The sequence below is a fragment of the Protopterus annectens genome, chromosome 1.part0 (genome assembly GCF_019279795.1).
Source record: "Protopterus annectens isolate FY-2018-M chromosome 1.part0, PAN1.0, whole genome shotgun sequence".
Taxonomy (NCBI): domain Eukaryota; kingdom Metazoa; phylum Chordata; order Ceratodontiformes; family Protopteridae; genus Protopterus; species Protopterus annectens.
The window spans coordinates 269,637,886-269,782,064 of NC_056725.1; positions in this window are offsets into that span (position 1 = coordinate 269,637,886).

A 144,179-nucleotide genomic window follows, 5' to 3' on the forward strand; every position below is an offset into this window, starting at 1 on the left:
TTTTTTTTTTTTTTTTTTTTTTGAGTGGTGTGTGATATGCTTTTCCTCCACATTGGGGGATGAGTCACCCTGCAAAAAAAAAGATTTTTTTCTTGTTTTATGTCTTTCAGCTCATTGGTTTTGAAAATAAAGTTTCAGTAAACACAGACGTGAAAAAAACGATTGTTGATGTCTCATTGTCTTATTGGTAAACAGTTCCTTAACTTGCTGTGCTGATATCAATTTACTGAACTTCTTAAATCATTACTTACAAAAAAGTGCTTACATTTACTATGGTACTTGTTATGGTGATGTCATCTTTAGTAGTACTCTTTGCTATGTTATCATTAATACATCTGTAAGCTATGCCACTTTAAAAAAGGAATGTGATGGCAAGAGTAACCAAACATCTCTCCCAGACATGCATTAAAACAGCTTCCACCATTTATTTTAGTTATTTATTTATTTATTTATTTATTTATTTATTTATATTTGTTGACCGGGAGTGTCCGACTGGACGTAGGTCCATTTTCAGCGGAGACCCGGGGAGAAAAGCTCCACAGTTAAAATAAACAGACAGTAGTTACATTGGATTACATAGCAATTAACAATTTACATAGCAATTTACAACATATTTACAGATGAAGAGCATAGTACATCAGTAGACAACTAGAATCTTTATCTGTGAAGTACATAACAGACATTAACAAATGTTAAAATAAGAAGTTCCTGCTGTATAAGTACTAGGCTTATGAGCATCTGAGCTTGCTATAATCATGGTAGTGGAGTGGAAAGAAAGGTAGTGGTTGGATGGGGTGGGTGATATTAGAGTGGGAGTTGCAAGGGCATAGCCAGCATGTTTTTAGGTGCACTTTTAGTAAAGTTTTGAAGTGGGTGCATGATGGTACGGAGGTAATTGTGGGTGGGAGGGAGTTCCATAATTTGGCTATGGTGCAAGAGAATAGTGCTTCACCAGCAGAGTTATTGGCTTTAGTGATCTGCAAGTGATTTTTGTTGCTGGATCTTAGTGGTCTGGTGATGCGATAGGGTTGGAGTAGATTCTGGAGGGATGGGACATTTAGTGGATGGTTTACTAGTTTGTGGGCGAGTGAGAGTTGATACCATTGAAGGAGGTGAGGGAGTTCAAGCCAGCCCAGTTCAGCAAGTGAGAGACAGTGGTGACTATGGTAGGATGCCCCTGTGGCGAATTTGGCAATTTTGTTATAGCAGGTCTCTAGCTTGTTTAGATCGCATTGCCTTAGGTTGGTATATATTGGAAAGGCATAAAGTAGGGTGGAGATAAGGTGGGAATTTGCTACTGAAATCTTTGCTGCTTTGGTGAGAAGATGCTTATTTCTGTATAACGCTCCTAGTTTTTTGTGGACTTTTTTTATGGTCATGGATATGTGAATGTCAAATTTTAGTTTATTGTCTATTTCCACTCCTAGCAATTTAGTGTGTTCAGTTGGGTATATAGTGGTGTTGTCTTTTGCTGTGATGTTAAAGTGAGAGTTGTTTTGAGTATGTTTGGTGGGTTGGAAGATGAGTAGTTTAGTTTTGTTTGGGTTGAGTATTAATTGGGCATCGGATAACCAAGTTTCAACAGAGGAAAAAGCTTCCTGTGTGACTTTTTGCAGTTTGGGTAGGGACTGGGCTGAGCAGATGATGGTCGAGTCATCTGCGTATTGTATGAGCGTGCCATGTGTGGTGGCAGAAGCTAGATTATTTGTGAAAACAGAGAAGAGTAGTGGTCCAAAGATAGATCCTTGGGGAACCCCTATGGAGACAGGTAGTTGGGGAGATATGTCATTCTGCCATACAATGGATTGTTGGCGGTCAGACAGGTAACTCTGAAACCAGTTGGTGACTGATTGTGAGAAGGATAGGTTATTGAGGACAGAGATAAGTTATTTGTGTGGGACCATGTCAAATGCTTTAGATTGGTCTAGGAAAATAGCAGAGGAGAGATAGCCATTGTTTTTATGCTGAAGGATAGTGTTAGTAAAGGAGAGTAAGGCAGTGGTGGTGTTATGGTTTGGTCGGAAACCATGCTGAGTATTGGAAAGGAGGTTGTTAGTAAGGAGGTAGTCTGAGACCTGAGAGTGTATACATCTCTCTAGTATTTTGGAGAGTGGAGAGAGAATAGCTATGGGGCGGTAACTGGTTAGTTCTGTGGAGGGTCCGACTTTGTGGAGAGGAATTATATGTGATAATTTCCACAGTGTGGGAACATAACTTTCTGACAAAGATCGGTTAATCAAGATGGATATTGGGTAGGCCAGAGCATCAGCTGCAATTTGTAGGTATTCACTTGGGAGGTTGTCTGCTGCTAATTTGGTGGGTTTAAGTTTAGTTAAGAGTTTTTTTATGTTGGAAGTAAGTACAGGAGAAAAAGAGAAGGCAGTGGGGAGGTTAGTAGTTGAAGGTGTGGGTTGGAGGGGAGGGGGGTTGTGTTGTTTAGCTAGTGATAGTATGGTTTGTGTGAAGTGTGTGTTGAATGAGGTAGCAATATTTTCTGAGGAGTGAGGGATATTAGGAGGAGGGGTACTGACTTTACCTGGATGGAGGATGGAGTTTATGGAGGACCAGAATTGTTTGGGGCTGTGTTCGGAGGAGTCTAGGGCAGACTGTTAGTATTGGAATCTGTCCTGTTTTATTAGCTTTTTGACTCTATTGCATAGTTCTATGAATTTCTGTCTAGTTGAGGGGGTCTTGGTTTTGCGCCAGTGCTCCCAGGCTTTATCCCTGTTTTTCATTTCTGACTTAGTGGTTTTCTGTAGCCATGGGGAGGGTTGTGCTTTGATTCTGGAAAGTCTTATGGGGGCATGGTAATTAAGGATGTTCAGGAAGGTAGTATTAAAAAATTCAACTGCGTCATCAAGACTGAGGTACTTTAGAGGATGCCAGTTACATTCTTTGAGGGATGAGATGAATGTGAGTGGGTTAAAGTTTATTTTTTTACGTATCTGACGGTAGATGACAGGTTTAGCTTGGTATAGGTATTTTTTCAGTAGGAATGTTGGGGAGTGATCACTGAGTCTATTTGATAAGCAGCCTGTTATATATAACTGGGGGCTCTTACTGACTAGTATCCAATCCAGGGTAGTGTGCTTGCTGGAGTTTTTATTTATCCTGGTTGGTGACTGGACTAGTTGGGTGAAGCCATGAAGGTTTACATGATGGGTTGGATGGTTGCCAGAACATGATTGCCAGTCAATATTGAAATCACCTAAAATGATAGTTTCTTGGGGGAGATGGTGGGTAGACCAGCTGAGGAGGTTTTCTAGTGCAAGGATGTTTTGGCCAGGTGGGAAGTAGCATCCAATTATGTTGATGGTTTTGTTTTGGTTTATTTTGAGGTTGGTATATATTATTTCTTCATTGCCTGTTTGTGGAGCTGATGATTTTAAGATTTGGATGTTTAGATGCTGTTTAAATATTATAGCTACACCGCCTCCTTTCTTGTTTAGCCGGTCTATTCTTAGTATGCCATAACCTGTAGGGTGTATCTGCTCACTGGTAATTTGAGGTTTTAACCAGGTTTCTGTCAGGATGACTATATCTGGGGAGTACAAGTCTGTGGTGGCATGGAGTTCATGGACTTTGTTGGATATACTTCTAATATTTAGGCTTAGTAGAAGGAAGTCATTTGGCTTTGTATTGTCTGTAATATGGGAGAAGTTGTGGTTTCTAGTCTGATTATGAGGATTGAGGTTGGAGACGGTAGGGCCAGGGTTGGGGTGGATATCTCCACTTAGGGCTAGTTTTGATATGCATGAGGTTATTAGTTTTCTCAGTTTTTGAATGTGTTTGTTTATAAGGGAAACTTTATGATTGTGCTCTTTGGGTAATAGGTATGGTAGGAGGGTTACTATGTTAAGTTGTAGGGATGCTTTATGTTTGAGTAATATAGTTGGTAGAATATGTGGGGGGTGCATAGGGATGGTTCTTGAGTTGGTGGGAGGGGAGCTGAGTGAGGGTGAGACATGAGTGGTGGTGTGAGTAGTGGTACAGTGGTAGTGGTTGAGTGCGGGAATGATAGAGCTTTGGTAGGATGTAAGATATGCAAGGAGAGTGCATGCAGTGAGCATAGGTATGGTATGCTTGTACATGTTAGTTGAGGAGGTGTGATAGTGGGAAGTTGGAGGAGGTAGTGTTGGGTTAGTGCTGTGGTTGGCTACTGGAAAGATGGGAGGGGTTTGTGAGTGTAATAAAGGAGGGACCACTGGGGGCGGGAGGGAATAGGGGGCAGGGTGGGAAGCGAAGTGGGTAGAGACCCTGTTAGTTGCTCTTATGAGGGGGCTGGAAACAATCAGGTAACAGAGTTAATTGAGGAATGAACATATGATAGTGACAAGGGTGGTTGTAGTTTTAAAAAAATGGTGCCTGCCACAGGTAATATTTATTAACTTTGGGATTGTCTTAAGGTAATAAACAGGGAAGGGGGAGGGGAGAACAAGGGTGTGAGCAGACAGTTCTTTGTTCTGATGCTAGTGAGCCAAAGCAAAGACAAGTTAGTGTTTGAGAAACAATCACAATTGACCAAGGACTGCTCTGAAACTGTAAGTCATTTCTTAACCATTTTCAGGTGGAAAAACAGGATAACCTTGTATCAGTAGGCCACTGTGGTCTCAGTTTAAATTAACAAACACACAGTATTGATCAGATTATGGATACTATCTGCTAACAGAAGGGAATAAGAGAGAAAGTGGAAGATGAGTGTGTGTGTGTGTGTGTGGGGGGGGGGGGCTGCTTACAAGGCAAAGCAGAGTGCTCTCCAGGGGAAAATGAATATTGGCTCAAAACAGGTAGACACATACTCAAAGTTAACTTTAGTTGTTTGCAGACAGTTCAGACCCGGACTGCGCTTTTCTTATAAGAATGATAAAGGTGGTACCGCAGTTGAATACTTAAGAGTGGTGTTAGGTCTAGAAAAGAAGAGTACAGAGAGGAGTAAGTACTTTGAGATGGTAAAGATATATTATAAAGATTACAAAAAACAAACTGAGCAAATAGCTACTGTATGCAGGAAAAATGTCTTGAACCAACTATTAATATATGCAGATACTGAGCCAATTGGAAAAAGTCTGTTAGAAGAAACCTCAAGACAGTTATGCAGTCGCAGATAAAAATAAAGCCAGCAGCACTCTGTCGAGGTTGTCTAATGTGATTCTATCCAAAAGTAACAGCACAATTATATAGAAATAATTAGACACCAGTATGAGCTGTCTACACACAGCACAATTATATGGATAACATTAGTGAACAAGGTGCAGCTATGCAAATAGACTATACTATTATACAAAAAACAACTTGGTGCAGACAAAATGCTAGCATGGCATAGTAACTTCCAATAATAAAGCATAAATCATATTAGATGTCTAACACAATTCAACATAAACATATAGAGTTGTAAAATGTCTAACACAATTCACACCATCCAGAAATTTGCTATCTGCTGGACAGGAGTTACCTTTTCCCACAACCATAGTGCACCACATGATGTGCACAATTTATTTATATTGTTGTCTTTTTATACACAATGCAATTCCAGGTAATATTCTCCACTTGTCCCATACTCCCACTGTTCTCAATTTTACCCTGTTGTGTTCCTATTCCAACCTGTGCCAACCCCCTTTCTACAAATTCCTCACCCTGTTACCTTCCAGTCCCAGTCATCCAACAAAACTATACATCCCTATACTGCATTTTAAAGACAATTCTCTCATAACTGTAAGCAAACTGCTGGACTCCTTAATCCTGGTAACATTACATCAAATGGGTCATTTCCCTGGTTTCTTAAAATGTACCTAGCACTGGATCCAATGGCTTATTTCCATGCATCTTCAAAATCTGCAAAGACAATATAGAGAGCCAGGTGAAACAGTTATTCAACCTTTTATAAAGAAATAATCTTTCCATACTGCATGAAAAACAGCCATAATTATAGTGATGTCCCCAGCCTCTGTCCTTCAGCTCTTAGCTAACTTCTGTAGGCTGTCTGTGGCTACTGTCTCTCTCTCTCTACAAATGTAAGCTCCTGTCAATAGAGAAGAATAGGTTCACTAAAGTTAGACATGTACTAGCAGCACACTTAACCCTAACAGGTGCATTATGCATGTAATCTGATGAAGGCCAGCTTTGTTTATCTCACCAAAGCATTTGACACAGTTATCCACATCCTCTATCTTCATTCATTTCCATGCTTCAACTTTGGAACATCAGTAGTTTACGGACTTACTAGCTACATCTCCAACACACACCTAGCTTTCAAAGTTGGCCAATAACTTTCCACACCTCACTCCATTCTGAGGTCCTGCAAGTATCTGTTATGTTTATTGACAGTCTCCTAACATAGCTTCACACCAATGACATGGTCTTTTATGTAGATGATGCAGTCATTTACAGAAATGCAGCATGCTATGATGTCATCCATAAATAATTTCAAACAGATAAGTTGCAGTCTGTTTTATAGATTAAACTGCAAAACATTTTTTTTCAACTATAAAAGACTAAACTTGCATGCTTTAACACTGTGACAAGGCTATAAACAATGATGAATCAAACCCCTCCAATAGGATCCTAGGATCATAGGCAGTTACTAGGCTATTGTCCCTGAGGCCCTTATAAGCCTAGCCAAGAGTTTAGCCCATGCATAGACAAATCAGCACCCCGATGCCCCTGTACAGAAGGGACACGGGTGGAATCCCAGGTCTATGTTAAATCACTGAATGCTTAAAAAAGTGAATGATGATTTATCAAACCCATGTAATCGAATCTTGAACGCTTAGAACAGTGAATTTTTTCCAAGGTAAAAAAATCGCTGTTCCATAAAACAAACAAAAAAAAACAATAATTTAAAACATTACATAAAGTAGAGGGCTTCACCCCTAATGTGGGGGTGGTGCCCCCCACTCCCCTACTTAAATATACCAACTTCGAGATCGCACTACAGTCACAAAAAACGGTAAAGTAATGGAAGCGGCCAAGCGATTTCTTTCCCAGGGAAAGAATTTGCTTATATGCCATTTCGTTAATTTGCCTTTTCGTGCTTTCAAGTTTGATCAAGACACATTTGAAAGAATGCCTCTTCGATCATTTAATAGGAATTCAGAATACCTGGGATGTATTTTCTATTTCCCATCCAGTTATCCAGATTCTGCTTAAAACGGGGTAAAGAGGTACTCTGCTTGACATGGAGAAGGAGTCTATTCCATAGATGGGGAAGTCTCTGGGACACAAATCTGTCTTGCCAGCAAGTCCTATTGATGTCACAGACCAGGTTGAGGCCGCATGTGCAGGTTACCTGAGGGGAGCTTGACTTGCGGATATGCAGCAGTCCCATCAAGGTGGGGTCCGAGATCACCCTGTATGCCAGACAGAGGTCACATCTGAGGAGTCTGTATACAACAGAGTAGAGGGAAATTTAACAGTTATGACCTCCAATTGAGGAAGCCAAACTGTGTGGGATCGAGTGTTTGGAGGTTGCCAATGTCCTTGTTAATGAGGTCCATGATAATCCATTCCATGGCCTTGCAGATCAGGCTAGTTAGGCTGATGGGTCTATAATTTCCTGAATCAGTGGATGCTCCACATTTGTGTAAAAGGATGACAGTGGCTGTCCTCCACTCAGCTGGGACAAAACCAGTACTCGGGCTTTGGTTGAATTGGGCACCTAATGGTGCTGCAAGTTCCTGCCTGAGTTCATGTAGGATGCAGCCTGGGATGTTATCAGGTCCCATGGAGGCTGTATGTTTTGCCATTGAGAGTCCAGTGATGACCTGATACCTAGATATAAGAGGAAGGGGGCAGGTACTGTGAATGTCCTGATTTACTGATGTGGGGGACAGAGGGGTGAAATTTTTGCTAAATCTGTCAGCCAGCAAGTTTGCTATATCTACGGCGATTTGTATATGTGGTGTCCTTCACCACCAGTTTTGAACAGATCTGGGTGTTACCTTTGAGATTACGGACATATGTGAAGAAGGCCTTATGATTGTCTCTAGTAGATGTTGCCAATTTTGACTCAAAGTTTGCTTTGGAGGATTTCACTAGTGCTCTTATTTGCTTGTTTAGGCTAAGGAGAGATTGCTTCCACTAGGGCATCTGCTCCATCTTGGTCCTAGACAGCATTTTTCTTCTTTTGTTATAGAGTTTATTTATTGTAGATGTCCACCAGACAGGTGCATTCTTCCTTGCAGAGGATGATTTAGTCCTGTCAGGTATTCCTGATTCTATGCATCTATATAAATGTTTGTATAATAATTTATTATAGTTTTGGATACTGGTGCCAGTTCCTAGAGAGGGGGAGGGGCTGTGAAGCTGTTTATATCATCCCTCAGGAGGCTGTAATCAGCTGTGGAGAAGTTTTTTTGGTTGATCCTAGCTAGAGGGGGGTCCAGGGAGATGCTGACTTCGAACATGACTGCTTTATGGTCAGATTGCACAAGGGAGGATGATACTGCAGGGATTCTGCAGCAGTTACTCATGTTGGTTAATACCAAGTCCAAGATATTATCACCTCTTGTGGGGGTATCAACTAGCTGTTCCAAATAATTTGCATGACAAAATCGAGGAATCTCTGGGCATTTGTGTTCTGAAAAGAGTAGTTCTTCCATTCTATGTTTGGGTTATTAAAGTCACCCAGGATCAGGGTAAAGGGTTGAACCTTGATAGATTCTAAGAGGTCTAGATTGGCAGGTTGGGCATCATGGGTCAGAGTTGGGGGCCAGTAGCTAGCTATGATTTGTTTAGAGGTCTTGTCAATAGTTAACTGCACCTGGAGTGTCTCCTGTGCGTCGTACTATTTGACCAGCCTGGAGGTGTGTATTTCTTTAATATATATTGAAACTCCAACTCCTTTGGCTTTACTACCCACAGTTTGGGGTTTGAATGTATGACAGGATGAGTAACCAGGTAAGGCTGGAGTGCTCTCCACAGCTTTGAACCAGGTTTCTGTGCATGCACAGGTATCAGCATTTTCCAGACTTAGAAATGCTTGCAATGAGTGCAGTTTCATGTTTAGACTCCTAGCATTTAGCAGCATGACCTTTAATTTGGGTTTTGTTTAAATTTTTATGTTGGTAGTTTTAAACTCATCACTTTTCCTAAAAAATGTCACTATAGAGGAGGCAAGAACCTTTGCCAGAATCCTGAAGTCCAGGTGAGACAGATGCAGGCCATCTCTGGCAAAGCATCATGGTCTGTCAATCATATCTTCCCAGGCTGTCAGGTACTGGATCCCCCCGGAATGACACCAGAAACTAAGCCAATTGTTAGTCAATCATTTTCTGTTTGTATTCAGGCATTATTCTGGGTGATGGTAGAATGCTGCTTAAGGCTAGGGACATACCTGCCTGCAAGACATATTCAGTGAGTTCAATCATGTCTCTCTTCATATAGTCCATGGAGGTATGCCTCAAGTCATTCACACCAACATGGACTATGACAGAGTCATAACAGTACCTGCTGTTGATAGACCTAAATGCATGTGTGATATGGCGGATTTTGGCCCCTGACAGACAACTAACCATGACTTTCTCCTTAGCCATCCTGGTGAGAGGCACATCTGTGTGTCTTACAATGGAGTCACCTATGACTAATATGTTGGGTTTATGATTAAACTTTAGCAATTGTGAGACACAGGTGTGTGAACTATGCATAGTATGTGGTGTGGAGGGCTGTGGAGATTGTGTGTGTTTTTGCCTCAGAGATCTCCTTTGTTTGGGTATGTTTTTGTTGAGGACCTCCACATATGTGGGTGTGTGTTGTGCAGGTTTAGGTGGTGTTTGAGATGTAGTGGTTGTGTTGTCATCCTTCTCAGTGCCAGATATACCGGCTTGAGAGGGACAGAGCTTGGACTCTAGTTTCCTAATTTAATTGCATATCTCGCAAACTGTGTTCCTAGGTGGTAGTAGTAGATGGTTGTCTGTGTACATAAGGCAGTTACTACACTGTCTCAGGATGCCCACATCAACCAGACTGGCAGGAGAAACTGTATGAAATTGTCCATCCATATTTTTCAGAATCTGAGAGAGAAGGCCAGGGAGAGCTAAGGGGTTAGCCTAAAGCCCAAGTGCTAAAACCAAAATTAAGAGGCTTAGAATAACACTTACAATTTAAACAGGCTATAAATAAGCAGTAACAAATGCAACAGAAAATATGTAATTGAACACTTTAGTGAACAAACCACAGCAAGTAGCAGAAAAAGCAAGATGAAGTAATGGAGCAGGAGGAGGAAACACAAATACAGTAAAAGAAGCTGAATAACGTGTGTGTGTGTTTTTTTTTGTTTGTTTTTTTTTTTTGTTTGTTTTGTTTTGTTGGTAAAGTGGAAATGGAGAGAGGAGGAACAGAAACAAATTCAAGGTTGAGGAAGTAAGGGGTTTGACCTTCTCAAAAGATCTCTGCATTAGGTAGAATGAGCTAACGAGATGGGACTGGGAGGAGTGTCCCTTATCAAATTTACAGTAGAGGCGGGCAACAGCAAAAGCCACAAACTATAAGAGCACAACAACAATTGGACAAAAATTCAACCACAGATCAGCAATTATATAAATGGAGACACAGAAAAGTAAATAATTCATTCAAACAAATAAATAAAAGCAGTGCAGTAAACTAGTGCATAACTGTTACACAAATAAATAAAAACAAAGCAATCACTTTAGGGAAATCCAGCACTGAACCCAGAAATTGATTAATATATCTGGGCATTACCCTTGATCCTTTTCTAATATTTGCCAATCACACTACTCAAATTCATAAAAAAGACTATCAGCACAAGCAGAGACATCTGAGTACACTCAAAACGTCTAAACCCTGAAGGTATGACAATCTGCAACACTGTGTTGAGTCATATATGTAGTTTCATCACTTCATCCTTCACTGTCCTTACTATCAACATTAATGCCCCTCACCAAGATGTGCTAATCGGTTACTCTTCTGTGAATACAGAGATCTTCTGTATGGAACGTTCAGATACAGACTACTGTATAATAATTGCAAAACTCATTTCTCATTTAAACTGTCTTCACCTTAAGTGATACTGAACATTCTCACTTGAATGAAACATCAGTCTATCAACTTCCAGAAAATCAATGTCTACATCAGATCATGTCTTTTTCATTATTGCTCCAAATTATTGGACAACATGCTCATCAAAGATAAAAAGTTAGAGAGAATTTCTCATTGTCTGTATTCTGAACAAAGCTGCTCCTATACCTCCAAAAGACCACACAGTGCATTGGATTTTAATATACAGTTATCACTAATAATCCATATTCAGCCCTGCATATGTCCCCAAATGACCAGTTAAAATTTTAAGTGCAATATGGTAACTAAACAGCTGCTATTCACTGGTCTGGTATTTATTCTATATCTTAACAGTGTAAGGGGTTTGGTGGTGGGTGTTTATTTATTATTTTTCACTGGATAATGGGTATTGAGTGTGTTTATGTAATGTGAACGACCTCTTGCATGTCATACGTGTTGTTATTTTTTTCTTATGTTATTCTATGATGCCATTTTATCTACGTTATTTGCACTGCGTTTCTCTCATGAGCTGGCATTTGTACTTTCATTTAGGGTGCATTTGTGTGGCCCCAAATGACAATAAAGTTTCTTGAATCTTTGAAAACGTCACTGTTTGGAGCACATATCCCTTTAGGGAGCACATGAACGAGCACTCGCTCATCTAGAACAGGCATACTGATCCCTTCCCTGCCGCTCAGTCAGTCACAAGGCTGCTAATTGAACCCAAAACCGTTGGATCACAGTCAGGGATTTGTTCTTCTACACCACCGTTGCAACTGATAGTATATGCAATCTTAATAATACTAATAATTGTCAATATTGTCGGTATGCCCCATACTTTGCTGCTATAGCAATGTGTCTTGTTAGAAGTCAAAGATTCTACTATGTGAGTCCTAAATCTCCAAAAGATTAAGCATGATTCTACAGATGAAATAGTGAAGTGCAAAACTCGTTAAATATTAAAAGTATTTTTTTGCAGGAAGCAAGCCCCCTGTAACCCTGATACGGGGGGGGGGGGGGCAGCACCAAAAATCCCATCCCTTACATATGTTAACTATGAAATCACTATACCTCTGAGAGCAGAGAATTCTATAAGATACACTACTTTTGGACTTAGTATATGTTTTGCCCTAATAAAATTAATTTGTTAACATTTCAGGACTCACTCTTTCAGTTCTTGAACATATATTGGGAACCCCTATAGTCCCATACATTTTAAACTGCACCAGTTCAATGCACAAGTAGTATTGTTTCTTTTCAAAGTTGTTTAGCTTTTTAAGTTTTGATGTAACAAGTAATTTATTGTGCAATATTTCATTTCAGTGAAGTACAGCAGACTTGAAACAGCAAATTAAAGTTACTGAAGTGAAGCATTTCTACTAATACTAAAGCAAAATGTAGTGGGATGTTTGCAGATAAATGTATAATACCATCCATTGAGAGGAAGGAAGGACCACTTTTAAATATCACATTGACAATTGACCCTAAAAGTTGAATCTTTAGTCAGGGATCTGGGAATTTTTCATTGCACATATATCTAAAAGTATGGTCCAGGGATGCAATTATTCCACTGCACTCAGCTCTCATTAGGCCAGTCATTAAATATAATGGCCATTTTGGTATGTATCTGTCCAAACGCTTTGCAGAACTGGAACAACCACAACACTTTCTCAAAAAAAAAAAATCTTTGGCCTAAATCTTGAAAATTATGTAGATCATCTCAAACTTTTGTATTTCTTCCTGGTATCATATAGCCTACTAAGAGGTGACTTCTGCCTTGCATATTGAGCCACAAAAGACCCTTTCCTGTTAACCTTATTACACATTCACAAGACAAATGGCAGGGAAATCACCTGATAGGTATCAGACCTGGAAACTTTGGCATAATCTGCCATTGGTACAGAATCTGCTTTGCAGTTTAAGAGCTGCCTTCTTATTTTAATTCTGACACCTGTAATTGCAATTCCTCAAATTATGAAAACTAAAAAAAACTGTGAATTGTTTACAACTTTGTAGGTATTTTTTTTCAGACTCCTGAACTCTATCACACATTACTTATATATTCTAACTCCAACCCTGCCATACTTTGGAGATAGGGCAATACACTGTCATGCAACAATTTCAGTCCTTGTGTTCATATGTTCACATTTTCACAGATTCAGTCTCACTATTCTGAGACTTCCACCTGTTAAGACTGTGCCCAGGATTCATTAACAATCATGTACTCTTCACAATACGATATACAATTTGTGCATTTTAGCAAGAATATCTACAGTGCTCCCTGAAAATGCAAGCTGCTAAACAAGCTTATACATTTTGCAGCACCTATCTGTGACCAAAGCAAGTATTATAGGCTTGAGCACATAATATAAAAAAAGGCATTGCCTGCAAGCAAACCTATTGACTGAGCACATGTGAACAGCATAATAAAAAAACAAGGCCAACTTTAATGAAAGAATTAAAGATGCAGGGGAAGGTAAACATGAAACTGCACACATATATAGGGATTCCTGCACAAATAAGAAGCAGGGGAAGTTAATCTGGGAATCTGTTGTCATATAATATAAATAAATTTATTTAGTGCACAAAGAGCATTGTTGATATAAACTGTTTCCAGGCTGTTCCTATGTACTTTATCAACCTCTTAGTAAGTCCTTCAAAAATAATGAAAATGAACATTGAATAAATCCAAGCCTGTTTCACTCCAGTAAGCTCCATCCAGCCTGCACCAAGAAGCATCCTTACCATCAAAGTCCCTGTTCCCAATCACATACAAACCCAGCCTCCTGAAAGCCCTTGACACTCTAAGTGCTTTCTCCATACCCATAAAACTGTCTGCATACCTCCGCACTAACAGAAGCATAACTTCAGCTCTAACTATAACCATCTGTGGAAACCTCTGCTTTAAATCTAATAAATCGGTAACATTTTATTTATTATTTTATTTAATTGCATTTCTTTAACATGATAGTCCATTGGGCCTAGGAGTGCCCATTTTCAGTGGAGGCCCGGGATGAAAAGCTCCACATATTATATATACATTGTCGGGATAAAGTTACATAACAACGGTTAACAGATTCAAGTTACTAGTAAGCAACATTATACAAAATACAAAAATAACAATGATTTACACCCAGGTACAACATATACATGTTGATATACAATTAGAATTAGGCTTTTTTTCTTTATATTTCATCTTGTAGCTGAGGATGCATAAAACTGAGAGAGGGAAGAGTTAAATTAAGTGTAGATAGATAGATACTTCAAAGTGTTAAAGTTGTTAGGAGAGGTTTCTAGTGTCATGTAATGCTGGAAGAATTATTTGAGCAAGTACAGAGCCATAGTTTGGAGAGGTATTCTTGCAGCGACTTCTTGAAAACAGTGTGGTTAGAAGTGGTTCTGATTCTGGTGGGTAAGGAATTCCACAACTTGGCTATAGCAACGGAGTAAAGAGCTTGGCCAGCTGTATGGTTGGTAATTCTACCTTTAGAAGACATTTATTTTCTGATCTGAGGTATTTAGCGGGGTTGTAGGGGGACATTAGTGAGGCTAAGGATGGGCAATCTTCTGGTATAGTTATGATTTTATGTGCAGTGGTGAGTTGTAGGTAAGTTAGGAAGTGAGGTAGTTCGAGCCAATTGAGTTTTTGAAGGGATATACAGTGATGAGAGGTATGTGTAGCATTGTTGGCAAACGTTGCTACTTTATTGCAACAAGATTCAAGTTTGTTTTTTTTTTAGAGAGAGTTGAATGCCTGTGAACAGGGGGTACCATATAGTAGAGATGGTAAAATAAAGAAGGATGCTAAGATTTTTTTGGCTGAGTGCTTGAGGTAAGTTGTGTGTCTGTAAAGCAGACCTAACTTTGGTGGGTCTTTCTGATGTTGTTTAGGATATGAGGGTCAAAGGAGAGATGTTCATCGATAGTAACTCCAAGGAGTTTAGTGTGGGGCACTACATTTTTCCCCAACAAAACCCTTTTAGTTTAACTGACCCAAATCATTACCTCCCATATGAATAACCAACACATGTGATACACCTAATTCTGATTGTATTTCATCAAGTTTTCCCAACAACCTCTACCACCCTGCAAAAACCATGCCATGACACTTTCCATCCGTACTGTTCCAAACCCAACATATATCCACTAGGTTGAATCAGAACTGTCTTCTCCACCTAAAACAAAAGCGTGAACAAACAAAACAGTGGTTTCTCTTGCAGAACAAGAAAAAAAAATTACACAGATAACCTAATAACCCTATAGAAGGTGAGATATAAAATGCTATAGATGACCACTCCCTACCCTACAAATCAATTCTACTGACTCTCTTTCCTCTGACAAATCAGTCACTCTAAAAGAATGTGCCAAAAATCTTGCATCACCTATGACTTGACTCTCCAAAGAAATCCTAATCAAACACACAAACTGTGCTACAACTATAGCCTTCCCATTACCAACAAAAACACAAATTCTACAAAACACTTCACAGCCTCCAAAACTGCCTACCCATGCTACCTGACACAATTGTTCAACATTACCATGAAACACCAATTGATGGCCTTATTTACCTGAGCCATCTTTGATAGGCTTTGCCATATCACTACCAAAAAGTCAGTAGTACAAGTATCCTTACATTGCAATGGCCACAACACTTTGCCAACCTAAAATATTTCCACATACACAGATACCACTATTGCTGCACATAGTACAGTCTACTTGACTGCTCACCAAAACATCAAAGTATACAAGCCTTTCAACAAAACTGACAATAGCAACCTATACAAGGGAAAATGCCAGTCTGTTCTTGGACCTGAGCTCTCACTCAATCCCTAAGCATAATACCCACCAGCCATGTTTTTGTAAATCTGCCAAAGCCATAAGCCTAGCAGCTGCACTGAGGGTCAATAAATTCACTCTACTCAATCTCTCTGCCTCACCCAAAACTCATTAAAGAATAACATGCTTCATCAACAAAACTACTGACCACTTCCTGGCAGTCGGGGGTAATTGTCCAACAAACAGTGAAAATGCAGCCACTGCTGTATTGTAAGCCTACAATGGAGAATCCAACCATGACTTCTGAATCAACCATCCTACTACACCTCTCCAACGTTCCATATCTCTTGTAGCAATACCATGGTTTTTTGCTTTGCGTCTGGAACTGAGGAATGAAACCTGTGAAGCTGAAGATGGGAAAGGCTATTGGCTATGTTATTAAAATGTCCAGGAACATGTTTGGCTGAAAAACTAAAATTAATAAACAAGCTCTGCAACATTAACTTCTGTAAGACCAACAAAACCAAAACTGACCTCATGGTCTTCCTCGACAAAATCTGTATAACTGTTTTGTTATCAGAAAGGTAAATCATGCTTGTATTCTGCAAACTTTCCTTTAAAATCACCGACATCCAAATGTTATAAACTCCAAAAATGCCACATCTCTCCTCAATTCATGAAGCTACTCTGCAGGCCAATAAACCGCAACCCACTGTCCATCAAAATGCCCCATGCCATTAGTTCCTGAGGTACCTGTATACAGGCTTAACTCCACTCCTGTCAACCAGTACTTTTGCCAAAATGACATACTATTAAAACTGGACAAAAACACCATCCATAGTGATAGGCTCACTTTTACCATAGAGAAAACCCTAACCCAATGATGCTTATCCGTAATCCCTCTCAGAAAATTAGCAACTGACCTACAAAAGGTCCTGCCTAGACATATTGCCCTGTGCAAAAATTCAGCAGACCAAGAAACTCTATCACATTCCTAACTCTTAACTAACCTCTCATTCCAAATGCTTCAATCTTTCCTTTCATTTTGGTTAACTACTTCTCTGGCAAACAAAATAAGTGCTTCTCTGTGTTGACTGTCAACCCCAAAACTTCAACACTTGGCTCGGCCCCTCAAACTTATCTTATGTTTTTGGCATGCCTAACTTCTTATACATCTCCTGAAATACAACCATCACTCCCTGCTTACCCTCACCAATCAAAAGAAAATTGTCAAAGTCATTGACTGCCTTCTGACTGGAAACCCTTTTCTGCCACAACCTCTGCAAGGCTGAACTAAATTTCACAAACATTGCATAAGTGACCACACATTCCATCACCATAGCCTTATTAAAAATAATACAATCCATCTGCACTCATTACAGGCAGTGGCCAATCCTCCTCCCTGACTGGTAAGAGCCAGAAAACTACCTCTGTGCTCAATTTTACCAACCAGGGATCACAAAATTCCTTGATTAAGCAGACAGCATCATCTATGGAAGCAAATAGCACCTGGACATCTGCTCTGACAATGAAATCATTTACCAAATTCTTTATGGGGTAAAATAAATGATGAATCAGCCTAAACTTACTTGGCTTCTTCTTAGGAACAAAAGACAATGGGGAAATGTTTTAAATCTTGAAGGTGGGACCTCAGAGGTGCCTAGCAGTATGCAAGATTAACGCCCTTAGCCAACAACTTCTGAACAACCCCTTCCTTCCATTTGACTGACTTCAGAATGCAATAAGGTACCTCTCCCTCTCTCACCATCAACTTAATGGAAAACACTTTTGCAAAACCTGCAACCAGCTCTTGAGCTACCTGAGTATCAGGAAAGCCACTTAACTGCATGACAAGCACTGTTGCATTAATAGGTGAATACAAAGGCTTGCCTCCTTAGTGGACAACAAAATGGGAAGCTCCTTTCTGCCACAAAAATTACCTCTCACCCTGAAATTATGCTGCCGCACCAAAATCTCCCTAGCCCAGTCCTGTAATGCCAATGACATCTGCCCAACTCCCACCTTCTCTGCATCAACCTTGACTGCTGCATGATTAAGTCCACATCCAAAACCCACATCATTAAAACTACAGGCTGGCCACAAATATCTACCTATGCTAAAACCCCAGCCCTGCTCTGCATACAGACTCTCTAATTTGACTCCCTTGTCTCCCCACACTGTCCAACATTGCTGCTAACCAAATGTCAGCATGATGCTTCTCCCAGCACAAGCATCTGTCTACCACTTCCAGCTTATAGAAATGCTGGTTATAGCCAAGCATTACCCACTGTCAGCCTCTGGGCATCCTTAATTGTTAAAAAAAATATGCCAACAAAGGCAGAGCCTGTGAGGCATATTTCAACAATACCTCCATTTATTACACAAAAGGCAGGATTTAATTGTCTCAGGTAGCGACGCTATACCTGCCTAGCCTCCTCCTACTCAAGGCAGTCAATGCAGCTACCAAATCCTCATTTACTGAATCTTCCAAATCAGCTGTTCTCTGGACCCCCTCCACATCAAACAGATCAAATACATCAGTGAGTATTTTTCCTTCATAGCTACAGTAATATGCAGTATAACACCCCAGACCCTCCTATAAGGAAGGTACAAGTAGCCAGACAAACATCAGGCTGTGCACCCATTTCCAAACTGCCCACATCTGCACCCTGACTTAAATCCTGCCCCATGTGCTCTGCAAGTGTCTCAAAGCTATCTGTTACTTTGACCATTTCCAGCTTCCCCAATCCCCTACTGAGACCTAACCTCTTGGATCTGCTCTCCAAAAGTGAGCAATTCCTGGAGCCTTGACCACTCCATTCCTTTCAATACTCACACACTGAATCAGCCACTCTATCAATCTCTGACCTGCCTCCCCCAAACCAAGATTTTGACCATCACCATCACTACCTGTAGATGGCTGGGGCCCCACCATCACAGTTTTGCTGTCCCATCTTTTTGCTGCTCCCCCAGACTCCTCAATCTCTTTCCAGACGTAGTTGTCCTCTGCTCTTCTGGTACTATGCACTTGCATCCTCCTTTCATCTGCCACTCTTTGGATGCCTCCCAGGAAGGCTGCCCTCTCAACTGTACTTGTGTCTCGGCCTACTTAAACAACTCTCCTGTTTGTGACTCTAAGCATGCTCAACATTTCTTCAAAGCTTGTACCTGGACTGCAAAGAAAAAAAAAAATGATTAGCATCACATGGGCCACACACTCATCACCTAGTATAACCAACTTTGTCCCTGGCTCCTCCCAGCTACTCACCCCTGGACAAGACTTCCCAGTGAAAATTACAACCACCATAGCATACTCCCCATTTATCTCAAGAGTCTGAATTCTCCCAACCTGCTTGGACTGGCTACATCCACTAAAGCCAGCCTTCCCTGACTGAAAGCCCTAAAGCCAAATACTTGCAAGCCTCAAGACACATACCCCTAAACTTCTCAGACAGAAAATCCAAACAAAGCTAAAAGCAATGAGGAAACTGACGCTCAAAACAAGCCAAGTGCCAAACATTGCTCCTATAAACCTATGAAGCCACTAAAATAAAACACAGTCCCCAGGATTTACTAATCTTCCGTGTAAGACTAGATTAGTCTTACATGGAAATGCCAGTCTAAGAGTATGATGGCAGCGCGCCATGCATATTAATGAGGGCGCGCTGTCTCAACTCTAAAGCTTACACGGAGCATGGACGAGTGTAGGGGGCGTTTCGGACTGCTGAGCAGTCAAAAATCCACGCCCCTGCACTGACAAAATCCAAGAAATGTCGAGTTACATGAGCAAGTCCGCTCACATGTGTACATTGTAACACTACACTCCCCCATATGTTAAACCTCGTACAAATTTAAAACTTAAAAGAAATGTATTTATTTTTTTGTTTTATTTCCGAAATAGCTGCCCGTATTTGTGCGTGTTTGCGCGGGATTGCCCATTGCTTAGCTACAGTTAGCAGCTTAGACACCGAAGAGGATAATAAGAAAAAAATATGCAAATTAAGTAAAACAGTGATAGCGTAGTGGTTAGAGCCTTCGCACAAAGAGGAGGCATTCCCGGTTCGAGTCCCACTACTGCACGTTCCATTTTCTGTTGGAAATCTGTATACAAAAATATTTCCTGACATTTATCATGTATAAGTTTTGTAAAAAGCATTCAAATGTTATATGTAGTAGTGAATGAATTATATATACATGAAGGTGAAATGGTTATGCATTCTGAGGCATGAGTAACTTATTTTAAGCAATATAAAGCACTGCTAAGCACATTTTAGCAGTATTTGGCATATTTAAAACCAATTGCTCATAGCTGAGCAGCGCATTAACAAGTGCAATGTATTTGCACATAGCTGTGCACCGCGCTAACCAGCACAACGTCGAGCAACAGTGAGTAACATCGAGCAACGTTGGGCAACGTTGGGCAAAGTCAGGCAAAGTTGAGCAAAGTCGGCTAAACATGGCCACATCTCCTTTACTGTACCTTAACCATTCAGGTCTGGCCAGTAGGAAAATAAAAAGCCGTGACAGGGCTCGAACTCAAGATACTGCGCACTATAGTCACAGTACATATCCACTAAGCCATGACAGCATTTCATAACCATGCATTTTCAACAGACACATATCTATCAAAGGAATATTAAACATTGCTAACATCAGCTAAGCAGGTGTGCCTACAGCTGAGTTTTTTCAAAACTGGCCAGTCACAAATAAGTGTGGGAAATGAGGCATATTTAAGCTCCACAGACAGGAATACTTGCCATAACTGGCTGTAGCTCCCTTCTGCAGTCAGCATGGCTGGTGTTGGAGAAGGCACTCGATTTTGAGCGCAACGCTGGGGCATTGAGGAGACCAAAGTAATGGTATGGCTCCTTGTCCATAATCATGAGGAAAGACTACTGCGGGGCCAGTACCAGAGCACCCAATATAAAACGGAGGCCTGGAACAGTCTAGCTCATGATCTCACCAGTGCCACTAGCATTCCTTGGACTGGTGAGCAGGTCAGGCACCATTATTTTGACCTGAAGTTACGTAAGGACGATCGACTGGACCAGTGGATCCAGGAGTCCCGTGCAATGCCTAATGCCCCAGTACTGAGTAAGTAGCAATTGTATTAAGTAGGTAAGAATTGCTATGCTTGTCTATACTATGGATATGTATGTCTCAATATCACTGCATTTACTTCACAGCTGCAGGTGTCCGGGCTATGAATCAGCAAGCCCATGAAGATAGGTTGCAAAGGCTGCGACATCAGGCAGGTTAGTAATTATTCTGCATGTACTGTTATATAAAATAAATGAGAGAGCCTTCAAAAAGTGTTTTAACCCAATAAATAAAGGTGTAATAATTCTTTAATAAATGTATAATTCCTGGAGTGCGTCTGTGTCATTTTTTTTATATGTTGTTGTACTGTTGCATTTTACAAATATTACTGTTATAATAAGCAGTGTTAACCCACACTTGGGTAGGCCCATATAATGTGGATGAAATGAGTGCCAGTAGCTTTTATGCATATTTACAGCCCTCAACTGTTGGTTCAAGCCCAGCTTGTACAGGTTAATCTGGCACATGAGTAGCTTGGTATTTTGTTCCCCAGAAATGTCAGTGTGCTGCCAGAAATGTAAGGAGCTGTTAACATATAACTGATACTTTTACCTGAACATATCTAGATAATTATATGAAAGTAGAGCTGTCAGTGTACCATCTTAGCAGTAAGGTGGGTGAGCAACTCTCAAAATATGTAGCAGTAACATCTGCATCTTGGACAGTTTGTATGTAAGATACAGCTCATGTATATAATGATCTAGCAAAATCCATTTGCACAATATAAGGACATTGGGTAGTGTAATAATACATGCAAGGGACATATAACTGCAGTTAATAGGAATGTAGTTAAAACTAGAAGAATATATAAGTTGTTAATTGAGCTATCCTTTTCCACCCTACTGTATGTGCATAAAAAATGCAATTCCACACCTCAATCGGTATGTCTAATCTCAAAACATTTGTTGCGACATATGTCCTATTGGTTTATAAATATTTGCATTTATTTCTATGCATGTGCCCTGTTAAAATACCATAATATTGGTGGCCTGTTGCCATCAATTCACCCTGCATGCTGTTGTAATGTCCACTATTGTTCTATATATGCATGTGTTATGCTTGCTTTTCAACTGTTGAAAATCCGGTGTGTTCGGTTAATGGGAATACTTCTGCATGCTGTTATAACTAATTGGAAATGCTGTTGACTGTTACAAACCCATATCTTTATTAAACCCTCCAAAACATAGTTCGTATAAGAAAGACGGTCCCAGCGGTCCCTGTCCCACCTCAGCTGGCCATGGCACCTGGCACCAGCAGGTCCAGTGCCCAGTCTGGGACCACCTCCTCCATTGGCCCTGTGCCACCTTTGGGTGGAAACACTGCAGGGGATGGGGCTCGGCTCCTCCATGCAAGCGTGGGCGGAGAAGGGCCACCTATTACCCTTCGAATGGTCCGGGCTGTGGTGCATAGAGAGAGTGAACGTTCTGTTGCAGAACCTCTATGCCAGCTTGAGGCACAAGTGGCGCAACTCCTGGGTCAGCCTGCCCCTCCTACACAGCCCCCAGCACAGCCACCCTCTGGGTTGTGAAGGTGCAGTGGTGACTGCCCATGGGTGGGGACCTCAGTCCCACTGTTTCCATCTGTGGGCTCATGGGCTTGTGATTTCCAAACATCCCTCCCCGTCAAAGGTGTTCACCCACCACATGTGTCATATACCTCCCCTGTATACGTCTTGTTTGTCTTGTCTGTTTACCTCCCCAACCTACCTCCCCAAATATACCTACTTCCCCTACCCCACATTCCACTCTCACCTGAAAAAAAAAAAAGGGCAATCTGCTCCCAAAAAAGAAAAAAACGTCCCATACATAGCTACCCATTTTGCACACATGTCCACTGGACACATAAAATGTAATTTAATTGGCATTACAACATACTTTGTTGTCCTCACCCCTCTCTCAGGGGTTGAAGGTTTCATATCTACCTCCAAATTTATTCCATATGCACAGCTGTTGCTGTTAAAGAAATGGGCAGCTATGGACCATCCCTACACCTATCCTGCACATCCTGAGCTACTTTCCATACTGTCTTTCCCTCTTTGTGCCCCTTTTTCACCACTTTCCTATCTCCCCATTTTTCTTTTCTTTCAAAGAAATGAGCACGGGGGTTAGCGGGAGTAAGCACTATTAAGCAGTAGTTAGCGGATTTGCGCGAGTGTGCGCTTGCTTGCACTTATCTAAGCATTGCTTAAAAGTGCCTTAGTCACTCTGCATGTGAGGACCCTTGTTCTGCTCAGGAGCAAAATAAAGCACCTCTGTCAGTCTTGAACCCCAGACCTTGTACACGCTACACAACATGAAGTACTACTAAGCCACAATAGACATACAACAAGTTGGTGCTGAAATAAATATATCATGCATCAGAATTAGTGAATGTAAAGGAAAAATAGGAATGCCATACCACACAACTTGTTCTGTGGATCTTTACCAACAGTTGTTGTGGGATTACATTACATGACTGTGATAAGAGAAGCAGCCATTCTAGCAGGAAATAATGTTACACCATCACTTTACAACCCCACACAGTATCACAGCAGGACGAACACTGGCATATCTGTTTAGGGCAGAGGCCTTACCTCCCAACTGCCCCCAATTTTCAGGGATGTCCCTGATTTTGATACAAATTTTAGCTCTGTCACTCTGAATCCCTCCTAAAACTACTGACTTTGGCCAGAAAGGTGGTGTATTACACTTAATGAATAATGACAATAATTAAGAGTTAGACACTTATTTTACTTCAGAAAAGGTGTATTAATTCATATGCTCTGATTCTCTCAATGTTTCAACTTAATGGCATTAACATTTTAAAGGTGTCCCTGACTTTTTCCTTACTTTCCCTGTTCAAATATGTACCTGAGTGTTTGAGAGATCTGGCAGAGGCAGAAACACAGAGGCATATCAGCCTTTCTGCTCTTACACACTGTGCAAATAGCTTTGGAAGGAGTTTCAGAAGCATTCCCTTATGTAGGAATACAACACTGAAATACAAATGGATGTAGCCATGTACTGGTAGAAACCAACTGTAACAATGCCATTGCTCTATTGCTGAAAAGACCTGTGTGGTGCACAGACAAAAAATAACAGGCTATTCTCTGGCTACCATGTGGATAGGTCCACAGTAGGATTGCCACCTTTTCAAATGCCCAAAGTGGGACATTTTTGGTAGAAACGTCAAATTTTGCAGGCCAAAACATACCCATGGCCAGTACAAAGTACAGAACATCACTTTTTTACCTAAAAAAATACCTAAAATAAAAAAAAAAAAAAAAATTACCTAATTAAAGCTTATTCTTGTAGTATTTTAGTTGCTTATTCTGTTTCTTATAATATTTAGGCATTTCAGATACAGAATAACTGTTTTATGCAACTATTACATAAAATGTAAGAAATAATTTTGTCCTAAAATCTCAGAACATTTGCCATTTTTACAATTTTTTTGCAGGACACAGTTGCCCAAAGAGACTGTCCCTCACAAAATGGGACAGGTGGTAACCCTAGTCCACAGTTGGGAGTTACGCAGACAGACTACTTGCCTTGATAAACTAACATGTACACAGCAACCCTGTAAGTCCAGCAAGATAAAATACACACAATAATACTTACGCTCTCTGTACTTCTGCACCCCTACCCAAATGTAGAATATACCTGTGTGTGCAGGGTCTACCGAGGATGTAGGTAAGCATACTCACAGTACTGACATGTGTCCAGTTTTTCTGAGCAGCTTGTGCTAATGTCAACACTAAAAAAGCACAAACTGTTTAAAACTGAGTAAATGAATATTCACAGTATAGCAGTTCACAAACAATTCTTGTGCCAAAGGAATACATCTCAATAACTAGCTTTGTATGGCAGTTAATTGTAAAAGTTGAAAAGAAAGAACATATTTCCATGTATCTTGGGGTAGCATTTTGAGGGGTGAGTACATTTCTACACTGACAAGTGGGTACTTGAAGCAGCAACGTTAGGTCTGAGTACAAAATGTAAATCTCTGGCTACACCCCTGGCTTCTGATATAAGAACTATACCAACCTTCTGTTTTAAACGATGATGTCCACAGCAGACAAGGATGATCTCCCTCTTGGAAAGCTGAAGGGGCCACGCCTACCTGAGTTAGCAATTTATAGTACTGGGTTGCTATGACAGTGATTACTGCAATTACTACACAGCAGGCTGCATGCAATTAGCAAGTGGTGGCCACTAATTTGTGCAGAGGCCATCACATGCTCATGTGCAAATTCCTAAAAAAGCAGGCTGCAATCTCTGCCAACAAGCTCAATGAGAGAGAGAGAGAGAGAGAGAGAGAGAGAGAGAGATAGCGAGAGAGAGAGAGAGAGAGAGAGAGAGAGAGAGAGAGAGAGATCATACAAAGGAAAGGTATGTGACACATATGTATTTACTGGCATGTAGTAGATGTTATTGAAGAATAGTCTACATAATGTGAACCATTCATATGTGGCAGCAGTACTTATTTATGCATAGATGTTCTGCTTAACTACTGCTATGGACAATACAATGTGTACCTGTGGGCAGTGGGACATACCTGTGAAATGTGTAGTTCAGCATTAAATGTCAAAGATCAGATCCATGTTATATGTGTACATTAGTGTGGCCAATGGCTGTTGGGGGGATTAGCGCTGACATTATATAAACATGGGTGTGACAGAACAACACATGCATGATAGTCATATTAAAGTGTAGCTTAGCATTGGCAACTGCTGTAGCAGTCTAGTATGCTTATCTAGCATTTGTAGCCATATATACCCCACCCCTAATGTTAGTGTGTGTTCATATGTGACACCTGTTTGTGTTGCAGCAAGGCCCAACAGTTCAGCTGTGAGGTCCAGGGACTTACAGCACTGTGGACCTTGTGTGTGTATGCCACACACATACAGAGAAATATATATGTGTCATATATATTCACATCTGTATATGTGCATAGAGCAGGGGACATATTGCAACTGTTTGTAAAGGGTGGAGATATATGTGTTGGCGAAAGTTAGTATGCGCATATTTGTATGTAGGTTTTAGTGTGTGACAAACAAGACAGCATACGGTGCTGGTATATGACATGTGGTGGTTAAACACTGTGGGTCGTTTGTTCAGTTTGCAATGTTGAAGCCAGTGAGGCCTGCTAAAGCTACTGGGGCTGTGAATACCTTCAATGCATTTATCCCAAGACTGTGCAATTATATTACATTACTGTACACCTCACATCCTTTGTATAATTGATATTCTCACTATGAAAGGTGAAATCTATATGTGCCTACATATATATGTATATGTACACCAATGGATGTGTATATATATATATATATATATATATATATATATATATATATATATATATATATATATATATATATATATATATATACATATACAGTTATATATACTCATACACACCTACATCTACTTGTTGCAATAGATTCTCTGTACTGTTAACTGACTGTGATGGTCAATGTGTTTGTAAATACGTCAAAGATATGTATCTGTGGGACAGCTTAGTGGGAAACTGTTTATGCCATGGTATTTTGGGTCCTTGCCTTGATCCTAGCAAAAGCTGTGTATTCTGTTGCTAGGCAGAAAAAGTGCTATTGCATACAGTGCGATTAAGTCCCTTGGTTTTAACTAGGGTGTGTCACTGATGGCTAAAGCACTACATCTATGATTATTGATTGGTACTGATGTTGAATCCAAATCCTGTGTGTACTGTAGTACTACTTGAAGCTCTGGGCCTGTACAGCAAAGTATGGTGTATGTCCACATTGCTTGCATCCACTGTTTTGTGTGGTCCCTGTTTTCATCACAGATTACATTTACCAAGACTAAGCTTGTGTAAGTACTAACACACAGTACTGTATAGTACACACTGAAAGTTTATCTGGGTTGTCATACCTTTGTGTCCTGTAATTATGTCTGATGTGTGTGTGGGTATGTCTGTAACATGTCCTTTGACATATGTGTGGTAAAACATATAACTGGACATCTAGCAACATTCATAGTGTACTACAGCAGTATGCTACCTATATTCCCAATTGTGCACATATTTTGGACACAGGTTTGCCATTAGCAAGTTGTGTGGTATAGTAGTAATACATTTGCTGGATCTTACACCCGTTGTGATGGATGATATATTTCTTTACACATCAGCTGTATGTATATCTGCTGTGGCTAGGTGGTGCATCGTGTTGCATACAGTGTGCCAGGTACTCTTGTATAGTCTTATATAGTGATTTTATTTTGTTGCTGTGCAGAACATGGTTCATTAGATTGAGAGTGAGCCAGGCACTTCCAAGCAGTTGTGGGGTGAGCAGTGATAAGTGGCAGTTAAAGTGTTTCACTCTCGGTTAGCTAATAAGTTGCTATATATGGCAGTTCAGTGATATCTGTACTGTATAATGTTAAATGTGCCATATGACTTGCTCAGACATATCTTCATATTTATGTCTTCCAGGGATCATGGCACATCGCAGGAACCCCACTTACAGTAGTGCTGAAGATAACATAATTACTACCAGTATGATTCAGCACTACAGTCTTATGTTCTCACGAACCAGCCAGGACCAGCAGGAGCGTACTGCAATGTGGCAAGATGTTGTCTGCAGGGTAAATGAAGTAGGCCTGCATAACCGGACATATGAGCAGGTATGCCACCACTGAAGTGATCTTCTCAGACATGTCCGTAAGCATGCTGCTGATGTGCGGAGACAACAGCTTGCAACAGGAGGTGGTGTTAATATCCATCCCCCCCTCTAGAGTGGAGGAGCTGCTCCTGAGTCTGGTGGCACCTGCCCAACAACAACAGCAGCAGATATACACCATGATGGAGTTTGGAGCCACCCAGCAAGCACACATGGAGCATACAGGTAACATGGCATATCTGTAGACTACTGTTATCTGTATTAGTAGATCAAGCATATGTGAGATGTGGAGTGTGTCATTAAAAGATGTGGAGCCTATAGTTGTGCAATACTGATAATTTGGAACATAATCTGTAGCCCTGTGAATGTAAATTGTTGTTTTACTGTAAGATTGCAAACACACAGTAGCAATGCCACAGTTGTAGCCGCTGACAAACTGTCTCATCTCTATGTAGGTCTCTCTGGGGTGACATCAAGGCAGCGGACAGATGCTGGTGAGTGTGTTCTATATTTATTATTGTAAATAAAAAGTACATGTCATAGTTAAGGTGTAGGCCATGTAAACATGTAACACACCTACCCATAATGCATGCTGTGCATGTTTGGTGTAAGACCACACACATCTCACTAATGTGATTAGCTGCCTCAAACACATGCAATACCCAGACCATCTCAAACAAATGTGGCTAGACTGTAGTGACCATTGAATAGGCACAGTTGATACTCAACATGCACATAACATACACATCTATGTCATACACAGAGCATTTTAACATGCTACACATAAAGGATTCCCAAACCCTCTGTGAAGACACACTCCAGTATCCAAAATATCATCCACACATTACACATAATATACCTGAGGGATAGAGGCCTATCATAGGGCATTTAAACACTCTGCAACACACTACACATTCATGTCAGGGAATGCTCCTTATTGGCCTCCTTACAAACTCATGTAACAACTGGTTGGTAAATGGTGAATGTAGCCAAGGTAGCACAGTTCCGCTACAGCATGAGTAGTGCTGGTTTGGGAAACATTTGTAGCCTTGAGTGACCACATGATGCTTCATGATGATGGCCTATGGTACTATACCCCATCCAGTTATTGTAAGCACAGTACTACACATAGCTTTCATTGCTATACACCTTGCTATACACCTTAATGTTGCATGTGTGCACACATTTGCACCTCTAAACAATATGCATACCAATCACCATTTGCACAACCGACGCATATATGTCTTGTGATGCTATTGAGTGGCTAGGTCATATGACACACATTGGGTATGTGTAGTGTTTAAATATGCAGTTGTGTTTTAGCATGCCATGTCATGGATGACACTGGCATGTCCACAATATTATCTGCACTCACCATAAGTACCGTACATTGGGTATGTGGCCGAATGGTATTCCATCAATTATCCATGCACCACTGATGATGTTGTGTGAATACTCATCATGCAATCATGCATGTGCTAAAAATGTGTCTACAATTATTTGCTAAAGACACAGAGGCTGTAATCAGCATTGGATACCTATCTGACACACAGATACACATCCAGCCATGGTATGTACACCTGTCTGTTATGGTGCACAGTACATTACAGAGTTTTGAATACCTGCACAGCAATGTTGTGTCCATGTATGCATTGTGTTTCAGGGGGAGGCCCATCACCTAATAACAAAACACATGCATCAAAGCCATGTATACTGTTAGTAACAAGGACTGTCTACATTTGCACTGCATGCTGTTGAGCAACACATGTCCTGCATGCTGACATGTGATATGACTGTTTTGCTTGTGATACTGTATCCCACCATCACCTGCTATTGTGTATGTTCTGAGATTGCTGGTGTTGTGTGTGTCTGCTTTAGGGAGGAGTGTATATTTGTGTGTGTGCATGTGTGCATGTGCGCACGTGCACATTTGCGCATGTGCGCATGTGTGCATGTGTGCATGTGCGCATATGTGCATGTGTGCATGTGTGCCTGTGTGAATGTGGTCTGACATCATGTCCAGATCTTAAAGTGTGATTCCTGTTTTCCTCTCACAGGTGCAGAGGTGGGACTGAATCAGTACAGCAGGGAACCTGATGTCACTGAGACAGACAGTGATCATGAGGATAGGTGTGTTGAGGTACATGCAGGTTTGTCAGGGTCTGTTGTTGGGCCACCAATTGACAGTACACAAGTCTCCACCCCATCCATGCACACAGTCATACTGCCTGTACATCCATCATCACCATTGCCCTTAGCTGAGGGACAGTGTACGGTTGGCACTGGCCAGGACAGTGTGGTATCTATGGCACATGTATCAGGAAACAGTAGCCATAGCCAGATGTCTGGAATGGTACCACATAGGCAGATGCCCAGGGGTTCTCGTTAGAGCACTGCTGGTCATCATGCCCCTGGCAGACGTACCACACCTCTTTCTACCACACGCATGTTCCAGGCTGTCATAGAGGCACAGACATGAATGGAGCGGTACACCAGACAGAGACTAAGGGCACAGGGGGCTCATAACACCTCTATAAATGACAGTATCTGTGACCTAGCAGGTGCCATACGTAATTACATTGAGGTCATTGATAGATGTTGGGGTGAGACATTGGATGTCCTCCACAATGTCATGTCCATGTGTCAGGACAGTGCAGGATGGTTGAGACATCGATGTGGATGTATGCCAACAACATCAGCAGCTGGAGGTCGCCATGGACGTCCAGCAAATCACAGCCGCTCCCGTAGTGCCAGCACCAGCCCCAGCAATGTTGGGGGGGGGCTGTCCATAGACCGTCCTGGAAGACCACGTGTACATGGCTCCCCCAGCAGGGACCTGGATCCAGTGGACATATGTCAACCTCTTCGGATAGTACCCAGTCCAGATTAGTACCTGATACTGTCTGTAGCACCCCTGCCAGGCACAGGTTCCGTATCCATGGCCAGAGACGGTGATCTGTAAATCCTTCCAGGTACAGTCTGTAGCTGTCTCACAAATCCCCATATATGGCAGTCACATGGTGGAACTGTGTGCATGCAGACACACACATAAGCCAGAAAACTAGGGCAAACACATACCCGCACACATTACAACAACATTGGCCCATAACAGTACTCACGGCCCTCACACACACACTCACACACACATGTCAATTTTATGGCTCAGTGTAGGCCTCTGGCAAACCAACAACACACCCTCTGCATATGATGAAACTTGTGCCACCTCCTGTCATCAGTAACACTGATGCAGGAACAGGCTAACATGGTGCTGATGCACAGGGTGACTTTAATAAAGTATAGCAATGGTTGAATGTGTAGCATGTTGTAAGCAGTAAAGTGTAATGATATCCTTGAAGGTGTAGCTAAGCAGGCATGATTCATTAAAGCTGTAATTAGTAATGTTGTATTGTTTCCACCAGTGTTTATTCCAATTGTGTTTTTTTTACCCATGTGCCACTTGGCTGATGTGTGTAGTTTTGTCAGCATGTGTTATACAGTGGACAGTAAGTGTGGGGTGTGTGCAGCACAGGTCTGCAGGTGCACATTTGTGAACATGGTTGAGGTGCACTGTCTGCATGTAGGTGCATATTGGACACATGGGCAGGGTGACATGCCCTGTATTGGCCAGTGTTAACACTCCATACTTTCTATTGGTGGCCAGTATGCATTGTACTACACACATTTTGGAACTTGAGTACACATGTGTGTGTATGACACGGGTTGACACTGTGCTGTGGGTTATGCTGTTGTTGCTATCTGTCATTGGTTTGCATTACTAAGGTTAACACTGTCCCAGCTGCATAATCCTTTATTAATGCACACTGTTCACCTACAGGGTTGCATGGACCGTGCTATCACAAACACAAGAAATTCTCACTTATACAGTAAGTGCATTAGTCTCATAGACCCCTGCCATAGACTAAATATATAATAGAAGGTGTGAAGTTGTACCAAAAAAGAGTTACATACCAAGAAGGGATAATCTCTCTGGTCAGTATCATTGGGAAAATACAATCCCTCAATAAACATACAAGGCAAGCTTCAAAATACAAAATGGCAATGATTCCAAAGACAAGACTAAAGCTTTCTTCAGTGTTGTTCATAATCTACAGGGGAAATCTCATATTGGGTCACAGTTAATGTAAATGGTCACAAAGTGAACTTATCTGACTGACATTACCAATTCCTTGTCAGACAGTTTGAATGCGGATTTCACCACCCTGTCATTACACAAGGGTCACATTTCCAGACCTGAAGAATGTAAAACCTGATGATTCACAAACACTCTAGTTAAAACATATCTTTAACAAAGTACACATCACAGTGACAATGGTACTAGGCAGTGTCCCTGGCTGTGTCATACACAAGCTGACATATCAAGTCACCACTCACCTAAACGCTCCGTCCAGATACAGCCTCTATACATGTTACATACTTGTGGAATGACACACAGTAATGGTGTTCACAGTCCACAAGGGTTGAGCTACAACCTCTTCTTCTTCTTCTCCTTTCGGATTCTCCCATTAGGGGTCGCCACAGTACATAATTTCTTCCTGGACTCTGCATCTTGCGCTGTCACACCAATCACCTGCATGTCCGCTCTCACCACAGCCATAAACCTCATCTTAGGCATTCCTATTTTCCTGTTATCTGGCGGCTTCATCCATAGCATCTATTTCACAATATACTCTGCATCTCTCTTCAGCACATGTACAAACCAACTTAATCCTGCCTATCTGGCATGGTCTACTAACTTTCAAACCTGGCCTGACCCTCTAATATACTTATTCTTAAACCTGTCCACCCTCGTCACACCCAGTGCAAATGTTAACATAAATTGATTAAGGGTAGAACTACAACAGGTCCTGGAAACTCTCACCCTATAAGCCAGACCAATGTTATCTGGAAGGCTGTGGAGCACAGCATTATGGAACTCATTAACAGAGACATTATGAACCTGCAAACACTGCACCATACCCACTTAGGTTCTCTAAAGGCCAGATCATGGCTCCTACACCTAGTAGACTTCAAGCCAGTCAACAAGGCTATAGGTGAGGGAGGGGAGGTCAACACAGCCAAGCTATAGCTCACCAGCAATTCATACCCATCCCACATACTGATATTATACATAACCTCAACAGACTGACCATAAATGATTGTTAGATGATGGCTTGACAACTGACGCACAGATGTAGGACACACAGTAACATTTTCAGCCTCCATGTACTATTCTATGCCAGTACTTCACCTGCACTCAGTCCTGGGACCACTCCTGTTTGGCATATAGCTTTCTTAGGTACAAGCAAACACAGTAGGGAAATGTCTGCCCACGTTTGATGACAATGCATACTGTGGGCTATACTTTATTCTCTAGATGACACACACATCCTCCAAAAGGGTATCATACAGACAGATACCTGGTGTCAAACTCATGCTGTAAAGCTATAAGCCAAAGAAAGCATAGTTATCCACTTTTAGAAAACAAAGTATCCCCAGAGTACCACATAGGTAGTAGCCCCCAAAATGTGGAACAGGTACTAATGTATACATAGAGCCATGTGTTAAGTCATCTCTCCTTTGATAATCACATTACCAAAGGGTTTTGGAAATCCCTCTGTGGAGCACATAAGCAATAAAGGGTTTGCATGCAGATCCACAGAGGTTGTTGCACACCTATAATGATTAGTCATATTTGCCAGACTTTGCTTGCTTTGGAACAGGTTTCACATATACCTCAAGCATAAACCCTCACTCACACTCTTCAATAGAAACCGTGATGAGTGGATGTGAAACAGAAGATGTAGCTCAGGGATCACTGCAGTGTCTAAGCTTGTCCCAAGCATGCAGAAGTGACCTAAGGTCTGGAAAGTGCTAGCACGCTGGCAAAGATAACTTTCATAGAGAAAGCAGAGTATCCACCTATGAAATACTTGAGGTCACATGTATGTATATGGATTTGCCTCACAGCTACCTTACATGTGTAATGCACATACAGTTGTCATTGTGATATGTCATACATTAGAAAAATCGAAACCCACTCCACGTTGGTCAACGGTATCACACACCAGAAGCACAGATACACACACAGTCAGCAAGTGCGAGATTCAAACTCTTTTCTAACTACAGCAGTATGCCTTTACACAACGTGCTATACACATTAGTGGGATTTTTTCTTTCCACGGGTATATTTGTAGGATGGTGACATCATCAGACTTGACAAAGATGAGTATACCACTTTTAAGGTGTGTGAGTAGTCTCCAAAAAGGGTGCTTTTTTCCACGGAGAGACAGACACACAGTTGGCAAGTGCAAGATTCAAACCTTTACCTAACTACACTATGGTACTAAATCAGCATGCAATTACACAATGCGCTATACACATTTGTGGGATTTTATCTTTCCACAGGTATAGTTGTAGGATGGTGACATCATCAGTCTTGACAAAGATGAGTATACCACTTTTAAGGTGTGTGAGTAGTCTCCAAAAAGGTTGTTTCTCCCCAGGGAGACACACACGCTCACACTTGGCAAATGCAAGATTCAAGCCCATTACCTAACTACATTATTATAATGCAGCAGTCCACATTTACACGACATGCTAGGCACATTATTGGGATTTTATTTTTCCACAGGTATATTTGTCGGATGGTGACATTATGAGACTTGACAAATATGAGTATACCACTTTTAAGGGGTGTGAGTATTCTCAAAAAGGTTGCTCTCTCCCCAGGGAGAGACAGACACACACACACACACACACACACACACACACACACACACACACACACACACACACACACACACACACACGCACACAGTTGGCAAGTGCGGTGTTCTTAATCCAAACTAAGTACATCTTTACACGTCAGCAAGCAATATGGAGTTACAGGGTGCAATACAGACATTACTTGCTGACAGTCTGCACAAAGGTTTTTTTCACATTTGCTAACCTCAGCAGGCTTATCATACTAGGTGTATTGTGAGTGTATTGTATGCATAGGCCATGACCATATCATATATGGGTTGATGCACTACATGCTGGCACACACAGGGTCAAACCTTGAGTAGCATCTTACCTTCACCTACATGATACTGCAATATAACAGAAAGATGATAAACTTCAACAATTGGCTGAGCTTCTGATGTCATTCAAAGGGGATCCAGTCTCTGTCCACCTGTGATGACATGATAGACAACCCTTGTTGCTTCGCTACAGATGGTTTGCACCTGTTGCCCCTATGCTTCTGAATACTGGCCAAGGCTCTTGCTGTCCCCATATTACCTTTTTTAGGCAAGGCTCAAAGGTTCATAAGTTCATAGGTAGGTACTAGGCTATCAGACCTGGGGCCTATACAAGCCCAGCCAAAAAGGTACCCTGGCTTTTGCCACCCAAGAAATTTATTTTTCTGTGCCACTGTAGAGCAGCGACACAAAAGTGATCCCCAGGGTGAATTTCCTATTTCCCATCCAATCATCAAGACTTTTCTTGAAGAGTGCTAATGAGGAGCTTTGTTTGATATAGATAGGTAGTTTATTCTGGAGTATGTGAAGTCTCTTGGACTGGAATCTATCCCTCCGGCATGTTCTGTTTATTGTGGTGACAAGGTTTAGGTCCCTAGAGCATGTAGGTTCATAGGTTCATAGGTAGGTACTAAGCTATCTGCCCAAGGGCATTTATAAGCCTAGCCAGAATGTGTTGGCTTTCACCTCCCTTTTAAATTAGTTTCCTGGGCCTCTGTCTAGCAGGGCCACTGACGTGATCCCAGGGGTAAATTTACAATTTCCCATCCACTCGTCAAGATTCCTCTTGAAGAGAGTCTGTGAGGGGCTCTGCCTAACATCAATTGGGATTCTATTCCAGAGCAAGGGAAGTCTCTGGGATAGGAATCTATCTTTCCAGCACATCCTGTTTATTGTTTTGCTGAGGTTTAATTGACTGGAGTGTGTGGCTCTAAGAGATTTGTTTTTCTTGAGGTGGAGCATGTCCATTAATTCTGGGTTGGACATGGCCTTATACATCAGGCATAAATCACCTCTGAGCAGGCAGTAAGCAACCAACTAGAGGTGGAGTTTCTTTAGTCGAGCTGCATAGGGTGTCCCTTCAAGGCCCATGATCCTTTTGATGAGGTACATCTGTGGTCTTACCAGCTGTTGCATGTGCCAATTAAGGTACATACCAAATGGGTCATTGTACTCTATTATGGGCCTAATGAGTGATGAGTAGAGGGGCACAATGACCTCTCTTGATCCAGAGATGAACCCTTTCATGATTAGGTGGGCTACATAGAAGGAATATCTAACCACTTTGGCAATGTGATTATCAAAGAAGAGGTTACTATCTACCTGGGTCCCCAGGTCTCTAATTACATTTTCTGTATCTAGTGGATTACCACCTATGTGGTAATTCGTGGGCACTTTGTTTTTTCCAAAGGGGATGACTATGCATTTTTTGGCATTCAGCTTGAGGCCATGGTTTTGACACCAGGTATCTGTCTCTGTAAGACCCTTCTGGAGGATGTCTGTGTCAGCCAGAGAGTCGATAATGGCCCCCAGTTTGCAGTCATCTGTGAACTTGGTCAGCCATAGTTCTCCTGTGCTCGCCTGTACCTCAAAGAAGTATATACTGAACAGAAGGGGTCCCAGGGCGGTGACCTGTGTGATGCCACTTGTCACTGGTTTAGAGTTGGACATGGCACCCGCAACTCTGACCATGTGCGTTCTATCTGTGAGCCAGTTGGCCACCCATCTCATGACATAGGGGTTAATGTTCAAGCTGGTAAACTTGTCTATGATGCCAGAGTGGGGAATGGTGTTGAAGGCCTTAGTGAGGTCCAAGTAGGCTGTGTGGACTACCTTCCCTTCATCTATGGCCTTGGTAACTGTTTCAAAGAAGTCAGCTAGGTTTAGGAGGCAGGATCTGCCTTTAACAAAGCCGAATTGGGTAGGGTCCAGTGTCTAGAGGTTCCTGATGTCTCTGTTTATGAGTTCCATGATAATTCACTCCATAGCTTTGCAGACCAGGCTGGTCAGGCTTATAGGGTGATAGTTCTCAGGTTCTGTTGTGGCACCACCTTTGTGGAGTGGGATGACTGTTGCTGTATGCTATTCTTTGGGTACATAGCCTGTGGTAAGGCTGGGTCTGAACAGTGAATTTAGGTGAGGGTTTAGTTCCTTTTGGAGCTTATGTAAGACACAGCCTGGGACACCATCCGGTCCCATTGATGCTGTGTTCTTAGCTTTGGAGAGGGCTGTTTTTACCGGCATGTCCATGATGTCTGGGGCTCTGCATTCTTCTGTGATGGACATAGGCCATTTTGGGGGTGGGGGGGGGTGAAGTTTGCACTAAAGTTGTCCGCCAGGATGTTGGCAATGTCAGTTGGTTCAGTGTATTTTTTGTCATTTTGCAGTAGCTCAAAGCATATCTGAGAGTTGCCACCTAAATGTTTGATATAGCTAAAGAAGGCTTTGTGGATATCTTTAGATTCCTTGGCAATTTTTCTTTAGAAACTGGCCTTGAATGATTTTATGAGTGATCGTAGTTTCTTACTATTAATGATCAGTGATGCCTTTCCTTTTTGGAATTTTGCTCTATCATGTAGTAGTTTCCTCCTTCTGTTGCATAGCTTATTTATGGCCAAGGCCCACCAGACTGGTTTCCTCTTTTTGGAGGAGTGAGTCTTGGTTTTACTCGGGATGGCTTGATCCATGCATCCCTGTAGATGCTCATATAATGCACTTGTAAAGGATTCTGCAGATTGGATAACATTATCCTGTAGCAAGAGGGCTTTGAAACTTTCCACTTTGGTCTTGAGAAGTGTGAAGTTTGCTTTTGAAAAGTTTTTCACAGTGATTTCCTTGACTGGGGGTGGGGTCTGGATGTGGATGTCCAGTGTGATTACTTTATGATCTGATCTTAACAGCGAGGGGTTTACCTCTGGTGTGGAACACTGATCCCCCATGTTGGTGATGATCAGGTCCAGTATGTTGTCACCTGTAGTGGGCGTGGTGACCAGCCGTTCCAGGGCGTTTGAGTTTATAAACTCTGGGAAGCATTGGGCAAAGGAGTTTGTGCTTGAGTAATTCTCCCAGCTAGTGTTTGGGTAGTTGAAATCTCCTAATATCATGGTGTTTGGTAGGACCTTTATATTTTCCAGTGTTCTCAGGAATGATGAGTGAGGGCCCTGTGACAAGGTAGGTGATCTGTAGCAGGCTACAATCTGATAAGCAGCTTTGCCCACTGTTAGTTGCACTTGGATGGTCTCCGAGGCCTCATGCTGTGCCACTAACCTGGAGGTGTGGGTATCCTTTATGAAAATGGATACACCCCTTCCTTTTGTATTTCGGTCCGGGTTTCGGGGCCGAAGCTCGGAGAGATTGGGAATTCTTTAAGTGGAGCATGTTCAACAGATCTGTGTTTGACATAGCTTTGTATGTTAGGCAGAGATCACCTCTGAGTAGGCAATATGTGAAAGAGTAAAGCTGGAGTGTTTTGAGACAGTCTGTGTAGGGCATGTATTTGAGGCCACTAATCCTCTTTGCGAGGTATTTCTGTGGGCTTTCCAGTTGCTGTAGATGTCTTGTGAGGCACATACCAAAAGGGGCATTGTACTCTATAATGGATCTAATGAGTGATGAGTAGAGGGGAACAATGGCCTCTTTTTTTCTGCATGAGAAACCTTTTGTGATGATGTGTGCCACGTAGAAGGATTTCCTGACCACTGTGGCGATGTGATTATCAAAGAATAGACTACTGTCCACCTGTGTCCCAAGGTCTCTTATCATACTTTCGGTGTTAAGTAGACTACCGTCTATGTGGTAGTTCATGAGCACAGAGTTTTTACCAAAAGGGATGACAATGCACTTTTTGGCATTGAGCTTGAGGGCATGGCTTTGACACCAGGCATCTGTCTCAGTGAGGCCCTTTTGTAGGATGTCCACATCGTTAGTAGTTTCGATTATGGCTCCTAGTTTGCAGTCATCTGGGAACTTCATTAGCCAAAGACCTTCTGTGGTAGCCTGTACTTCAGGGAAGTAGATACCAAACAGGACAGGACACAGGACTGAACCCTGTGGTACTCCACTTGTCACTGGTCTGAAGTCAGACTTGGAGTCTGCTACTTTCACAGTGTGGGTTCTGTCAGTGAGCCAGTTGGCAACCCATCTTGTGACATAGGGATTTATGCCTAGTTTAGTGAGTTTATCTATAATTCCAGAGTGGGGGATGGTGTCGAAAGCCTTGGCAAAATCTAGATAGACTGTGTGAACCACCTTACCCTTGTCTACGGCTTTGGTGACTGCTTTGAAAAAGTCTATCAGGTTTAGGAGACATGATCTGCCTTTTACAAATCCAAAATGGTTGTGGTCCAGAGTTTGGAGATTGCCAATGTCTTTGTTTATAAGTTCCATGATGATATGTTCCATTGCCTTGCAACAGAATACAGATTGAATTAAATTCAGTCTTGTTGCATGGGACAGCTGTCTGAGGCCAGTAATCCTCTTGTTGAAGTACTTCAGTGGTCTTTCCAGCTGCTGACTGTACCTAGTCAGATTCATCGCAAGTATGCCGTGATACTCTCTGATGGATCTGATGACTGATGAGTAGTTTGAACCTCCTTTGACCTACATGCAAAGACCTTGGCAATTTGTGGGAACACATAGCATGATTTTCTAACCACTTTGTAAATGTGTTTCTGGAAATAGAGATGATTATCCACATGTGTCCATAGATCCCTTATTATTACCTCCATATTTAGGGTGTTGACACCTATGTGGTATTTGTATGACTGTAGCTCAAGGCCATAATTTTGACACCACATCTGTCTGACTAAGACCCTTTTTAAGGATGTCTCTGTTGTCCCAAACATCGATTATGACTACCTTTTTGCAGTCCTCCACAAATTTTGCTAAACATAGCCCTCGTGTGTTTGACTGTATTTCTGAAAAGTATACACCAGACAGGAGGGGTCCCAAGACTGAGCCATGGGGGACAGCAGTTGTTACCAGCTTGAACAGGAGACCACAGTTCTTACCTTGTTGGATCTTTCTGTGCCCCAGTTGGCAATCCATCAGATGACATACGTGCTTATGCACAGGTTGTTGATTTTGTGGATACGACGTGTGTGGGATATTGGGAAAGGGCTTTTCAAGGTCTATGTAGGCCGTGTGGAGCTCATTTCATTGATGTATGTCCTGGGTGACTGTCTTGAAAACTGTCTAGCAGGTTTAGGAACCATGATCTGCCCCTGAACAAACCACAATGGGTAGGGTTGGGTGTTTGTAGGCTCCCAATAGTTCTGTTTATGAGTTCCATAATGATGGACTCCATGGCCTTGCAGATCAGGCTTATTATGCTTATAAGACTATAGTTCCCATGGTCTGTTGTGCACCGACACTTGTGGAGTGTGCCAAATGTTGCTGTAACCCATTCAACAGTTTCATATCCTGTACAGAGGGTGAGTCTCAACAGACTGTTCAGGTGCAGGGTCTGTTTGTTTTGGAGTTCACATATGACACAGCCAGGGAAACCATGTCATCCCATAGATGCTGTGTTTTTAGGTTTGGATAACCATTGTATATGTGATTTCTGGGTTTTCACAATCTCCAGGTATGGTAATGGGCCCTTTTGTCAGTGAGAGGGGGTAAATATGTATGAACCTGTCTGACAAGATGTTGGCAATGTCAGTCATGTACATGTATTCATTTACACTTTGCATTGACTCAGAACATATATGAGTTTACAGTGATATTTATGACATAGCGAAGGAAAGCTTCATAGTTCTCTATGGACTCTTTGGCAATATTTTTGCCAGAACATGGCTTGGATAATGTTAGGAGTGCTCATTGTTTCTTGATGATACTGATCAGAGATTTATTGATCTTCTTTGAATTTTCACTTTCTTTGGACAACTTAACTACTTGTACATAGTTTGATTATGACAGGGGTCCAATACATTATATGGGTCTGTTTTCATATCACTGTGTGCGCAAGGCAGGATTGGTGAATAGTGACAAGTGTCTGGAGTAAGAACTGCAATTGCCAGATATGTGTGGCCCACTGCTGTACTCAGACATGGCCTAAGTGTGTGAGCATGCCCAGTATGACCTTTCAGTATGTTGTTGACTGATATTTGCTTTGTTTGTTTGTGTGTGAGCATGCCCAGCATGACCTTTCAGTATGTTGTTGACTGACATTTGCTTTGTTTGTTTAAGTGTGTGAGCAGGCCCAGTATGATCGTTCAATATGTTGCTGACTGAAATTTGCTAAATTTGTTTAAGTGTGTGAGCATGCCCACTATGGGCATATATATTATATGTGTGTGAAAAATCAATTGTTTTTTACTTCAGGGCTCACCTTTGTGTTGTACATCGACAGGAAGCACGCTGTGCCTGCAGGGCTTCCATAAGTCAATTTGCATAGACTTATCAACATTTCTACATACAGGGGGACAGTTATTATTTGTACATTTCTACCTGGCGGGGCACACCTGATTGTTACTGTGGATGCACATAGGATGAGGGGTACACCTGACACTTATACACATTTGCTAGGCCTGCACTGCTATGTCAGGTACTCCATTTCAGTCTGTACTGTTGCCTATCATACTGGCTTGAGGCATACCACTGTACTATAGACCTTAGCTTCCAATTACACACATATTAGTTTGTGACTTCATAGCCTACCCAACCCACATCACACTGCCTGGCCTGCTATCTGTCTGCATAGGCCTGAGGGGAGGTTACTCATATGCCTCTTCAGAGGGGAGGATACAGCATTTGTTTGTGTTTGGGTTTGTCTACAATTGTCCTGCTGGCTGTGACAGTTAGGTATGTGACCCCCCCCACAACTGGTATGTGTGAGTGACTTAAGTTGTGTCTGTGCCAGTGAAATGCTGTCATGGCTTAGTGGTTCAGTACTGTGACTATAGTGCACAGTATCCTGAGTTCAAGTACTGTCACTTCTTTTTATTTTCCTGCTGGGCAGACCTGACTGGTTAAGGAACAGTAAAGCAGGTGTGAGCGTGTTTACCCAACTTTGCTCGACTTTGCCCGACTTTGCCCAACATTGCCCAACTTTGCCCGACGTTGCCCGACGTTGCGCTGGTTAGCACGGTGCGCAGCTAAGCGCAATTGTATTTAAATATGCTCAATACTGGTAAAATTTGCTTAGCAGTGCTTTATATTGCTTAAAATAGGGACTCATGCCTCAGGTGGTGCTGCAGGGCTGCCTATGTCGGATGCACATATTACACTCCCTATACATGTTTGAAAACAGGTAGTGTCAAGTTAGGCATCCCTTTTACTGTATGTGCGAGTCAGAGAGAGGTGTCATTTCCAGGGTTCCTACTGAGTCAGTGTATGTGCTATGCGTTGCCTCTTTGCCAAGGTCAGGGCATACTGGGCACACCTCCTTCTGCCTACTGGGGCAGGCTCAGGTTGTTCTTCCTCCAAATCACGCTGTGCCTGTGCAGGCCTTGGCAATGGTGGGGGGCTGTTTGGCCCTGCCCCATGTTGTTCCTGCTGCAGCTGTTTCCGCAGGATCATATGGTGTAGCATGGCACATACCATGACAATTTGGGTACATGTAGTTGGTGAGTACTGCAAGGCTCCACCAGATGTGTCCAGGCACCGGAACTGTGACTTGAGCATCCCAAACGCATGCTCAATTATGTTTCTGGTTTGTGCGTGTGCCTCATTATGGAGTTCTTGTTTGGGTGTGTGTGCATTTCTGATGTGTGTCATCAGCCACGGCTCCAGTGCATATCCAGCATCCCCCACTAAGTGACCATCAGAGATGTCCCCATTGGCAAATCTCTGGTACAGCTGCGTCAGATGCCAGATGTGGGAATTGTTTTAACTTCCAGGGCAGCCAGCACAAACATTCATTATTATGCACTGGGCATTGCACATGACCTGGCAGTTGATGGAGGGGAAGGCCTTGCGGATGATGTAGACCCTACCCCGCTCATCAGGTGGTGCTTTGATGTGTATGTGCGTGCAGTCTATTGCACCCACTACGTCAGGGTATTCTGCTATTTGGTGGAAAAGATGCATATTGCTGGCCAATGCCTCATGGGAATTGGGGAAATATACATGATCACCAACATGTGCTGACATGGCATCCAGGAACTGGTGCAGTACCCTGGATGCTGATGCCTGCGAAATCCCCATAATATCACCAGTTGGTCTCTGCAAGGTACCTGTAGTTAGTATTCTTAGGCCAACACATTTCTTGGTATCCACTGGGATGGGTTCCCCTCTGTTGGTTCTGTGTGTGAGGTGTGGCCGGCACAGCTCAACAATTTGCTGCAGGAGGTCTCTGTCCACCCTATAGTGCTCCACTATCTCCAGCTCATGTAGCCCCTGCTAGGTTACCCTGGGTCTGTACACTCTTCTCCGTCTCCTCACTGTGTGTTGCTCAGCAGCATTCACAACATCACCACCCTCAGCACCTTGCACATGTTGGTTTATGATAGCAAGAGCAGCCCCTAACATTTTATCTGACTTTAAAGTTTTTAAGCTTTCCCTCTTTGTATACTGCACTGTTGCAGATTTCTTTGGAAAAAACAGGGAAGAATGCTGTTTGCAGAGTTTAAAGTGCTGGGCTGGGTTGGGCTAGTCTGCTACCTGTGTAATTGGCTGATTCTGATATATTTCACCTGGCAACTCTGCTAGTTTTCCTTGGTTAACTTCCTACTACTTCTTTTCCTTTTTCCCTTTCTGTTTCTCCCCAGGGCAGTGCTGCGAAAACGAGCACACACGTGTGCACACGTTGTGTGCACGTTTGCAAGAATTTTCAGATATATTCATGGCGTACACCTTTGGTTTCTGTTTTTCAAAAAGGACAACTGTAGACATGCCTCTTGCAATCCTGAGCAAATCAGGGCAAACACAAGACACTGTGCTCCAATAAGTTTACAGCCTTTCTGACACACTCCCTCATGATGTTACCTATATTCTACTTTACTACTCAACTACTCCTACACTTACACTCTTGGGACATGGCTCACATGCAGGGGAAAATTGGGATTTACTATCCTTATCTTCATTTGCATAGGATTGCCTACTAATGCATGGTTACATCTCTCACACTGAGCTTCCCCCCTTAGCAACCACTACTCAGTGGCCATGTTGTCTTTAGCCTGCCATTCACCTGCATGGCAGGATAAGCTTTTTAGTGAAAATGGCTATTTATGGCTATTTTTAAATTATTTTCTTGTTTTTAAAGCGCCGCACATTTGCGCGGTGCAGCGCTATGCTTAAACATCGGAGATTGGGGAAAAAAGTTAGATTTTAATCATTTTAAACATTTATAAATGCCAATGGCTTTATATTTGGCCATTGGCATGCTTCCTCAACTGTATGCATCCTTTATTTGGAGCTGTCATAGCTCCGTTTAGCTATTTGCAGAACAGTACTCCGTTACCAACGGAGTACATTTATGCAGATAGCACTAATCTTCCACAGACAGGTTAGTGTTTCCTGGATTGCAAATGTACCTCATTTGCATAGCTTTCAGCAGCAAATGAGGTAATTTGCATACCATGATGCTGTCCATGCAAGAGTAGCTTTTGCAGCTCTCGTGCACGCCCCTGCTGGCTGTACCTGGATCGCACGGCAGACATATTGCCTCCATGAACTCCTACACTCTTCTTGCACTCTGTGTAAGCTTTCGTAAATCCGGCCCATTGTGTTACATTGTGCTTGTCTGAAGGATACGAGTCTGTGTGTTACACAAGCAATAATGCCTGACAGAGAATGTGTTAATATGTAATTAACACCCACTGTAATTACACATTAACGCAGACCCTGGAGGGCATTATTGTGCTTAGAGAGTGGGCTGTCTGTAAAATACTTGTGTTTTACTTACATATTATTTTATATATTTTTGAGTTAAAATAGTTCCTCCGCCTAATATTTCAAACTTATAAAAAATAAGAAAATCACTTTAATAAAACAACAAACTACAGTAATTGCTTTCATCTCTTTCAATCAAATGAGACTTCTTCAGACTGAAGTAATTACTGCAACATCCATATTTAAACAATATACAAGATCACATGACATCTAATTAATTAATGTTTTAACCCTTTACGTTTCAAATACATAATAAAATCTTCACGGTTATTTAAACTGGGAGGGTAGCAAGCATTTAGTCTCACTTGCCAACAATATTCTAACCAATCCAACTCTTCTTCAGGGTTTAATAAAAATTCCACATTACTTAATGCATCAACCACCAAAAACTTAAAGCCAATTTTACATTATACCATGACCCCCCCATTAATATTCCAAAACGTGCACGCTGATTGGCCAGCGTGCACGTTGTAAATCGACTTATACTAATGGAAAAAGGTCCGGTCACCCGGACTTTTTCCATTAGTATAAGTCTTTTTTAAAACACTGTCTCGCTATGTTAAAGGAGTTTAACATAGCGACACAGGTTTAAAAAAAGCAACGGACATCTCCATTGCTTATTTTAAAGCTGTCTCGCTATGTTAAACTGATTTAACATAGCGAAACAGTTTGTAAAAAGCAATGGAGATTTTGCTTTTTCCGTTGCTTTTTTCAAAACTGTCTCGCTATGTTAAATGGGTTTAACATAGCGAGACAGCTTTAAAATAAGCAACGGAGATTCTCCGTTGGTTTTTTTAAAGCTGTCTCGCTATGTTAAACCCATTTAACATAGCGAAACAGTAAAAAGCAATGGAGATCTTGCTTTCTCCGTTGCTTTTGCCCACAGCTCTGATGTACTGCGTAGGCATGCGCAGTACATCAGAACTTCCGTGGAATACCAGACAGCTGTGGAAGGGCAGCAAGGAGGCATTATACAATGCCATTATTTAAGAAAAGTAATTATTTTTTTTTTTTAAATAATGTCATTGTATAATAGCAATAGCCCACTTCTGGGTGTGGGTAAATCCAGCATTACCCACACCCAGGCGTGGGTTATTGCTATATTAACCATATTTATAATATCTGCCTAAAGCATTCTTTTTGTCTCCTATAGAGACAGCATATTTATGTTCATAGATTCTCTTATACAATTCACTTGTGGTCCTGCCAGTGTAAAAAGACTTTGATTGAAATGACAAAAGCTCTTACTGGAGTTGTTTGTTGTTCTATTAAAGTGATTTTCTTATTGATTTTTTTTGTTTTTTATTATTTTTTGGTTAAACTTGCATTTCTGCTCACCATTTTAACATATAATATTTCAAACTTGCTATAGTATATGTTAATGGTGATGGAGGAAGCATTTTACATCAAAAATATGTAACAACACAGGTTGAGATAAGAGGTCAAGAGGCATACCTTTCAAACTCTTAGAACAAGAAGTCTGGACAAAGTCATAAATAATGAGGGAATAAAGGCCCAAAAATGACAATTTTTAAATATTGCTTTTGCAAACATAGAAAGTTCATAGAATAACAGGATTTGCATTAGCATGCATTCCTGAAGGGAATGAAGTCTAAAATTCAAATGCTTGTCATTATCTTTTGACATCAATTCTCAATGTGTTGCCAGCGATTTACCAGAAAACTAAACTTTTATGAGGACCATACCAAAAATATGAGGCAAAAATCTGTACAGTCAAGAACTATGGTATGCAGACCTTTTAACTGCTGCTGCTGCTGCCAAGGGCTGCTCTCACTCTTCACTGTCTCTGTCTCTCACTCACATCTTCTGTTGTCAGACATGTATACACTCTTACTCAGAGACACACACACACACACAAACTTTATGTTAAGTTTCTTTTCTTTTTTACTTTACACTCGCTAAACAGCAAAAGCACTGCTTAGCGAGTGTAAAATAATGACTAGAAACAATCTCAGTTCTCTCTCTCTCTCTCTCTCTCACAAACACACACACACACACACACACACACACACACACACACACACACACACACACACACACACACACCCACACACACTCACACACACACACACACACACACACACACACAGTCTCTTCTTTTTTCATGTACACATTCACACTCGTGCAGATTTCAACATAAACACACATACATGCACACATATACACTTTTTTCTGTTTTTTTTTTACACTTGCTAAACAGAAAAAAGTGCTGCTTAGGGAGTGTAAAATAATGGCTCGATCGATCTCGCTTTCACACACATGCACACATACACTTACACACACACACACAGACATAAATACACACAGATGTACACACACATGCACATACACACACACACACACACACACACACACACACACACACACACACACACACACACACACACACACACACACACTTTTTTTAATTTTCTTTCTTTTTTTTATTTTTTTTGCTAAACCATAGAGGCGCTTCTTAGTGAGTGTAAAATAATGCCAGCCATTAGTTTTTTTTTTGTCTGAGCTCCACGGCAGCTTGATATGCTGCCATGAAGTGATAGACTAATTTTTCAGTGAGCATTACTTCTACATTAATAGCATACTGGAGAACATTTCTTCTCCCGTCAAGGTGCTGATGTAAAGTTTGCCCATCTTCTAACATGCATTAATCTGAAGGGTAGGAAGTCTAAAGAATGCAGTCCTCACTAACCCCAGCAAAACACAAATTCTGTGAGGAGCAAATCACAACATGAAGTAAAATCTAAATACTCTTCGGAATATATAGCAAGTGCAACTGGTGTTAATTCACAAATGATAGCCTGTATTCCACAGATGGACAGACCAAAACAGCCCACTGCCATGTATGTATACAGAAATGTTGCATTTGTCTATACAATTAAATGCATTTTTGATGCCTTTAAATGCAAGTGACCATCTTGTTAAAATCATTAAAGCAAAATATCAGAACTGAGTAAGTAGAACTTAAAAACAAGAATTAGTTTTACAGCACAGCGTATACCTCTCAACCTCTTAGAGCAAGAAATCTGGACAAAGGCATAGATAAAAGGGGGACAGAGGCCCAAAAATAGGGACAATTTTGACATATTGCACTTACAAACTTAGAATGTTGATAGGTTTTGCATAATCATGAATTTTCTGAAGGATATGAAGTTGGAAGCTTTAATGTCTGTCATTATTTTCTAACTTCAGTGTTTAATAATTTGCCACTAATTAACCAGAAAACCACTTTTTTATGAAAAATAGATAAAAAATATGAGGCAAAAGTCTGGACATTCTATGAAAATCTGTACAGTTGAGAGGTATGTCAGACCACATTCTCCTTAATAAAATTTTGCCTAAGAATTAAAGCATATAGATATAAATCCAATGAATGCTGTAAGCCCACTTGAAGTAGGAACATTTGTTTTTTTTTTATTGCATATGACACATATCAGTTTCTTTACATCACTAAAGCCTATAACATTTTTTTGCATACTTCCAGTTCACACCCATACCTCCTAATTGGGTACACACATTTTTTGAGTCTGAACTCTTTAAAGAAATAACTTAACAGCTAATAATAGGCAGCTAATAATAGGCAGCGTTAGAAAGAGTAAGGAGTTATTAAAAAATGACACTGAGAATGTTAATGTAGGATATCCTGCAGTGGAGAATTTAGTCTTTTTTTCCAACTTATTATTCATATTTTCATATTTGTGTTCATATTTTCATAACCAAGAAACCTGCATTTTATTGAGGTACATGGTGTTAGACACCAGTGTGGAAGACAGAATAATTCTCTATCAGTTATGGTAGATATTAGACTATATTTGAAATATTGCTAGTTGTTTGCTAACAATTATGAAAATAAGCAATATTTCCATATGTACTTAATACTTCAAAACCAAGTGACTTACAAACTGTTGCATGACATCAGGTGAAACCTTAGATGCTGTTGAAGAAAACTGCTTTTGATATTTGCACTGTAAGTTGCATACCATGAGAGATATCCAGTATTATACAATGACTGGCTATTAGTATTAAAAAACGTGCATGCTGATTGGCCAGTCCAACCAGCGTGCCCGTTGTAAATCCCACAATATACCAACGGAAAAAGGTCCAGTAACTTGGACTTTTTTCCGTTCGTATATTCCAAAACTTTTTTTTTTTTTTCAACAAAAATTAAAAAAAAAAAAACTATAGTCCATACTCCTGAGAGGCAGTATGGAGTTAATGCAAAGAAAATCAGGTGCGTTATTTAAAACTAAAGACTTACTTGATTTCCCTTGCATTTCCTCCATTCTGTCTGTCTCTCTCTCCCTTACCCCTAAAGTAGCCCAAACTTTTTATTAATAATAATAATAATAATAATAATAATAATAATAATAATAATAAAATAAAAGAAATGGAGCAATGGAGACTGTGTTTCTCGATTGCTTCCTTTTCAAAGTGTTGATGTACTGAGTATGCATGGGAACGCAAGCCTCATATGTCTGTGCAATACATCAAAACTACGCCGCAATATACCAACAGCCACAGAAGAACAGTAATGTGCCGTTATACAATGACATAATTTAAGAAAAATAAGTATTTTTTTCTTAAATAATGTCATTGTGTAATAGCAACAACCGACTCAGTGGTTGTGGTATATTGAAATTTACCCACGGTTGGCTTTATTTAATCACTTGGGCTTCGACCTCGTGATTAAACCACACAAACCGTGGGTAAATCTTCAATATACCACACCACGTCATTGGTTATTGCTTAATTATTCATACCGCTAATTATACAATTAAACATTTTCATACTTCTGTAAATGCCTTAATAAACATGCATGTATAGAGGAATTTTTTGCTGTCATACGAAAACCTATGCTTGGTTAATTCAAATGCTCTAACAATATATTTCTAGGTTGTGTTGTTTTCAAGATATGTAAAATTGTTTGTGAAAATTTAAAAATATATATATAATTTTGGGTTTGTCTGCATTATAGTATATTACAGTATTTATGGAAAAGAGTTCACTGACAATTATTACTGTAAAACATATTTCATATTGATAACATTGCTATTTGTGCAGTTTTAGTAGGTTTTACTGTTCACAAAATGTTTACATTTATCTAGCTTATGCTTTTTAAGTTTATTTTTTTTCACAAAATGTTCTGGAATGGAAGATGTGTTTAGGCTGCTAGAGTTGTGACATTTCACACCACAGATGCATTAATGACTTAAAGGTAGTCAGTATGGCACTTAACATTGTCCACAGACAACTCACAATCCAGGCAGATGAGAGGCATGCTCCACCATCTGCACTACAACAAACCAGAAGTCTAATCTCCCAACTTGCATCTCTCACACTTACCTAAACCCCATGAGCCCCACCCACTCCAGCTTTCCATCCTGTCAAAAGTGACTACTAGCACAACTGGTAACTCCCATACTCACCTTAGGCTTGTCATGCCACTTGCACAAAAGTTATAAAATCATTCCACGATCTACTAAAAACTAACATAACAATAACTATTTTAAGTTCTACCACAACCATATGCTGCTGCCACACCAAACCATCAGTTGCCATGGCCACAAGCATGTGGCCTATTTGCTGATATTATACATCAGTGTGTTGAAGCTTCACCCATCCATCTAACCACAACATTTGTATCTGGCATAACTACAAGCAGTAACATCAAAAACAGTGTCAAAATATTCCCTAAGCCTGCAGTTAAATGAAAGGGCTAACAATGCCCACCTGAGGGCCATCACTTAATTACTGCTCAACAATTGTTGCAATATTAAGCACCAAAATGCACTTATAACCAGAATCAATGCACAGGAAAAAGACCCAGTAAACACTAGAATAAGAATAAAATGGGACCCATAATGCACAATTCTCCAATTTTTTTTAAATTATTTAAAAATAAACAGATAGAGTGGTAAGTAAGATGTGTGGTATTTCACTATCTGCACCCCCAAGGGAACTCTCTGTCTTGCCAAGATATAGCTTACTACCTGGCCTTACAGCGATTCCTGGTAACTTGGACATGGATGTCTGCTATAGCTGCTGTAAACCATGCAAAAAGAGGTCTGGCTGAAACCGTCATAACCATATAAGCACTATTTCCTTATACCATCTACCTGACTTCCTACTCTAACCACCTACCATCTACCTCACTTCCAACCCTAACCAACCCTCAGTTCCTTCTAATATGTAATCCTCTAAAGCCCTAATTAAATCAACTATTGCAAATTCATTATACTCACAAACACTTACCACCCATCCCCAATTTCCAGTTCAATCCCCCAGGTGTCTTGGGTCTAATGAGTCTACTAGCAAACTATATTTAGCATAATGACCTATTTGTTCACTGGGTGAGCCCCTGGACTAATTCACATAGACATATCTCCTCTTCCTCATCTGTCATTGTTCTTACTAACCACCTCTATACTCACTTCTAATATTCTTCTGCCCTACTTACAAAGTTCTTCTTTAATTATGTTCTAAGTTCCACTCATGTAAAATGACTTTCTTTTTATACTTCTTATGATACTTACTTTTTCTCAGGACAGTGCTGTGCATCATATCATTTGATAAATCTTTAATCAAGAATTTATATTTATTAATATCCATATAATTTTTGTTCTTTGGAGCTTTTTTTCCCCGGGCCTCCACTGAAAAAGGGCACAGGCTCAGACAGTCTAACCCAGTCAACAAATGTCAAATAAACAAATAAATAAATAAATTCAAGCCTGATGCTGAAGCACTGCCTGGTTAAGTCGGTTCCTCCGGAACATTTAGCAGGCAAATGGAAATTGAAAGAATCAAACTCTGCATCCGGAGCACATGAAGCCGCTCATTAGAATCTCTGAGTATTAGTCCTCTGCACTAACTGCCCAATACCTTTCTTGACCTTTGGAGATATCTAAGGTTATATAATTATCCAAGCATGGTTTCAAAAATCAGCTTAGGTCCTATCATTGTATTTCAATTGTATCACCATTTTCCGTTCAGCTACTTATCTTCTCACCAGTTCTCAGCTATTAAATTATCTGAGTAATTATGGCCTGCTGAGTACTAACTAACATTGTTTTAAAAAAGACCACAGGATATTAACTGTCACCTAACCTTTTACAATTAAAATCCTTAAGATGGTTAATGACAATAGTGGGACTATGCTTATTGATTCAAATGTGTAATACTGTTGTATATCATAAGTGCCTACTACAATTTCAAAATTATAGATGATAACCTTCTATTAGCCATTGGGTTGAAACATGCCTAATTAAGCTTAAAATAAAAGACACTTCTCATCCTAAATAATTGGATAATGGTATACCAGAAAGAATCAGTAGTGGGTACACTCCTACTGAGCACCCTGTTAGTACTACTGAAGTTTCACTTCCTGTTATATATACTGTTTGTATACCTGAACAGAAGATAAATCACCAGACTCATTTAGTTCATCCTTAGAAAATCACTTTGGAATAAATATTGCTGTCTCTTTCTACATGTCTTACAGCAGATTTCAATAAAAGGAAAACCAAATAGTGCCTTCCAAACCAAATCCTGGAGCTAAATCCCCTTCCCCTAGTTGAGGAACCAACTCAAAAAAACTCTAAGACAAACCTCACCAATCTAAAAACTCATGGCTTGCAGAAAAAAAATAGCAATGTCCTGGTTAAGTACCATGTTCTTACAAATAATATAGTGGTAGGAAGATCTTTGCAGTATCACACAATAGAAAAATGGTTGAAAATGAAAGCAGGACTCTCAGAGCTGTTCTTTGACTGATGAGATCTCTTTATTTGTAAATACTACTCTCACTAAAACTAAGGTTATGCTGCTGACAACAACTAAGCACCTGTCTTAACTTTCATTCTTACTCAGTTACAGTGTCACCAGATGATGGCAATTGCACCCCAGACAATATTCAGGAATTAGCTACCTCTTAGTTTGGCTTCTCTTGGAACTATGTAATTTAGGAGTGCTAGGAAAAAAGTGCAAAAAATTAAAAGGCTCCCACTTTCTTTAACAAAGAAAGGACTCCCAGCATTGCATAGAATCAGATATGCCCACATCCACGTCTTCACCTGGTGCATGATTTTTTGACTACATATTATTTCAGCACGAGTACTAGACTTACGAATTCTGAAAGGCTATCAGAAATCCAAATAAAAAAAAAAAGAAAAACAATTTAATTTGCTTTAAGAGATAAAAGTAGTTCTGTGCGAGGAATTAACTGTATATTTCAAATGACTCAATTCATATTTATGATACACAGTGAAGGGAACCTAAACAACATTCCTGCTTTCGTAGTCAACATTCTAACAGTACTTTTCTTCACTTAGGAACATGAAAGGAGTTCCGCCATCCCCTCATCTTATAGTTTGCACATGCTGCTTAGCTGCAACTGCACTCAAAAAGGATACAGTCTCAGAGCCAACATATCCTGCTTCGTACTTTTATGTTTTTGTTTTCATTAAAGACTTTGTTTTGCTATATTACATTTATTGATCAGAGTTGTGTAAGTGGCAGTCAGTAACTGCTTTATTTGAGCAGTGGCATCTGTCTTCTTGCTATGCTTGGTATGGCTTCACTTCACTCCTCTGCCTTACCCCAGGTACACCCCCCATATAATGTAAATCAAATTGAAAGGTTGATTCCCACCCTCAAAGTCATTTGATAGCTGTATGAAAATCTTTTCCTAGTGGCTATAATCATACTTAGCAAGCTGCTACACATTGGGCTACACATGAACTACTAAAGCACTTCAATTCTGAAAGTAATTACAATGTCTGCATTAATTACTGAATACCGGAATTGCAATTAAGACTGATTGAAATATGCAGATTAAACTCCCTAACATTTTGCAAATGAAGCACTATCCTTCAGTATAGGAGAAAACAACAGCAAACCCTAAAACATTTTGAAATACATGTTACAAACTGTCTTTTCTCTTCTATTATTGCCAGGAGGAAAAGTATCTTAGCTGAAAGTGCTCATAATTTCATAGGTTTGGGTTACCCTTTTTCAGGCCCAAATGGCACTGAGAAATACTGACTTCTGATTATGCATACATTTTTTATTGCCTATTTAATGATTGATTCTTGATTAACTTAGGATCATACTTGCATATGTTTTAATTTTAACCAGAAGCCTATTTTGCAGCCTTGGTAGCATTTGTATTTTGAAGGTATCCCACTTTCTACCCACTTTCTACATTTATTTAGTGAAGCAGTTAATTTTGGTTTTCCCTGCTTAATCTTCTCATTATTACAAAATTTTATTCCAATTTTTATTATTAAATATCCATCTCTAAAGGTCTTTTAAATTGATCTTCTTCTTTTGGCTTTTTCTCAGTTAGGGGTCGCCACAGCAGATCACCTGTCCGTTCATGATTGGCAGTGGAGTTTTACAGTGTCGAGTTGCCAGCCCAGTGCCCAACCTTCCACAGAAGGCACACACACACACACACACACACACACACACACACACACACACACACACACACACACACACACACACATACACACACACACACACACACACCTAGGGCCAGTTTAGCATGTCCAATCCACCTACAGCATGTCTTTGGGATGTGGGAGGAAACTGGAGCACACGGAGGAAACCCACGCGACCACATGGAGGACATGCAGACTCCACACAGAAGGCACCCCAGCCAAGGATCGAACCAGAGAACCTCTTACTGTGAGGTGACAACGCTAAATGCTGCACCACCATGGCCACCCTAAAGGTCTTCTAAATTAACAAAAAAAAAGGTCTTTTAAATTGATAATTATTGCTAAATACACCTGGTGTCCGCAAGCCCTTTAAGTGATGACATTCCTTTTGCAAATTTTATGCATAGTTATTCAAGCATTTTAGTATATATACACAGAGGCTGATATTCGTATTCATACTCTGAGGCTTAGCAAATGATTTAAAGTTATCTGTGAATAGTGATGCTACACGGATATGCAAATAAGCTCAGTGAAAGGCATTTATGATGAATAAGAAAAAGGGAAGTCTTTTTGAAAACATGTCCACTTCTCACAAAAGAGTAAGTTGTGTAAAGTTTAGCATTAGAAAGGTACAACTTACTTCTCAAAAAACTGTGGGTTTGTGTTATTTTATTTATTTTTTTTTTTGGAATATTGTGGCTGAGCATGGCTAAGTGCAATCACACTTAAATTAAGCAAAGATATAAACTGAGCAGCAATTAAAATTGATTTTTTTTCAAAAGAAAAGAAGTTTATATGGTTTTATACAAGAGTTTCCATTTGTGGACACCCTGGTGGTTTCATCAAGGAAATGAAAGGGGGAGATAAGAAAGATTAAAAAAAGGGGAGACAAACAAAGAAGGGAACTCCCAAAGAAAACATTAAGATGATTTGTGCTGAAGGAGATGGCACTATGTTTTTGTCAGGGGATAGAGTTCCCCATTTTATCAAATATTTTATTTTATATGAAAGGTTAGTGGGGGTTGGAAATAGGTAAGAGGGTGTTGGAGAAAACATAAGGGAAGAAGGGCTGAGGAAGTGCCAGCAGGAGCCCCAGTCTGCAGAGCCTCAAATATGTCCACTGTCAGATGATGTTGCAGTGGAGGAACCTGATGTTGAGGGAGTAGGGGTCTGTTTTGGTCAGCCTCAGTTGGGATAGTGTATCCTCAATACACTGAAGAGAGGCTTCAACTGGCTGAATTCATCTGTCCACTACCACCACCAGTATGACATCTACTAAGCTCAGAACCCGTCTTCCAGGGAGGTTTGCCAGGCTGTCATGTGTCATGATGCTTGCAGGACTGGGAGAAATTATTTGGGAAGTGCTTCTGTACTTGGGAAGAATAATATGAGTAGTGCTTATGCATACCTCAGATAAATTCATATGGCAAGTGCTTGTGACCTCTTAAAGGAGAGTGTGCATCTCTCAAGTTCTGTAAATACAATGCATTCAATGCAGTACTGAAAATACCTTTTTGTAATTATTAGGCATAATCAGTTAAAAACAGAGTAGTGTCATCAGGAAGTTAAAATTGGAGAATGCACTGGCTAAGCATGTGCACAAACACCCCCAGCATAGTTTCAAGTTTAGGGTGATTGATCAAATTGAACAGGATCCGAGGGGGAGACCCCTCACCCTTAAGCTAGAACTGTGCGAATGATTATGGCAAATAAAATTGAATGCCTACAATGCTCCAGGACTAAATGATTTATGTTCCTTGTCTTGTGTTTTAAAACTGAAGAGTCCGCAGAGGTAATTGATAATTTATTCTGTACATTTGTTGTTTGTTTACATCACTGGACCTTACTAGAATTACTTTTTTATACTCTTTGTATTTTTTGTATTATATTAGTTAACTGACAGGCTGGGTAATAGTTGATTTTACTAGTGGGTATTTCTTTTGAATGAATTGCTTCTTTTAAATGAATTGCTCATTTTGCACTTTAAGTAATTATTAAGCACAGTTTTTAAACAAAGTTTTTTATAATATTTTTAAAATCAGGTCATCCTCAGTGTGCATGTTCATTCTTGGTCAGTTTTATTCATGCTTGCTTATTTATTCATGCTTATTCATTTAGCATTTGTATTTATATTGGAATGTTTTTAAATATCTGTAACTTTTGCTTTTAGAAGCTAATTGATGTTCAGCATGTGACACTTTAAATAGCTGCATTTTGCATTAGTTCTGTTTGTCTGATGAAGTCTTGCTCACAGAAGCAAGACAAAAACACTACTTGTTTTTATGAATAAAAACTTGTCTCTGTGGATTATATTTTGTTCCTTTTATTTGTCTTGCTACCTGTGGTCATTTTTCAGCATTTTTTGCAGTTATTTTTTTACAAGTTTGTTAAGGGTATCCAATTATACTGAGTGAAATTAATATTAGTACAAATGGTAGTGTTTTGACCAATGCAGTAAGGCCTTCAGGATTGACTACAAAGTCGCCAAATAGATATGAGTACTCTCAAAGGTTAAAATATTTTCTAAAGGACCACCCACAATGAAAAGTTTAAATGCATTTAATAATAAATAATAAAAGAACATGAAAATAGTAAATATCTATTTACAATAAACACTAGAGTTTCACTCACAGGAAATATTAAAATAACACAGATGAATAGATTCACACAGATACAGAAAACAGTGCTTAACTAATATCACTATATTTTCCTGTCTAATATAAAGAATTACTATTCCCTGGTCACTTACTAGAGCAAAGGAAGATGAAGTAGGTGAGGGGTCCTTCTTTGTCAGGTTCCAAAAACAGAGTGTTCTGAGAATTCAGTCACATCTAAAAACATAATTTCAATGATGGACTACAGAATAATTTCACATACATCTGGTCATCTGACCTCTGGTTCCAATGCTATCCCCCAGCACCTGAACCAGAATTTCACCCATATGTGTCAATAGCACATACACATAGAGCTTTGCTAAGATTTGCTGGAGCTTCTGGAAATTATAAAACAATAAAACACTTCCAGTCTTTCTACTCGGCTAATAAACTATTCTCTGGCATAGACATTTTGTCTCTGGCTACAATCAGAATTGTAAGATAAGTCTTTATGGCAAAAATTAAGAAATTTAATTTCTTACTATTTTTCAAAGTTAGCTGGACTGAGATTAACCTCTTCTCTTCCCATAGCCTCTGTTAAAACATATACATTTAATCAGTTACAATGCAGTCAGGACCCACTGTTGGTACATTTTAACACAAGGAGCTTTACAAATACATTTTTCAACACAAACATTTGTAAAAATCAGTTTGATATACAAATGACATATAATTCTTTAAAAATTACAGCTAGATGTGCTGGCATGCGTTACACATCCACTGCACTACGTCTACTGGCATAGCTGGCAATACCTCATTTCACCACAATTACTGTCACACTTTCTGACTGTGACACATTTTTGTACATGTAGTAATGATGGAATGTAAGGGTCCAAAGAAAAGAAAGTATAACTTCAACAATGTGGAAAATTGCATCCTCATGGCAATACCTAGGACATAATGGAAACTTGTTTTTGGTAAAAGATAAGCAAGATAAGCCAAGAGAAACAAGCAATAAAATCAAATATTTGTTGACATTAATGCAGTGGGTACAGAAATCAAGCATTGGCACAGTGCAAGAAAGGGGCAAATGATATGGTAGCACATTCTTCAAGCAAAGCTAGGCAGAATGCAATTCCCCATACCACTATGGGAGGGGGTTCTGAATCTTATTCAGTTAACACCAGATTAGGAATACCTTTTATCCATCCATGGGGATGACTATGACACAGAAGATGGTATAATAGGAATAATTAGAGGTGGTGTGGATACTACTGCATATTACCGATGTCTGACGCACCAGTAACACTCATCTGTTCATTAAGTTTGATTTAAAACCAGTAGCATATATTTATATAGAGAACCGAAAACTGATAAGGAATGATTTCATTAAGCACAGGATGATTAATTATTATGAGGTGAACCTTGAACAAAAGCACAGAATGGAAATGAAGGCAGTGTGCCTGGTAAGTGTTCCACTCACTCCCTTTTAAGAATACATTACTGTATGCTGTTCCATTATTATTAAAGTTTTCAAAGGATTTGTTACAGGGTCAGCATCGGAAACAAACAATTCAAATAAACCAATAGATTTGGATGATATTAGCAGCAGCATGGGTGTTGCTGTTGCTGCTGATGATGATAACATACTTATGAGGCAACCTGAGGAAAGCAGCAGGCAGTACATAAGTTTAATGGGAGGATATCACAACATGTTATCAACTCTGTAGAAAGTGACAGTACATCACAAAGTTAAGCACAAGCTGACATGCCACTCACACTTGCACAGGAGGAACCTCTACACCAGTATCTCCAAACCCAGAGGAACACTTTGAGGATGATAGCAACAGTGTCCATAGTGACACCTTTTCAGTGGGGAACCAGTTGCAGGTATTTCTTACATTTACCTCAGGAAACAAATAAAGCATTGGCTGCCCAACAGGAAATGTGCCTTGACATTGTTAGGGCTCAGACCAGTGCCACAGAGAGCCAGCAAGAAATGGTCAGAGTCCTCAGGGCATGCATGATGATTTCCAATACTACTTGGAAATTGCACAGAGTAAGGACACTGCCATGATCACACTGATACATAGTATGATGGCACATCAAGCATCAGTGACGACCACCATTCATGCACTACTTAGGACAAACCAGAGTCAAGCCAGAGTCAGTGTTGAAAGAGGAAGAGGATAGGTTACTGTCCAGATACATAGGGGTATCACATGATAATAATGTTGCTGCTCAGGAAACAAATTTAAATGGTCAAGGTGAACAATAGCAAATATATTTTATGCAGGCCATGTCAGCATTCATCTACACCTAGCAGAACCTCACAGTCGAGGTCATGATCATGGTCACACAGCACTGTCAGCTCAGTGTCAGTAGGATCACCTGCATCAAGTAGGTCATGATATCGGATCAACAAACCTTACAGTTTTCATGGTAGCGCCTCAAAATCACTTGTCACATCACCTATCTATACAAGATCTGTATGACTCATCTGATCTTGAACTACTGTAAATCAGCTTCAAAGACAGCTGTATGTTTCACCCCTGTAAAACTACTCTGTACAACATCAATAAAAATTGGAAAAAAGGGGTATATGTTAAATAAACAAACACTTAAAATGTCGAGTACAACATACTCGAACACTTTTATGCGAAAGTTTATTTAACTGGCTGCTCAGAATATTGAAATACACAATCCCGAAAAGTTATGTTTGGTCACCTACCCCTCCCAAGTGCTACAGTACACAAAAACAACTAATACCATGGTACATACACACAATAACAAAAAATAAATAAATAAATAAAGGGAAAACATACTATAACAATGCAAGAAGGGGGGCAAGCACCTCTGCACCCCCATGTGGAGGGCTGCACCCCCCACACCCCCCTACTTAAGTATACCAACTCCAAGACCCCACTTCAGTACAGAAAAGGGAAATTCGCCCATTCTGCACCATGCAGCACAGTTAGCACTAGCTTACATGACGTATTACATCACATACGTCTGTGCTGGCCAAACAAAACATTTCAGAACTCTGTTTTCCGAAGTTCTGAGTGGTCAATTAAATAAACATTCGCTTAAAAGTGTTCGAGTATGTTGTACTCGACATTCTAAGTGTTTATTTATTTAACATAGACCCGAAAAAAGTAGTGCTACATGGATTGCCATTCCTACAGGTAGCAGTTATCTACAACATAAAAGTAGTAATGCCCATCAATTTTCAGGAGAAATATGTAGTAAGGGAATGACAGAATAAATGAATATCCTGCCATTTAATCTTACACTGCTGAAACCTCACACTTCCCACTACACAAATGATGATAGTTTTTTTATGTTTCTGAACTCAGAAATTATTTTGTATGACAGCATAAAATTAATCTGATGTACAGTACCCTAGAATAATTAAAGCAGTGGTGGCATAATATGCAAAAGCAGCGCCATTCGTTTTTCTTAAATTTGCAATGCATTAACTCATGAAGTGTTTCACTGTTGTCAATATTCATTACTTTTGTATGCTTAAGTAAGCAGTACAACAGAACTTATTCATCAAAGCAGACAAAAATATGACTTACTTTTAATATTATGCCTTACGACATCTCTGAACAGGAGTCATTACGTACTCAGGCATGGCATTAAGTAACAATAATATGAGTACTTTTTCTAAAAGAAAATTAAATACATATATATATATATATATTAAGATGAGAGAGACTCTCAGGTGGACAGTGACAGCAAACCATGCACAGTACAGCATAGCCCACAGATATCACTGCATGCATTAGTTATTTTATATGATTTTACAATGAAGGAAACACTAAGCTGAATGTCATGGTCCATAGTTGTGGACTAGATGCCACCTCTCTATCTGTACAGCACAATGCTGGGCACGAGCCTTCTACCTAGGTACCCTTACTACTGCTGCCTGCTGGTGATCATTGTTTGAGACTCGACCTGGAAGCTGCAGTGACAGCATGTGTCACTTCACCATCAGTTTGATGCATAATCATGTTAAGCAGAATATAGCACAGTAACTGAGGCATAATGAACAGTACTCCAAGACTCATCCAGGCACCTGAAATGGCTCTTCAAGTGACAAAAGATCCTCTTAGTGACAATATGGGTCTAGGACAGGAATGTGTTATACATCACCTCTGCAGCACCACTTTGACTTCTCACTGGTGTTATGAACCATGGCTCCAGTGGATATCTAGCATCACCTTAATAAAAGAAAAAGAGAGCAAAGGAGTGAAGGAGACGAAGAGCTTAGTATTCAAATATACATTTTAACATGAATAACTACTTAAATACAATATAAAAAATATATTTTTCCATTTATCAATAAGATAACCACTGGGCATCCTACCATGCAGGAAGAGGTGGTAGAGTGATTAGTGTGCCAGATATAGGAATCATGTACACTGCCAAAATGCTGTGCAGAGATGATGGTGATGGACTCCCATGCATCACACACTAACTGACAATTGATGGAATGGTACCCTTCCTATTATGGTACCACTCCCCCTGTGGACCAGAAGGGGTCCTAATTGCAACATGGGTGTACTGTATGGCACTGAGTACCTCAGTGAAATGTGCATGAATAGTCCTGGCCTGGACCTTAGGTGACACTGGGAAATAGATATGGTGACTCTCATGTACCAAGAGTACATCCAGGAAATGCTGCAGTATCGTCGAGGTAGAAGCTTGTGAGACCCCAATCATGTCCTTAGTCTATCTCTGGAAGGTCCAAGCAGAAAGTACAGTGAGGGCTATATATACAAAAATGCAATTCACTCTAAACAACCAATTAGGAGAATGAGCCGATGGTATAAAGTTTATTAGCTCCACAAATGACAATATTAACGCTGCTAGTACATTTGGCATTTTCGTTGTAAACCTTCATCAGATACAAAATAAAATACCTGCCCAGTATTTAATTAAAAAGCATAATTAAAGTCAGAATGCCATTGGATATACAGATAATCAATCTACCCTGACCAATAAAATTCATGAACTGGAATTAAAACCACATGTTAAAATCTGGTAAAAACAATGCAATTGTATAACATTAAAACCACAAAATGCATATATATATATATATATATATATATATATATATATATATATATATATATATATATATATATATATATATACAAAAATGCATGTTATGAAAATATATAACATAAACATGAAAATAAAAAATCATGTAATGTATAATGGTATAAAATATATTCAAAGTTTGGCAGCTCTTAATTTTAAAACTGGTAAGATGGAAAGCATGTCATTTATTCCTGGCTACTAGGTAGCCTCCAAGATAATTTGCCAGTAAAGCTCTTGGTATTCAAGTTTGGCTTCCCGCATGCCCCCTCTAATTTCCTTTGGGACAACTTCCAGGACAAAAAATGAATAAAGTGCTTGAGGACATGCCATCTTATGCCTATAAAGTGCGTTGTTTACATTAGCCCTGCTAATTTCATATAGGTGTTCATAGATACGTCTCTTGAGTTGTCTCTCTGTTTTACCTATATAAAAGGAATTACATTCCTTACACAGGGCTAGATAAACAAGTCCACTAGTGTTACAATTAGAATAACCATTACTCTTTATGTGCCTATTCCTACTAGGGATATCTAAGTAAGAGGCATTGTAAATGTAGGTGCATTGGGAGCATGCACCACATTTAAAAGTGCCATTCCTTGTGTGGTGGTGTAAAGGTCCATGACCTCTTCCGTATTCAAAAATATTTTTAAAATTCTGGTCCCTACTGTAAGTGAACTGTAAATGACTAGTGCATATTTGTTCTAAATCTGAAATTTCCCTAAATTTCTCCCATTCTGTACTTACAACCTTTCTAAAAACGAGTCCCCATTAAAATCCAAAATGTATGCATCATAATGAATATTAACATGTTGAGGGAGAATTGATCCTGTTGATGGGCAAAATTCTTGGCCTAAAATAGGTGCAAACCTGCTTAATCTGCCTTCAAAAACTTTTGTGGTAACCTGTTGAATGACATCAATGGGGTAACCTCTATTGTGGAACATGTCACTCACAATATTGCATTCAGTGACAAAATCCTCATCATTGGATGTCATATGGCTAACCCTAACCAACTGCCCTTGAATTACACTTTTCTTTTGAAAGAAAGGGTACCCACTACTAAAATGAAGGTAGGAATTTGAAAAAGTTTTCTTTCTAAAAATTTTAGAGGAAAACTTACCATTTTCCTTAATGATACTTACATCAAGATAATTAGGTATCTCTTGATCTAAATGATACGTAAAATCCAGAAAGCTGGTCGTACTTTTTAAATAGGTCAAGAATTAAAAAAATGTTTCTTCACCAGCTATCCACAAAATACAAATATCATCTAAAAAGCGTTTATATAAGGATCAACAACTAGTATATTTACTAGTATTATTTACTTATAGGTAGGAATTATGATTTTTCTGTTAAACCGAACGCTACTACAACGGATAATACAATTCTTTCATACAAGGAGAATTTGAATAAATTACATTTTTTGACTGATAAATTTAAGATTACCTGTAGTGAAGTCATATATCCTAACTGGCATCCATGCGGAATGTACCACAGATGGTGTAGTGGTCAAACTGGTGACTAATGTGTGTCTGTTTCTGGTTCCAAGCCATCCAAGGGCCGCTAATTTTGTGATGGCCAGAATAATATCCTTCAGATATAGGGAGGTAAAGGCAGCGGGGATGCACGGCGGACATTCAACTGTATGGGAAATGTAAATAGGTATGTAGGTGTATATGTATGTGTATGTACAGACAGAGATTTTAGATATATATATATATATATATATATATATATATATATATATATATATATATATATATATATATAAATGAATGAACATGGTCACAATAAAGCATTCGTAATGAATGTGAAGGGAATCACATATATATAAATGAATGAACATGGTCACAATAAAGCATTCGTAATGAATGTGAAGGGAATGTGCACAGAGCTGGAATAATAGGCTGTGCAGATGAGGAACAGGTCAGATGACACTGTATCACATCTCAATTATCATTGGTACTCTGTACATGAACATATTGCAACATCTGTCCGCTGTATAACGTGCTAAATACTGATTACAAGTTAACCGGAGTGAAGTGTCAGTGTCATAATGACTAAGGCAATAATATGCTGTTGAAGCAGATATAAAACCCAATACGCATGTGTAAGTGCGTATGGCCAGGAAATGTATTGGTCAACGGATACACAGATTTATATATACATATATATATATATATATATATATATATATATATATATATATATATATATACATATATATATATATATTTACAATATATATATATATATATATATATATATATATATATATATATATATATATATATACATACAACATATATAGATATATACACATATATACACAAAATATATATATAATATATATATATATATATATATATATATATATATATAGATATAGATATAGATATAGATATATATGTTACTGTAAATATACACATGTACATAACTAGGTTACGTTACAGCAATTACGGGTAACATATGTTCAGACCTGGCATATGTTAGTGGGAGGTCCATTCAACTAACGTCTACCTTCCACACACCCCGAGCTAGGCCGGTGAGACATACAGACATGCAATAATGGTAAATACACAGCTGCTTTCCAGACTACCAGCAGGAAAGTACCAGTGGGAGAGATCTGAAAGGTCTACACTTTAAACCAATTATCATGGATGTCCGTGATTATGAATCAGAATCTAACACAGTCCTAACTAAACCCTTCCAGAACTAGTGATATTAGGTGGACAGGTGGTGGAATACACGTAATGACTAATGACAACATGTATGAGTCACAAACAGCATGTACCTCGACAAATGTGAATGAATACATATGCCCTGTGACTTTCAATGTGTCAGGTTAATAGAACCAATCATCTAAATTTGTCCATGGGGGTGTTATGCAGTGTATTTGAAACAGTGTTCATTCTCCCCCATTCGTATGTGAGGTCTGCTAGTGACAGAAAGCGCATATTCCACCGACTACCTTAGGTAGATGATAGCATAATAGGTTGGGGTTACCACCTCTTCGCCTTTGTGAGGGACACTCCCCTCTGGGCAGTTGTGTCCTGCAAAATGAATGTTATTATGGCACATGGCCTGTGATTTCAGGCAAAGAATCCATATATTGTCTGTAGTGGTTGCATAAAATGATTATGCTGTATCTAAAACACCTAGATGTTATAGGAAACATTATTAGCAACTATAATGCTACAAGAATAACCTTTCCTTATGCAAACCAGTGAAGTAGTCAATTTTCTACTGGCTGTGGGTATTTGTTGCCTTGCCAAATCTGACATCTCTCCATTTAGGTCCTATAGGGCTGCCACCTTTCCAAATGGCCAAAGTGGGACCTGCTCCGTAGAAATGTCAGATGTACCAGGTCAGAACATACCTACAGCCGTGCATAGTACAGAAATATACGTATTAGCACAAATCAAAGCTTAGTCTAGCAGCAGTCAAGTTGCTTATGCTACTTCACATAACATATAGAAGTGTCATATATACAATAACTGTTACATGCAACTATTAGAGAAATGTAGAATATAATATTGTCCTGTAATCAGAACATTTGCTATGCCTAGATTATTTCTGCATGACACATACGCCTAAGGAGGGACTGTCCCATGCAAAGTGGGACAGGTGTTGATCCTAAAGTCTCACTTCGGCCAATTTAAAAGGTGGAAAACCTACAATAGATATACAGCAGCATGGCCCGGCAGACGGATGTGGTTCTCAAAACACATTTACTTGTCTGCATTGCAGAGTATTGGTTCCCCTGTGTCAGCCAGATGGGAGCAGATTGTATGAGGAACATGCATATAATATGATTAACTCACTGGACAGGCCGCCGATTCCGTATAGTTGAACGCCATGCCATCGCCTAATAGTCAGCCATACCCAATACTGTAATCATGTAGTCCGATGTAATAGGCATCACAAGGGATTGTGCCCACCCAGCGTGAGTGACAAATGCAAGCACCAATGTCGGTGCATGTGCAAGTGAGGGAGCGAGCGGGTGTAAGTGTGTTTGGCTACCAGTATGCCAGTATTGCACTGTTAAAGAAATGTGGAGTCTAAACAAGTATAAGAAGCTGTAACCAGAGGTCAGCAGTGCTTAACACCAAGCAAACCCATGCACAACCGCTCCCAACTGCTGCAATGTGCCTTACTCACTCCGTATCCAATGGCCTTGTTCTGGCTGCAAACAAAGAATCATCCTTTGCAAGTGTTGGTAGCAACACCCTGTGCACATAGCTAATGTGAATTACCAATACACCATGACAAATATGCAGACAATAGACAGTACCACACACATACCATACAGCACAGTCACCCAACAGTATAGCAATGTACCGGCAGATATGTCCGGACCACTGGTGTTTGCAGACCTGGCCGTCTTGTGTTTAAGTGTGTGAGCATGCCCAGTATGACCGTTACGCATGTTGTCGACTGACATTACTGTCATACCTTCATGTGTTTGAGCATGCTCAGTATGGTCAACTGGATCACATGTGTTACATGTCCAGGTAGTCAGTACTGTGGTGCTGACCTCTGCGTTGTACACTGACTGGTGGCATGCTGTGTCTGCTGGGTATCCATCAGTCATGAGGCATTGACTGTTGCTACATTTCTCCACAGCGTGGGGGGACATCCAACTGTATCCACATTCCTACACAGCACCGGGGGTGGCGCACATGACTGTTACATGTGTACGTTGGAAGGGAGGCACAGCTGTCAGTTGTAAACTTTTGCTATTACTGTACTGGTATGTCAGGTACTCCATTTCAGTGTGTGGACCTACCTAATGTGCTGGCTAGAGGCATACCAGTGTACTCCAGATCTTAGGTTTAATTACCAACATATTAGTTTCAGACGTCCTAGCCTTCACATCCTACATCCAACTGCCTGGCCTGCTGTGGTCTGTGTGTGTCTGTGGGGGGGGGGGTCATCCATTGGGCATACTCAGAGGCCATTGTACAGCATTTGTCTGTGTTGTCCTACACCTGTACAGCTGATTGAGACTTGTGTGGGCTGTATGCACACTCATGATGTTCAGCCCATTACCCACAGTGGGTTAGGACACCCTGTATACTACTGGCTACTGTTGTGATCCCGGTATGTGCTACAGATGTCATGGTGCAACTATGGATGTGTACTGTCCGCTGCCCTAACATTTGGCCACAAGATTCCCTTGCATGCTCACATCCATACCATAGCTACAGGTAAAAACACATTCTAATACAACTGCCAATTGGTAGGTTGATTGACTTACCTTGAGGGTGTGCCAGACCTGAGGATGGTGCTGGAGGGCTGTCTATGTCAGATGCACACAGTGCACTTCCTGTACATGGCTGAGCACAGGTAGTGTCATGTTTAGCATCCCTTTTACTGTCTGTGTGAGTCAGAGAGGGTGACATTCCCTGGGTACCTACTGTGTCAGTGCATATGCTGTGCGTTGCCTCTTTGCCAAGGCGAGGTCATACTAGGCACGCCTCCTTTCACCTACTGGGTTCGGCACAGGTAGTTCCTCCTCTGAGTCAATCTGTGAATGTACAGGCCTTGACATTGGTGGGGGGGTTGTGTGGCCCTGCCCCATGCTGTTCCTGCTACAGCTGTTTCCGCAGGATCATATTGTGTAGCATAGCACATACCATAACAATTTGGATGCATGTAGCTGGTGAATACTGAAAGGCTCCACCGGATGTGTCCAGACACTAGAACCGTGACCTGAGCATCTCAAACACACGCTCAATTATATGTCTTGCCTGTGCATATGCCTCATTATGGTGTAGTTGTTCAGGTGTGTGTGCATTTCTGATGGGTGTCATCAGCCATGGCTCCAGTGGGTACCCAGCATCACCCACTAGGTGACCATAGGGGATGTCCATATTGGCAAAGGTGTGGTACAGCTGCATCAGATGCCACATAATGGGATCGTCATAGCTTCCAAGGCAGCCAGCACACACATTCAGTATAATGCCCTGGGCATCGCATATGACCTGGCAGTTGATGGGGGGGATGCCTCTGTGGTTAATGTAGGCCCTACCCCGCTCACCAGGTGGTGCTTTGATGCATACGTGTGTGCAGGCTATAGCACCCACTACCCCTGGGTAGTTTGCCATTTGGTGGAAGAGTCGCATATTGCTGGTCAACACCTCACGTGTGTTGAGGAAATGTACGTGCTCACTGGCATGTGGTGACATGGCATCCAGGAACTGGTGGAATACTCTGGATGCAGATGCCTGTGAGATCCCCATGATATCCCAAGTTGTGCATTGGGAGGTACCTGTGGCTAGTATAGCTAGGCCTACACATACCATGGTATCAACTGGGATGGGTTTCCCTCGGCCTGTTTGATGTGTCAGGTGTAGCCGGCACAGTTCAACAATCTGCTGTAGGAGGTCTCAGTCCACCCAATAGCGCTCTACTATCTCCAGCTCATGTAGCCCCTGGTAGGTTAGCATGCATCTGTACAGTCTTCTCTGTCTCCTCACTGAGGGTTGTTTGGCAGCATTCACATCCTCACCACCCTCAGCCTCCTGCACATGTTGGTCTATGTTGCCTGCTACAGCCCTTCTTATTTCGTTGGATTGTTTTGCAAAATTTCCCCGCATGCATACACCGGTGGTGTAGAGTGTGGAAAAAACCCATGTGTATGGTGTTTGCTCACTTTATCGTAGTGCTCTGGGCCAGGCTGGGCCTGAAATCTGCTGATTGTGCTAATTATCACCTATTTGCCCAGCTTGTTCACCTTGACTACTCTCCTACTGCTGTTGTCCCTTCCAATTGCACTAGGCAGGTATAGACACATCCCTAGCTTAGGCTTGCTAAGGCAGGAGCAATCCCGAGACACAGCGCTCCAATGTACGTACAGTATGCCTAACACCCCCCCATGCTTTCACCTATATGCGAGTCCTGCACCCGGCTATCTATACACATACACCCTTGGGATATGCATCACACCCTGGGAATGAATGGGATTCACTATTTTCCACCTCGTTTGCATAGTAATGTCTTCTAATGCATAGTTACTTGACCCATACTGAGCCTCCAAAATAATAACCACTGCTTACTGTCATGCAGATCCACACACAACTGGTTAAAATCACCGTACTATCACCGTTTTCGATGTCCCTTGTTCTCCCCAGCAACAAAATAACTGGTTTTGACACACCTCAAACCCGGGACACTGCAAACCACAGACGATGTGCTTTACCACTAAGCCATGGCAGATATACGTACATCTGAGGTGATCACGTACAGATCATCCAGCACAGGCATTCAACAGTGTAGAACATGTATTCCATTGTGTAGATTTATGTCTGCTAATGTCTATATATATATATATATATATATATATACATATATACACACATATACATATACACACACATACGTAGATATAGAATATATATCACAACAGCAGACCACGTGACACCAAAGCATTAGACAAGAATGAAAAGGAAACCACATGCACCTCCTGCATTATGTACTGGTGTTACTATCAAGGCAAGTGTGTTTCATTGCATCACATGGGTCAGACTGTATTAAGGGTAAGATTAGGGCTGCTGACATTTACTCACCAGACCTATTGGTGAATGTATGTGTATGTCTTGCCAACCCAGTTTCTTGGGTGATGGTGACATTTATGGACACTATATAGGAAAACAACAAAACACACTCAACACATCATGGAGCTAGCCACTCACAGATACCAACCCATAGGATATGATTTCCAAACACACACACCTGACATGCTTTGGAATAGAGCACCTACTTGTCTAGTCTATCACACTACAGCATTACGCAATTACAGAACATGCTACCGAGATTACTGGGACACAGTACTCCCAGAGGAATACTTCTAGGTGGGTGATATCATCAGCAATGGAAAAGACGCCGATAGGGATTGTATGGAGTGTGAGCAGTCTAAAAGCATTATTCTGTCTCCAGGCAGATGGAAACACACACACCCAGTTGACATGGCTGAGATTCAAACACAGACTTAACTACCATATCACACTACAGCATTACGCAGTTACTGAACAGGCTACCAAGATTACTGGGGCACAGCACTCCCAGATGCATACTTCTAGGTAGGTGACATCATCAGCAATGGAAAAGATGCCGATAGGAGTGTGAGCAGCCTAAAAGCATTATTCTCTCTCCAGGCAGATGGAAACACACACAGTTGGCATGGATGGGATTAAAACACAGACCTAACTACCTTACCACACTACAGCATTACACAGCTATAGAACACACTACCAAGATTACTGGGACACAGCAGTCCCAGTGGCATACTTCTAGGTGGGTGACATCATCAGCAATGGAAAAGACACCGATAGGGATTGTATGGAGTGTGAGCAGTCTAAAAGCATATTACTGACCCCAGGCAGATGGAGACAAACACACACCAGTGGTGTGATCAGCTCACAGGTGTGTCACAAGCCATCCTACCATAACATGTGCAAACACTAAGCTATCTTTCTGTTAATTGAAGGGGAAGACATACAACCTACACATCGGTCAGGGTGTCACTGACTGCAAATCACTTGACACCTGTAACACTTAAGACCTCCCGTGTGCATATATCAGCAGAACTGCCAAAGGTAGCGTCGGTACACATTGTAATGCGGGCAATACTGCTGCATGTCTGTCATACGTATCATAAGATAGCAGGTGTTTGACTCACAGTACTGCCATGTGTGTTTGCTTGTGTGTCCATATATGCCACGTATGGTGGAGAATACATCCCAATTGTTACTCACACCCCTGTACACTGTTGTAAAGATCTGTACATACTAAAGTGTAGAAAGCAAGACATAGGCAGGGGTGGGGTGTGTATCACACACATGTGAGCTATCTGTATGTGCATGACATAGGTGCATTCAATTGTGGACTCCACAGTGTGTGTGTGTGTGTGTGTGTGTGTGTGTGTGTGTGTGTGTGTGTGTGTATGTGTGTGTGTGTGTGTGTGTGTGTGTGTATGTATGTATGTATGGCTGTCTGGTCCATGGAGTGAGGATGTATGTTACCATAGTGAACAGATAGGATGCCTAACCCCTCCAAGTGATGCAATCTACTACCCTGTTGATGCCGTTGATCTTAGGCATTACTGACTACCTGTACATGTTCATTCTCTGTGTCACTTCATGTGGGTGCACAGTACTGTAATGGTGATTACCACATAGGCAGGGGTCCTCACCTCAACACTATCAAGCGTGCTTGTGTGTTACAGTGTCGTTGACCCCGTGAGTGTGGGTGTGTTACTGTGTCTGAATACATGCGTGTGAATACCTGTCTATGCATGTGTGTGTGTGTGTGTGTGTGTGTGTGTGTGTGTGTGTGTGTGTGTGCAGTTGTGTGTTCTCATCCTGTAATGTGAATGTGTATTACTGCTACACAGTGAGGCCTCAAGGTATCAACTGGCCTCTACCCTTGTCATCAACTAGACCGCTATGTAAACTCCCCGCCCCATGTAACTGTACCTATGATGTCACCCGGTATGGATGTCACATCTCTAGACACTGTAGTTTAGTACACAGCTCCCATGATCCTGGATCAGTAGATGTGCAGACATCTTTAGAATGTCAGCCTTTCTAACAGTGAGGTTGAAGCTACGTAAAGCATGCTGGTATTGCCATACATGCCTGTGAGTAGTCCACATTTACACATGGGAAACTGCAAACACTGGTACTTAATGGCACATGCAATTAGACCTGAAGGAGGGAAGCAGGACATAATTACCAACATGCTGTTACTGTTGTTACCAAGATACATACTGTGAACAGAAAACAATGCATTCTAAACCTGCACTACATGGTATGTCTGCTGCGTGTCAACAGTACACAACAATTGTAATCTACACTTATCTCCCTATTCTGCTCACCCTGTGCATCAGACCATATGAGCATGTCCCTGCACCGATGGTGTGGATGACATGGATGCTGCACAGTCATCATCATATGCACAGGGTGATAACGTTTGCCAGGGGTCTATGCTGCACCAGTGGATGACATCATGTGTGTGGGTTAGGGCCTGTGATCTAATTGGCCATGTGTGGTTGTTATGCATCTGAGATTTGCGGTGCCCTACAGAAGTTTCTGGTGTGTGCGTCTATGTGTGCACACAGTTCTGCCATGTGTCTAGCGTACACAGGGGTATTATTGACAGCTGCAGACTGTACAGACCAGGTTTTACAGCTCATGGTGTCCAGCCATGGCCACGTGACCTGTACCTGCCAGGGATTGCACGGGCACTACCAGGCAGAGGTGCAGATTGGGTACTGTCTGATGACACATGTCCAGTGGAACCGTGTCCCCGTTGGGACCATCCAGGGCCATGTCCACGTGGCATGCTGTGTCCTGGTGTGGACAGCGCAGCACCAGCTGCACTGCTGCTGCTATTACCACTATGGGAGCGGGCATGTGAGGTAGCTCATTCTCGTAGACCTGCACCAGGTGATGTAGTTGGCCTACATCCACGTGCCCTATGCCTCACTCCTACCAGATGTTCCAGCACAGACAGCTCATGCTCGCGAATTGTCATGCCACTGTCAAGGATTCCAACCATGTCACCCAATCGTCTGTCCAAAACATCAGCAATCTGCTGTTGAGCATTTGCCAATGCCTGGATGTTGTCATTTAAAGAACGGATAGCAGCCCTCTGAAGCCTCTGCCCTTCTCTGTTCTGCCATTCAGCACATGCCTGTGCCACCACTACAGTCTGAAACATGCATCTGGTGACACCAGCTGCTGCGCTCTGCCCTGCAGGGGCATGTCGGCCAGAGGTCCTCCTATGAGCGGCACTGGCCACATGCCTTTGTGGCACATCTCCAGTCATTTCACTGAAACCATGGTGTGAATACACATCTTCCATAGCCAGCACATGCTCCTGTTCCAAGCTACCACACGCTAACTGTCCTTTCTCTATTGCTACTGGTAATGGGGTATGTGTTAGCATGAGATCTGTGTGCGGGGATGAGGGGGATATAGTTGGAATGGCAACCAATGGCACAGATTCAGCCCTTGACAACCCTGCCTGTGCCTCAAGCATGTGTTCATCATCACTGCTAGAGTCTGTGGGGGCACTAACATCAGATGGACTGCAGGAGGGCAACACACCTACATCACCTGTGAAGGCAAACAAAGACTCTACATTACAATACAGACAGACACACACACACAGACACACACACACAGACATACACACACACAGACACACACACACACACACAGACACACACCATGCATGTGATTTGACAGAAGGCATGCAACATGCTTGTGATACAGCAGACAACATGCAGCTCAGACAATAATAGTGGTAGTTATCATACATCCCTGGGTTGCACACAACAGCAAGCATGTGTCATAGCAGAAGCCATGCATTTCACACAATTATGGTAGTAAGCATGCATCCCTGTGTTACACCATGTGGACCAGCACAGGTTAACAGTACACATGGCAGATGTGTGGCATATGACCTTGACATTACCATGTAGTATGAAATGTAATCTGCTGATGTGTGCATTGACATGCATACATGTTTGACACAATGGTGTCCTGTCACATGTACAGTGTTGTAATGGTGTCACATTGCAGTGTTGTCTGTATGACCTATAGATAAAATGCACTTTTAGCAGATGTGCATGACCATTGAAGGGCATTATGATGCGTCTATATTGCTATACAGTGTGAAGTACAGAAACAATGCCACTGCATGGAATCATGAAGCATCTCTATTGCTAATACTGTGTGGATTACACACACAGTGCATAGACAATACATATATACTGTGGATTGTGACCCACGTCGCTGAGGTGTATACACACTAAACCATGATGTGTAATGTGTGACACAGGTCACCGAAGGACATACGGATGACACCCCTGCACATCTGCAAACATATTTTAGCTGTCTGGTAACCATGTCCACACATGGCATACTTGTCAATACACCATGTCCCACATGACATTTGTGTACCACACACACATGAGGTGCATGGCTGACAGTGATGTCCAACAGCAGCAAGGGAAATATACTGTATCTGTGGCCTGATGTGGTTGTCTGTGTATGTATGTGGATGCTGTACAGGTGACTACTGTCATGCTGTGACACAGTCATGATGTTCAACACATCTTATGTGGTCGAATGAAGTTACACCTCCACAAGCTGTGCACAGGCTTGTAGGATGTCCAGTGTTCCACATCTGCAATATAACCATTCAGCAAAGGCTATAGTTGGACCATTTGTAGCCAATGTACAACAGGGTGTACACACAAACACATCACATCTACTGTGTGTTGCTACATGTCTCTGGCCATCCTCCATGGCCATGTGTGAACATGTGTTGGCCAAACGGTTGTTATGGCCATCTATCTCACATGTCTGTGTTGTCCCATATGACATACACCCATAGATGTCAGATACTCCACTGTCCACAGGGTTATGCAGACAAAGGGTTTGGTATGTGGGGTATGTTTTACGGGATAGTGAGAAAATGTTGCAGCCGGACCACTACATGTCATGGACATGTCAGATGGCACATCACAATGTGTGCACTCATTGCAGGGGCATATTCCACAATGCTGAATACTGTGGGATGCCCATATTCCAGCTCACTGTGTAGTACTGTTTGTGTACCCTACATGTGTAGTTCTGATGTATAGTACATATTCCTGCATTGAACAACACCTCCACCATTGTATGCACAGCTGTCCACACATCTAGCAATGACAGTTTCTGAGGTTTCATCTCGGTGTTTCACTTAGTTTGTAAGTATTGCACATGGGTAGCCAGTGTGATGGATTAAAGATGCAACCTGTATATTGTGACCGGACCATACATTATGTGTACATGTGTTAATTGGCCACATGGTGAATAGATCTGTGCATTAACATGCCTGATACTTATAACTGTCTCACCTGCAATGGCCTGCTGTCTCTGTCCAATGCCAGAGGTACCTATATAGGGGTGACACAGCAGTATGATCATTATCCATGACTGTATGACAGCTACAGGGTGCAATGTGCATGTTAACACATTTGCCAGTACAATAGGATATACTATGGAGTATGCACATGTGTGCATACACAGAGTAGCATACTATAGTATGCGGCATGTGTGTATACATGCTTTGCATATGATGTTACGTTTCATATTATACAGTGACACATGCAGCTATATGGGATATAATAGTTATATGTGCAATAGTGGTTTACCAGGCAACTCCAGGCTCGGTGATTGAAAGACACCCACCTCCACGATGGCAGCTTGGGTTTGGGGATGCTGTTCTGATGGTGTCCCCAGGTTGGCCAGTAGCTCCTTGGTATGTGTGAGTGGGGGCTGGGTTGGTGGCCCACCACTGGTTGCACCTTGTTCCCTGGTGATTGCATTTGCATGCTGTTTCGCATGTCTGATCAGGTCCGTGCAGTGTCTGAGCACCTGCTGGTATATGCGGTTATGGCCACCCACATCATTAACCCTCCTGCGAAGTTCCTGCCACAGGTCATCATGCTGCTGTGCATGCTGTGGCACATGGCTAAACAAGACATCATAGTTGTCTTGGAGGTAAGGTATAAGGGCCTCATCCTCCAAGCAGGTATAGGCTGGGAGCCTTGCTCATGGAATATTTGGAAGACATAATGATGGAGACAGGTCACAGTATCACATAGATGAACAGAGATACAACTGCACATACATGTGTATCACATTTATTACATATGAACAGTTGTCTTTGCAAATCTTCATGAATCTGACACCACTGACATGTTTGTGTCACACACATGTGCCACCCAATAGGGATTGGATATTATCACCATATATGTGTGTCACCTGATTACATTGCTCATACTCCATTTGGATGCTGTCTTGATGTGGGCATGTCTGTTTGCCTGTACTGGTGTTCTTACCTATCAGCACATCCCTGGATGTGTCCACATTAATACTGTTGACCTTAATGCTGTGTATATGTCACATATCAACACATACACTGCCTTAATGGGCATGAACTGTGACTAGCAGACATTCACACGGAAGCCTTCACATGCATGTGTTTTGCCATATACATCTACACGGCACTGTAGAGCAGTTCAACATCTGGCCACGTATCGCCTGTGTTGTACATGTGATACACATGGGACAATGGCTGGCCGGATGGTATTTGCAGGGATGGTTATCAACTATAACATGTACGGCCAAGGTCATGTAGTAGTCTGTATGCCCTGGGCCATGTATGAGTGTAGAATGTAAGGTTTTCTAGCTGTAGCTGACAGCCATGTTTCCGGCAACAGGTGAAGCAATGCCACATAACTGATCCAGACGGTTAATGATACATCTACCATGCGGTCATCACACCATGTCTGACAGAGATGAAATGTGCAGCTTTGTTGGACAGGGTTGCATTGTATGGCAGGAGTATGTAACGTGTATGGCACAAGGATCTGTCCAGCATGTGGTGATCCTTGTACTAGGAAGGTGGATGTCCATGACATATGTATTTCAGATCAGGATATGTACATGTAGCATGTCCAACATCACAGTGTTGGACATGTCTTTATGCAGGGTAGGCATCATGCTACATAGTGGTGATGAGGATTGTGAAGGCTGGTGTCACCCATCCAAACATGAGCAATACCCCTTAAAGGTGATATGTGATCTGATATTGGTCACTTGAGTGATGAGTATGGCTGTACAATGATCTCCATGTTCATGGATGGTACTTTGTCATGACTAGGGTTGCCTCTTATGACTACCTAATAGGCTTGGTGACGTCACTAGTTCAGGGAGGTAACGTGCACAGCACCATCCCTTACATACAGTGTCCATTATGTTGACCACTGCGTAGGTGGTAGTTCATGGGTACAGGGTTATTAACCTAACAGTGACAATGCAATATGCAGCTGTCAGATTGTGCACATATGTCACACACCTCACCCACAAAGCCCATTCTGTATGTTGTCCACAACACTGAGTCAGCTATTGCTCCTAGGTCATAGCCATTCACATACTTACATACACAGATGCCTCCCATTTGTCTGTGTGGTATGGGCTACAATGAGGGGGAGTACAACAAATTAACCCTGTTTTACTCTAGCTGCCACTGGTGTGATATGCACATATTACTCAGACACCTTTTGTAGTGTTGGTTCTGTCAACAGTCCACTGGCAGAACACTCCTGTGACATACAAAGGTACATCTAGTATACTGAGTGTAGATGGAACACAGTATGGGTGATGATGTCCTATGACCTGTCGCAGGTATGATATGCAGTGTGAAATCATCCACACTGTCATTTACATCATACTGCTAACAACATATACGTTGATTAAGGTTCATGGACTTTCAGACCAGACTCAGCAGGGTAATAGTGCAGTGCCTCCCATTATGAGTGGTGTCTCCACTTTGTGGGTTGTGATAACTGTTGGAGTGCACCATTCAGTGTTTTCACAGACTGACATGAAGCTATGTTTTACATGATGTATATGTGAAGAGCAAACTGTTTTGTCATATGTGTATGATACAACCAGGGATGTGGACAGGTCCCATGCAGCCTGAGTGCATCTTTTACCATCATAGTTATGGTTACAGGGGCTCTGTAGTGTTCATGGATATGTGATTGTGTACCTGTTGGGGGGGCAGTGTGTTTATGTTATCCAACACCCTATCTGTATTGCTTATTCATGCTCAGCACTTGTTCAGAACATGTAAGCACTTCATGAGCTACTAATTACTATAGCACTCAATCCTCCTCATTACCTACAGGTAAACACCGTCTGTACTTACATTTCCTGCTTGCTTAGAGTAAAACAGCTGTTCTACACACTTTCCTCACATATCTAGTGGGAAATAGTTAAATATTCAGGCATGTCCAAGTGTCAATTCCCAGTGTTATCACCTGTCTATATGATGAATATGGGCATCATGAGGCAATATAGAAATTGTCTCGTGTACACAGTCAATGTTCCCATCCTAACATACAACACTACAACCTGTGGGAGATGCACATATCTAGCCATGCTGGAGGTAAAGCTCTCTCCAACCCAGACTAAACCTGACAATCATGTGGGGATGTTAAACGTTTGCACCACACCACACTCATCACATAGTCTGACTAGACCTCCAACACCACAGGCCACACATAGTAAGACTGCAACATTTGGGGAGCCTCTCAATACTACTCTGTCTAGGTAACAGAGAACTCCAAAACCGAAATGCAGGCAGCCCCTATCACCCAACACAACACCAATTAATTATAGCCCACAGACTCGGTATGCCCATCAACCACAGCCAATAGGGCAATATAACTTACCCAACACACTAGTCAGAGGTGACTCTATAGGCAGTCACACTGATGTCCCACTCAGCAGGCTACACAAGGTGATAGTCACTTTCAGCTGGCTGCCGGGTAACAGGATCCACAACATAACATATGCACTCAGGTCACTCCTCAACAGGTACAATATGACTGTGTCATTCTCCATGTTAGTGTGAATGCCCTGAGATGTAACTTCCTGGACTACATGTACAGAGACCTGGAATAGCTCTCTGATCTTGCAGCCCAGGCAGGTATTGCCCTAGCCCTGAGAAGCATTCGGCATTCATCCAGACTGATAATGTAGTACAAGGACTGAATTATTTACTTCAACAATTGGCTATGCTTCTGGTGTCATTCCAAGGGTATCCAGTATCTGTCTGCTTTGAATGACATGGTCGACAGAACACGATGCTTTAGCACAGATGGCCTGCACCTGTCGGCCCTGGGATTACAGATAACATATAAGGCTCTTGCTGCTCCTATAGTGCCTGTTTTAGGCATGGTTCAAATAACATATTCACCATCATAACAGGAACAGGCAAGCAAAACCTGAGGGTAATGCTACTCAATGCTTGACATCTTCATCTCAAACGCACTCTCCAGAGGCAGTCCTTGTAATGGACCACTTAGATATCTCTGCGGTCACTGGGACCTGCTTCTAGGCTCCTGAGAGCACCCCTGCACTAACAGGCTATTACTCATACCACACCTTTCAGTCATGTAACCAGGACCAGAACACCCATGGCGGAGGTGTGTCCATATTTCCCAAGGATATACACACCTCCAGGCTGGTTGCTTAGCACAGTGCATCAGAGGTAATCCAAGTGCAACTAACTCTGGCCATAACTGCTATACAAATTGTAGCTTGCTACAGATTCCACACCATGCCCCACGGTTAACGGTCCTCACTTCTTGGTGTACTGGATAGTAGGGTTCAAACAAAAACTACTGATGTGCGACTAACACTACCCCACCATTAACTGGGATACCTACTCATGTACCAACACATTAGGCCAATGCTTTCTGGGATTCATAACCTCCAATCAGCTGGATCAACCTATCCACACCACCACCAGGGCCAACAATGTCTTAGACCTGGACATTAGCAACATGTGTGACTGGTGTTCCACACCTGGGGTTATCTCCTCATTGGTCAGATCTGAATGTACACTAATCACCCATGTCATCCACATCCTGGCACCACACCCTTTATGGAAAACACAGTACAATATTTCTACAAAGTCAACTTCAGGCTTCTTATGACAGCAGTAGTAAATGCCATGCCACCTGTGCAGATGGACAATACAGTTATAACCACTGAATCATACACAACTGCACTTAATTAGCACTTAAACGACTGCATGGATCATGCTATCCCAAACAGAGCTATGATGAAACCCACCAGAAAATGTACACCACTCTGGTGGTCCACTGCCATGGACATAATGTACAACAGAAGGAAAAGACTGTTGCAAAGTAGAGTACAATCCCATGAATGGGGGAGCTCCCTGGTCAGCCTCAGTAGGAATCTGAGATCCCTTATCACATCCTCCAAAGCTAGCTACGTAAACATTACTGCGATTAATTCTAAGGACTACCGTAAAGCATTCTAGAGGTATGTCACTACTCTTGATGGCGATACGCACATCTGCTCTGACATACAGCAGTTAGGCACGAACATTACAGAACCGACTGATATTGGCAACATCCTGGCAGATAGGTTCAGTGCTAACTTTACACCCCTCTCACACTCTAAAGGTCCCATATCTATACAGGAACAATGCAGAGTCCCTGCGATCACAACTACACAGTTCAAGGCTGCACTCTCTAAAGCCAGGAACACAGAATCGATGTGACCGTACAACATCCCAGGCTGCGATTTCCACGAACTTCAGAACAAAATGTTTCCCCACTTGGGCACCAAATTTACTAATAGCCTTGCATCAGGCATTGTGGCCCCTGAATGGCACACAGAAACAGTTATAACACTCCACAAAGGTGGCACCTCAATGGACCAGGGGAACTATTGCCCTATACGTTTGACTAGATTGTTCTGCAAGGCTATGGAGCACATCATCATGGATTTCATTCACAGAGACACTGGTGGCCTCCAAACCTTTGATCCCACCCAGTTTGGAATTGTTAGGGCCAGACCATGCCTCCTAAACCTGGTGGAGTGCATTGAGACAGTTACCAAGGTAGTAGATGAGGGTAAGGAAGTTCACACAGCCTACCTTGTCCTCTCAAAGGCATTCAACACCATTCCCATTCTGGTATTGTCAACATACACATCCACCTGCACATCAACCCCTACGTCACAAGATGTTATGCAAAGTGGCTCATGGACAGAACCCACACAGTGAGGGTAGCATACCCTATATCCTATTGTAAATCAGTTACAATTGGCATCCCCCAGTCCTCGGTCATAGGGCCCCTCATGTTCGGTATATGCTTCTCTGAGGTACAGGCTAGCACAGAAGGACTTACCCTGAATAGGTTTGCAGATGACTGCAAACTAGGGGCCATGATTGATTCACCAGCTGATACAGACACCCTCCATAAGGGTGTCACTTGGACTGATACCTGGTGTCAGTAACATGGCCTCAAGCTGCATGACACAAGGTGCATAGACATCCCCTTTGGATTACACCAATCACCCATGGATTATCACATAGGTGGTAGTCCCCTACATACATAAGACATAATAAGGGATCTGAGAACACAAGTAGAAAGCATCCACTCCTTTGATAACCATATTGCCAAGGTGGTGTGGATATCCTTCCACATGGCCACCCTAATCTCTAATGGGTTTGTAGCCAGAACAAAGGTAGTCATTGTGCCTCTCTACTCATGGCTTATGAAACACATTAAAAGGTACAACACCCCATTTGGGCTGTACCTTATGAGACAACAGCAATGGCTTTAAATACCACAACATTACCACACCAAGAGGATTACTGACCTCCGAAGGATGACGCATGCAGCCCAACTACAGAAACCCCAAATGTACTCATTTGCATATCACATACTCAGAGGTGATCTCTGCTAAACATACAAGGCCCATGTCCAAAACAATATTAATGGATATGCTCCATATAAGCAAAAGCCACTGAGAGCCACATGCTCTGGGATATGTACCTAAACGCAATGATAACTAAGATGTGCTAGAGGGATACATTCCTGACCTTGACACTCACCATGCTTTGGAACATGATTCCTATATACATCAGGCAGGGACCCTCACTAGCACTCTTCAAGAGATACCTCGATGGGTGGATGGGAGACAGACATGTACACCAGGGATCACTGCAGTGGCTCTGCTATACAGAGGTGCAGTAAACAAATGGCTCTGCTGTTCACAGGCACAGGACACTAACCTAGGGAGGTGTCGCAAGGGAAAGCACTGTAGTTAGGCTTACGAATGGACTTGGCCAGACAGCATAGTACCTAACTATGAACCTATGAAGCTATTACAAGTCCTTTGTGCATGGATAATTGGCTAGCTCTTCCATTTCAATTAGCTATCATGCTGATACACTGTCTGGTGACTACAAGTCATATGTATCCTGTTACAGTGTATTGTACATGCCAATAGACATACTTGATGTTTGCATAATATAAAAGTAATGCTATGTAAAATGTTAGACATATCTACCTACAATACTGTACATTTCACATTTTTGCAACAATATCCAACAATGCAAATCATAATTGCACAGCAGGACCACCTTAGACATGTTATTCTCAGTTAAACGCCCATACATATGCCTACTGTTACAGTATATCAACATATACTATCCCCTGTTATGGCACATACTTGTTGTACAAACCCTGCCACTGACAGCAGCTGGAGTGGAACTGTTGTGTTTAAAGTCCTTATGTAGCATCCCTTGTGGTGTATGAGGTGTTTACCTTGTGGCCTACAGCAGTACACACAATTTCTATGAGCATTACTATGCTCAACAATACATCATTACATAATACCTTTTCCCACTATATGCATTGCATACACTTTCATTAATACAGAACAGGCACTACATACACTAACATACTGAGTGTTCTACATACCTTATTAGTATTCCGAGTTGATGATAATATCAGTCCTATTCCTTTTCTGTTTTAACAGTTTTCTCGTATGTACATAAGGTCTGAATGTATGACAAGCCATCCTTTTATACATAGATACCAATAACATGTGGTATCCTGCCAACAACTGGTGTTCCAGAGTAGATGATTACATGCACATCAGCTGTGCAGGTACTCCATTAGCCAATTACATGGCAACAGTGGGGTATAATTGAATACTCCACTTGGCCATTGTCCCTTTGCCCTACCTTCGAGGAAGACGGCCTGGATTTGATGTTTGTGATGAATTGCAACAGCTATATGGAGAGACACAGAGATATTTTAATTTCATGGCCCCCGTGGATTGTGTGTAATGGCTAGCGGATGTAGTTCTACATGTGAGTGTAGCTGTTATGTCAGCCATCTGATACGGGATTATTGCAAACAAAATCTGTAACATCGGCATCTGTTCCATTGTACAACAGCAACGATTTCACATAGGGCCATTATAATGTGTCTCTCACAACGTATGTTAAGGCTTCTGCAGATGTCATAGAGTGAGTGGATGTTTGTGATGTTATTACATTCTGTATTGCAATTGTTTCGGGTGTGGAGGAGATGTAGGTGGGTGTACATAGCAGATGAAGGTGTGTAGGTACTGCATTTATACATATTCCATATATGTGTGAGGGCTCCTTCCCTAATTGAAGACGTATCATTTAGTAGACTAATACTATGGTTATTGCAGGCTTATTCATTAAGCCATTGTTAACTGGTTCCTATATAGCATGTAGGTGATGCTGGTCCTTCAATCCCTTAAGAAATACATTGGTATGTAATGAAATGTTGCTACATGAAAGCTGTCTCATGTATTTCTGTCACAGATATTTGCACTCAATGGAGTTGTGTTGGTGACTGAACTTCTTTGGCTTGGGTTACCACCTTTTCAAATGGCCATACTGGGACATTTGCAGGACACACATCGGATTTTAGAGGCTGACACATACCCACAGTCAGTACAAAGTATAGAACTTTACATATATACCTATATAAAAGCTTATATTCTTGTAGCGGTTTACTTGATTATCCAGTTTCTTGTTACATGTAGGTATTTTAGATACAGATGACTATATTATGCAACCATTACATTAAATATGGAACATGCAGAATGTCTCAAGATTGTAGGACATTAGTATTTGTACTCATTTTGGTCAGGACACTACCGTACATAGAGGGACTGCCCCTCGCAGGTGGGACAGGTGGTAACCCTATCTTTAGCTCATGTCCATAGCACATATTTGTAATAGTGTATTATAGCAATAACCCATGCCTGGGTGTGAGTAATGCTGAATTTACCCACGGTTGGTGTGGTTTGGTCACGAGGGCGAAGCCCGAGTGGCCAAACAAAGACAACCGTGGGTAAATCCAGCATTACCCACACCCAGAAGGGGGTTATTGTTATTATACAATGACATTATTTAAGAAGAAAAATTGTTATTTTTCTTAAATAATGGCATTGTATAATGCCTCCTTGCTGCCCTTCCACAGCTGTCTGGTATTCTGCAGCAGTTCTGATGTACTGTGCATGCATATGCTTACGCAGTACATCAGAGCTGTGGGCAAAAGCAATGGAGAAAGCAAGATCTCCGTTGCTTTTTACAAAGTGTCTAGCTATGTTAAACTCCTTTGAAGACTTCAACTGCTGTATATGGCATACCCATGGATTCAGGAACGCACATACTTCCAACAACCACATTACCGTTCACAGACTCCCAAACCCCACAATACCGAACACTCAAACTCGCAACAGTCAAACTCCCGGAACTAACACAAACACAGAACACACACACACGCACACACAGACCCACTGCTACCCATCACATCCAAACAAACCATCCTACACTATGTATGGCCAGGTGGCCATGCCCCAAACACACCCCATGTGGGTGGCTGCGCCCCCCATACCACACCTACTGTAATAATCTACCTCCAAGATAGCATGAACAGACACACAAAGCAAAAACACACTCACACACATTACAGTCCCACGGAAACACACACCACACTCAGACCACACACTTAAACACACTACAGCAATCAGAAACACACTTAAACACAGTACCTACATGAACCGCAGCACCAGAAGCACTAACTAAATGTCACTTAACATTGTGATAATAGTACTCGTGGTTCTAGTGTTCCGGTACTGTGGTCTTTCAGTCTTTAAGCCTTGTGATTATGAGTGTCGGCATGTTAAGCATTCGGTATTTGGTAGTATATTATTTATATGTACCTCCATGGTTGTGTACATGTTGTTAACCTATCTATATATCTGCATATATATATATATATATATATATATATATATATATATATATATATCCGTATATATCGACATATATCTCTCTATCACCCTTTCTATCTTGATATTTTATATATATATATATATATATATATATATATATATATATATATATATATATATTGAGAGAGAGAACACACCTTTCGTTGGGTACATGGTGGTGTATGCTATTTCCTGAACTCCGCCCTTTTGTGTTTTAACCTGTCACAATACACACCTGCCGTTGGTACATCTCAGGTAGCTTAGTGGTAGGTGATTGTGTACATGGTTGCATGTTCTACTCCTGGCAGTGGTCGTTTTACTTCTCAGAGCAGGCACTATTAGTACAAGGGTGAATAACGCAAAGTTCAGCAGTTCTGGCCAGCTTTGACTGTGATCTGCACGATATTCAGCAAAGCTTAGACCTGTTTTGCGCATATCCATGTAGTCATGTTTAAATGACGCTTACCGGCACTTGCCAGTGCAAAAAAATACTAACATCTGCTTAAATGTGCTCTAATGACCTGCATCCAACATCCATTATTTGGGACACTGGAATTACGTAACAGTCCTTGCAGGTCATGGAACCGGGAACATGCAAGAGACAGTCAGTGGCTTTACAACTGGGGCATCTGGGATATGTACAAGTGTTATGGTGTTTAGTATGTGGACTGTACTATGGCTGTTCCTCCATACTGCAAACAAATGTGTAACTCAGTTAGTTTACATATGGATGATACCTATTAATGGTATGTCCAAGTGATGCTTAATGGATGTGCTCCAGCTATGGGAATCCATGTCACAGTGAGCCACACACTGTAATGTGCTACACCTTGCCACAACCATAACTGGAGAATGCTAGGGTGACAGATACCTGTCATGTATACTCCCCATACTTTGGAACTACATCCCTGATTATATTATATGGAGCCCCTCATTAACACACCAGGGAATCCTTGCAGAGTGGGTGGGGAACAGTGGTTACACCCCAGGGATCCCGCAATTGGCTCTGCTCCACAGAGGGGCAGTTAGTTAATCAATGGGGTGGCGACAGCAGACACATTTTGGCTAGGCTGATGAGTGGTCTCTGACAATTAGGCATGTACCTACTGCTGCACCTAGGAACCTATACATACAATATCAACACATGCTGTTAGCTTAATTTATTGTTCAGGTGTTGACTTACCTTGTTCCAATAGCTGTTGTGTGTGCAATAGCTGAGTGCTGCCTATGTAGGATGCACACAGAAGACCACCTATACATGACAATTTACATGTGGCCGTGTGTGTGTGCCATCCATTTTACTGTGTGCGCAGGTGGAGAAGTGTGTCAGTCCGTAGGGGCCTACACTGTCAGTGTATGTGCTATATGTTCCCTCTTTGCCAAGGCATGGGCATATTGAGCATGCCTCCATCTGCCAACTGGGGCTGGCACAGGGTGTTTGTGGTCTGAATCCCTTTGTGCCTGTGATGCCCTTGGCAACTGCAGTGGGCTGTGAGGGCCTTCACCATTATGTCCCTGCTGCAGCTGTTTCAGCAGGATCATATTATGTAGCATGGCACATACTATGAAGATGGGGGCACACGTGACTGCAAGGCTCCACCATATATGTCCAAGCAATGCAACCGTGATTTCAGCATCCCAAACACATGCTCTATGATGATTCTGGTTTGTGCGTGTGCCTCTTTATGGCATTCTTGCATGGGTGTCTGTGCATTTCTGATGGGAGTCATCCATGGCTTCAGTGCATAGCCAGTGCATAGCCAGCATCCCCCACAAGGTGGCCAAATGGGATGTCCCCCCTGACAAATACCTGGTACAGCTGTGAGACATGCCAGATGTGGGAGTTGTGGTAGCTTCCAGGACTCCCAGCACACACATCCATGATAATGCCCTGGGCATTGCACACAACCTGGCAGTTGATGGAGTGGTATCCCTTGTGGTTTATGTAGTGCCTACCATGCTCACTGGGTGGTGACTTGATATGTATGTGCGTGCAGTCTATTGCACCCAGTACCTCCAGGTAGTCTGCCACATGGTGGAAGAGGTGCATATTGCTGGCTAACTCCTCCTGATTTCGGGGGAAGTATATATGCTCATTGGCATGTGGTAACATGACATCCAGGAAATGGTGGAGTACCCTGAATGCTGATGCCTGTGAGATCCCCATGATATCTCTAGTTGGCCTATGAAAGGTACCTGTGCCAATATTCTCAAGCTTACACATACCTTCGTGTCCACTGGGATGGGTTCCCCTCTGTTGTTTCTGGCTCTAAGGCGTGGCCGGCGCAGCTCAATGATTTGCTGTATGATGTCCCTGTCCACCCTGTAATGCTCAACTATCTCCAGATCATCTAGCCCCTGATAGGTTACCCTTGGTCTGAACACTCGTCTTCTCCTCCGGTGCCTGAGATGGTTGTCAGCATTATCCTCCACACCACCTTCAGTCTCCAACACATGGTGATGAATCACAGCTATGGCAGCTCTCAACAAGTACATTGTAAAAGTTCCCCGTCTGTTTACACTGATGGTGCAGTGTTTGGGAATACACGAGTGTGTGTGAGGTGCCTTCACACTTTATACTATTGTGCTTTGGAAGCTGATGATGTCATAGGGTGTGTATGTACAATCAGAGCTGCAGGGTATCTTACTTATGTGTTTTACTGCAGCTGGTGCCTTTGTTGTTGAATTACATTTAGCTGTCATGGATCACCTCTTGCCCTTGCCTTCACTTTTCATAACGATTCCCCTCCCATTGTCAGCATGCATCCAGCAGCCTGCTTTCTTCTTTTGTACTTTCCCAACCCAGGATTGTGTTGTGAAATGTGCTCTATAGCCGATCTACTGCAGGCTTGCTTTGCTCTGCAGTGACAGTTCTCTTTTTTTTTTTGCAATCCAGCACCTCACCTTTCCTGTTCTGCAGGTTGCTACTAGCAGCCTTGTTAGCTACCATCAATGGCCCATTGTGAGTTAATAGGTGCTAATTACTCAGTTGTACTCCAATTACCCTACTGCGGCATTTCCTTATTTTCTTCCCATAACCTTCCTGTTTCAGCTGTGGTGCGTGCCGCGCACAGCCGTTTACCAGGTTTCGAGCATGTTGTCATCCACGTACACATGCGCTTTTGGTCACCATGTGTGCTCTCAGCTAAGCAGAGCTATGGCTACATCCACACCCCTATCCTGCGGCTTTGCTTAGCAATGGGCAACCTGGATTAGCAATGCTCCAATGTGCTTACAGCTATGGTGGCACACCCCACTGCTGATGTCATGTATACCTCCAGGCCACTCCTTGGTGTTGTACCATTGCACCGTATGGTACATCCTTAGGCCAGCGAGACGTTTGCGATTCAGTATTACTTGCCTCATTTGCATGGCATTGACTACTAATTCATAGTTAACGCACCGAAGACTTTAGTGTGGCCATGACATTAAATGTTATTTTTTATGTGTTGTGTGTGTTTTTTTATGCCATTTGCATTATATTTAGCCATTGGCATATGTTAACTTTGTAATACGTAAGTTTGGTCCCCTTTCATGTTCCGATGTTCTGTTTGGAAAAATGTAAACCGTTTTTTTTTGGTTTACATTTCTGTATGCTTATGCTACACCTGCACCACTTCATGAATTGCTATGTACCTTCATTTGCATGCTGCACTACTGCGCATGAGGTGATTAGCATACATGAGCTGAGAGCTATGCAGATCTGGCGCATGCTTGTAGTGCACATGGAATTGGATCGTACCTGAATCGCTCGGCGGCCATATTTGGCATTATACCGCCTATGCTATGCCTGCGCCTGGCGCAAGCTTTATGAATCCCAGGGAATATCTTTCTCATGGTTAAACTTTACTTTTACTTCAATGCTTAAGTAAATGATCTACTCTTGCATGGACAAAAATCATTATCATTACCCAACATTTGTTTACACTAAATTTCAAACTAGTTTTCACATATATGAATTCTACCAAGCTAAATTATTAGTTGTTTTGAATAATTTTGTGATGTTAAAAATGTCTTTTAACAAATCAGTATTACATTGGTTGATCTGACTCTTATTCTTGAGTATGCTTTGCTTCTTACTTAAAAGTGGTACCCTGCAAGATTTGCCACTTTATCATTACAGTCTGAGTCAGGCTGCTGGCTGGAATATCACTGTTTTACCTCATAAAATGTGAACAAGTTTTCTGTTACACTATTGATTATTTAACCCTCATTCTCTTTAATATTTAACATTTGTCAGCACAAATACTGCCATACTTTAAAATCATTACTAAGAGTTGAACCTTATATCTAAACTCTGAAATTCTTGTCATAATATGCCACATTTTATTACAGTTTTCTCTTTCTTGACTCCATATTTGTGGAATTTAATTACAGTGTATGTCATTACTTCAGTATTTTCCAAACAGTTTAATAAAAGTAACCTAGAAATACATTCTCAAAAAGCAATATATCTGCAACTGTGCTATATAATATTGTTTTGCATTTCACTTTACATAATTGATTTGTTTGTTTGCAGTATTTGCCTAGGGTCTGCCAGAGTTAATTATGGTTGATTCAGAGTGGTTGAATTATTGATGTTATCAGTGCATTATATTTCTGAATACTTGTTATGTGTTTATGATTACTGTAACAAAAGTAGCTACTGACAGCCCAGCCATCTGGAATTTTATAACTAATTATATGTCATTTGTGAATATTAATATGATTTATAAAGAAGTGTGACAGAAGGAGATACTTCCAGCCCAGCTATCTGGAATTTTATAAGTGGTTGTGCGTCATCTGTGGATAGCAACATGATTCATATGCCTGTGTGGCAGGTGTATTGAAACTGTGAGTTATATTGTATAGACGTGTGCTCAAGAGATATTTTTGTACACTATTATGGCTGTTTAGATGTGTGTATTTTAACAGGGGAGACTGAAACTTCTGAAGAATGGTTGAGGTTGAGTTTTTTTATGGCTGGGCCATAAACAAATGAGATGTTACCTTTTAGTTTCAGTGCAGTAGAATACATAATGTCTAAAACTAGAAGTTTCTTTGTATTGTATTTAAGTGTGGAGGAATGTAAATTGTTTTACGACTTCCACCACTTGCCAAACGATCTAAGGTCTATGTGTTTTTGCAGGAAGATGCTAAATGCTGCAGCTGCTTCAATGGTTGTCACCTGGGATAGGCAGATAACAATAAATGATGTCATGCTGCAAGTATCCCAGCAGTAATATGTGACATATTAATTTAAGAACTTTCTGAGAGAGAGGTGGAGCATTCTGCATTTTGCCTTTTGACCTGACAGCAACATCTGTCTTGCCTTGTTCTGTAAGTAAGTTAACTAGGGTACAGTGATTTCTGTTAGATACAGTTAGGAATATAGTGAAGTATGGTTGAAGTATGTTAAAAATCAATTTGAAAGTAGTATTTCTAGGAAGAATATGTTCACAAATAGTTATTTACATAACAGTGGTAATCATCCAGCTTTTATGGAAAATAATTTATCTAGGGGACAATATATTAGTGGTAGTCATATGACTACAGATGATCATAAACTGGAGGAAGAATTTGATTTTATCACTAACTTGTTTAAGAGCTGGGGATATAAGGAAGTTTTTTGAAACAATTAGAAAATTAAATAAGAACTAAAAGATATTCTTTTTTTCCACCAATTTAGAGATTCCCCTTTGTTAGTAACAAAGAGAGATTAACTACTAATGGGGAAAACAGGGAAGATAGAAGGATGACCTTCGCTTTGGATATGACAGTAGACAGCAATAATATCTGTTTGAGTATTAATGACAATTGTAAAATTGTACAAGGAAATAGAGAACTAGTTAATATAGTGGGAGACAAGCCAAAGGGCTGGATTCATGAAGGCTTGCATGGAGTCTAAGAGTAGAGCAAGACTCCAGCAAGCCAACATGTCCACCTAGCGATCCAGGAACAGCCGGCAGGGGCGTGCAACTGAGCTCTCTAAACTAGTCCTACATGGACAGGGCTTGGATATGCAAATTACCTCATTTGCAGGTGAAAGCCATGCAAATGAGGTAAATTTGCAACCCAGGAAACCCGAACCTGTCCGAGTAGGAGTAGTGTTATTTGCAGAAATGTACTCAGTTGATAACTGAGTACGGTTCTGCAAATAGCAAAATGGAGCCATGTCAGATGGAAATAAAGCATGCATTCACAGGAAGAAGCATGTCAATGGCCAAAAATATGGCCATTGGCAATGGGAAGTGATGCAAATTCAAAATAAAATAACTTTTTTTTTATCCCGATCTCCGGGGTTTAACCGTAGCGCAGCGCCGTGCAAATGCCCTGCGCCCTAAAAAGTAGAAAATTAATAATTAAGATACACAAATGTGGATTTCATAGCTAAAATGAATTTACAATGCAAGGGAATGGCAGGCTGAAGACAACATGGCCACCGAGTAGAGGTTGCTAAGGGGGGAAGCTCAGTCTAAGAGATGTAACTAAGCATTAGTAGGCAATCCTATGCAAATTTATTTATTTATTATTTATTTATTTATTTAAATTTGTTGACCAGGAGTGTCCAACTGGACGTAAGTCCATTTTCAGCGGAGGCCCGGGGAGAAAAGCTCCACAGTAAAAATGAGAGTTATAAAAGTGAATCGCAAGTTTACATAGCAAATGAGCACAGTCAGTGGAGTGTAGGAGTAGGATAAGGGGAGTAACAGAGTAGAAGATAGGTGACATCACGAGGGGGGGTATGTATGAAAGGAGTGAAGCTCACTGGAGCAGAGTGACATGTGTCAGCTTACATTTACATAACAGTGAAAGAAGTGTGTCAACAGGTAGGCCAGGTAAAGTCAAGAAATCGAAGGTGTATGCTGTGGATAACACCAATGTTTCTTGCTGAGTGTACATGCTCATGTGTGCTCACCAGTAAACCCAAGTAAGACAGTGTGCACGCATGTAAGTGTGTGTGCGCACGTGTAGGCTTGAGTAAGCATATGTAAGGATGTGTAAACAGTTGTAAGCGCGTTTGCGTCGGTGTGCGTATGTTTTAACAGGAATAAGCCAGGTTTAGTCCGTTTAAGCATGTGTGTGCGCAAGTGTGGGCTGGTGTGCACGTGTTTGCGCTTCTTTGAGTGGCGCTGCCACCTGAGGAAACAGAAAGGGAAAAGGAAGCACAACAAATAGTAGGGAGTTAACTAGGGAGTACTAGCAGAGCTAGCAGGTGAAAATCAGAATCAGCCAATTACACAGGCATTACACTAGCCCAGCCCAGCCTAGAACTTAACACTCAGCAAAAAACATTCCAGTATGTTTTTCTCAGACACACTGCAACACTGCAGTAAGCTAACAGAAGTGAAAACTGAAAAATCTGAGACAAAGAAATGTTAAAGGCTGCCATTGCTATCATAAGGCAACATATGCAACATGCTGAGGGTGGTGACAATGCAAATGCTGCTGAGCAACCCACAGTGAGGAGACGGGGAAGAGTGTACAGACCCAGGGTAACCTACCAGGGGCTGCATAAGCTGGAGATAGTGGAGCACTATAGAGTGGACAGAGAGCTCCTGCAGCAAATTGTTGAGCTGTGCAGGCCACGCCTCACACACAGAACCAACAGAGGGGAACCCATCCCAGTGGAAACCAAGGTATTAGTGTTGGCCAAAGAATATTAGCATAAGGTACCTTCCAGAGACCAACTGGTGATATGATGGGGATTTCACAGGCATCAGCATCTAGGGTACTGCACCAGTTCCTGAATGCCATGGCAGCACATGTCGGTGATCATGTATATTTCTCCACATCCCATGAGGTATTGGCCAGCAATATGCATCTCTTCCAGCAAATAGCAGAATACCCTGAAGTAGTGGGTGCAATAGACTGCACGCACATTTGTATCAAAGCACCATCCAGTGAGCGTGGTAGGGTCTACTATAACCGCAAGGGTTACCCCTCCATCAACTGCCAGGTCATGTGTGATGCCCAGGGCATAATAATGAATGTGTGTGCAGGCTGCCCTGGAAGCTACCATGACTCCCATATTTGGCATCTGACACAGCTGTACCAGACATTTGCCAATGGGGACATCCCTCATGGTCACCTAGTGTGGGATGCTGGATATGCACTCGAGCCATGGCTGATGACACCCATCAGAAATGTACACACACCTGAATAGGAATGCCATAATGAGGCACACGCACAAACACAAAATGTAATCGAGTGTGTGTTTGGGCTGCTCAAGTCACGGTTCCGGTGCCTGGACAAATCTGGTGGAGCCTTGCAGTACTCACCAACTACATGTACCCAAATAGTCATGATATGTGCTATGCTACACAATATGATCCTGCGAAAACAGCTGCAGCAGGAGCAGCATAGGGCCGGGCACAACAGCCCCCACCATTGCCAAGGCCATCACAGGCAGAGCGTGACTCAGAGGAGGAACAACCTGAGCCTGCCCCAGTAGGCAGAAGGAGGCATGCCCAGTATGCTTTGGCCTTGGCAAGAGGCAACGTATAGCATATACACTGGCTCAGTAGGAACCCTAGAAATGATAGCTCTCTCTGACTCGCACATATAGTAAAAGCGATGCCTAACTTGACACTACCTGTTAACAAGCATGTATAGGGAGTGTAAAATGTGCATCCAACATAGGCAGCCCTGTAGCACCACCTGAGGCATGATTGCTATGTGTTAAGCAATATAAATCACTGCTAAACAGCTCTCACCACTATTTAGTATATGTGAACAAAATTGCACACACTAAGCAGCACAACAACAGGCAATGTCCAGCAATGTTGGCCAACATTGAGCAATGTTGTGCAAGTCTGGTCAAATGTGGGTTTAGTTCATCAATAGCAGGTTAACAAGTTCATATTTGCTTCACTATTCTTGAAGCTGTCTGTTCTGCCATGAAGCAGTGACAGTCCTCGAACCCAGGATACAGTGCACTATAGTCAGAGAACAAAACCACTAAACCATGACAGTATGGATGAAAAAAATGTTGATAAGTCAATGCTAAGTATCTAATGGAAACCTTGCATGCATAGCATAATCCCTGTCGAGTCAAGACACAAAGGTGAGGCCTGCAGTAATAATAGAACCTGATAGTCAACACACATATAGTATAAATGTTAATATTGGTAATGTTCACACACATCCACAAATGTAGTGAACCTCAGACAGCAACATACTGCAAGGTCACACTGGGCATGCTCACACACTTGAAACTATGAGAAATATCAGGCAACAAAACACTGAAAGTCTGAACTGGGCATGCTCACACACTTAGGTAAAGTTTGAGTACAGCAGTGGGCCACACATATCCCACAGTTGCAAGTGTCAACCCAGGAACCTCACAGTATTCACCAATCCACCATGTGCACACAGTGATATGACAACAGACACAATATAAAATAGTGAAATACTGTCACAATCAAATATATAATGCAGAAACCTAGGTTGTTCATAGGAAGTGGTAAAGAAAAGAAGAAACAAAACCTGCAATTGGTACCATCACTGAACAATGTGCATCCTGAACATTAGCATAGGTTCAGAGGTTGATACTAGGCTATCTGCCCTAGGGTATGTAGAAGCCTAGCCACAGTGTGTTTGTAGTCTGCAATCATGCTAGATCAGTAGACTGTGCCTGTCAATAGTAGGTCACACAAAATATCTCACATATGTTCATGTCATTCTGCCTCTGTCTAGCAAGGACCCATAACATATCCCAGGGCTAAACATACGATCACCTGTCCACTTGTGAATATGTCACCTGTAGGTGTTCAGCGTGGGTCTGTGCATATGTGGTACTGTGATCACATTCCCGAGTGAGTGGAGCCTCTGTGATGGTAATATGCACCTCCAGCATGTCCTATTAACATCATTGGTCAAGTACCTGTCCCTGGAGCATGTAGCTGTAAGGGACTTTGATATCCTCACGTGGAGCCTGTCCATCAATGCTGTGATGGACATGGCATCAAAGAAAAGGCACAGACTGCATCCAAGTAGGCAGTAAGCAACTTGAGGAGAGCTGGTGTCACCATAGTCAAACTGTGCATACCATCTGTGTGAGTCACTACATCCACTTGGTATGTAAATCAGTGTACATTCCAGTTGCTGCAGGTGTTGGGTAAGGTACATCCAAAATGGGCCATTGTATCCAAGCATGTGCCAGATAACTACAGGGTCACAATGACCCCACCTGATCTGGATGTAAAACTGTATGGGATAAGGTTGCCTAAATAGAAGGTGTGTCCAACAACATTGGCAGTGTGAATGTCAAAGGCAAGAGTACTAAGTATTCATGTCCACAAATCACAAACCACACACACTGCACGTGATGTATCATCACCTATGTGTTAATGTGTGTGCATGATGTTACTACCAAAGTAAGGTAGCTGTAGGCCAAGGCTCTGGCACCAGGCAGACATCTCTCTGAGACCCTTTCTGAGGAAGCCTGTGCCAGCTGTGGAGTCAAATATGGCACACAGTTTGCAGCCATCTGCAAACATGGCCATCCATAGTCCCCCTGTGTTAGCCAGTATGTATCAGAAATATATACAGAAGAAGAGAGGTCCCAGGACTGAGCCCTGTGGGATGCCACATGTAACTGGTGTATAGTCAGACATGGCACCTGCAATACTGACCATGTGTGTGCTATCCATGATCCAGTTAGCAATCCAGATTGTGACATATGTGTAGATTTTGAATCCGGTGATCTAATGTGTAAAGGCCAAGTGGGATATTGTGTCGAAGTGGTGTGCGAGCTCCAGGTAGGCTGTGTGGACAACCCTGTGTACGTCCATGGACCTGTTAACTGTTTAAAGACATCAAACATCTGTAAGAGGCAAGATATGCCCACAACAACACCAAACTGTGTAGGATCCAGTGTCTGTAGGTTCACAATGTGTATGTGTATGTGTTCCATGATGATACACTCCATAGCATAGCAGACCAGGATAGTTAGGCATATATTGTGATAATGTCCAGGGTCCCTTGTGGCACCAGCACTGTGTAGCGGGTACACTGTAGCTGTATGCCATTCCATGGGTACACATCCTGTAGTAACTGTGATATTGAACAGTGACATAATGTGAGTGTGAAGTTTGTCATGAATCTCATGTATACCACAGTCTGGGACACTATCTGGTCCCACTGATGCTGTGTTGTCTGCTATGGGGAGGGCAGCACACTCATGTTCATCTGTGATGTCAGGGAGGCTACACCCTGTTGTGATGGACATGTACACTGCAGGGGGGGATGGTGGGAAAACATTCCCACTGAACCTGTTGTCCAGAATATTCTCAATGTCAGTGGTTTCACTGTATCATTTGTAAATATGCAGTAACTCACAGCATATCTGTGAGTTCCCACACAGGTCCCTGACATAACTAAATAAGTCCTTGTGATTGTCCACAGTGTCTGTTGCAAGTGTCTGTTAGAAGTGGGCCTTAGATGACTCAACAACTGATCGTAGCTATACCATAGTACTGATCAGAGATGCCTTCCAGATTGTGATTGTGCTCCATAATGTAGTGGCCTCCTCCTGTCCATGTTCAGCTCAGTAATAGCTGTGGTCCAGTAGACAGGTCCCCTGCCTTTGGAGGAGTGAGTCTTGTAGTTATCTGGGATAGCATGATCCATGAATTCCAGTAGTTGTCCATAGAATGTGCTTGTAAAGTATGTAGTTGTCTGAGCTGTAATTAACACTGTCCCAGGGTCATTGAGGGATACCACCTCAGGTTGTACAAGTGTGATGTTTGCTCATGAGAAGTATGTCACTGAGATCACATAGGATGTGTGTGTGTGTATGGGATATGTATGTCTAGTGAGATGAATGTATGTTCCGACCTTAACAATTACAGGTATATCTCTGTTGTGGAACATAGAGTCCCCATGTGTGTGATGATCAGGTACCACATGTATAACCCCCTGTGGGTGTGGTGATCAGGTCTGCCGTAGCATTTGAGTGTAACAATCTTAGCAACTGTTGTGTGAGGGTGTCACTGCATGAGTAGTATACCCAGTCAATGTTTGTGTATTTGAAGTCACACAATATAATGGTGTTTGGTGAGACCCTCATATTCCCCAGTGTTCCCACGAACAATGACTGTTGTGCCCATGTTTGGGAGTGTGGTCTGTAACAGTCTATAAACTGAAATGCAGTTTTGACCACTCTCAGTTGCACATGTATGTTCACCAATGCTTTGTGTACTGCTACCAACCTGGAGGTGTGTGTATGAATGATGTAAATGGAATCCCCCCCTATTATTGTCCAGACCGAGTCCTGTGTCTGAAAACCATGGTATGACAGAAACATGTTAGTGCTGCTGTGCTTTTGTGAGCCTGAACCAGGTGTTTGTTACTGCACATATATCGACAGATGCCATACTGATGCGAGTCCTGAGAGCATGCATTCCAAGGGTTAGACATCATTTGTTGAGCACCATCACTCTCCGTTTCCTGTATCCTGTAACGTCTATGGCTGTGACTATGTCATCTGACCCTCACTTCAAACAGCAACTATGTGTGTGTCAAGAGCCTAAGGCAGTCTGTGAAAGTCTAGGGATAACAGCTGCATGGCGTCCATAGCGAATGTACATGGCATGTTGAGCATATAATCCCAGGCTGACAGACACTGGATCCCCTGTGAATGACAACAATATGTTAGGCAACTGTTAAAACTGATCATGTCATCTGCATAATGTGACATAGTACTTGGTGAGGGTAAGATGCTACACAAGGTCAGGGTCATACTGTCCTGGCCTACATGATCAGAGAGCCCCTCTATGTCTCCTGTCATGTAGTCCAGGGAGGAACATCTGAGGGTCTACACACCGGAATGCTCAATGATGGTGCCATATTTGTACTTGCAGTGGATTGACAACAGTACATGTGTCATATGGCATATCCTGGCACCCGACACACAGCACAAAGTGACCTTCACCATGTTCAGCCTGGTGAGTGGGATGTCAGTGTGACCGACAATTACACTCACCTAATACAGTTGTATGAGGTGTGTTGTGTAAACCTAAGGTCAGTGACTGTGTGGCACAATGACTTTGTGAACTATGTGATGATATGTGTGTATGGTTGTGTGTTAGCAGATATTTGTGTGTCTGCTTTGGATGTCTCAGCTGCTTAGGCAGAGTACAATTAGATGCTCCAAGTATGTCATTGTGTATCAATGTATACAGTTTGCTGTTGTCATAGGTGCATGTGTGACTGTATTTGTGGTGTGTGTGGTTACCTTCACCACCCGATAGACTGTGCCAGTCATGGCTTGGGAGAGCTCAGCCTCCTTTCCGTCTATACAGTTGCACCTCTCACAGATATCTGAGTTTGTTGGTAGGAGGACAGTGTTACCTGTGTACATAAGGCAGTTGTAACTATGCGTCAGAATTCCAATATGCACCAGCTGTACTGGAGAGTACACAAAAAAACGACCTTTGGACATGCCAGGATATGATGATGACATACACTGTCGACTGATCAGAAAGGATCAGTAGTGTGTCAAGCGTGTAAAAGAGTACAACAGGGTTTTAGTGTTCAGGTTTGTTGTTGCTCTGGAAAGATAATCTACAAAGGAGTACAGACAGAAACATTGCACCTCCTTTAGTTAGGTGAGAAATATTGATGTACAGTCATATATGTCCTCAGTCAGGGTCAACTGTAGCTGACTGACAATGTCAACATCCTGTCAGACAGGCCCGTACATACATACCCACCTCCCAGTGACAAAAGGCCATAACAGCATACCAGGAGATATCACATGGAGAATGTGTAAACTGGTCCCCACATTGCCAAATGAATCCCATCACGTGGATAACAATGTTTCCCCATATGTGTCATAAGTGAACGGCATGACAAACAGACACTGCACCCAAACAGTCTATTGAGCCTCACACTCTCTACAGGATCTTACACCGTTGAATGTGTTATAGCAACATGTGGCACACCCCACAAGTGTTGGTGCACAGCACACCATGGGAACTATATTCCTATAAGCCTACGAAGTCCAAAATGCTAGTCCATGGAGTCCATCATGATTGCAGTCAGGAACAGAGATATTGTAAACCGACAAACACACAACACAAACGTCTGTGGTATGTTAATGAGCACATCATGTTCACCAAACCTGCTAGATATCTTGCAAGGCAGCCACCCAGGACAAACATCACTGACAGGAGCAACACAGGTCCCAAATAGACCTCAAATAGCCCTTTACCAACATCACAGACACATGTGGTATCCACAAAACCTACAATTCATGCATGAATATGTACTGTCATATGAACAAATGGTAATATGTCCACAGATAGATCACACCAGGTATGAATTGTGTATTCCTGTTCAAGATGTTCACACCTGCTGACCCACAAGGTTCATTTGTGGGATTGCATAACACTATGTGCACACACATAACCATGTCCAGTCTGATGTCAGCAACCTACAAACATAGCATGTGAACAGAGTCCACACAGTAAAGCATGAAACATGTTGTGTTACTGCGTATCTCACTAGCATCATAACATAGTTAGGTAGGGGTATGAATCCTGCAATTTCTGAGTGTATGTGTGTATGTGTGTGAGATTGGCTTTAAGAAGAGTGGCCTTTTTGGAGACTGTGGAAACACATTAGGAGTGGTGCATACCTCTTTGCCAAGTGTGATGATGTCAGCATCCTAAAAACAGAGCTTTTGAAATGAATGCACCCAATAAAGCAAATAGTGCGTCCTGTTAACACATTTTAAAAGAGGTACATCCCTCTTTGGAAAGTCTGATGATGTCAGCATCCTACAAATATTCAAGGAGAACAAAAACCACCCAGTAATGCATATAGCATGTTGTATAAATGCGTATCTCTCCAGTAACATGACATAGTTATGTAGGGGTTTGAATCCTGTGAATGTGTGTGTAAGACTGCCTTTGAGAGGAGTGGCCTTTTTTTTTGGACACTGTGGAAATATATTAAGAGTGGCGAATCCCTCTTTGCCAAGTGTGATGATGTCAGCATCCTACAAATAGAGCTTTGGAAAAAATGCTCGCAATAAAGCAAATAGCGCGTCGTATTAATGCGTATTTCACTAGTGTCATAACATAGTCAGGTAGGGAGTTTGAGTCCTGCGAACGACAAGTATGTGTGTGATTTCCTTTGTGAAGAATGGCCTTTTTGGAGACTGTGGAAACACATTCTAAAAGAGGTACATCCCTCTTTGTAAAGTCTGATGATGTCAGCATCCTACAAATATTCAAGGAGAACAGAAGCCACCCAGTAATGCATATAGCATGTGTGTTAACGTGTATCTCTTCAGTAACATAATCAAATTAGGTAGGGGTTTGAATTCTGTGAATTTGTGTGTATGAGACTGCCTTTGAGAGGAGTGGCCTTTTTGGACACTTTGGAAATACATTAGGAGTGGTGAATCCCTCTTTGCCAAGTGTGATGATGTCAGCATCCTACAAATAGAGCTTTGGAAAACAATGCTCTCAGTAAAGCAAATAGTATGTTGCGTTAATGAGTATCTCCCTAGTGTCATAACATAGTCAAATAGGGGTTTGAGTCCTGCAAACGCCAAGTGAGTATGTGTATGAATTCCTTTGTGAGGAGTGGCCTTTTTGGTGATTGTGAAAACACATTCTAAAAGAGGTACATCCCTCTTTGTAAAGTCTGATGATGTCAGCATCCTACAAATATTCAAGGAGAACCGAAACCATGCATTAATGCATATAGCATGCTGTGTTAACCCATATTTCTCCAGTAGCTATAACAAAGTTAGACAGAGGGTTGAATCCTGCAAATGCTGAGTGTGAATGTCTGTGTATAAGACTGCCTTTGAGAAGAGTGGCCTTTTTGGAGACTGTGGAAATACATTAGGTGTGGTGAATCCCTCTGCCAAGTGTGATGATGTCAGCATCCTACAAATAGAGCTTTGGAAAAGAATGTTCCCAGGAAAGCAAATGGTGCATCGTGTTAATGCTTGTTTCGCTAGTGTCATAACATAGTCATCTAGGGGTTTGAGTCCTGCAAACGCTGAGTGTGTGTGTGTGCCACAGGTGGCCAATGCAGTGTGGGTTTTGCTTTTACTACAGTATGACATATGTTTCAAACAGTATGTGCATTGCACACATCAGGTATCTGCATGTCAAATAGATATGTGCACATGTGACCTCAATAAGTACATAGGTGTGAAGTCTGCATACTACATGAATACATTTGTAACCTTCGACAGATTGTGCCGCTGCTTCTCAGATCATAGGCCACATATGTATGCCTGCATCAAGATCAGCCAATGTAGTGACCCACGGTCAAGGACATCCCTGCCACACACATCCATGACACATACTGTAGAATACTGTGAGTGAGGGTAATTGCTGGGGTATATGTCAGACATGTTCATACACAACAATGACTGGCAATAATGGACAGTCATGATAGGTGTGCACCAGCCCTGTGGATATGCATGCAGGCCCCTAATGTGTTATGTGAAACACTGAGGGACCCCACAATACCTATGGATATGTGGATACCAAGGGACAGATGACATAACACGTGTCTGTCTGTACACATTGGTACCCAACATATCTGTTCAGGGCTACCACCTATGTGGTACTGTCGGGATAGTATGTATAGTAAATGTGGATGACCATGCCATAGACGGCGTACTGCTACACAGCATGTATTGGACAACAGGTATCTGTCTGTATGATACCCTTGTGTAGGATATGTGTCCCATCCGGGGAATGCAGTGTAGGCCAATGCATGCATTACCAGATGTGGATGGACATATCCCTAGTATGTTTGCATGTACCGAAGAGGGCTTTATGCCACACAAGTGTGGTCCCAGGAACGTGTGGCGGTCAATACCACTGGTTACTGTCATAGTATAGTACTGGAAAGATCCAACTGTTACTGAGTTCCCTACAACTGTGAGTCATTTGTCAGGACATCATCTAATGATTGGTTATAGTCATGCTGTTGAGGGGGTGTATACTGCCAGACTGCAGATTATTGACAGATATCAACAGTATCACCCACAGCATAGTGCCAAACCATGTCATACACACATGTGTACCCATGTTAGTACATATCTGTTGTAGAATGCATACTGGCCATAGAAATATACCATGAGATGTTAACAATGTGTAGAACAGAGTATGTTGCAATCCCACGTGTCCACTATGCACGTACATGCAGACAGTGCGCACAGACCATGTTCACAGATGTACACCTGCTAATTTGTAATGCACACATCACACACGTACTGTCCACTCACTAACACATGTTGTCAACACTGTACACTTCATCCAAGTGGCACATGGGTGGACAATACATACTCAGACCTAACACTGGTGTAAACAATGCTACAATGACTATCAGAGCTGTGATGCATAATGCCTGCTCAGATATACCTACGAGGATATCAGTACACCTTCCTTTTGGCAACTTGCTACTATTGCTACACTGCTATTATGTCACCCTGTGCCTCAGAACCATGTTAGCCTATCCCTGCATCAATGTGACAGATGACAGGAGGTGGCACAGTTGTCATCATATGCACAGGGTGTGTTGTATGTTTGCCAGAGCCTGACAATGACCCATCCAATCAGCATGTGTGTGTGTGTGTGTGTGTGTGTGTGTGTGTGTGTGTGTGTGTGTGTGTGTGTGTGTGTGTGTGTGTGTGTGTGTGTGTGTGTGTGTTTGTGTGTGTGTGTGTGAGGGACAACAGTACTGCATGGGCCAATATTATGTAATGTGTGCGTGTATGTGTGAGCCCTAGTTGTATGGTAAATGTGTGTGTGTCTGCATGCACACTACTCCACCATGTGGCTGCCATATACGGGTGGTTGTGGGACAGCCACAGACTGTACCTGCTAGGCTGTTCAGATCACTGTCTCCAGCCACGGACACCGTACTTGTGCCTAGCAGGGGTGCTATGGGCAATATCGGGTACCAACCCTGACTGGGTGCTATCATCAGAGGCAGTGGTATGATAACTGGACCCATGTCCCTGCTGGGACTGGCCAGCACCACGTGCATGTGGTCTAGAAGGACGGTCAATGCACAGGCCAGCCCCAGCATTGTTGGGGCTGGTACTGCCACTACAGGAGCGGCTGTGATCTGTGGTTCATCCACGATGAATGCCAGCTGATGCTGTTGCTGGCATGCATCTGTGTTGGCCTCTCATCCTTTCTGCACTGTCCTGGATCACGGCTAACACATTGTGGAGGACATCTAATGTCTCCCTCCAACGGCTATCAATAACCTCAGTGTAATTCCAGATGGCACCAGCAAGTTCACGGATGCTGACATTGATAGCAGTGTAATGGGCCCTCTGCACCCTTAGTCCCTGTCAGGTGTACCGTTCCATACATGCCTGTGCCTGCATTATAGCTCGGAACATACTGGAGGTTGTAATACCTCCGGGGGCACGTCTGCCAGGGGCAGTATGACCAGTGGTGCTCCCCCAAGACCCCTGGATATCCGGCTATGTGGTACCGTTACAGTAATCTGGCTATGTCTGCTGTGAGGGGATGCACGTGCCATAGGTACCACACTCTCCTGGTCAATGCCAACTGTATGCTGTCCCTCAGCTACGGCATTGGTGACGAGGGATGTATTGGCAGTATGAGTGTGCCCATAGATGGGATTGACCGCTGTGTACTGTCGATTGGTGGACCAATGACAGACTCTGTCAGACCTTCCTATGCCACAATACATGTCTCATCATCTCCACTATTAGTGGCGGTGACATCAGGTTCCCTGCTACACTCAGCCACGCCTAACACAGCACCTGTGGAAGGAAGACAGGAAACGCACTTTACAATCTGTACATGATGTTAGCACACATGCACACATGAACACATGCCCACATGAACACATGAACACATGCACACATGCACACATGCACACATGAACACATGCACACATGAACACATGCACACATGCACACATGCAAACACATGAACACATGCACACATGAACACATGCACACATGCACAGAAATACACTGATCACCACAGCACATACACACACACACCAGCAATCCAACACATACACAATAGTGGGTGATGGTGGATGACAGTATCTCAAGGCAAACAGTCACCACACACGTGTCAGCAGGCAGACCATGTATTGCTCAACATCATGCAGTGCAAGTGTAGACAGCCCTTTCTAATGACATTATACATGGCTTTGATGCATGTGTGTAGTTGTGCAGTGATTGGCTACACCCTGGAAAACAATGTGTACATGGACACTACATTGCTGTGCAAGTATCTGCTCTGCAATGTCATGTGCACCATCACTCAATGGTATACATACCATGGCTGCATGTGTCATCTGTGTGACACATAGATTGACATGTGTGATGACAGTGCTTGTGTCCATATCACATAATAGTGGGCACAGGTGTAGCAAATGCATGCAATGTACAGACATGGGATGAGCGGTGCATGTCGACGTGAAGGAATCCCAATGCACGACATGGACATTGCACAGTGGTTATGCTGTGTGTGGGATTATTGCAGATATGTTGTTGCCAGCCATGACATGGCATGCTACATGACTGCAACATTAAACACCACACATAACAAATGTGTATCATGTGACCTACACACCCAATAGCATTCCAGGACATATATGTGACACTTTGTACAGATGGTGGCTGTTGTGCAAAATGTGTATACTAGCATATGTAAGCACACACACAACATGCTATGCATGGTGTGTATATGTGCATATGTTTGCACACACAGAACAATGAGGTGCAGGGCAAAGACTGCTATGTGTAGTACTGTGGTCACTGTAACTGGATGGGGTGTAGTATCATATGCCATCATCATCATCGTCATGCATCTTGTGGTCACTCACGGCTACTACTGTGTGACAGGCCATCGCCTAGCATGCTGTACCTGAACTGCAGTGCCGTGGATACATTCACTATTACACAGCCACTTTGTACATGGGTGTATGAGGTGCCCAGTAGGGAGCATTGCCTAACATGACTGTGTTATGTGTTGAAGACTGTTGCACAGCCCCATGATAGGCCTCTACCCCTAGGTACATCATGTGTGTGTGGATGACATGTGGGATACTGATGTGTGACCTTACAGGGGTGTGTGGTTATGCCATATGTAGCATGACTTTGTGTACTGCATGTGATAAATGTCTTATGTTGTGTACAGTTGTTGCAACTATGCCTATCCAATGTGCAGTACAGGGTTGCCACAACTGTGTGTCATGCTCTGTAAATTGCATGTCATTGAGGGAGCTACTGACATTACTTGGCTGTGCAACGTCTCACAGCAAACATGCACGGCATGCATTATGTGTAGGTGTGTTACGTATACATGGTCTACACCTCAGCTATGACATGCATATTTCATTACCAACACTGCAGGTATAACACACTCACCAGCATGGATCAGCTGCCCTGCCGTCACGCCAGAGGGACCTATGAGAATATGATAGGGGTCATCAGTGGCCACAACTGTGGCATTGCTACAGTGGGTATGCTAAACTGCAGTACAACAACAGTCAACAGTCACAGGTGTAGGGATATTATACAAAATATCCGTATTGCACAACAGTAGGCAGCGGAACTGTTAAACACACAGTACACATGTCACGTACACATAATCTAACAATACAGTTAACTGTAGTCTACAGATAGGGCGTATTACCTGCTTGCTTCAGATGGATGTGCTGGGTGGCTCAGGCCTCCATTACAACACATGTCATAGTTTGCCATAGCTGTTGCCAGGAGCCACCACACTTAGGAGTAGCTCCTCCACTCTGGTGAGGGGGGATGTATGGCCACCCCACCACCTGTGGCAAGCTGCTGTTTTTGGATATCAGATGCACGCCGCTGGACTTGTCTAATTAAATGACTGCAGTGATGGCGTACCTGCTCATATGTCCGGTTATGCATGCCTATGTCATTTACCCGACTAACAAGCTCCTGCAACAGTGCAGTCCACTCCTGCTGGTGCTGGCTGGTTCTGGAGAACAGCATGGGGTACTGCTGCAAAAGGCTGTTGACTATCACCTCTTCCTCTTGTTCAGTGTAAGCCGGATTACATTGGCAGGCCATCTGGCTGAAAAAGATATGAACAATTTATGTGAGAGTGTCCTGTGGCACACTTTACACCTTTACCCACAGATATCACTTTACTGACATATATACCATCCTATTGTCTGTCAGTGGTTACACACGTTCACTAACACTTGTTGGTTCTCAGGCCACAACTAACTAACACTGCCTGGCAGACTCCATATATCACACCACTATACAACAGTACCCAACACACTGTTTGTGACACATTGCACAACCTCAGGACAGGGGCATATATCACACCAATGCATGAACAGAGATGTCATCCATTGCAATGGATGTAAAGTACAGGTACAGTAGTACCAATAAAACACCCTAGTCATTGATGCCATAGCCCTGCCTAAACAGATGTGTCAAGTTGTTACTATAGGTGGCATACTGCTGTAAACAGACTATTGATGTTGCAGGATACACACATCAACCCTGTAACACACATACATTTGCAGCCATTGTACAGGCATAATCACACACACATCAGGCAAACATACAACGTACCACTGTATGCCAACACAGATGAGCATTACCTGTGTACTATACGGTGCTGTGTACCACTACTTACACACCCTTATGCCTGCAGTCTGTCCTCTGTGCAGACTACAGGAAACACACATGACAGTGTTTCCAAGCAATGTGAATGCACACCATACTGTGCTGTTTAGCCGTACAGCTTCAGGTAGTACTACAGTTCATATTGGTGATGGATTCACCTGCAATACCACTCACTAAGCATACATGTATTGCTTTAGCCTACAAGGAGAGACCACATTCATCAATGGAGAACTACGTCACATCATATACTGTACTACTATGTCTGCCTAACAGTACATTACACATCAGTTGCTGTCCTCACAGCTACGTTAGCCACTACCATGTCAGATACAACATCACACTAAGCTATAGCACAGTTACACACCTTGCATACATTCAGCGTTACACTCATTCAACCTCACATAGCAGCTATTGCATTAAGTTCATGTGTGAGTGCATAGTGTCATAGGTAGGTGATATGCTATTGGCCCTAGAGCCTATGGCAGCCTAGACATATGCTACCCTGGCCTTTGACACACATGTACCTGGATTTCACTTGCCCCTCCTAACCTGAACCACAGATGTGTTTCCTGGGGTGTATTAACAATCTCCCACACAATCATCAGGGGTATTTATAACAACTGCTAAGGAGGAGCCTTGTTTGCTATTGCTATGTGGTCTATTACGGTGTATGTTATATGTCTGAGATGGGAACCTATCCCTCCAGCATGTGCTGTTTAGTGAGCTGACAAGGCTTAGGTCCCTATAGCATGTAACCCTGAGTGGTTGTGATATGTTGCCATGGTGGTTGTCTCCCAGCTATGGGTGTGACATACCTCTGTATGTCTGGCAGAGGTCACCTCTGTGTGGCCAGTATGCAATGCAGTGTAGTTGGGGTTTTGTTAGTCAGTCTGCATAGGGCATCTGTTTGCGGACAGTATTACCCTTTGGGAGGTCTGTCTGTGGCCTGTTCACCTGGTGTAGTTGTCAAGTGAAGTACATACCATACAGGGCATTGTGATGAGTAGAGGGGAACCCTATCCTATACTTCCATATATAACACACCAGTTGTCATGACACATACCACACAGACAGATTACAGGTGTAGTGTGGCACTGTCTTCATCACAGTGGAGTCTACTGTCCACCTGTGTCCCATGTTCCCTTATCACACCTTCACTGTTAGGTAGATCTCTGCCTATGTGCTACTTAATGGGTACACTGTTGTGTGAAGGTGGAATGGCACTGCAATATCAACACTTGTCTACAGTTGATGCCTTGTTCACCACACACCTGTTGCGGTACATATGACCCTGTGTCTCTGCATCTCTCTCTCTCACTCTAGATGTATATATATATATATATATATATATATATATATATATATATATATATATATATATATATATATATATATATATATATATATATATATATATATATATTATGTATATGCCTATCTATACACATGCATGTGCACATCCATTGCTGTACACATGGATGTACATATAGGCACATGTACAGATCCACCTTTCATGGTGGGGATCTCACTTATGCGACAGTTGTGGGATGTACAGGTATGTGATTACGTTGCACAGTGTGCATGCATGTGGGTGCCCTCAGCCTTTGTAGCATTAGCAGGCCTCACTGTCTGTAACACATCAGATCTGACATATCTGTCCCACAGCATTTAACCACCACATGACATATCAACACTACCATAGCTGGCCTTAGGATAGGCCTGCTGGGTGGTCACTGAGGGCGCCACACTAGCAGGGGGTGCTTTTCCACTATTTATGTGGACACAAGGATGGGGGCACCAGGAAGTGTGGTGGGGGCACTGTAGGGCCCTTTTGCCTAGGGCACCAGTTGACCTAAGGCAACTTCACCGCACTGCATGCTGTCTTCTAGGCCACACACTACAACCTACATGGATATATGCACATATCAACATTCACTGACAGATAGTTGTCCATCCTTCACTAACAGTTGCAGTATGTCCCTTGCCCTATGCACATGTGCAGATACAAATAGATACATACTGCTGCCACACATGGATGATTTGCAGTGTGTGGCGTACTCTTCCGGAACATCTATAACATGCCAACACATACATTTGAGTTACATACCTTATCTTTGTATTTACCTGCTCTGTGTGATATGGTTTCGTATCTTTTTTTTATTTTTTTGGCTGGTTTGATTTGGGTATTTGCCCTCTATTTCACCTTAGTTTTTTTTATTTTTGGCTGATTTGCTTTGGGTTTTTGCCCTCTATTTCAGCTTCAGTCTCTGTTTCTCTCTCTCTCTCACTCACTCTCTGTCTCACGACACCTGCAATAATATAATTGCATGTGGGGACTGCAGGTATAGCCTGCTTTTCTAGGTATCAGCACTTGTGCATGTGACAGCCTCTGCACCAATTGCTGCCCACCATTCAGTAATTGTATGCAGCCTGCTGTTTGTTGATTGCATTACTCACTGTGATTGCAGCCCACTGCTATAAAATGCTAGGTTAGGTAGGCGTATCCCATTCAGATTTCAAAGGTGGGGCTCATTCTTGTTTGCTCTGGACACCGTTGTGTCAGTCTGAAGGTTGGTATTTGTCTCTTATCTGATGCTAGGGTTGTAGCCAGTTATGTGCATGTTGTACTCATACATGGGAGTATGTACATTTTTCTCACTTACACAATTAACTGCCATAAAAATGTGGTTATTGCAATGTATTCCTGTGGCCAGTGTTTATCCTGGTCTGATACTGTGTGGTGTTTGTAAGGTGCTACTGTAACATTATTTCCTGCTAAGATGGCTGGTTCCCCTTTCACAGTCATGTCATACAATTCCACAACCATTGCTGATAATGAAACACAGAAAAGGGTTTGTGTTATACCATTCCTAATTTCCATTTACATTCTCTTATTGTAATGCATGAAATATTTATTTCAGAACCAAGTTGTTTGTATATCTGGTGTGGCTTAGTGGTAATTCATGCAGTCTATTGCGTCAATGGTCTGGGGTTCGAGACTGCTATTTTGCTGCTCAGCAGAGCAAGGGCCCTGCCATAGAGTGACTAAGGCACTTTTAAGCAGTAGTAAGCGGGTTTGTGCGACGCTTAGCTAAGTGCACACATGCGCACACTCGCTTAATCCCGCTTACTACTGCTCAAAAGTGCTTACACCCGCTAACCCCCGCGCTAATTTCTTTCAAAGAAAAGAAAACGGGGAGATAGGAAAGTGGTGAAAAATGGGGCACAGAGAGGGAAAGATAGTAAGAAAACAAGCTTGGGATGTGCAGGAAGGGTGTAGGGAAGGCCCATAGCTGCCCATTTCTTTAACAGCAACAGCTGTGCATATGTTGATAATTTGGAGTGAAATTTGAAACCTTCCACCCCTGAGAGAGGGGTGAGGACAACATGTTGCACTGCCAATTAGAATTATCAGTGTACATGTCTAACGGACATGTGTGCGAAATGGGAAGTTATGTATGGGGTGTAATTTTATTTCAGGTACAGATTGCCCCTAATTTTTTTCAGGGGAGAGTGGTAAGTGAGGTAGAGGAAGTAGGTATATTTGGTGATGTAGGTTGGGTAGGTAAACAGACAAGACAACAAGATGCATACAGGGGCGGAGTATGACACATGGGGTGGATAAACACAATTGACGGGGATGGATGTTTGGAAATCGCAAGCTCATGAGCCCACAGATGGTAACAGTGGGACTGATATCCCTACCCATGGGCAGTCACAACTGGACCTTCATAGACCCAAGGGTCACTGTGCTGAGGGCTGCATAGGAGGGGCAGGCTCACCCGTGAGTCGCGCCACTCTCACCTCGAGCTGGTGTAGGGGATCAGCGACTAAATGCTGGATCTCCCTATGCACCATAACCAGGACCCTTCGGAGGGTGACAGGAGGCCCTTCTCCACCCACGCTTGCAGGGGGGGATGAGCCCCATCCCCTCCAGCACTTCCACCTGAAGGTGGCACAGGACCTACGGAGGAGGGTGGCCCGGGCGGGGCACCAGACCTGCTGGTGCCAGGTGCAACTGCCAGCTGAGGTGGGACAGGTGGGTCCACTGGGACCGGCCTTCTCATACGTTCTGTGATTAGGTATGTTTAATTACAACATAGACAACAGCATTCCAAGTTAGTTGTAACAGCATGCAGCAATATTCCCATTAACCCAACACATCAGGGTTACAACAGTTGAACAGCAAGTATAACACATGCATGTATTGAATGGCAGTGGACATTCCAACAGCATGCAGGGATGATTGGCGGCATCAGGGAACCAAGATTGTGGTGTTTTAATAGGGGACATGCATCAAAGTAGGTGCAGATTTAAATAACAATAGGACATATGTCCCAACAAATATTATGAGATTACACATACCCATTGAGGTGTGGAATTGCATTGTTTATGCACATGGAGTAGGGTGTAAAAAGAAACCTCCATTAACATCTTATTAGTACTTTAACTGTACACTACATTCCTATTGACTGCAGCTGTATATCCCCTACATGTATTCTTACACTGAGCAACATGCATTTGAATGCGTTATGGGTTTTGCTACTTCATGATATACCTGGCCTACATCTGACATAGTAACTGTCCAGGATGCAGATGTTACTGCTACATACTTGTATTAAATTGACTTGTTTATGTATGTGCACATCTGGATGTGTTCACATGGCTTTTTCACTTGTTTTCTACACAAACCTACTTTTCAGGTAAAACACTTAAGTTTCTGGGGAACACCTTGATAGGCTACTTGTGTGCCAGATTTACCTATGCATGTCAGCCATTTCACAACTGTTTAGGACTGTTGCATACTTCACAGCTACTGGCACTTCCTTCATCCACTTTATATAAGACTGCACTACTGGGGGTTGTCAGCACTTACTACAACAGAGTAACATTTCTTCATTGCAAGGGTTCAACAACATTTCTGAGTAACTGGCACATACACACTGCAAGTATTATACCTTTCTTATTTACATTGAAACTCTTTTCTACAGGCTCTCCTGTATTTGACATTACACTGCATACAGTAGACATATTCAGGAAATGTTATACCTTTATTGATAGGTTACAAGAATGTTTTACAGGCTCACTCACGTTTTATCTATGACAGTGCATGCAGAGATAGTATTCCAGACATGTTTTTGCTTTATTCATGGGTTACTACACTCTATTCCTGCCTATCTGACTTATATGTAACAGTACATGCAGATGATTTATTCAGGGAATGAATGTTTTATACTTCACAGCTACTGCCACTTCCTTCATCCACTTCCTATGGGACTGCACAACTGTGGGTTGACAGCACCTAATACAACAGTACTATTTATTATTGCAAGGGTACAACAACATTTCAAAGTAAGTGACACAGACACACTCCAAATGTTATACCTTTATTAATTACATTGAAAACTCTCTTCTACAGGCTCTCTCCTTTACTTTTTATTACAGTGCATACGGGAGACATATTCAGGACATATTATACCTTTCTTGATGGGTTACAATACTCTTTTGCAGGCCTGTTCACTTATATGTTATGTCAATACATGCAGGGATAGTATTCCAGAATTATTTTAGCTTGATTGGTGGGTTAGTACACTCAATTTCTGCCTCACTGACATGTGTTATATAACAGTACATGTAGAGGATTTAATCAGGACATTTTATTGCTGTATTATTGGGCTTTAACACTTTTCTCATGCTCACTCACCTATATCATGTAGCAATACATGCAGAATATTTACTAACCTGCCTGGTGGCGCAGCCTTAGCAGCCTATCTGCATAGGCTTGCTGATTCATAGTGCATGCACCTGCAGCTGTGGAGTAAATAAAGGGATATTGAGACATACCTATCCATTATTTAGACTATCTTAGCTTATCTTACATACTGCATTCCATGGCTACCTACTTAGTAGTGGGGCATCCCGCATTTGACGGGCCTCCTGGATGCACTGGTTCAGAAGGTCCTGCTTCTGCCTCTTCAGGTCTGCATGGTGGTGACGGACCTGCTCACCAGTCCAAGGGATGCCTGTGGCACTGTTGAGTTCATGAGACAACCGGTTCCAAGCCTCTGCCTTATACTCTGTTCCTTGGAACTGTCCCTGCAGGAGTTGAGTCTCATGCCGATGGACTAGAAGCCAAACCATATATCTTGACTCCTTGATGCCCCAGCGTTGCGCTCGAAAGCGTGTACCCTCTCCAATACCAGGCATTCTAACTGCAGATGGGAGCTACAATCAGTTATGGTGAGTATTCCCGCCTATGCGGCTTAAATATGCTGCATTTCCCGCACTTTTCTGTGATTGGCCATTTTTGAATATTCTCGGCTGACTGCAGACATGCTTAGCAATGGTTAAGCAAACATTTATTACTATATATAAGTTAACAGTGGATGTTTTTCCTAAGCTGTCATGGCTTAGTGGTTCAGTACTTTGATGCAGTGTCCTGAGTTCAAACCTTATCATTGTATTTTATTTTAGTGCTGTCCAGACAAGTTAGGGGGCATGACTATGTGTAAGCAACTTTGCTCTACATTGCTCAATGTTGCCCGACGGGGCGCTGGTTGGCGTGGCGCGCACCTCCGCGCAAACCAATTGCGCTGGGAAAAGCAATATTTAGCTTTGGGCAACTATTTTGCACTGGGTAAAGCACGATTTAGCTATGGGCAACTACATTGCGCTGGGTAAAGTGCAGGTTAGCTAGGGGCAACTATATTGCGCTGGGTGAAGCACTGCTTAACTGCGGGCAATTTTATATTGGGATCCTTTAAAATATTTATTTTATTCTCTGATACATTGACCATTTCACTGCTTTTTAGTTATGTTTCAACATATATATGTTGGGTATTATTCCATATACTGATTTAACAAATAAATACGAAAGGGAATGGGGGGATTCGAACCATGAATGCCTCTTCTTTGTGTGAATGCTCTATCATTATGCTGTTGCTATTTCGTGTGATTTGCATAAACATTCTTTCTTATGCTCTTCCATGTTGGAATTTCTAACTCTAGCTAAGCAAAGGGCACACCCGCGCACACACGTGCAAATACGGGCAGCTATTTTGGGTATTTAAAACAAATTTATGGTTATGCGTTTTAGATGTGTGATGGGGGTTTACATTATCAAGCAGTGTGATGTTGGGTGCAGGGACATTTGAGCGGACTCGCTCTTGTCTATTTACTTTATTTTTGAACACTTGCAGGGGCGTGGACATTTGGACTGTTCGGCAGTCAGACACGCCCCCTGCTTTCTTACACGGTCCGTGTAGGACTTACGGTTGGGTCAGTGTGCCCTCATGCATATTCATGGCACGCTGATGTCATACCGTTCAACTGCAGCCTCCGAGTAAGACTTATTAAGTCTTACATGGAGAATTTGTGAATCTGGGGGATAGTTTGTATATTAGAATTATTACAACTTGAAAAATTTATTACAGAAAAGCAGTATTAAAGATGAGATGTATAATCAGGTTCTCCCTAGTAAACTCCCTGGAATGTTTAAATTTGGACAGTGTAATGTATGTCACTTCATTCAACTTCAAGCCCACTTAGACATCTCATAAGTGAACACCTCAGTGCCATCAGAAATCATAAAATCTCCAATGTCCTATATAAACATACCATGATTCACCAAACTGCACAATTTAAATTCACCATTATTGATAAAATTGACATGCATAGAAATCTTAAAGCAGGCTGGCATGACAGATTAAATAATATGGAATCCTCATGGATTACCAGGTTAGGAGCCTTATTCAAACCTGGTTTAAATGAAACAAATTAGTTAGTTGGTATCAGCCTATGACTTGATGCATTTTTGAAGTTTTGTTTAAATTAATGGATTGATTTTTTTCAGGTTAAATGGTATGCATATATTATATATTTTATAATCTTTACTTTTGAAATGTGTATATATATATATATATATATTGTTTCAAGGTGTATATACCTTTAATAGTCTTGGGTATATAAGGAATAACCAGGATGTGCTATCTAGATCACTCTTATACTGAGGAAGGCTGGATATATAGCCGAAACCGGTTTGCAGTATGTAGATTCAGATATTGCCACAATAAACTAAGATTTAGGCACTTTTCTCCTTTGTGCTGGTTCGTTTTTGGTTCACTTGGATGCTCTTGGTTTGAACCGTGCACTTGTTCCACCTTGCGTGTATTTGGTTTGTTCCTGATTTACTTCATTCGTGAAGGACATTTTATTATGTTATCAAACCCTTCATACACTATCACTCTAAATGGAAGATACAATTGTTCAAGAAGGGGGTGGTTAATATTTGTTTATGTTTAGGCTGTCCAGCTTTCTATATTGGAATGACTGCTAGGAAGTTGTTTGAAAGAATAAAAGAACATCAATATTATATAGGAAGGAAGATATGAAAAGTGCCTTGTACAAGCACACTTACAGCTACAAAAAGTTTCTATTCTCAGTAGTTGAAAAGGGACAGATTGATTTAAGAGGTGGGGACTTAAAAATGTTCTTGAACAAAAAGAGGCTTATTGGCAAATTAAATTGGTATCAGACAACCCCCAGGGCTCAATGACACAGTGAATATTAAATGTTTTTTTTTTAAACAGGAGGGTATATGTTAACAGAGGATATTAACAAAGATGGTTAATGGATTTTATTGAATTAATTGAATAACTGGTTTATTATTAGATGTAATTAGGATTTAAGTATTTAAGTATGGTGGAATTATAATGTATTTGTATTCTGATAAAGTATTTTGTGACGAAAGGGCCTAATAAATTAAGTGGACACTATTTCAGTGGTGAAGTTTCCTTGCTGGTCATTTTATGCGGTTTTGTGTTTTTGAGTATTGAGAATTTCCTCGTGGTTGGTTTTGGTTTTGTATAGTGAAATATGGCTTAAATGTTTTCTTTATTTATTTGAGACTGTCCTGCAATGTTGTTTTAAATATTGCATGTGATTTTGAACTCTGAAATAACTGTGATTGTTTACTGAGTCTTTTCTTCTTTTATTATTTATTATTAAATATATTTAAACCTTTCAATTGTGGCTGGTCTGTCTAGAGATATTTAAGCATATATATCTGGACACTGTGCAGTCACTCCTAATGTCCTTACTCTTGGTCAAACTACCATTTGTTTTAATAGTAGCCTTACACAGTAAGATTGGACACCCTTTGCTAAGGGTCTTAAAGAAGCTGATAAGTAGTGGCTGGTGGCAGTGAAAACTACCTTAGTCTAGGCAGAAGGAGGCATGGCTAGTAAACCTTTCCCAGGTGTGTGTGTGTGTGTGTGTGTGTGTGTGTGTGTGTGTGTGTGTGTGTGTGTGTGTGTGTGTGTGTGTGTGTGTGTGTGTGTGTGTGTGTGTGTGTGTGTGTCTGTAAATCAAACCTCAAAGTGTGTGTGTGTGTGTGTGTGTGTGTGTGTGTGTGTGTGTGTGTGTGTGTGTGTGTATGTGTGTGCGCGTGTGTGTGTGTGTGTGTGTGTGTGTGTGTGTGTGTGTGTGTGTGTGTGTGTGTGTGTGTGTGTGTGTGTCAGCTACTTTGGCAGGGACATGAAACACTGGTTAGACAGAGAGGGTCTAGAGATCTTGGCTTGGCCACTCAGCTGAAATCTCAACCTTATAGCTGTCCCAGTGGGGAGTCTTATTGGGGATCTGGAGAAAGTGGGATAAACCAGCCCCAGACTGACTGTGGTCTCTGTGTGCTCTTAAAGGAAATTGCACTTTACTGTGTGTGTACTTGTCATCCTCCCTGTGTTTATGCCCCCCACTGTTGCTTGTGGTGAGGACTGAGGCTTCTTGATATTTGTGGGCCAGTGCTGGGGCTTCACAAGTAGTATTACTTACATCTTTGCTTCCTAGTGTTTGCATATGTATTTTATACCCGATGTAGACCCCAAAGAATTTTTCCTCAGGTAGACAGTAAATGTTGGAGGTTTTATGGTGAAGAAAGAGATAATTGGGGACATACTTTCTAGCAGCATCATGAGTTGGAAGACTTTACAGATTCCCTAAGGACTGCTCTGTCAGAGATACTGGGTGAGCAAATTGCTGTAACTAAGGAAATTATTTTTTGCGCTATGATACAGAATTGGAATTGTCTAAACATGGTAAGGCCTTGCTGAGTCTAATTATGGTCGCTGCCAAAAAATAATTACTACAAAATGGAAATCAAAGTCTAAACCAACTTCACTAGAAGAAGTGAATATAGTAACACATATAAAGCAACTGGAATTGTAATCTTTAGAAAAAGGTAGGAGCAAACTACATAGGAAAACATGGGAACTGTGGGAACAATACATGCAGGAGGAACAAGGTTTAAAAGAAGGCAGGATTTGAATGAGCTATGTAATGTTTGACTTACAATGACTGGATAGATTATAAGTGATGTATAATGTTTGCAGCTAAAATTATGTTAATATGGTTTGTTTTCATTTATATAAATGAATGATTGCGTATGTCATATGTGATGATTTGATAAAGATGCTTCTTGTTTACAAAATGTTACGTATTCCTTTAGAGTACAGCAGTTTAAATCTGAAAATTGTATTGAGGTCTAGCCAATTAAATAAAATGCATTTAATGAACATCTTTGGTTTGCAACCTGTAGACCTACATTAATACAGGGAATATTATTTTTTGTACCTTGGTATTCAGCAGTATTTGTTATATCACCAAGCCATGAGTTTGTGAATACGACCATCTGCTCATTCTGCATGCACCTATCCTTTTATATATAATCTCCTTGTGTTTTTTCTGCAATTTATATTTTATTAATGTTATCCCATAATTGTAACAAAAATTGTTTTTGCTGCAAAAGTAGCATAGAGTGATAAAGCTGATGTGAGGCAATTTGATCTGCAGATCAGGTGCTTGTTGGTGTGGGAAGGAAGGATGGAGTATGCTCACCCTGGGATAGAAAAATAGTGACTCCTGTCTGACCTGTGTTACTAGTCTAATGTGAAGGCCTCAATTGAAGACCAGGGCCCATCGTGATAATGCAGAGAGATGATGCCATGAAGATCTGGGCATAGCTGCCTAAGCCAGTGATGGTAGTCAGTGCATGTGACAACAAGGTGGCATAGGTGGTTCTTATGGTGTTTCAAGTGTGTACATCTTCAATGAGGCAGGGTTAAGCCTTAAAATTAAACATTCTTCTTGCTAGGATGCTGATGAGAGCATATAGCATCCTCAAGGCTACCTTGATGATTTCCCCCAACTGAAAAAAAGTAATATATTTTTCAAGGGAGGCTTGATGACCAGCAGGTATGGGGAAAAATAATGCACTAACTAAATAAATAAATAAATAAAAGATTATGGGCCGGATTCACGAAGGCTTGAGAGACTAAAAGTAGAGTAACACTCCATGCAGCCAACTTGTCTGTCGAGCGTTCCAGGAACAGCCGGCAGGGGCGTGCAAGAGAGCTCCTAAAACTCCTCTTACACGGAGAGGGTTAGGTTATGCAAATTACCTCATTTGCTGCTGAAAGTTATGCAAATGAGGTAAATTTGTGATCCAGGAAACCCTAACCTGTCCGAGTAAGAGTAGTGTTATTTGCTGAAATGTACTCTGTTGTCAAATGAGTACCGTTCTGCAAATAGCAAAACGGAGCTGTGACAGCTCCAAATAAATGATGCATCCAGTTGAGGAAGCATGCCAATGTCCAAATATATGGCCATTGGCAATTCTATCCGTTGCAAAAAAAAAAATAATATTTTTTTTTACCTCGATCTCCAAAGTCTGAGCGTAATGCAGAGTTGCGCAAAAGCGCTGTGCTGTAAAAACCAAAAAAAATAAAAAATAAAAGCCAAAAATAGGCATTTTATTATAAATATACATCTGCCATGCAAGTAAATGACAGGCTGAAGACAACATGGCTACTGAGTAGAGGTTGCTAAGCTGGGAAGCTCAGTCTAAGAGATGTAACCAAGCATTAGTAGGCAATCCTATGCAAATGACGGTAAGGATAGTGAATCGCAATTTCACATGGCATATGAGCAAAGTATGTGGAGTGTAAGAGTAGGATAAGGGGAGTATCAGAGTAGAAGATAGGTGACATCATGAGCGGAGTATGTATGAAAGAATGTAAGCTCATTGGAGCAGAGTGGCATGTGTTTGCTGTCAGTTACTCATCACTGGAAGAGGTGTGTCAACAGGTATCCTAGCTAAAGTCAAGAAATTGAAGGTGTATGCCATGGACAACACTAAAGTTTCTTGTAGAAGTGCCTGCAACGTGTATGCCCACCTGTAAAACCGAGTAAGACTGTGTGCACGCTTGTGCAATTGTGTGCATGCGTTTAAGCTGGAGCAAGCAAGTGTAAGTTTGTTGAAACCTGTGTAAGCGCGTTTGTGCCTGTGTGCACGCGTTTAAGCCAGAGTCAGCAAGTGTTAGTCCGTGTAAGCATGTGTGCGCATGTGTGAGCTGGTGTGCGCATGTTTGCACTTGTTTGCACGGTGCTGCCCCCTGTGGAAACAGAAAGGGAAAAGGAAGCACAGCAAATAGTAGGAAATTAACCAAGGAGAAGTAGCAGAGCTAGCAGGTGAAAAAAATCAGAATCAGCCAATTACACAGGCAGTGCACTAGCCCAGCCCAGCCCAGCACTTAAAACTCTGCAAACAACTTTCCACTATGTTTTTTTCTCAAAGACACTGCAACACTGCAGTAAGCTAATAGAAGTGAAAACTGAAAAAACTTTACTGAGACAAAGAAATGTTAGGGGCTGCCATTGCTGTTATAAGGCGACATATGCAACATGCTGAGGGTGGTGACAATGCAAATGCTGCTGAGCAACCCACAGTGAGGAGACAGAGAAGAGGGTACAGGCCCAGGGTAACCTACCAGGGGCTACATGAACTGGAGATAGTGGAGTGCTATAGAGTGGACAGAGACTTCATGCAGCAAATTGTTGAGCTGTGCAGACCACGCCTCACACACAGAACCAACAGAGGGGAACTTATCCCAGTGGAAACCAAGGTATGTGTTAGCCTAAGAATACTAGCAACAGGTACCTTCCAGAGACCAACTTGTGATATGATGGGGATTTCACAGGCATCAGCATCCAGGGTACTGCACCAGTTCCTGAATGCCATGTCAGCACATGTCGGTGATCATGTATATTTCCCCAATTCTCGTGAGGTATTGGGCAGCAATATGCGTCTTTTCCAGCAAATAGTGGAATACGCTGAGGTAGTGGGTGCAATAGACTGCACGCACATACGCATCAAAGCATCAGCTGGTGAGCGGGGTAGGGTCTACTTTAACCGCAAGGGTTTCCCCTCCATCAACTGCCAGGTCATGTGTGATGCCCAAGGCATAATAATGAATGTGTGTGCTGGCTGCCCTGGAAGTTACCAGGATTCCCATATCTGGCATCTGACACAGCTGTACCAGACATTTGCCAATGGGGACATCCCTCATGGTCACCTAGTGGTGGATGCTGGATATGCACTGGAACCATGGCTGATGACACCCATCAGAAATGCACACACACCTGAACAGGAATGCCATAATGAGGCACATGCACAAACACAAAATGTAATAGAGCATGTGTTTGGGCTGCTCAAGTCACGATTCTGGTGCCTGGACACATCTGGTGGAGCCTTGCAGTACTCACCAACTACATGTACCCAAATAGTCATGGTATGTGCTATGCTACATCATATGATCCTGCAAAAGCAGCTTCAGCAGAAGCAGCATAGGGCCAGGCCAAACATCCCCCCCACCATTGCCAAGGCCATCACAGGCAGAGCGTGACTCGGAGGAGGAGCAACCTGAGTCTGCCCCAGTAGACAGAAGGATACGTGCCCAGTATGCTTTGGCCTTGGCAAAGAGGCAACACATAGCATATACACTGGCTCAGTAGGAACCCTGGAAATGATACCTCTCTCTGACTCACACATATAGTAAAAGGGATGCCTAACTTGACACTACCTGTTTTCAAATATGTATAGGGAGTGTACTATGTGCATCCGACATAGGCAGCCCTGCAGCACCACCTGAGGCATGATTGTCATGTGTTAAGCAATATAAAGCAGTGCTAAACAGCTTTTACCACTATTTAGTATATGTAAACAAAATTGCACACACTAAGTAGCACATCTTTGGGCAATGTTGAGCAATATTGGGCAGCGTTCAGCAATGTTGGTTAACGTTGAGCAATGTTGTGCAAGTTTAGTCAAAGTTGGGCATAGTTGAGCAAAAGCAGGTAAACATGGTCATATTTGCTTTACTGTTCCTTAAGCAGTCTGGTCTGCCCAGTATGAAAATATGAAGCAGTGACAGTCCTTGAACCCAGGATACCGTGCACTAAAGTCACAGTACTGAACCACTAAACCATGACGGCATTTCACTGTTCAACCTGTGTGAATAAATGTTGATAAGTCTACGCAAAGTGTCTCATGGAAACCCCGCAGGCACAGCATAATACCAGTAGAGATATGACACAAAGGTGAGCCCCGCAGTAAAAATACAACCCGATTTACAACACACATATAGTATAAATGTTAATATTGGGCATGTTCACACATGCCAACAAATGTAGTGGACAACACACAGCAACATACTAAAAGGCCAAACTGGGCATGCTCACACACTTAGGCCATGTCTGAGTACAGCAGTGGGCCACACATATCAGGCAGTTACATGTGTTAACCCAGAAACCTCTCACAATTCACCAATCTTGACTTGTGCACACAGTAATATGACAACAGACACATATATAATATATTGGAACCCTGTCATAATCAAATATGTACTACAGATGCTTAGGTTGTTCATAGAAAGTTGAAAAGCAAAGAAAAAATAAAAGCTGAAATCAGTATCATCAATAAACAATGTGCACTGCAAACACTATCCAATCCAGGTCATGGAAAGATTATATGCGAAGGAGTCCATACAGAACCATGACACTTCCTTCAGCTATGTCATCAATAGCAATGTACACTCATGTATGTCCTGAGTCAGGGCGAACTGTAAATGACTGACAATGCCAACATCCTGTCAGACAGGCCCATACACACATACCCACCTCCCACTGACTAAAGGCCCTATCATCATACCAGGAGATATCACATGTAGAATGGGTAAACAGCTCCTTCCAAAGCAGAAAACATAGCATCAGTTGGATTACATTGTGCCCCTATATGTGTCATAAGTGAACTGTCGAACAAATAGACCCTGCAGCTGAACAGTCTGTTGAGCCTCACCCTGTCTACAGGATATGAAACTGTTGAATGGGCTACAGCAACATATGGCACACTACACAAGTGTTGATGCATAACAGATCATGGGAACTATAGTCTTATAAGCCGATGAAGTCTGATTTGCAAGGCCATGGAGTCCATCATGATTGAAGTCAGAAACAGAACTATTGGAAGCCTATAAACACACAACCCTACCAACTTTGGACTATTCATGGGCAGATCATGTTTCCCAGACCTGCTAGACGGTTTGCAAGGCAGCCACCCAGGACATACATCAATGAAATGAGCTACACACATCTCACATACACTTTGAATAGGCCTTTTTCAACATCCCAGACACGTGTCGTATCCACAAAATCAATAACCTGTGCATAAATATGTATTGTCATCAGATGGATTGGCAACTGGGCCACAGATAGATCACACAAGGTAGGAATTGTGGAGTCCTGTTCAAGCTGGTAACACCTGCTGTCCCCCATGTCTCAGTCCTGGGATTGCATAAAACTAAGTGCACACACATTACCATGTCTAGTCTGATGATGTCAGCATCCCACAAATATAGCAGTGGAAATAAAAACTCCCAATAAAGCATATAGTGTGTTGTGTTAATGCTTATCAATCCAGTATCATAACATAGTTAGGTAGGGGTTTGAATCCTGCAATTGCTGAGTGTGCGTGTGGGGGTATGTGTCTGTGTGATTTTCTTTGAGAGTATCGTCCTTTTGGAGACTAGGCAAACACCTTAAAAGGGTTACATTCCTGTTTGGCAAGTCTGATGATGTCAGCATCCTACAAATATAGCAGTGGAAATGAAAACTCCCAATAAAGCATATAGCGTGTCATGTTAATGCGTATCTTTCTAATATCATAACATAGTCAAGTAGGGGTTTAAATCCTACAATTGCTGAGTGTGTGGGGGGTGTATGTTTCTGTGTGATTTCCTTTCAGAGTATTGCCCTTTTAGGAGACTAGGAAAACACCTTAAAAGTGTTACATTCCTGTTTGGCAAGTCTGATGATGTCAGCATCCTACAAATATAGCAGTGGAAATGAAAGCTCCCAGTAAGGCATATAGTGCATCATGTTAATGCATATCTCTTTAGTACTATAACATAGTTAGGTAGAGGTTTGAATCCTACAATTGCTGTGGGGGTGTGTGTACGTTTCTGTGTAATTTCCTTTCCACATATTGCCCTTTTTGGAGACTAGGAAAACACCTTAAAAGTGTTGCATTCCTGTTTGGCAAGTCTGATGATGTCAGCATCCTACAAATATAGCAGTGGAATTAAAAACTCCCAATAAAACATATAGCTTGTTGTATTAATGTGTATCTCTCTAGTATAATAACATAGTTAGGGGTTTGAATCCTACAATTACTGTGTGTGTGTATAGGGGTGTGTGTGTATATTTCTGTGTGATTTCCTCTGAAAGTATTGCTCTTTTTGGAGACTAGGAAAGCACCTTAAAAGTGTTACATTCCTGTCTGGCAAGTCTGATGCCAGCATCCTACAAATATAGCAGTGGAAATGAAAACTCCCAATAAAGCATATAGTGCGTCGTGTTAATGCGTATCTTTCTAGTATCATAACATAGTTAGGAAGGAATTTGAATCCTGCAATTGCTGAGTGTGTGGGGATGTGTGTATGTTTCTGTGTGATTTCCTCTGAGAGTATTGCCCTTTTTGGAGACTAGGAAAACACCTTAAAAGTGTTACATTCCTGTTTGGAAAGTCTGATGATGTCAGCATCCTACAAATATAGCAGTGGAAATGAAAACTCCCAGTAAAGCATATAGCGCATCGTGTTAATGCGTATCTTTCTAGTATCACAGCATAGCTAGGTAGGGATTTGAATCCTGTAATTGCTGTGTGTGTGTGTGTGTGTGTGAAACTGTTGGTCAATGTGTTGTGTGTTTAGCTTTTACTACTGTATGACATAACAGTATAACAACAGTATGGATATTGGCAAAGGCTCTTGCCACCCCCATAGCGCCTTTTTTAGGCAAGGCTCAAATTCTAAACCTACCACCCTAGAACACAAAAAAGGAAAAAAAACTAAGGGTAATGCTGCTCAATGCCAGAAGTCTCAATCTCAAGATGCACGCACTTGAGGCCCTTCTCAGTATGGAGAACATCGATGTCTGTGCTGTGACAGAAACCTGGTTCAAGGCTCCTGAGAGCACCCCAGCACTATCAGGTTTCACCTCATATCATGCGTTCCGGCCCCAAAATCCGGACAACACCAAGAAAGGAGGGTGTCCATATTCATAAGGACACCCACACCTCAAGGTTGGTGGCAATGCATGCATCGGAGACCATCCAGGTGCAATTAACCATAGGCAAGACTGCTCTGCAATTTGTAGCATGTTACAGGCCACCCTCTCAAACTCAGGAACCTCACATGGCCTTCCTGAAAACATTGGAGGGATAAATGTATCTCCAAACACCATCATACTAGGTGACTTCAACTACCCTAATATAGACTGGGAACACTACTCAAGCCCAAACACTCTAGCCCAAAGGTTCCTGGGTTCATAAACTCAAATGCCATGGAACAACTAGTCACAACCCCACAAGAGGAGAAAACATACTTGATCTCATCATCACGAACATGGGATCACAATGTTCAACACCGGAAGTATACCCCTCACTGGTGAGATCAGATCATAAACTAATCTCGCTGGAGGTCCTCATCCCACCCCACCTGAAATAAAAAGACAACAGTGAAAAACTTCTCAAAGCTGACTTCACACTTCTAAAAACTAGTGTGGTCTCCTTTAAGGCCCCTGAGCCAGTGGTAAACATTACTCAAACCGCTGAATCACTTACAAATGCCTTCTACCAGCACCTACAGGACTGCATGGATCAGGCAATCCCAAACAAAACTAAGACTCTTTGCACCAAAGGCAAGCATCCAGTCTGGTGGACCCCAGCCATAAACAAGCTCTACAACAAAAGGAGGAAGCTACTACAAGATAGAGCAAAATCCTTGAAAGGTAAGACACCTTTGATCATTATAAGTAAAAACTAAGAGCTCTCATAAAATCATCCAAGGCAAATTTTGAGAGAAAAATCGCCAAGGACTCAAAGACAATCATAAGGCCTTCTTTAGCTATGTTAGAAACCTAGGAGGAAACTCCCAGATATGCTCAGAATTAGATCAAAATGATGTGAAGGTTACTGAACCTACACACATTGCCAACATACTGGCTGACAGGTTCAGTGCAAACTCCCAAAGGAGATATCTATACCAGAGGATTGTAGCCCCCAAACATCTCCAACGCCCAGGTGAGAACTGCTCTCTCCAAGGCAAAAACACAGCATCCATGGGACCGCATGGTGTCCCGGCTGTGTGCTCCACGAACTCAATGAGGAATTAAACCGCAGTTAGGACAGCTGTTTAATCTTAGCCTCACCTCAGGATATGTACCCAAGGGTGGCGCAAGGTGACTGTGGTCCCACTTCACAAGGCGGTGCCTCCACCGACCCTGGAAATTACCGTCCCATTAGCTTGACAAGCCTTATCTGCAAAGCCATGGAGAGGATCATAATGGAACTCATAAATAAAGACATAGGGAACTTGCAGACTTTGGATCCAACCCAGTTTGGCTTTGTCAAAGGCAGATCATGCCTTTTAAACTTGGTTGATTTTTTCGACAGTCACCAAGGCCATTGATGAGGAAAGGCAGTCCATACAGCCTACCTCGACCTGGCAAAGGCCTTCGACACAATACCCCACTCAGGTATCATCGAAAAACTCATCAGCTTGAATGTAAACCCATACATCACAAGATGGGTTGCAAACTGGCTAAGTGACAGAACCCACAGGGTCAGAGTTGCTGGAGCCATGTCAGACTCAAAGCCTGTCACAAGTGGTGTCCCACAGGGCTCAGTCCTGGGTCCACTCTTGTTCGGCATCTACTTTTCTGAAGTACAAGCAAACACAGGAGGGTTATGGCTGACAAAGTTTGAAGATGACTGCAAACTGGGCGCCATAGTCGAAAACACATCTGACACAGATATCCTTCACAAGGGCCTCACAGAGACGGATAACTGGTGCCAGAGCCATGGCCTAAAGTTAAACGCCAAGAAATGCATAGTCATACCCTTCGGGAAAAACAAGGTTACCCCTAGCTACCATATAGGTGGCAATCCACTGAGCACAGAAGAAGTCATCAGGGATCTGGGGACCCAGGTTGACAGTAGCCTTTCGTTTGACACTCATGTTGCTAAAGTAGTTAGGAAAACCTTCTACATTGCCCACCTGATCATGAAGGGATTCACATCTAGATCAAGGGAGGTCATCGTCCCCCTGTACTCATCACTCATTAGACCTCTGATTGAGTACAATGCCCCATTCGGAATGTATCTGACCCGACACCTGCAGCAGCTGGAAAGGCCCCAAAAGTTCCTCACCAAAAGGATAAAGGGTCTCAAAAATATGTCTTATGCTGCCCGACTGAAAGAACTCCAGCTCTATTCAGTCTCATACCGCTTGCTCAGAGGTGACCTGTGCCTGACATATAAGGCCATGTCAAACCCAGATTTGATGAATATGCTTCACCTCAAAAAATCTAGATCCCTCAGAACCACAAGGGTGGGAGACTTAAACCTTGACACGGTTATTAATAGAACATGCTGGAGGGACAGATTCATCACCCAGAGACTCCCTATGCTGTGGAACAAAATCCCGGTACATGTGAGGCAGAGCACCTTGCTGGCCTTGTTCAAGAGGAATCTTGACCAATGGATGGGAGATCGCAGATATACCCCAGGGATTACTTCAGTGTCGCTGCTTGATAGAGGCACAGCAAAATAATAGGCATAGTTTTATTCAAACTAAAGGGGTGGCGAAAGCCACATAACTATGGGCTAGGCTTATAAATGCCCTTGGGCAGATAGCCTAGTATGAACCTATGAACCTATGAACCTATGAACCTATGTGCATTGCACACTTCAGGTATCTGTGTGGCAAATACATATATGTACATGTGACCTTAATTAGTTCATAGGTGTGAAGCCTGCTTTCTACATGAATGTATCTGTTACCTATGACAGATTGTTCTGCTGCTTCTCAGACCTTCGGTCACATATGTATGTTTGTGACAAGGCCAGCAACTGTAGTGATCTGTGGCCTAGGTCATCTGTGTCACACACACCCGTGACAGTTTCTATAGAACAGTGTGAGTGAGGGTTCATGCCTTGGGTATATTTCAGACATGTTCAAACACAACAAAGTCTGTTAATAATGGACATTCATTATAGGTGTACAACAACTTTGTGGATATGCATACAGACCCCTTATTGGTTATGTGATACACCGAGGGACTTCAGAATACCTATGGAAATGTGAATACCAAAGGACAGATGACATAACACTTGGCTGTATGTACACATCGGTACCCATTCTACATGTTTGGGGCTACTACCTATGTGGTACTGTCAGGATACTATGTTTAATAAATGTGGATGACTATGCTATATTTGGCTTACAGCTTTACAGCATGGGTTGGACAACAGGTATCTGTCTGTATAATACCCTTGTGGAGGAAAAGTGTCTCATCTGGAGAATGCATTGTAGGCCACTGTATGCATTTCCAGATGTGGACGGACATATCCCGAGTGTGTTTGCTTGTACCTAAGAGGGCTATATGCCAAACAGGAGTGGTCCCAGGAATGGGTGGTGGTCAATACAACTGGTTACTGGTATAGTATAGTACCAGACGGATCCAAATGCTACTGAGTTTCCTACATCTGTGTGTCAGTTGTCAAGACATCATCTAACAATTGGTCATAGTCAGGCTGTTGAGGTTGTGTACACTACCAGAATGCAAACTAATGACAGATAGTAACAGTATCACCCACAGCATTGTGTCAAACCATGTCATACACACATGTGTACCCAAGTTAAAACATATGTGTATTAAAATGAATACTGGCCACCAATAGAAACAATGAAGTCTTGACACTGTGTAATACAGGGCATGTCACCCTTCCCATGTGTCCTCTATGCACGTACATGCAGATAGTGCACCTCCACCATGTTCACAAATGTACACCTGTAAATCTGTACTGCACACATCACACACGTACTGTCCACTCACCAACACATGCTGCCAAAACTATACACACATCAGCCAAGTGGCACATGTGCGGACAATACATTTTTGGAATTAACACTGTTGTAAACAATACTACATTGATAATCATAGCTTTAATGCATCATGCCTGCTCAGATACACCTAAAGGGATATCATTACACTGTACTGTTGACAACATTCTAACATTGCTACACTGCTATAGGGTCACCCTGTGCATCAGCACCATGTTAGCCTGTTCCTGCATCAATGTTACAGATGACAGGAAGTGGCACAGTTTCATCATATGCACAGGGTGTGTTGTTGGTTTGCCAGAGCCCGACATTGACCCATCCAAAAGAAATGTATGTGTGTGTGTGTGTGTGTGTGTGTGTGTGTGTGTGTGTGTGTGTGTGTGTGTGTAATGGACAGCAGTACAGCATGGGTCAATGTTGATGTAATGTGTGTGTGTATGTGTTAGCCCTAGGTGTTTGGATTATGTGTGTGTGTCTGCATGCACACAGCTCCACCATGTGGCTGCTATATATGAGAGGTTGTGGGACAGCCACAGACTGTACCTGCCAGGCTGTACAGATCACCATCTATGGCCATGGACAGAGTACCTGTGCCTGGCAGAGGTGCAAAGGACAGTATCGGGTACTAAGCCAGACTGGGTACTATCATCAGAGGCAGAGTGATGTCGACTGGACCCATGTCCCTGCTGGGACTGGCCAGAGCCACGTGCATGTGGACTTCCATGATGGTCTATTGACAGCCCTGCTCCAACATTGCTGGGGCTGGTACTGCCACTACGGGTGTGGCCTGTGCCTGCATTACAGCCTGGAACATACCTGAGCTTGTAAGACCTGTGGGGGCACATCTGCCAGGGGCGTTACCAGCAGCAGTGCTACCACGAGAACCCCTGGACATTTGCCTATGTGGTATAATTCCAGAAATCTGGGTATGGCTGCTGTGAGGGGTTGCTTGTGCCATAGATATCACACTATCCTGGTCAATGCCTACTGTATGCTGTCCCTCAGCTAAGGCCATTGGTGATGAGGGATGTATTGGCAGTATGAATGTGCACATAGATGGTGTGGAAAGCTGTGTACTGTCGATTGGCGGAACAATGACATACCCTGTCAAACCTGCCTGTGCCACAACACATGTTTCATCATCTCCACTATTTGTGGCAGTGTCTTCAGGTTCCCTGCTGCACTCAACCAACACAACCTCATCACCTGTGAGAGGGAGACAGGAAACACACTTTACAATCTGTACATGATGTTAGCACACATGCACACATGCACATATGAACACAAATACACTACTCACTAAAGTAGGCACACACACACACACACACACACACACACACACACACACACACACACACACACACACACACACACACACCAACATCAATCCAGAACATACCCATTAGTGATTGATGGTGGAGTACAGTATCACAAGCCAAAGAGTCCTATCACACGTGTCAGCATGCAAGATGTGTGTTGCTCAACAGCATGCAGTGCGAGTGTAGAGAGTCCTTGTTAATAACAGTTTACATGTGTTTGATGCATGTGTGTTGTTCAATGATTGGCCTCACCCTGGAACACAATGTATACATGGACACAACATTGCTGTGCAAGTATTAAATGCTTTTCAATGTCCTGTGCACCATCACTCACAGGTATACATACCACGGCTGGATGCACACAACTGTCAGGTGTAGAGCAATGAATGCTATGTGTTGTACTGTAGTTACTGTAACTGGATGTAATGTAGTACGATGAGCCATCATCAGGCAGTATCATGTGGTCACTCAAGGCCACTAATGTGTGCCACACTGGCAACTATCTTGCTGTACCTGAACTGCAGCACTGTGGCTACATTAACCATTTCACAGGCAGTTGTTACATGGGTATGTAAGGTGTTCAATAGGGAGCATTGCCTAACATGAATGTCTTGTTTGTTGAAGGGTTTTGCACTGCCCCATGATAGGCCTCTACCCCTCAAGTATAGTATGTGTGCTGTGTGGATGACATTTGGGATACTGGAGTCTGACCTTACAGCAGGTGTCTACATATGCCATGTGTATCATATTAGCACGTACTGCATATGACAAGGTGGTGTATGTTGTGTGCATTTGTAATGACTCTGCCTATACAATGTCCACTACAGTGTACCACAATTGTTTGGGATGCTCTGTGTATAGCATGTGTTTGAGGCAGCCACTCATGCTACTGGGATGTGCATAGTCCCACAGAAAACTTGCAGAGCATGCATTATGTGTAGGTGTTGTACATGTGTATATGGCCTAAAACTCACCTATGACATGCACATGTTATTTGCCATATTAAATGTAAAACACTCACCAGCATGGGTCTGCTGTCTGTCGCACCAGAGGGACCTACAAGGATATGCAACAGTTTGTCGGTGTCAACAACTGTGGCATTGCTGCTGTGACTTTGCAATTTTACAGTAGTACAATGGTTGACAGTCACAGGCATACAGATTATGTTCCAAATTATCAGCATTGCACAACACCAAGCTCCACATCTTCCAAATACGCAGTACACATCTGACATATGCATGTTCTAACAATTGAGCTAACAGTAGTCTACAGATATGGCATGTTACCTGCACGCTCCGAGTCAACTTGCTGGGTGATTCTGGCCTCCATGATGACACGTTTGCTGTAGTGGTTGGCCAGGAGCCACCATGCTGCGGAGCAGCTCTTCCACTCTAGTGAGGGATGGATGTGATGCTGCACCACCACCTGTGGCAAGCTGTTGTCTGTGGACATCTGAGGCATGCTGCTGGACATGTCTGATTAAATCACTGCAGTGATGGCGTACCTGCTCATACGTCCGGTTATGCATGCCTACGTCATTAACCCAACAGACAACATCCTGCCACAGTGCAGTGCGCTCATGCTGGTCCTGGCTGGTTCTGGAGAACAGGAGGGTGTGATGTTGTAATAGTGTGGATATAATTATTTCCTCCTCTTCAGGGGAATACGCAGGGTTGTGATGATGAGACATGTCCTTGGAAGAAAATAAAACAATTATTGTGAGCAAGTCTTGTGGCATACTTAACATTCTAAAGTACAGATATCAATGAAATGCCATATATAGCAACCTATTGGCTGTCAGTAGATACACACTTTTATTATCACACATCAGTGCTCAGCCCACAACTGCCTGACAGTGCCTGGCATGTTTTATATATTAAACCATGTTCTGCAGAGCAACAAAGTGAAACCAGTATGTAAGACTATACAACAGCACATGGCACACTGTATGTGACACAATGCACCACCTAGCCACAGGAGGTATATATGAAGCTAATGCATACAGAAATTTGTCATCCATTGAAATGATTGTAAAGTACAGTTACAATACTACCAGTACACCACGCTACTTGTTGATAGCAACCCCCTAAGTAGCATATGTGCACATTCATCAATATAGGTGGCATACTGCTGTACTACACTATACATGTTGCTAGATATGCACTTATATCCTGTAACACACATATGACCGAGGCCATGTTACAGGCATACCCACACACACATCAGACATACCTACAAGACACAAAGGTATGGCAACCCAGATGAGCTTTACCTGTGTACCTTAGAGTACTGTGTGTCAGCACTTACAAAACCTTATGCCTGAGGTATGTAATGTGTGAGGACTACAGGTAACAAACAAAACAGTGTTTCCAAGCAATGTGGATATACACCATACTGTGCTGTTTAGGCCTACAGCTTCAGGTAGTACTACAGTTCATACAGGATTTGTATTAACTAGTGTTAACAATCAATGTGCATACATGTACTGCTTTAGCCGACAATGGCACACTCCAGTCAACACCATGGGACTATGTCACACCGTATACCATACTGCTTTTGCTGCCTAGCAATAGCATACATATGTTTTGCGGGGATCAGAGCTAGAACACTACATACCATGATATAAACATTTTCCCACTAAGCTATCACACATATATACAACATTGACACATTCACCTACACATTCACCATCACACTCAGTCAACCTCACATAGCAATTTATGCAACATGTACATGCATGTGTGTATCAGGTCACAGGTAACTCATAGGCTATTAGGTGTAGGGCCTATAGAAGCCTAGCCATACGGTACCCTGCCCTTCAACACCCATATAATTTAAGTTCATGTGCCCCTGTCATGCAGAGCCACAGAGGTGATTCCCGGGTTGTATTTCCTGTCTCACATCCATTCATCATGATTATTCATGATGACTGCTAATGAGGACATTTCTTTGCTATTGATAGGTATTTAGTTCCAGGGTATGGTATGTGTCTGCGATGAGAATGTACCACTCCAGCATGTTCTGCTTTTTGACGTTACAAGGTTTAGATCAGTGCAGTGTGTAGCTTGTAGGGATTTTGATCTGTTGACATGGAGCATATCCAACACTTGTGGGTTTGGCATAGCTTTGTATGTTAGGCAGAGGTTGGCTCTGGGTGGGCGGTATGTGACACAGTGTAGCTGTGGTTTTGGAAGACAGTCTGCATAGAGCATCTGTTTGAGTCTGGTAATACTCTTTGTGGTGTTTGTGCCTGGCTTCTACAGTTGCTGTAGATGTCTTCTGAGGTACATACCAAAAGGACCATTGTACTCTATGATGGGTTTTATGACTGATGAGTAGAGTGGAACACTGACCTCTCATTCCATGGATGACACACCTTTTGTGATGACGTGGACCCTACACAGTTTACATGACTAGTGTGGCACTGTGATTATCAAAAGAGACACTACTGTCCACCTGTGTCCCATGGTCTCTTATCACACTTTTGGTGTTAGTAGACTACCACCTATGTGGTTGTTCATGGGTACAGGGTTTTTAACAAAAGGGATGGCAATACACTTACAATATTGAGCTTGAGCGTACATATAAACATCCATTGGTGTACATATAGATTTACATGTAGGCACATATACAGTCCACCTTTCATGGTGGGAATATCAATTATGCAAGGGTTGAGAGAGATACAGTTATGTAATAATTTTGCACAGTCTTGCACAGAATGCATTGAGGGTATTCTCAGGCCATGTATCTTTAGCAGGACTCCCTGTCTGGAAGACTATAAACTTAGCAAATCATACCCACAGTGTTTAAACACCACATGTCATATACCAGCATTGTATGCTGCCTTGTTTGCCACACACTACAACCTACAAGAAAATATGCACATAACAACCTTCACCAACATATATATGTCCACCCTTCACAAACAGTTGCAGTATGTACCTTGCTCTATGCACATGTTAAGATGCTAATATATCTAACACATAAAGATCTCTACATATGTGTGTGCCATAAACACACAAGGTACACACTGTCGTACGTCTGTAGACCTCAAGGATGACCTGTTGGGCCTTGCTACAACATGAACAGTTGTCACATGTGAGCATAACAGTAATATTACAGGGAGTATTTATAGCTGCTAATGCTACATTACTATACTAGCCTGGTACAGCAGTTGCCAATGCTAAGATACACATTATATGACTATCATGCATGTGTTACTCTGTCACATCCAGGTTTATATAGCTGTTTGCACTACTCCCCCAGACAACTATTATACACAGTACTGTACAGGACATAGATGACATGATCGGATGTTTGACATTAAATGCTGAGCTACATATGTCACAGTTATGTCCCACTGCACACAGCTACACACTAATTTGTCCATGGCAGTAGTCATGCATGGCATCAGTGCATACATACCTACTGCTGCCACATATGCAAGCTTCAAAGTATTTACAGTACTCTTCATAAACATCTACTACTTGCCGGTAATCACATACCTGTCACATACCTGTTTGTCACTTTCAGGTCCGTCTGTGTATGTTTTGACAATTTTTTTTTGTGTTACTTAAGTAAAGATTGCTTCTACTTAATTCCTTTTGCTTATTAATTATTTTTTTTTACTTAATTAATATATTTGTTTGCTGATTCACTCAAGTATTTTTACTTAATTACACTAGTTTTTACTCATCCACAAGTTCAGAGATGCTTTATCACGTGCAATGTAATGATTGCATGTGGAGATAGCAAGTACAGTCTGCTTTTATAGGTATCTGCACATGTGCATGTGATGACCTCTGCACCAATTGGTGCCCAGCATTTGGTAAATGCATACAGCCTGCTGTGTGGTAATTGCAGTACTCATTGTCATTGCAACCCAATGCTATAAATTGCTAGGTTTTGTAGGCATAGCCCTTTCAGATTTCCAGAGTGGGGCCCATGCTTGTTTGCTGTGGACACTGTTGTTTATGTCAGAAGGTTGGTATTCTTCTTATATCTGAAGCTAGAGGTGTAGACAGTGATGTACATGTTGTACTCAGACCTGACTGTTGCCACTTCCAGTACAGAACTATCAGTGTAAAGTTTAACTCACCCCTGCAAATGCTTACACAAGATATATGTGAGTATGTAGTTTATTTTCTACTTATGTAATTGACTGCCATACAAAAGTAGTTATTGAGAAGTATTCTTTTGACACATGAACTGTTTGTGGACTGTTATACTGTGCATATTGATTTACTCACTTCTGCAGTGTTTGTGTATTTTTATTGTTGACATTAGCATAGGAGTCTCAGGTAAACTGGACAATTCCACTACTGAGTATGCTTACCTACATCCTTGGTTGACCCTAAACACATGTATATTTAAAATATGGGGGGGATGCAGACATACAGAGAGCATTACGTCTTATTGTGTGAGTGTTATTTTACTGGACTTAATGGATTGGTGTATACCTGTTGGTTTATCAAGGCAGGTGGTCTGTCTGCATAGTTCCCAACTGTGAACCTATCCAAATGGTAGCCAGATGTTAGCCTGTTATTCTTTGTCTGTGCAACCCACAGGTGTTTTCAGCACTGCTGCAATGGCATTGTTACAGTCCGTTGCTACCAGTACATGGCTAGATCCTTTGTTATTTCTGTGTTGTACTCCTACATAAGGGTATGCTTGTGGAAGTCCTCACAAAGCTATTTGCAGAGTGTGTAACAGCAGATGAGCTGATATGCCTGTGTGTTTGTGCCTCTGCCAGGCCTATGAAACACTCAGATACATATTTGCTTGGAGTCAGGGAGAGGTAGTTAAAAGTAAGGTACACCTTCCAACTAATAGTGACAGTAAGTGTAGACTTGAGTGAAGCAGTGCATATGGATTAGTACTCTTTTTATGAAGTACAAGCAGTGTCTACTGTTATTATTGTGATTATTCATTGTGTAATACACCACCTCTCTGACTAACGTCAGTACTTTTCAGAGGGATTCAGAGGGACACAGCTAAAATATGTTTCACAATCAAGAAGTATGGCCTCTGCCCTAATCAGATATGCCAGTGTTTGTCCTGCTATGATACTGTGTGGGGGTTGTAGAGTGCCTCAATAACATTATTTGCTGCTAGAATGGATGCTTCTCTTATCACAGTCATGTAATGCAATTCCACAACAATTGCTCGTATAGATCCACAGAACAAGCTTTGTGTTATGGCCTTCCTATTTTTCATTTACATTCACTCATTGTTTTGCATGATATATTTATTTCAGCAGCAAGTTATTGTATATCTGCTGTGACTTAGTGGTAGTTCATGCAGTCAAGTGTGTCTAAGGTCTGGGGTTTGAGACTGACAGATGTATTGTATTTTGCTGCTGAACAGAACAAGGCCCCTGACATACAGAGTGATTAAGGCACTTTTAAGCAGTTGTAAGCAGGTTTGTGCGAGTTTGCGCGATACTTAGCAATGCTAAGCTTAGCGCACACATGCGCACAGTCGCTCAAACCCACTAACTACTGCTTAAATGTGCTTACTCCTGCTAACCCCCGCTCTAATTTATTTGAAAGAAAAGAAAATGGGGAGATAGGAAAGTGGCGAGAAAGGGGGCACAAAGAAGGAAAGACAGTGGGAAAACCAGCTTGGGATGTGCAGGACAGGTGTAGGGAAGGTCCATAGTTGCCCATTTCTTTACCAGCAACAGCTGTGAATATGTTACAAATTTGGAGTGAAATTTGAAACCTTCCACCCCTGAGAGAGGGGTGAGGACAACAAAGTATGTTGTACTGCCAATTCTAATTATCAGTTTACATGTCCAGCAGACATGTGTGTGAAATAGGCTGCTATGTATGGGGCGTAATTTTTTTGTTTGTACAGATTGCCCTTTTTTTTTTTAAGGTGAGATTGGAATGTGAGGTAGAGGAAGTAGGTATATTTGGGAGAGGTAGGTTGGGGAGGTAAACAGACAAGACAAACAAGATGCATAAAGGGGCGGAGTATGACACATGGGGTGGGTGAACACAATTGACGGGGACGGATGTTTGGAAATCGCAAGCCCATGAGCCCACAGATGGTAACAGTGGGACTGAGATCCCCACCCATGTGAAGTCACCACTGCACCTTCACAGCCCCGAGGGTAGGAGGGGCAGGCTCACCCGTGAGTCGCGCCACTCTTGCCTCGAGCTGGCGTAGTGGATCAGCGACTAAACGCTGGATCTCCCTACGCACCACAACCCGGACCCTTCAGAGGGTGACAGGTGGCCCTTCTCCACCCACACTTGCAGGGGGGTTGAGCCCTATCCCCTGCAGCACTTCCACCTGAAGGTGGCACAGGACCAATGAAGGAGGGTAGCTCGGGCTGGACACCGGACCTGCTGGTGCCAGGAGCAATCGCCAGCTGAGGAGGGACAGTTGGGTCTGCTGGGACCGGCCTTCCCATACGTTCTGTGATTAGGTGTGTTTAATTACAACATAGACAACAGCATTCCAAATTAGTTGTAACAGCATGCAGTAATATTCCCATTAACCCAACACACCAGGGTTCCAACAGTTAAACAGCAAGCATAACACATGCATATATTGAACGACAGTGGACATTGCAACAGCATGCAGGGATCATTGGTGGCAACAGGCCACCAATATTGTGATGTTTGAACAGGGCACATGCATCAAAGAAAATGCAGATTTTTATAGAACAATAGGACATATGTCCCAACAAATGTTTTGAGATTAGACATACCCATTGAGGTGTGGAATTGCATTGTTTATGCACATAGAGTAGGGTGTAAAAAGAAACCTCCATTAACATTTTATAAGTACTTTTACTCTACACTACATTCCTATTGACTGCAGGTGTATATCCCCTACATGTATTATTACACTAGGCAACATGCATTAGATTGTGTAATGGGTTTGGCTAGTTCATTATATACCTGACCTATATCTGACATACTAACTGTCCAAGATGCAGATGTTACTGCTACATAGTTATATTTTATTTTTATATTTATGTATCTACATATCTGTATGTGTTCACGTGACATTTTCAGTTAAATTCTACAGAACCCTACATTTCATGTAGCACACTCACATTTCTGGGGGACACCTTGACAAGTTACTCGTGTGCCAGATTTACCTATGCATGCCAGCAATTTACCGACTGTTGAGGACTGTATATATGCTTCACAGCTACTGGCACTTCCTTCATCCACTTTATATGGGACTGCACAACTGTGGATTGACAGCACTTAATACAACAGTACTATTTATTTAATGCAAGGGTAGAACAACATTTCAAAGTAAGTGACACAGACACACTCCAAGTATTATACCTTTATTAATTACATTAAACACTCTTTTCTACAGGTTCTCTCCTTTATTTGATATTACAGTGCATATGGAAGACCTATTCAAGACATATTATACCTTTATTGGTGGGTTACAACACTCTTTTTCAGGCTCGCTCACTTATTTTATATGACAGTACATGCAGAGATAGTATTCCAGACTTATTTTACCTTTATTAATGGGTTACTACACTCTATTTCTGGCTCTCTGACTTATGTTATATAACAGTACATGCAGAGAAATTATTCAGGGCATTTTATAGCTGTATTATTGGGCTACAGCACTTTTTTCATGCTCTCTCACATATATTATATAACAATACATGCAGAATAATTACTAACCTGCCTGGTGGCGCAGCCATAGCAGCCTATCTGCATAGGCTTGCTGATTCGCAGCACAGACACCTGCAGCTGTGAATAAATGAAGGGATATTGAGACATACCTATCCATTATTTAGACTATATTAGCATGTCTTACATACTGCATTCCATGGCTACCTACTCAGTAGTGGGGCATCTTGCATATGACAGGCCTCCTGGATCCATTGGTTCAGTAGGTCCTGCTTCTGCCTCTTCAGGTCTGCATGGTGGTGATGGACCTGCTCACCAGTCTGAGGGACACCTGTGGCACTGGTGAGATCATGAGCCAACCGGTTCCAAGCCTCTGCCTTATACTCCGTCCCTTGGAACTGGCCCTGCAGGAGTCGAGACTCATGCCGATGGACAAGGAGCCAAACCATGTATTTTGACTCCTCTTTGCCCCAGCGTTGCGCTCGAAAGCGAGTACTCTCTCCAGATGTTCTAACTGCAGATGGGAGCTACAATCAGTTATGGCGAGTATTCCCGCATATGGAGCTTAAATATGCCATATTTCCCGCACTTTTTGTGATTGGCCATTTTTGAAAATTCTCGGCTGACTGTAGACCTGCTTAGCAATGGTTAATCTACCATTTATAAGTATATGTATGTTAAGAGTCGACATTTATCCTAAGCTGTCATGGCTTAGTGGTTCAGTACTTTAATTATGATGCACAGTGTCCCGGGTTCGAAACTTGTCATTGCATTTTATTTTTCTACTGTCCAGACAGGCTAGGGGGTGTGGCTGTGTTTAGGCAACTTTGCTCAACATTGCTCCACGTTGCTCCACGTTGCCCAACGTTGCTCCACGTTGCCCTAAGGTGCGCTGGTTAGTGCGGTGCACAGCTCCACGCAAACTTATTGCACTGGGTAAAGTGCTGCTTATCTGTGTGCAACTAGATTGCACTGGGTAAAGAGCTGCTTAGCTGTGGGCAACTAAATTGCGCTGAGTAAAGCCCTGCTTAGCTACAGGCATTTATATGTCAAAATCCTTCTTACATTTCCATATATACATTTTGTTCACTGATACATAGGCCATTTCAATGCTTTTTAGTAATATTTTAGTCATATATATGTCAGGGATTATTTCATATGCTAATTTAAAACATAAAATAGAGAGAGGAGTGGTGGGACTCAAACCGTGAATGCCTTCTTTTTGTGCGAAGGCTCTACCACTACGCTATTGCTATTTGGATTGATTTGCATAAACATTTGTTATTATGCTCTTCAATGTCGACATTGCTAACTCTAGCAAAGCTATGGGCACACCCACACAAACACGCGCAAATATGGGCAGCTATATCGGGAATTAGAAAAAAAATAAATTTTACATTTTATTACTCTACTGGGGGTTTACAGTGTGAGGGAGTGTAGTGTTGGGTATGTTGACATTTGAGTGGACTCGCTCATGTGTGTCGACATTTCACAATTCAGACACTTGCAGGGGCATAGACCTTAGGACTGCTCGGCAGTCAGACACGCCCCCTGCCTTCCTGCACGGTCCGTGTTAGACTTGATGTGGAGTCAGCGTGCCCTCATGAATATGCATGGCATGCTGACGTCATACCGTTCAACTGCAGTTTCTGAGTAAGACTTATTTAGTTTTACACGGAGGTTTTGTGAATCCGGGGGTATGTTTATAGGGTTTTACTCATAGTCATTAGTATAAATGCATTAGGGAATTCGTGGGCAAGCACAGCTAAGCTACAATTCATACAGACCAGTTACACCAGTTTGTATTGTCCCCAAATATTGGTATGCAAATGAGCAGATAATGATATGGAAATGGAGGTTATGTGTTTTTATGTTTATTAAGGGTACTTTATGCCAGTTGCAATTCATAGTAAGCTCTTCCTGCTTTCCTGCACTTTTTGCAGATGCAGTATAAAAGGGAAGACTCACAAAAAATATCATTTGCAACTGGTGAAAATGCTATCCCTTGCAGTTAGATTTGCTATTTCTAGGTCAGAGTTGCTTGTCTTAGGCTCATAGGTTCATAGGTAAGTACTAGGGTATCTGCCCGAGGGCATCTATAAGCCTAGCCAGAATGTGTTGGCTTTCACTGCCCCCTTAGATTAGTTCCCTGTGCCTCTGTCCAGCAGAACCACTGCAGTGATCCCCAGGGTAAATTTTCTGTTTCCCATCCACTCGTCAAGGTTTCTCTTGAAGAGTGTTAGTGAGGATCTCTGCCTAATGTAGATTGGAATCCTGTTCCAAAGCATGGGGAGTCTCTGGGACAGGAATCTATCCCTCCAGCATGTCCTACTTATCGTTGTAATGAGATTTAGATCCCTAGAGAGTGTGGCTCTTGGGGATTTGTTTTTTTTAGTTGGAGCATGTCCATCAATTCTGGGTTGGACATGGCCTTGTATGTCAGGCGAGATCACCTCTGAGTAAGCAGTATGCAACCGAGCACAGCATCTGTTTGAGGCCAGTAATCCTCTTGGTGAGGTACGTCTGTGGTCTTTCCAGCTGTTGCAGGTGTCTTGTAAGGTACATCCCAAATGGGGCATTGTACTCTATGATGGGTTTGATAAATGATGAGTAGAGTGGCACAATAACCTCTTTTATTCTAGATGCAAACCCTTTTATGATTTGATGGGCCACATAGAAGGATTTTCTAACCACCTTGGCAATATGATTATCAAAGGAGAAATTACTATCTACTTGGGTCCCCAGATCCCTTATTACATTTTATGTATTTAGGGGACTACCCCGTATGTGGTAGTTCATGGGTACTTTGTTTTTTTCTAAAGGGGATGACTATGCACTTTTTGGCATTTAGCTTGAGGCCATGATTTTGGCACCAGGTATCTGTCTCAGTGAGACTCTTCTGGAGGATGTCTGTATCAGCCGGAGAGTCAATTATGGCCCCCAGTTTGCAGTCGTCTGTGAACTTGGTCAGCCATAGTCCTCCTGTGCTTGCCTGTACCTCTGAGAAGTATATACCAAACAGGAGAGGTCCCAGGACTGAGCCCTGGGGGATGCCACTTGTAACCGGTTTAGAGTCGGACCTAGAGCCTGCAACTCTCACCGTGTGGGTTCTATCTGTGAGCCAATTGGCAACCCATCTTGTGACATAGGGGGTTTATGTTCCAGCTGGTGAGCTTGTCTATAATACCAGAATGGAGAATGGTGTTGAAAGCCTTTGAGAGGTCTAGGTAGGCTGTGTGGATCTCCTTTCCCTCATCTAAAGCCTTGGTAACTGTCTCAAAGAAGTCCATCAGGTTTAGGAGGCATGATATGCCCTTAACAAAGCCAAACTGGGTAGGGTCAAATGTTTGGAGGTTCCCATTGTCTCTGTTAAAGAGTTCCATGATGATGCACTCCATAGCCTTGCAGACTAGGCTAGTCAGGCTTATAGGGTGATAGTTGCTGGGGTACGTTGTGGCTACACCCTTGTGGAGCAGGCTAACTGTTGCTGTGCGCCACTCTATGGGTATGTAGCCTGTAGAGAGATTGAGTTTGAACAGTCTGTTTAGGTGAGGGGTTAGTTCATTTTGGAGCTCGTCTAAGACACAGCCTGGGCCAGTGTCCAGCCCATTCAAGCTGTGTTTTTGGTTTTGGATAGGGCTGTTTTAACCTGTGTGTCAGTGATTGTTGGGGCTCTACATTCTTCTGGTATGGTTATCGGCCCTTTAGGGGATGAGAGGGGGGGTTGATGTTTGCACTAAACCTGTCTACCAAAATGTTGGCAATATCTGTCAGTTCAGTGTATTTTGTGCCATTCTGCACTAACTCAGAGCAATTCTGAGAGTTTCCTCTTAGGTTATTGATGTAGCTGAAGAATGCTTTGTGGTTATCTTTGGAGTCCTTCACAATTTTTCTTTCAAAGCTAGCCTTGGAATTTTATGAGCGATCATTGTTTCTTGCTGATACTGATCAGGGATGTTTTTCCTTCTTGGGATTTTACTCTTTTCTGTACTGGTTTCCTCCTTCTATTGTATAGCTTGTTTATGACAGGGGTCCACCAGACTGGTTTCCTTTTCTTGGAGGAGTGAGTCTTGGTTTTGCTTGGGATAGCTCAATCCATGCATTCTTGCAGGTGCTCATAGAGTGCCTTAGTAAGGGATTCAGCAGCTTGGACAGCATTGTCCTTTAGCATGGGGGCTGTGAACCTTTACACCTTGGTCTTGAGTAACGTGAAGTTTGCCTTTGAAAAGGTTTTCATGGTGGTTTCCTTGATTGGGAGTGGGGGCGGAATGTGGATATCCAGAGTGAATAGTCTATGGTCTGATCTAACCAGCGAGGGGTTGACCTCTGGTGTGGAACACTGGTCGCCCATGTTGGTAATGGCCAGGTCAAATATGTTGTCACCTCTGGTGGGGGTGTTGACCAGTTGATCCAGGGTGTTCGAGTTTATAAATTCTAGGAAGCATTGGGCAAGGGAGTTAGTACTTGAGTAGTTCTCCCAGTTAATGTTTGGGTAATTGAAATCAACCAATATTAGGGTGTTTGGTAGGACCTTCATATTTTCCAGTGTCTCCAGAAATGAAGAATGAGGGTCCTGGGTCATGGTGGGTGATCTGTAGCAAGCTACAATTTAAATTGCTGTTTTGCCCATTGTTAGTGGCACATGGATGATCTCTGAGGCATTGTGCTGCACCACTAACCTGGAGGTGTGGGTATCCTTGATGAATATGGATACACCCCCGCCTTTTGTGTTTCGGTCCGGGTTCTGTGGCTGAAAAGTATGGTGTGAGTTACAGCGTGGTAGTGCTGGGGTGGTCTCTGAAGCCTTAAACCAGGTTTCTGTTACTGCACAGATATTGATGTTCTCCATACTGAGGAGTGCCTCGAGTACATGCATTTTGAGGTTTAGACTTCTGGCATTGACTAGCATTACCCTCAGTTTTTGGTTACTTGTGCTATTTACGGTGGTGAGTTTGTCTTTTGAGCCTTGCCTAAAAAAGGCACTATGGGGGTGGCAAAAGCCTTGGCCAGTATTCGAAAGACTAAGGGTGACAGGTGCAAGTGGTCTCTTGTGAAGCAACGTGGCTTGTCGAGCATGTCATCTCAGGCGGACAGATACTGGATCCCCTTTGAATGACACTAGAAACTTAGCCAATTGCTGAAACTGATCATTTTTTTCTTTATACTGTGGCATCATTCTTGGTGAGGGCAGAATGCTACTCAGGGTCAGGGTCATACTGGCCTGGACTATGTGATCCGAGAGCTCTTCCATATCTCTTTTCATGTAGTCCAGGGAGGTACGTCTCAGGTCATTCAAACCAACATGGACAATGACAGAGTCATATATGTACTTGTTCTGGAGTGACATGAGTGCTTATGTTATGTGGTGGATCCTGGCACCCAACAGGCAGCTAACTGTAACCTTCTCCTTTTCCCACCTAGTTAGTGGAACATCAGTGTGCCTGACTATAGAGTAGCCTATTACTAGTGTGTTGGGTATGTTATTTTGCCTTTAGGGATGTGATTGCATGGCACACTGATTATGTGAAGTATGTGTTTCTTGGTTTGTGATGGGGTGTGGAGGTTGCTTGGATGTCTGCTTCGGAGGTCTCTGTTGCTTTTGCAGATTTTTATTTAGATCCTCTGAGTATGTTTTAGTGTATTTATGTGTGTTATTTGCTGGTGTTGGTTTAATAGGTGTATGTGAGACTGGTGGTGTGTTGCAAGTATTTCCCTTCTCCTCTTGACTGTCATTTTCATTCTTGGGTTGAGAGAGCTTTGTCTCCAGTTTGGCTGTATAATTGCATCTTTCACACATATATTAGTGTTTGGTGGTAGGAGGAGAGGGTTGTCTGTGTACATGAGGCAGTTGTAACATTGCCTCAAAATGCCCAGATTCACCAGTTGGACTGGAGAGTACACCTGAAACTGCCCTTTGGACATGCCTGAATAGGTAAAGTGAGCTGTTTTACTAATTGCCTGGTAGGGACGAATAGAGAGCATTGTCCTTCTGGACAGCATAGGTGGGTCTAGTGCTAGGGTTAATTAGTGCTTGCTATGAGTTTTGAGCAAGTGATGGGCTGTAAAATGAATGGTTTGAGTGCTTAAGTTGAAAGTTTGTCTAGTTACAAGGGAAAATTTGAAGAGTAGACTTTGTGGAGCCAGGAATTGTTTAACCCTAGCTAACTGGCGCTGCCTGGCACAGAAAACCGGGCAAATGCAGTTTTTATAGCAGGGAAATGAAAGAGATCGAAATTAGCCCAAAATGGCCACTAAACTACTAACTTCTGGGCTGAAACCACTCCTCTAGGGACAGATAGGCTGCTCAAAGCTTCCCTCTCTCACAGGTGAACAAAGAAACTTCCTTCTATCCAAGTAAGTATGGGCAACACAGAAACTTGTAACACAGCCTTGAATTCAGGAATAACCTAAAAACTGGACTATACTAGTTCAGAATGGCGGGAAACAAGTATATTTTTTGTGTGTTGTTTTTTCAGAAAATAAAGCAGATACAATCAAAAAAATACTTTAAATGCGCAGAAATGGCTATTGCACTTTAATGTGTAGCCTGCAATAGTTAAACAGATTATTTAAACACAAAAATTACTTTGTTCAAGTGCAGGCAGCAAATAAGTACAATATGCAGCAGAAACAAGCTTTTTAAATCACACAAGTGCTAAAAAATTGGCGTTTTAGGTGGAATTAGTTAAAGACAGCAAGAAAATGCAGAAAAATGATACTTAATCACTCCAAAGTCTCTTTTTTGTCTCTCTGCAGCTGTAGAAGTCTGCAGGACACCTGACAGGCACTTGCTGAGCTGAATACAAGCACAAGAAACTGTGCAATGAGGTTTTTGTAGCAGGGAGATGAAAGAGAAAGAAATCAGCCCAAAATGGCCAATAAACTACTAACTTCTGGGCTACAGCCATCAAGGCGCACAAATTTCAGAAACAAACAGTTCAAATAAGCAGGCACAATAAGCCTTTAACCAGAAATTCCCAGCTCAGAAGGGCAGAATCTAGCCTCTCCTCCCACAAGAGTACAGACCACAAACCTTCTTAATGTAAAATAACTGGCCTGAAGC